Here is a 144,179-nt window from a genome sequence, read left to right on the forward strand (position 1 = left end):
TATTGGAATTTTTCAATATTTTCCCTAGAGATAGGCAGTCTGGTGGCACCGTAGAGCTTTTCATGGCAACCACGACTACTAGACATAACGATAGGGATTCAAGCAGGCAAGCATTTTGACTTGTCCGATTGTATCTAGTGGCGCATTTCATTGTCATCATTATTCTTAACCTTCTTATTCTTTCCTTTTGAATTGTTTTTGATGGATTTATCGCCACAAAGAACTATGTTTACCTGATTGATTAAACACTCCTATTTCCATTTGCTGTAAAAGTTCGAGGCCCCTTTTCTCCACCCCTTCTCCATTCTATTTTAATGTCCCGTGTGGAAGAATGGCAGTGCTTATGAAAAATGAAAATTTAAATTTCATACTTTCTATTTTACTGAGGGATTGTACTATAAATAGCAAAATACAATTCAGAAGGTCTACATCATTTAACAGTTATTATAGATTAGTGCTACACTCATGTTAAGGTTAAATAGAGTATGCATTCTCTCTTCTATGTGTTTTAAGAATTCAGAAAGAAGTAGGAAGTGCTTGTAGAAATTTTGGAGAAAACAAGCCTTGATTATCTCCTTTATGTTAAATTATTATTAATTTTTTTTGAATTATTCAATTATATTTAATTATCTCATTAAATAAAATTTAACTTATTTTATTGCTATTAATTATTTATAATTTTTAAAAAATTATATTTTTATTAAAATTTATATTTAATCCCCCCCTACTAATTATTTAATTATTAATTCTACTAATAATTATTAAATATTGTTTAGTTGATTTTAATTAAAAGGTCTTTAGCTTTCTTAATGGATTCACCCTACAATAACAAGTTGCTAGCATCTCTCTCTTTCTCTCTAATTCACCCCCTCGCTCCATCATCTCTCTCTCTTACTGTCTGCCTTTCTCTCTAACTCTCTCTCTCTCTTCAACCTCCCTCTCTTTCTCTCTCTCTCATTAGAATGCCACATTGTTCTTTTTGATCAAGAATGTCCCGAAGCTTTCAGTCTATGAAGGTGCCGCGTAAAGGTAAAAAGATTTTTGGGTGATATTCTAGTTTGTTTATCACATGAGTTTCCCTCCCCCTTGCTGTAATGCCATAGACATAAGCTTCAATGGGCAACTTGTGCAGATGTCATGATTTTAGGTTTTTATAGCTGTAGCTGATAGATCAGAGTGGAAGCTTGTTGTCAATTTTCTGAAGTTTTAGCAAATCAAACATGTTATCATGCAAAAAAAAAAAAAAAAAAGAAAATGTTATCATGCACCTCACCTTGATTTGTTGGCGGGCTTAAAAGTCCCAAAAAAAAAAAAAAAACTTTTTTGGTGACTGGAATCCCTTTTGTTGTCTGTATTCCTGCTAGCTGGCAATTCTCCAAGCCTTGGAGTTGCAGCAGCTGCACTTTAATAAAATATGGTTAAAGCTTACTAAGGCTTTGTTTGGGACGGCTTTCTTACTGCTTCTTAAATAAGCTTTCTATTATAAAAATTATGGGAGAGTAATATAGCATACTTTATAATTAGATTTTAATGGTAGACTTGAGCTGGTGATTGCCAAGTAGTGGCTGATCTTCTGGAACCTAGTTTTCCTTACGCTCTTTTTGCAATGGCGAACATCATGGATGGCTTGAAAATTCTCAACCAACCGATGTTGTGAATATACCTATTTATGCTTCAGTTTGGAGGGCTTTTGAAAGCTGATTGTTTATTTATTAGTGTTGGAATTCAATAGCCATATTGTACTCTCTTTCTCTTCTGAAGCAGGTTTCGGTTATATATATATGCTCAGCGTATCTTACTGGCAATCTAAGTGCACTACCTTTCGTTTTGCATTACCTTACAAATTTAAGAGCCTCCGGAACCATTCTATTTTTTTTGCATGTTGGAAAATTCTCTCAAAATATGTCCATATGAATGGGAAATTTAAATTGCACGGATGGAGGATTTTATTTTTAATTTTCAGATGGAAAATCTGGCAGTTGCCATATCTCCGCCTTGAAATACAATTAAGAAGCCCTAATTAGATGGCATTTTCATGATTAGAGGTATACCAAAGACATGTAGTTGCTGCAATTTTCTTTTCTATGAGTGAAAGTTGTGAGGGCAACGATGGTGATAATTTAGAATTTAGCCATTTATTGCACATGATTTCTCCACTCATCTGACATCTTTTTAGTTTTCAAAATAAAATTAAATAGTTTAGATAGTCAAGAAATATCTTCATCTTCTAAGCATTGCTACACCTCTATTGGAATATCATAAGGTCAAACAGCTTTTTCACACTTCATTTTTTTTTTAAATCGTACAACTTTAGTTTTATTAATACATTGATAAAAATAAAATTCTTTTTTTTTTTTTCATTTAAGATGCTATTGTCATCAAAATCAACTGTGTTCTCAGAATCTTCATTGAAAAGTTTAGCAAAATATCTTATCCAGCTTTGTTGAATATCTTCTTCTAATAAAACTACTTTTTGATCTTCATCCTTAATGCATTTCACTTGAACTAAATTCTCACTACTCCTATCTCTTTGTTTGGCTTAATTATACATTTATCTTTCGCCCTCCTTAATATCTAATATATTATATAAATTATTAATCCTTGCATAGTATATTACTTTTTCAGACTCAGTTACACTAATGACCCCCTGAGAAAGGTATTTCTTAGCCTATGCTGATCTTAAAGCAGGATAGCTTTGGAAGAGCAAAGCAGTTAAAACAGTGAGAAATAGATAGGTTAAAAAATCATGGATCATGTACTATTCGGTCTGCTTATATGTTTAATGCAGTGTCAAAAGAATCAAATGCTTTTGTTGACTGTGACATGCTCCATCTCAAAGGAAGCTTATTGCATTTGTTGACAGTTACAGCGGCGCCAGGGTGCTATCTTTATGTTGTCTTTAAGGCAATTAGGTATTGATGTGGAAGATAATGTTACTACTCTTTATATATCCATGCATGTCAGTTTCACTTTCTATGTATTGGTGAATGTTTCATATGTTATATGGACTCAGTTCCTTTGAGAAAGGGTATCTTTTTTGCCTATGCTGACCTTAAAGAGGGATTGCCTTGGAAGAGCAGAGCAGTGAAAACGGTGAGAGAGAGAAAAGTTAATATGTCATGGATCTTGTACTATTGAATCTGCTTAAAAAGTCAGCTACTTAGTTGTTTTGAATGCATATCCTCTCTCTTTCTCTAATATTGAATGGAGTTGTATATGTGGAAAAGTAAAGCGGCATTTAGAGATTAGAGAGATAGAAGAGGAGGATAAATCACCATATATTTGACATTGAGAGGGAGATTAAGAGTGATGAAGTGTCTTTTACAGGACCGGATTTTGATTCATATTTTTGTTGGTAACAAGGAACTGTTGTTGGATCCGAATGTTTTCATTACAATTTCTATGAAGGTATTCTGTAAATTCAATTCATATCAGGGGGAAGTAGTTTGTGATTGTTCTCAAGTTCATTGTTTAATGCAGTGTCAGTAGATTGCTAATTAATTTGTTGACAATAACTCTCTCCCTCTCCCTCTCTCTCTCTCTCTCTCTATATATATATATATAAAGATAGATAGATAGAGAGAGAGAGTATATAATGGTAAAATTTGTGAGTTGTGAGGGCAACAATGGTGATGATTTAGAATTTAGCCATCGAATGCACATGAGGGGAATGAGCCCTTTGGGCTTACATGCGACCACTCCCATGAAAGGGGTACAAAGGGAAATAATAACGACACCTAAGCAAATAAGAAAATGCATAAATAAAATAAAATACAATCATGACTCAGAAATACAAGGACTCGATCGTGGCCATAGATCGGCGGCCACGTCACTGATAAACCTTCCACGCTGATCTGATGTCCCCATCACTATGTTTATTATGATATGGCATGTCTGGATTGGCTGGAGCTTCTATTTCAAGTACATCTTCCATTAGGTTGGGAGTTAAAAGTGTAGAAAAGCTTCTCTACTTGTCTTATGTCATGGATTCATTGTCCTTCTTCTACTATTTATTCTTGCTCAAGAGTCGAGAATCATAGTTCATTCAGTTCTGGTGCCTAGCTCCCTAATAATCTAATCACTAATAGAATCCCCTCAAACTTCTGGTGCTGTTACTGTTACATTATATCCATTATCAATTATTGCTACTTAGCTTTGCTATGTTTCTCTGGCTACTAGATGCTGGATTTCGTTTTGGAGAGGCAGTGACAATTATTGTTGGTAATTTGGTTGATTCTTCCTCTACTCTAGCAATGGGGTTTTAAGGATGGAATGGAACTCCTCTACCAACGTACTGGTAGTGCTATAAAAAACTTCCTATAGTACTGCTTCTTTTTCCAATGTTGCTGCTGCTATGAGAACTTGAGAACCTACTTCTATTTAGTTTTTTAGCTGCATGTTCTAAGCTTTTCTTGGATTCTTTGCAACAGTAGGATCTGGAGGCATTTGTTGCTGCTAAATATTTATTTTCAATGATTATATTTTAATGATTGATGAAAACTGTTTGTCAAGATAGTGATGAGCTTGATGATATCAACAACATCCTTATCTGAATGGTGTGGAACTATTTGATTTGTTTCTCTGGAGTGATCCCAATGAAAACTTCATTTGCAGAGGTGATTGTTATGGTGATGCTGCTTATGATGATGATGGTCTCTTGAGCCATAGTGAATGATTGCCTGCCTCAGCACTAGGGGTGTAAATGAGTGGATTTAGAGCTACTTAAGTGTTGTCAAATGAGCAAAAATTGTGTTTAGATCTTTAACTTATCTCGCAAAGCAAAATGCTGTTTACAGACATAAAGCATATTTGTAAAGTTAGATGTAGCAATTTAGTTTATGAAGAGCAACAATGCGGTTTATGAAAGTTATTTTTTATCTGATTTCTAAATCTCATATCTTTAGTCCTTGCTTTATAAATTTTCTCATTCGAATCAATTGGAAAATTTATCATTATTCTCTGTTATTATACAGATACCTTGTTATAATTTCTGACAAATTCAAGGAGTAAAACTTCGTTCCATTTCTAGTATATTTTCTCACATCTATATTTTCAATTAAAGGTCTTAGAAATCTGTTTTTTTTTAGTTTGAATTTTGTTGTTTTATACCAAAATCTTCTCATGCTTGCTTTTTTCCTTTGCAGTAGCTTGTCTATTTTATAACTGTGTACCCAATTTTTCTGAATTTTTTGTTTTGGCAGCTTGGATGGGATAGTTTGTGAGCTGATTTTATACCAAAATCTTCTGATGTTTGTTGTTTTATACCAAAATATTCTCATGTTTGCTTTTTTACTTTGCAGTACCTTGTCGATTTTTATGGTTTTATGACATTCTCTTTTATCGAGCAAAAATAATGGTCTATTTAATTTCGGGTTGTTTCCTATTTTATATATTTGCTAATGACCGCTTGAGAAAGGGTATTTCTTATCATACGCTGACCTTAAAGCTGAACATCCTTGGGATAGCGGAGTAGTTAAAACAGTGAGAGATGGAAAAGTTAAAACACATGTATTATTATGTCTGCTTATAAAGTTGCTACTTGGTTGAAGTTAATGCATATCCTCTCTCTTCTCTTATAGTGATTGGAGCTGCATATGGGAAAAAAAAGGCAGCATTTTGAGATGGAGGGAGTGAAAACGATATAGAGAAGGCAAATTAGCATATATTTGAAATTTATAGTTTGATTAAGAGAGATATAGTGTCTTTCACGTGACTTGATTGTGATTCTTGTTTTTGTTGGTATCAAGGAATTGTTGATCCTCTTGTTTTCTTAATAATTTCTATGAAGGTATTCTATAAATTCAGTTCTTATCGGTGGAAAGTAGTTTGTGATAGTTTAGAAGTTCTATGTTTAATGCAATGTCAGAAGATGCTTAATGTATTTGTTGACAATAATACGCTCCCTCACATTCTCTCTTTTTTATTAATAGCTTGATCTTTTACTTCTACATCTTTGCAACATTTAACTTAATACCAAATCATGCTGCTACTATACGTTGGATACTATGTATTTGTTTGAAGACTAGCTAATCGAAATTGTCTTTCGTTATCGGGAGGGGTAATTAACTATAGGGACTTGCGCCTATAGGAAATCTGAACTCAGATCATAAAGTCCTCATAAAATGAGGGGACATATCTGAGTAGTATCTTATTTAAAACCCAATCTGCCTTTTAAAAATTTGCCCCGGAACTTAAATTTTAAAACTCTCCTTGACGACCCAGAATTACCATATATTTGACATTGAGAGGGAGATGCAAACATTTGTACCATAAATATAACATGTAGTAGTGTTTTGTGGTTATTTGTTCGAGTAAAATGTTGAGAGGGCGATGATGATGATGATGTTTTTAGAATTTCGGTTTAATATCTCTAAGTTTCCTATGGTATGACATTCTGGATGGCCTGAAGTTTCTCAGGAAACCACCGCTGACATTACAGAGGATTTCAAGCATTTCAAAGCTTCTCTACTTCTTGTATTTCATGGATTCTTTTTTCTACTTTTTGTTTGTCATGGATTCATTTTTCATCATCTGAGCCTTTTTTATTCTTCTTCGTCTTCATTAGTTCACGTGGAGGATGAAGATTAAAAAGTGTTTTTATTAGAAAAGGATATTTAACGAAGGTGGGTGAGATATAGTGTTATACTTTTAAATAAAGATTGTGACAATACGATTTAGTGACCTTAGCAACCTAAATGAAAAGAAAGTTTTTGTTTTATCGGCATATTAGTATTATGATGGACCAGTTCACCCGGTCCAGCCTGGACCCGTGCGGGTCTACAGGCGGAAGAGAGGGGGGCGGGCGGACCGGCTGGACCAACGGGACCCACCCACTTAAGTGGGGGTAATTTGGGGATGGGAGGAATTTTGTGATGGTATGAAGAGGGCCATTAGGGTTTAGTTTTGGGGATTATGAAAAGTGAAGTCTCTTTCTAGTTTTCTTCTCCTAGTCTTCTTCTTGTTCTTTTCTAGGGTTCTCTTGTGGGAGATCTTGTCCTTCTCGAAGTGGACAAACTTATCTTGTTTTCTCTTGGTTTTCTAATGCAAAGGTTCTTGTCTTTCTTCCCAACTCTCTTGTGATTGTTTCTCTTGATTTTTGGTGGAGAAATTCCTCTCTTTTGAGGGAAATTAGGACAAAACCGAAATTGTGAAACCCTAGGACGTATCATATTATTGAAGTTAGAGGGGCTTTAAAGAGAAGGAAGTGTGGAAAAGCTGTTGGACCTGATGATATTCTAATAGAGGTGTGGAAATTCTTAGGAGATGAAGGAATTTCTTGATTTACTAAACTTTTTAATATTATGTTGACGATTAAAAAGATGCCAGATGAGAGGTGATTGAGTGTGTTGATTCCTATTTCTAACAATAAAGGTGATGCACAAGATTATGCGAGTTATAGAGAACTAAGTTAATGTGTCATACTTTAAAACTATGGGAGAGAGTTTTTGAGCATAGGTTGCAGCGTGATATTAGTGATTAATGTTTCTCAAAGTCAAATTGGATTCATGCGGGGTAGGTCTATGATAGGAAATACTTGAGTTCGCAAGTAACCCTAAGGTAATACTTGAGTTCGCAAGCAAACCTAACCAAGATTAGTACGAAAAGAAGAGCAAAATTGCTGTTTACAGCGGAAAAACAGCAAAAACAGTGGAAATCCGAGAAGAAACTTGTAGAAAATCAAGGCAAACACTTGTATTCCAATAAGAAAGGAAAAGCACTTGCAAGATACAACTTTCCTTCAATTCGAGAGGAAGGAAAAACTCTCCTACGATCTCCGGCAAAGCCAAGAGTCCAAGAACACCAAACCCTAGATCTCAAAACTCATTCAAATGCAACATAAACCCCCCTCCTTCTCCTAACCTCCTAATTAACCCTAAAGGAGTTTTACAAAATGTCTAAACAGCCCCTCGCATTCAAAATTTCCCTCCCAAAAATCCTCCCTGGCCCCCGTCGGCTTCGCTGATTGCGCTCGGTTCCGCCTGCTTCGTGCGGTTTCGCCGCGAGTAGACCTGGACCGGTCCCGGTTGGACCGGTCCAGCTGGCCCCTTCTGGGCCGGCGTAACAGTCTACTATGGAATCTATACATTTATTGAGAAGTTTAATGGAGAATTATACAGAGAATAAGGAGGAATTTTTTAGATCGGTACATACAGGACCGGCACGCGGGAGAGCAGAGGCGGAGAATGTCCGCCTCCCGCTCTTGTCGTTCAAGCCGCAAGTTCCATTAGTGTTGTTTAGGAGGGAAATTTGAATGTAGGGACCGTTTAGAGATTTCAATTTGGATTGTAAGCATTAAATAGTTTGTGTTCCTAGAGTTATGGCATCTTGAATTTGTCTGAAATTTCTCTCTTAGGTTTTTTGGCAGTGATATATCCTCTCGAATTGAGGATCGACTATATTTTGGTATTTTCCTTCTGTGTCTTTTATTATTGCATTAAATAGTTTGTGTTCCTAGGGTTATGGCATCTTGAATTTGTCTGAAATTTCTCTCTTAGGTTTTTTGGCAGAGATATATCCTCTCGAATTGAGGACCGACTATATCTTGGTATTTTCCTTCTGTATCTTTTATTATTGCAATAAAAACTACAGTTTTTTTTTCATTGGAGTTTGGAAAAGTGTTCTTGTTTTTTTTTTTTCTTTTTTTTTTTTTTCTGAAATTGATAGAATTTACTTGAAATCTTCAAGTGTTTTCTATCAAATTGGTTTCAGAGTGTTGTTCGGGGTTGTTTCGGCTGATTCCTTCAGCAGTTTTTCTCCATCGAACTGCTGTTTTTGTTGTTTTTATGGTGGAAATCCGAATTTTTGAGCCTAAGCAGTGTCCCGGGCTTTTTTGGAGTTGTTTGGGCTGATTCCTGCAGCAGTTTGTCTGCTTCGAACAGCTGTTTTTGTTGTGGAAATCCGAATTTTCAGGCCTAACAAAGATACAGGGACTTATGGCGGGAAGAAAAGTAGAACTATTGGAAGGGGGGATCAGATAAATGAATTCTGAAATGTCAAATCTCCAAACTCGAGTTTCAGATTTATAAAAACATATTTCAACCATCCATGATCATGATAAGTTCGATTTAAAATTTTCAATACTGGGGGAGACGTTAAAGAACTTGCTTGAGGGCCAAACTAAAATGTTGCCGTCGGAGGTGAGGGAAGGCGCCGACCACCAAGGAAGTAAGGAAAATCTTAAATCGATCAGACGAACGGAAGATCAAGTGGTGGAGATTTTGAAGGGAACAAAAAAAAAGTTTCCCTTTAGGGCCTATTCCTAGGGAGGGAGTCGGGTAGGCGTGAGGGGGTTGGGCATGAGTGGAAGGGTGTTGAATTTGAAAGGGAAATGGGTAATTATGATCAAAGGAGGGCTCAATTTGAATGGCGGGGACTTTATTATGACCGAAGAGGTGTCGAACTTGAAAGGAGAGGGGTTGAATATGATGGAATGGTTGCTGAATTTGAAGGGAGAACATGAGCTTGTGATGAAAGGTTTGGGTTCGAGCGGAGAAGGGATAATTGACACAAGTGGGGGGAACCACTCCTTTGGGGATTGAGAAATTTTGGAGGAAGCAGGGTTGACTTAATGTAGCAAATGTACCTCATATAGAATTATTGTCATGGTGGGAATTGTAAGAATCAGTTTTGACATGTTCGTTTGGTCGGAGCGACCATAGTCGGCGAGTGACGGAGGACGGAAAAACCTTTGTTTGACGAGGGATGCTGGAAGGATTTAGTTGGCGGGTGACGGAGGTCGGAAGGACCATTGTCTGGCGACGAAGGTGCCCCCCCCCAATCAATATTGCTTCGATGTTGTAAATTTGTTGATAGATGGTGCATTTAGATGTGAGGTGAAGTAGCATTTATTATTGAATTCTTGTATAAAATATGAGGAACTTTTTGTATTCCCTTATATAAGATATGCCTTTTTTGGGAAATGGAGTTTTGTGGTGCCAAGGGGAAAGAAGGGATGATGTCGATGTCAGGTGGGAAAAATCTTTCTACCTTTTTTTTCATAGAGGATGTGATGATGATGGCTACCACATCTACTGGCTGATTAGCCATGGTTGAGTCTTTTCTCCATTGCGTATACGATGTGTTTGTGTTGGTTTAACCTCGAATGGCAAGGCATCCACGCATCAAGGATGGCCTCAAGAGGCAACCGATGCTGATAGCCACTATTCTGGCTTCTTAGAGCTTAAGTTGAGACATTGGATGTGAACTTTGTTTTCTATTTTCTGTTATTTTTATGTTTTTTATCTCAACGCAAGGTCTAAAATATTTTTCTGCACTTTTCTAAACTTTTTCTGTGATGCATCAATGCACAAGATTCTTTTACACCATTGAACCTCTTTCTTTATTTGCATGTGTTAGTGAATCTAAGAATGATGAGGTTTTTCTTTTTTGAAATCCTCTTGTATTCCATTTGCATTTTTTATGATGATAGTGGGCTGAGTATGAATAAATTAACGAATAATTATATCAGAACAATGATTGGAATGCTATCTTTGGAAGATGAGGTAATTGTAAAAGACCATGTACAATGAATGGAAAAAATGCGTTAACTAAAGAAGTAGGTAAATAATTCTCAGCATGTATGACTTGATAAAGAGGTTTCATTATGTGAACCCCAAATAGTTGGTATATAGGCTTTTCGTAATGCTTATGATGATGGGCAATGTCAAATACCAACGTGGATAAGAGGTTTTCATCTATGGAATGAAGGTTTTCTAACTTGGAAGACATGATGAGGAAGTTGATCGAGATGCAGTTAAATGCTTCGTTGGCCATCCCTATGGCTGAACCAAAGGGAAAGGAAATTCTGATGGCTATCCCTAACCAAGATTTGGCTACAATTCTCTTTTGGCCGAATCAAAGGGAGAGGAGATCGGACCGGTGGTGTTCGACGAGGAGAGTTTCTTTTATCAAGAGCCACCTCTATGATGTGACATTCTGGATGACCTGGAGTTTCTCAGAAAACCACCGCTGAAATTACGATGGGACTTTAGCATAGCAAGGCTTCTGTACTTTTCCCATGTCGTGGATTCATTTCTTATCATCTTAGCATGTTTCTTCTGTCTTCATTTTATTCTTCTTCCTTTTTGGTTCATGATCCTTTTGATTGAGTTTGTTTTGGAGGAATTAGCGGAAAATAAATATTGTTTTCCTAATTGACGCTACTCTTCCTATTACACTAAAAATTCAGTAGCTCTTTATCCAATCTAATTTTATCGGGGAATCAATCCTCTCGCTATGAAAATGAAAAAAAATATCATATATCGATGGAGTATCTCTATGTTTCCTATGGTATAACATATATCGATGGTTGAGGTTTTGTTTGGGATGGCTGTCTTCCTGCTTCTTAAAGCAGCTTTCTAGTACAAAAATTTTAAATTTTGTATTAAAAAGCTGCTTTAAGAAGCAGGAAGAAAGCCGTCCCAAACGAAGCCTGAATATGTGCTATTATTCATGAACAACGAATTTTTTTTTTACAGTTCTTTGTAACTTGGGATTTGCAGATCCGCTTGTAGGTAAGCAACACCTTTACTCTGGGAATGTCTTACTGGTAGTGCTGATGATGCCCAAATATGCTTTCCTCTACACCCTTCGATTGTCTTGATAACCACCTATCAAGGATTCGCCTTTTGTTATATTCAAAATTCGAAACTGGCTTGTTCGTTGTATTTTGTTTTCCTTAATAATGTAATCATCAATATTTCTCTTGGAAGTATTGTGCTGGTGCTTGCCTCACCAAAGCGTAACTGAGCTTCTACAATCCAGGATTCTTATCTCATTTTGCAATTGCAAATATAAAGGATGGCCTGAAAATTCTTAGGCAACCGATGTTATTATTTTCTTTATATATGCTCCTGTTTAGTGTACTTCTAGAAAGCTGCTTTTTGGTGTGTATTGAAATGAAAATCATATTGACCTCTCTCTCTCTCTCTATATATATATATGAATGTTTATTACATTCCAGCCTAACCGGGTCATCCGAGAGACTCCATTTTTTGTGACCAAACCATCTAAGATGACTCTCTAATCTTTTCTTCCACCGGAGATACTCTAATATTTTCATGTATATGCTCATTTCATATCCTCTCTAGAAGTAAAGCCACTCACTCATCCACCTGAGCATCATCGTCTCTGCAACACTCTACTTAATATTATGCTTCTCTTTTAATCGCCACCATCTTGCACCATAAAGTGTTGCAAGTCTCAACATCATTTTATAGAATTTTTCCTTTAATTTTGAGAGGGACTTTTCTATCATACAACATACCCGAGGATTTAGAATTTAACCTTTGGTTTTAAAGGGCTGTTATGGAATTTTTCAATATTTCCTATGATATGTCATGTATGGATGTCCTGGAGTTTCTTCAGCAACCACAACTAGAATACGATGGGAATTCAAGCTTAGGCAAGCATTTTGGCTTGTCCGATGTAGTGGATTCATTGTCATCATCTTAGCCTTCTTTTTCTTCTTCATTTCTTCTTCTTCTTTCCTTTTGGGACAGTTGTCCATGTCTTTTCTTCCTTTTTGTTTCCTTATGGGATTGTAGTCTCAGTACTAATTGTTTTGTATATTAATTAAGTTTATATTAAATTTAAAAAATTATTATATTACTAACTATTTAATTAAGTCAAATTTTATGATTAATTTAAGCAATAATAATATTTTTAATTATTTAATTAGTTAACCTAATTATCAATATTTTAAATTTTATTAATTAAATTAACCAGTAATAGCTTTGACTCTTTGAGGCTTCCAGGGTTTGGTTTTCATCTCCTCTTTTACCTAGTTGCTGTTCGGCTTCCTTAGAAGGTGTCGAGATTGCAGGAGTCGCTTCTTCGGCTCCTTTGTTGCTGTTCGACTTCGCTCAATCGACGACGTTCCCTACCTGCGGATCGGACTTTAGAACATTTCGATTGGAAGCAACAACGGGACGGGAGCTCGCTCGCTGTTAAGTTCATTTTCTCCCTTTCGCGAGCTTCTTTGGCCAAAATCCCTAAATCCGCCGAACTACAGGATTGAGTAAATCCGGGTTTTACGGCAGAAAGAGGGAAACGGATGATTTTTTTTTCCTTGAGATTTACGGGGCGCTCAAATCCCGTTTGGCAGGATTTAGCGTAAATCCTGCTCAAATCCTGCATAAATCCTTTTGCCAAACAGACCCTAAGTGTTGATGCCGTGATGCATTGTCTATTCGAATCTTCCATGGTTGAGTTGTTATATTGTTGATTGAGAATGACGAGGCATTAAAGATGATCTGATATCTGCAAGTAACAGATGCTTCCTCCCTTTTTTTTGTTAGGGTTTGAGCTGAGAGGACAGCGTGAAAGCTTTTTCTATGATTGAGTACAGGTGGTCTCTTTGGATCATTTTATTGTTGCTCCATGCAACAACATTGGTAATTCAGGCCATCAACCGTACATGGCGGCTATGAGATGTTCCTATGTTTTTTTTTTTACAGGAGTTGTCTGGATGGCCTGGAGCTTCTCAGGCAACTATAACTCCCATTAGCTATGGTGTGGAATGTTGGCTATTAAAAAAATGCATAAAATTAAGTGTTGCAGATGAGGATGTTGAGGCAGATGAGTAGCATTACACTTAGAGATAAAATGATAAATGAGTATATATGTGAAAAGGTTGGAGTAACTGCAATGATAGATGAGATTAGAGAAAATCACGGTAGATGTTTGGTCACATAAAATGTCGGCCTTTTTTGATAACCCTGTTAGGAGAGTTGATGTATTAGATCTGATTTGTGTTAAGTAATGTAGAGATAGACCTTAAAAGTCTTGTTTAGAAAGTATTAAAATTGACATTTTTTATTAGTTTTAAATGAGAATATAACTCTTAATAGGGCACGATGGAGAAAAAGGAGATGTGGCGGACTTCATGTAGTGGGATAAAAGTTTGTTGTTGTAGATATAGATGATCTTGAAAGATGCCTTACATATCATTTTGGCAACCTAAGTGACGCTAACTCTTCTTATTCATTACCTTATAAAGTCGAGGGTCTGTCACCATTCTATTTTTTATGCATGTTGGTGGAATCTCACAATCTCTCCATATGAAAGTAAAATTGAAATTGCACTGATGGGGTATAATGATTTTCATTTATAGATGTAAATCTTATATGTTGCCTAATCTCCACCATGAAATATATTTTAAATGGCCTAATCATATGACATTTTTCAAGATTAGTAGCATTCACAATATGTAGTAGTGTGCTGAGATTATCTCTTTTATGAGTGAAAAGTTGTGAGGGCAATGATGATGTTGATTTAGACTTCAACCATTGATTACACATGACAATAATGAAATATCGCTATGTTTCCCTGCATATGGCATGTCTGGATGGTCTGGAGCATCTCAGACAACCACATCTTCCATTTGCATTGCAATTAAAGTGTAGCAAAGCTCCTTTACTTATCTAAGCCTTTGTTTTTTTTTTTTTTTTTCGTCTTTTCTTCTTCTTCTCCCACTTCTTATTCTTATTCTTGCTGATTACACTTGAAGCATACGTATAGTTTTTGATGCTAAGATGAATGAACGGGTGAAAGCGAAAAATTTTCTGCTTTTTTTCTCATAGAGGTTGTAATGATGATGGCTAGCATGTTTTCTTGCTCATTATCCATGGTTATTGAGGGGGGATTGTGACTTTGGGTGATCAAGTCGTTAATAAGAATACATGTTTAGATATTTTGGGTATATTGTTCAGAGTGATGGTGAAATAGATGGGGATATTATTAGTAGAATTCAAGTTGGATAGTTGAAGTGGTGGAATACATCAGGCTTGTTGTGTGATTGAAAAGTCCCCCTCAAACTTAAAGGAAAATTCTATAAGATAGCGGTTAGACCTGCAATGCTTTATGGTGCAAAATGTTGGCTATTAAAAGAAAATCATACTATTAAGTTAAGTGTTGCAGAGATGTGGATGCTCAGGTGGATGAGTTGGCTTTACTTTTAGAGACAGGATATGAAATGAGCATATACTTGAAAAGTTATTAGTACCTCCAATAAAAGATAAGATTTGGGAGAGTCGTCTTAGATGGTTTGTTTACATTAAACGGCGGTCTTCCGATGACCTGGTTGGAAAAATAGATGTATAAGATTTGACTTTTGTTAAGAAAGGTAGACGTAGAGGCAAAGAGACTTGGTTAGAAAATATTAGAAATAACATTTCTTTATTAGATTTAAATAAGAGTTTAACTTATAACACGACACAATGGAAAAAAGGATTCATGTAGCTGACCCCCACATAGTGGGATTAAGGCTTGTTGTTGTTGTCGTCGTCGTCTTGAGCTGAGATGACAGTATGAATTCTTTTTCTCTTTTTCTATGGTTGAGTGCAGGAGTTGTCTTTGGATCTCTTTATTGAAGGTTCATGCAAAAACATTAGTATTTCAGGGCGATATGAATTCTCTCGCTCTCCAAAGACATCCCCCCCCCCCCCCCCCCCCCCCTTCTCTCTCTCTCTCTCTATATATATGATATACTGTGGACAATGAGGAGAAATATCTCGATGGTGAGATATTTTTACAATTAATTGTTGATAGTTATAGTTGTATTTTTTTTCCTCAGTAATGCGATCATTGAGATTTCTCTAGGAAGTATTCTGTTGGTGATTGCCAACTAGTGACTGATCTTCTGGAAATCAAGTTTCTTATATCATTTTGCAATGTTTTACATTGAGGATGGCTTGAAAATTATTAGGCAACCAAAGTTCTAATTTTCCTTATTTATGTATGAGGTGAGAGAACCTTAAGAAAGCTGCTTATTTTATTTATTTATTATTGGAATTAAGCAGTCATATGACCTTCTCTTTCTCTTTCTTTTATGAAACATGGTGCAGTAACAATGGTATATGTATACACACACATACATACATTTATAGAGATATACATACATATTTGTATGATATGCTACTTGCAATCAAATTGCCCTTAACTTTATAGTTGTCTTTTTTTTTTCCTGAGTAATGTAATCATTGAAATTTCTCTTGGAAGAATTATGTTGGTGATTGCCAACAAGTGACTGATCCTCTGTAAATCAAGTTTCTTATACTCATTTTGCATTGTCGAACATCAAGGATGGCCTGAAAATTCTCAGGCAACCGATGTTCTTATTTTCCCTATTTATCTTTGAGGTGAGAGGACCAATTAAGCAGTCATATGGCCCCTCTCTTTCTCTTTCTTTCATGAAGCACGGTGCAGTAACAATGGTATATGTATATATATGTATGTATGATGTACTACTTGCAATCAAATTGCCCTAAACTTGAAAAAATATTGGATTGATGTGGACTATGAAGAGAAATATCTGGATGGTGAGATATTCTTAGAAATAATTGCGGATAGTTATAGTTGTCTTTTGTTTTCCTCAGTGATGTAATCATTGAGATTTCTCTTGAAAAATTTTTGTTGGTGATTGCGAACAAGTGACTTTTCTTCTGGAGAGTGGATATCAAGTTTGTTATACTCGTTTTGCATTGTTGAACATCAAGGATGGCCTGAAAATTCTTAGGCAACCGATGTTCGAATTTTCCCTATTTATGCTTCAGGAGAGGACCTTTTGAAAGCTGTTTATTTATTTGTTTATTGTTGGAATTAAGTAGTCATATGCCCCTTTCTTTCTGTTTCTTTCTCTTTCTTTCATGAAGCACGGTGCCGTAACAATGGTATATATATATATATAGAGAGAGAGAGGGGTTTGATGGAGAAGTATAGAGAAAGTAAGGGGAATCTACATATGATATTTATTTATTTAGAGAGAATATATGAGAAAGTTTTAAGAGAAATGCTCTATAGAGTTCTGTGTAAGTATGGAGCTTGTAATGCTTATATTTAAGTCATTAAGGATATGTATACAGGTGTTATTGCAAAAGATATGTTTGGAGTATGAAATTAGAAAGCTTAGTGGGATTTAGTAAATCCTATAAATCCGGATTTAATAAATCCGAAATGTGTTAAGTCCTGAAAATTCTTTGGTATGCCAATTGTTAAATCCTGTTAAATCTTGAGAAACTGTTTGGTAACATATTTCAGGATTTATGGTAGTTAGAAATTTAGATGTGAAGAAGATAATTATAAATTAAAAAAGTAATTTATAATTAAAAATAAAAATTAATGTATTATGAATTTAATAACATGTTAAGTTCAAATTACTCATTAATTATTATTTACATTATTAATTATATATTTAATAATGCATATTTTAAATTATATTAAGGTAATCATATTAATATTTAATTACTAATTATACAATTAAATTAAATTAGATAATTAATTTATGCAGTACTTATTCTAGTAATTATTTAATTAAGTTACTTAATTATTAATATTTTAAATTATATTAAATAAGTTAATCAACGATAACTAGAGGTGTCGAGGGTTGCCTATCATCTTCTCTTTTCGTGGTTGCTGTTCGGCTTCGTTGCTTCGCATGAGATGTATAATTGTACGCGTCGCTTCTTCGGCTCCTTCGTGGCTGTTCGACTTCTCTCCTTGACGACTTTCCCTTCCTGTCGGATGGAAAGTTACGACATTTGGATCGGAAGCAAGAACAGGAGCTCGCTGACTATGAAGTTAACTTTCTCCCTAATGTTAAATTTCGTTAAATCCGCCGAACCGAGGGATTTAGTAAATCCGGGATTTAAGCCGTAAATATCCCGGGATTTAACGCGTGCACAAAACCGTTTGGCTGGATTTAGGGTAAATCCGACTTAAATCCCATGATAAATCCGATACCAAACAGCTCCTTAGATTGGAAGCAACGACGGGACGGGAGCTCGCTCGCTGTTAATTTAATTTTCTCCCTTTCGTGAGCTTCTTTGGCCAAATTCCCTAAATCCGCCGAACTACATGATTGAGTAAATCCGGGTTTTACGGCAAAAAGAGGGAAACGGATGATTTTTATTTCCTTGAGATTTACGGGGCGCTCAAATCCCGTTTGGCAGGATTTAGCGTAAATCCTGCTCAAATCCTGCATAAATAATGTTGCCAAACAGTCCCTAAGTGTTGATGCCGTGATGCATTGTCTATTCGAATCTTCCATGGTTGAGTTGTCATATTGTTAATTGAGAATGACGAAGCATTAAAGATGACCTGACGAGGCATTAAAGATGGCCTGATGTCTGCAAGTAACAGATGCTTCCTCCCTTTTTTTTGTTAGGGCATGAGCTTAGAGGACAGCGTGAAAGCTTTTTCTATGATTGAGTGCAGGTGGCCTTTTTAGATCTGTTTATTGTTGCTCCATGCAACAACATTGGTAATTCAGGCCATCAACTGTACATGGCGGCTATGAGATGTTCCTTTGTTTTTTTTGTTATATGAGTAATCTGGATGGCCTGGAGCTTCTCAGGCAACTTAGATGGTTTGTTCACATAATACGGCGGCCTTCCAATGGAATTTTTATTTTGTCCGGTCACAGGACGTAGCTCTACATTTACTAACAAGTATAATATCATCAACCAAAAGCATACACCAAGGATATGTATACAGGTGTTATTAGTTGTGTTCAAACACAAGTTGATTTGATCAAGTATTTTCCTATTTTAGTTGGATTATATCAAAGTTTAGCTTTAAGCCCGTATCTTTTTGCTTTAGTCTTGAATGTTCTTATTAGACATTTGCAAGAGCCAAGAGGATATACCTTGGTGTATGCTTTTGGTTGATGATATTATACTTGTTAGTAAGATTGGAGATGGAGTTGAAAAGCTTTAATTATGGAGGTTAATCTTTTAGTCAAGTGATGTTGAAATATATGGGTATATTATTTGTTAAATTCAAGTTAGATGGTTGAAGTGTAGGAATGCATCGAGACTGTTTTGTGATAGAAAGGTACCCCTTAAACTTGGGTGAAAACTTTATTAGATGGTGATGAGACCTGCAATGTTTTATGGTGTTGAATGTTGGCTATTAAAAAGATGCATAAAATTAAGAGTTGCAAATGAGGATGTTGAGGCAGATGAGTGGCTTTACACATGCAAAATGAGTATATACATTAAAAGGTTGGAGTAACTCCAATGATAAATGAGATTAAAGAAAATCACCTTAGATGTGTGGTCACATAAAATGTTGGCCTTTTTGATGATGACCCTTTTAGGCAAGTATATATATTAGATCTGATCTATGTTAAGAAAGGTAGAGATAAACCTTAAAAGACTTGTTTAGAAAGTTTTAAAATTGATATTTTTTATTAGATTTAAACGAGAATTTAACCCTTAATAGGGCATAGTGTAGAAAAAGGAGACTGTGGCCGACTTCATGTAGCGGGATAAAATCTTTTTGTTGTAGATATAGATGATCTTGAAAGATGATCAACATATCATACTGGCCCCAAGTGACGCTACCTATCCTTATTTCAGTACCTTATAAAGTCATCAACATGTGTCTCCATTCTATTTCTTATGCATTTTGGTGGAATCTCACAATCTCTCCATATGAAAGTAAAATTGAAATTGTACTGATGGGTGATAATGTTTTTCATTTACAGATGGAAATCATATCTGTTGCCTAATCTCCTCCATGAAATATATTTTAAATGGCCTAATCATATGACAATTTTCAAGATTAGGGCATTCACAATATGTTGTAGTGTGTTGAGATTATCTCTTATATGAGTGAAAAGTTGTGAGGGCAATGATGATGAAGATTCGGACTTCAACCATTGATTACGCATGGCAATTATGAAATATCGCTATGTTTCCCAGGATATGGCATGTCTGGATGGTCTGGAGCATCTCAGGCAACCACATCTTCCATTTGCATGGCAATTAATGTGTAGCAAAGATCCTCTACTTATCTTATGTCATCTAAGCTTTTGTTTTTTTGTTCGTCTTTTCTTCTTCTTCTTCTCCCACTTCTTATTCTTGCTCATTACTCTTGAAGCATACGTTCAGTTGTTGTGGCTAGCTCGCTAATTATCTATTCACTAAACAAATCATTTCCAGCTTCTGTTGCTATGATTGTGACAATATATCCATCATAAATTCTTGCTGCTTAGCTTGCTATGTTTCTCTGGCTATTAGATGATGAATTTCTTTTGGAGAGGCTGCAACAATTATTGCTAACCTTTGACAATTTGGCTTTGTTTGATTCTTAATCTACTCTAGCGATGAGGCATCAAGGATGGCATGAAGTTCTTCTAGCAACTTACTTGTAGTGCTATTAAATACTTCCTACAGTACTTTTTTACCGATGTTGCTGCTACTACAAGAACTTACTTCTATTTAGCTGTTTACCTTCATGTTTTTAACTGTGTCAGATTCTTTGCAGCAGTAGTAACAGGAGGCATTTGTTTTTGAACACGCTTGCAATCACATTATTGTTGTTTGTTTTTTAGTATTTTTAATATACACCTATATATGTTTGCAAATATATACTTTTGCAATCTCTACTTTCTCTTTTTTATGTGGTGGTGAGCAGTATGATTGAAGTTCTAATTTGCTGCTGAATATTCTTATTTCTGGACGAAGTAATATGGCAAACAAATTTTATTACCGTTCATAAGTTGTGTATCCTATATTAATGGTTTATTTCATCAAGGGCACCACTTTTGGGATTTTTATTGTTTTTATTTATGACGAGGGAGGCGCTACCTTTATGTTGGATTCATGAAATTTAGCTTGTGATATCGAAAATAATGCTATTGCTCTTTATATCACTATGTATGCCAGTTTCACTTTTTATGTATTGGTGATTGATCAAAAAGGTTTTCAAAGGGCAACCAGTGCTGCTAAATATTTATTTTCAAGGATTATATCTTAATGATTGATTGGAACTTTTACTTTCTCTCTGTGATGTTTTCCAATGAAGATTCGGGCCTCCTCTATCTTCATCACTCATTACCTCGAAGTCTGTCAGTTGTGATAATCCCCAACTGTCTGCAATGTTGTTAGGCAGTGGTAGTAGGTAATTATTTCTATTTACTGGCTTGAATTTTTTTTCTTTAATACATGCTGTTAATGCATGCTCCACAATCTAGGTATCAATTTTACATTACAAGGTCTTTAGTTTTCTAAGTGGATTCACCATATTATGATATTAAGTGCGCACATCTTTTCTCTTACTCTCACATTCAAATCATTGAATCAAAGATAAGTGATACATTATTTGGTGACTTGTCAGCTCAACACAATGCCCCATTATTGCTTTCAGGCAACCTATCCTGTCATCTTAAGATCTTTTCTCTTTCGATGGCTAATTTGGTGAACTCAAAGTTAGAATCATACAGAGTAATTATAATGAAATGGTTTCTTTTTGGAGTAGAACATATATGAAAAAGAAATTTCAAAATTTTTTTTTTGAGATGCATTCTTGTGACAAATTTGGCTCGATCCTTCAATAACGGATGGTGTTGCCTCGAATTTGGTTCGACCTTTCATTACAAGAAAATGGATCAATAACGACCAATAAATAGAGACAAAATGAAAATGGTCTCTAAAGATGATTAATCATTCAATTTCTACAAAATGTATGTTGAAGTTGCCTTGAATTTGGCTCGCCCCTATTTGTTTATATCCTTGATCTTCGTACGCTTTGCAGATATGTTCGGGGTCTAAGGGGGCAGCGCCCCCTGGTGGGGGTCAACCTGCCCGATCAGGTTACCAGGTCAGTGGCCCAATGAACAAATTTTGGTTGTAAGGATATTTTTGGAATTCAAATTAATAAATAAAATGAAAAATTCTCTTTACTATTTCACTATATATTTGGTTCATCGTTCCCTAACAATTACACCTCAATACAATGTGTTTAATTATGCCGGGGACAATCTCCTAAAGATCATAGTATTTTAAAATTTTGAGGGGCGGCAATTGCCTAAAATCCCTTGTAATAAAGACAAAAATAACTGTATAGGGACAAATTACCTAAATAATCAATTGATTAAGGGGCGTCCGTCCATGTTGTCAGCTGGGAGATGAGCACAATGCCACTTTCGTAGTTTTCATCAATAATGGTCTGAAGCTTTCTGGCAAGCTATTCAGCCATATTAAGTCTTTGTTTGAGACCCCTATCCCTATTCCTTGTCTCTCATTCTTCTTCCTTACTTTTGGAATTTAGTCAGTTCTGTTGGGATATTGATGTTTCATAATGTGCAGGGTAGGATGCATTATTCTCTTTGAAATTCCAATGAAATTACCGTTCTGAGTTGTTTCAGATGCATATTTATATTGGTGGATCAATGGATGAGATATGCGAGCCTTCATATTTTGGATGCCTAGTCTTCTACTTCTGTTACATTTTATCTATCTTCAATTACGGGAGGATCCAATGGCTTTTAAACTCTCTCTCTCTCCCTCTCTCCTCTTATAATAAGTATAAAATATATATATAATTCGTCATTGAGAATTAGTTTGATTAGATATGAATTTGATGCATATTTGAATCAGATGCATTCAAAATTAATTTCAGGACCATTCGTGCATTGATTTTGGCCAACTTATAGCCGAACTGAATGTCTTGACGAGATAATCTTTCGACGCCATAACTTTTCCAATGTGTCTGCATGAGCCCAAATAAAGCACCAAGTATTATTGAAAATTTCATGACATTAATTAGATAAATAAATGTATCCAATTCTTACATGCTTATTGTTGGATTGATTCTGCCGACCGGACATCGGATGGGACATCCTACGAGCATAAGATTGCTTAACGTCGACAATATTATGATACTTAAATGCTAAATGACTATGATCAAAGTAATCAATACATGTGCTATGGGGAGGTCCAGAATTTTTCCATCAAGGCGGGGCATGCCACTCTTAGTTATCTGGAAACATTGTGGGCAATGTGAAGGAATATGCGAATGGTGGCATATTTTTACAATTAATGGCAGATAATTAGATTCAAAACAAACAAGAAATTCTTGTTATTTGTACTTTTATTTCCTCATTTGAATATTTCTCTTGGAAGAATTGTGCTGGTTCATTGCCACCAACGAGTGACTGATCTTCTACAACCCAGGATTTTTATACTCATTTTGCAAAGGCGAACATCTATGATGGCCTGAAAATTCTCTGGAAACCGATTTTATGATTTTCCTTATATATGCTTGAAGTGAGTGGACTTCTAGAAAGCTGCTTTCTTGTGTGTGTTGGCATGAAGGTCATATTGTCCTCTCATCCTTTCTCTTCTAAAGCACTGTGCATTAACCATGGTTGTTTGAGATGAGGCTACTGGTAACCCAAGTGACGCTGCCTATTATTAATTTCCTTAGAAATTCAATCCTGATGGGGGATAATATTTTTCATTTACAGATGGAGGGCCTACTAGTAGCCTCATATCCTCAATGAAATACAATTAAAAAGGACTAATCATATGGTAATTTTCAAGATTAGTGGAAATACACATAACATGTCTTGTGTTTATTATCTGTTTTATGAGTGAAAAGTATTGAGTGTAATGATGATGATTTAGAATTTAGCTATCAACCGCACATGACTGCTATGAGATGTTCCTATATTTTGTTTAATATGGCATGTCTTCGTGTCCTGGAGCTTCTCAGGTAACTACTTCTTCCATTAGCATGGCAATTTACCATTAACATGACAATTAACGTATAAATCTGTACTTGCCATATGTAAGGATTTATTGGCTTGCGAGCCTCCTTAGCTTTGCTCTTTTCTTCTTTTTCTTCGTATTCTTGTTCCAATTCTCTTGAAACATAGCTCTTTCAGTTGTTGAGTTGAGCTCCCTAATTATCTCTTCACTAATAAAACCCCCTCCAATTTTTGTTGCTGTGACTGTTGCAAATTATTCATTATCGATTCTTGCTGCTTAGTTTTGCTACTTTTTCTGGCTACTAGATGATGAATTACTTCCGGAAAGGTAGTGTGACTGTTACTGTTAACAATTGATAATTCTTCCTCTACTCTAGCAGAGAGGCATCAAAGATGGCATGAAGCTCCACCTGCAACCTACTTGTAGTGTGATAGGAAACACTTGTAAATCTCAAGTATTTCCTATCAATCTTCGGAAAACAGTGAGAATTCTTCACAAAGTCCGCACAAAATCACAAAAATAGTAGATAATTTGTATTATTTGATGAAAGGAACACGGAAAATAGCAAGATACACTTGATCCTCGATTCGAGTGGAGGATCGATCTCTCCCAAATCTCTAGATGCCGCTAGAGCCCAAAGAAAACCTAAATCTAAGAGATCTCAAATTTCAGCCAAATTCAAGATACCCTAACCCTAGGAAAACAAAGTATTCAATGCATACCAATCAAAAGAAAATCCCTAAACAGTTCCTACATTCAAATTCCCTCTCAAAACCCTAAAAAAACCTTCCTAAAATGGCTCCCGCACAGCGTGCAGCTCGCGCGGCCTCCTAGTTGGCGGAGTTTCTCTGTTGTTTTGCGTCTGGGACGGTCCCGTGTGGACCGGCTGGACCGGTCTATCATAGTGCTATTAAATACTTCCCACAGTGACCATTGTTGCTTCTATTTCAAGAACTTGCTTATATGTAATTGTTTACCGGCATGTTCTATGTGTCAGATTCTTTTCGGCAAGACCTGGAGGCATTTGTTTGCAAGACGCTTGCAATCACATTATTGCTGTATTTTCATTATAGAGGCTGTAATGATTTCCTTTATCTAGGATTCTTACCTCTTTTAATCTATATATATAAAAAAAAAACTATATATGTTTGCGAGCATATACTTTTGCAAATGAGGGTACTCAGGTTATTTTTCTTTATGGTGCTTTTTTCACAATTTTATAGTAGAAATAATTATCATATTTATATTTAATTATAATTGTTGTTGGCTAGAATATACGCGGCGATAGAGTTTGAATTTTTCTTCTCAGTGTTGTACGGATATCCAGCACACAAATAGGGAATTCAGAAACAAGATTTTTTTACATAAAAAACTCTGGAAAAGGGGAAAACAATGGGGCCATGCTCAGTTGAAATGATTTCGTTAGTGTTTGAATAGATTACAAGTTACTGATTCATTCTTTAAATTGAGGACGATCAACGATCAGATAATAATAATCAACTGTCGGGTTGAAATCTTATGACGAACGATTATCAGATGGAAATTCGGTGACAATTGGTGGTTCAGTCGGATTCCGGTGTTAGTTAGTGGCCGGGCGATAGTCCATCGATAGCTGGTGGTTCAGCGAAAATCCGCCGTTGGTCTGCGACCAAGCGAAAGTTCGGTGTAAGTCGGTGGCTGGACAATAATCCAGCGATAGTCGGTGGCTTGTAATGCTTTATGGTGCAGAATGTTGGCCATTAAAAGAGAAGTATAATATTAAGTTGAGTGTTGTAGAGATGAGAATGCTTTGGTTGATGAGTGGCTTTACTTTTAAAGATAGAATTCAAATTGAGCATATACGTGAAAAGGTTGGGGCACGTAGTAAAATGAAGGTTTGATGTTGATGTTGTTGTTATAGATGGGTTCTTGCTATAATGATTAAAATTAGGTTTACATGTGCATGATGTAAATGATGCGGCTATAAATACTTTCATTTAAGCTATATAATTTGTTGTGCTCAGATGAATTCAGGGAGGATTTTATTTTTGACATCCTTCTCATAGAGATATTGATGATGATTGGTATTGCATCAATTCCTTCATCGCCATTTCCCTAAATGCGTGTTTCTCTGGCAAGGGTAAGGTATCAAGGATGGCTATTAAAGCTTGAAGTTTGTGATGGGAGTAGAATTTTTTTAAAAAAATAAATTCTGTGCGACATTTTATGTATTTCTATATATCTGGAATTCCATTAGTTTTAGTAGTTTTTTCAACTTTGCAATTGCACAATGTCCATTACATAATCAAAGCCTCCTTGTCCTCTTTATTTTTCCCAAGATTAGAGGGATTGAACCTCTTTCCTCACCGAACAAGAAAGATTTACATTTAATCCTTTATATTCAAATGTTTATATGATTCCATCTTTATATTCAAATGTACCAACTTATGAGAATCATCTGTCTTTAGCTTTCTAAATGGATTTACCATAAGATATTGTGTTGCTTGCGTTTTTCCTCTCTCGCATTCTCTACATTGAATGAAAGATGAGTAATACATTATTTGGTAACTTGTCAGCTGAGCACAATGCCACGTTATTACGTTTCATCAATGGTGGTCTGAAGCTTTCAGGCAAAGATATTCAGTCATATTAAGGTTTTGTTAAACTGATTTTGCTTTTTGTTCTCTTCTCATAGAGATATTGATGATGGTTGATATTGTTCAAGAAGTTGGAATTTTTATTGCCAAAGGGGTCGTGTAAGAATCAACCATGTTCAAGTGGACCTTTTTGATCGCAAAATTTTTTTTAAAAGGCATTTCATGGAATTGCTGCCACTCACATGAATAAAATCCTGGCTCCGCCCCTGATGGTATGTATGTAAATCTATTTATATATTTAACATCTAAAATTTTAATATTATATATATATCATCCATAGTTCATTTTCATATCAAATATGAGTGGTAGAAATAAAATATATGAGTGATATGAAAGAAATACAAGTGATATATTTGATATTAAAATAATATAGTGTTGTATGCATGTAATATTAAAGTTTAGTTTTAGGTGTTAGATATAAATAGGATGTTATAAAATGGTATGCATGTAAATTTTACTAAATTAATTTATTGATTTGTTATATTGTTATATTTCTTTGCTATTGCTTATATATTTCCATTTTCTCTGCGCAGTCTTCCTATAGCCGTGGGCTTGCTAGGGTTTTCTTAACCTATTCTAAAGCTATTCGTGGCTATTCGGCATTGCCTGCTTCGCCTCAAAGGTAGAGTTTTGAACGCTAAATGGCTTATTTGCCTCATTCGACTACGTTCCTTCCTGTCGAATGCCAAGTCATGCAGTTCGCTGTTCTCATTTTAAATTATATTAATTAAGTTATGTTATACTAATTAGACTAATTTCTTCGCATGGGCGTCTAGGGTTTCATCTTCTATATTTAGCTGTTCGACTTTGTTGCTTGGCGTGAGGCAGAGATTTTGCACGATTCGCTTCTTTGGCTCGTTCGTTGCTGTTCGACTTCGGTCGCTCGACGACGTTCCCTTCCGTGGGCAAATTATTGGGTCAGGTGACCGAACACATCTCTGCGTTCGGTCGCCAATAGAAATGAGACATCTGTTAGGCATTTTTTGTAATTTAATAACTTTGCTTTATGTCTTGTCAGAGTGAGCGACCCGACCCGATAACGCAGTTCATTTGAATTCCGGAAAATAAAGAAAGGAAACACCGTGTATTTTATTTTCAAGCGACATTTTCACTGCTACTTCAGCTCCTTAATCGCTCTTGGATTCCTCCGATACCTTCGGTTCTGCAATAACTTCTTCCCGCCGGAGGTAGACGAAGAGATTGTAAAAGATCATCAATTAGGAAGAGGTATGGTTGCGCCTAACTTTCGCTTTACTTGGGTTTTTGTTGCGTTTAAGTTAATATGTTAAATTTTAGGATTTGGTTTAGTTATAATTTTATCATTGCTTATTTAATGTAATGTAATGTTGAAATGTTTATTTTTTGATTTTTTAAGTTTCTTCTCTTCGTAAATGGATGAAACAAATGATACGAAAGGTTTACGCTTTATGATAAATTTTAGGGTTTAATAATAATTGTATAACTAGCATATATGTTCAATGTGATGTTTAAATATTTTTTTTTCTGAATTTCAACCTTTTTTAAAGCTAAATAATTACGAAATGTATAGTTGCGCTATGGTTGCGCTATGGTTGTTCTATGGTTGCGCTTTAGTTGCACTATGGTTGCGCTTTTATCTGATTTTTTTTTTATTTTTATAGATGAGGATGTCGTATCAAAGGCCAGTAACATCTACATGCTATGTTACTTCTTTTCGGAAACATTGTGATGCTTTTGTCGAGATTATTGATGATGAAGTAGAACAAACATTAAAGAATTTGAACATTCATCAATTTTTGAAGTTCCTCGTATTCCAGCAGTGTATACCACTTCTTTTTGAGGTTCTCAAATTTTGGAGTCCTGCTGATGAAGGCTTCATCGTCCTTGGTCATTTACTGAAATTCACTTCTGACGAGGTTGCCTTGTTGATAGGTAATATTTTAAATATGGAATTTTTTATACGGATATGTTTTTTTTTAACTTTAACAACTGAAATTTTCTGACATGTATGCCTAACAGAGTCATTAATATCAAATGGCGGATTGATCCTCTAAATGGACCTCTAACAACTGAAATTAAAATAGAAATGTCAAAATTAGACAGATTATCTGATAATGCTACAAAAATAAAGACCTTTATTATGTTTTTGTTATCTAACCTTTTCTTTTCACTAAACAACCATAAAACCCCTAGAAGGCTCACATCTGTTGCAAATAATTTAAGTGAGTTCACTTCCATTAATTGGGCTTCATGCATAAGAAACTTCATGGTCGGGGAATTCAACACAATTTTTGAGAAGTTTCAAATGCAAAGACTATTGGGTTTCATTAATGATTTTTTCCTCTTTTACTGGTTATTCATCATCTATAATGCTTTTTAATGGTAACTTTTAATTTTTTATATTTGTCATTATACATATTTGGTTTTTGGAATATTTTTCTTTGAATAAACCATCCGATCCAGAAATAAGACTTCGTTTCCTGAGATGGGAGGGGTATACTGAATTGTACTTTACTCAAGAGAATGCATCAAAATTATTTAAATTTTTAAAGAAAAATAAGGTAATTTTTTCGTGTACATGATGCAAATTATGCTATGGTTGCGCTTTAGAAAATTAATACATTTTTTGTTTTTTGCAGATTTATATTTGTCTTGAGAATGTTAGTAATGAAGAAGCCGAAAAATACGGGGTTGACATTAATGCCATACAAAACTTGGAAATCCGGGCAGGGCATGAACCACAGAAATTGCAGTCACCTAAAAAAATTAAGTCATCCGCAAGGAAAAAACTTTACACCACCCCACCTCCCTCTCCCCCTATATCTCCCCCTGATTCTCCTCATAAAGAACTTCCAGAAAGTTCACCTCTGCCGCCAACTCAACCTTCTACGCGTCCACCTACTGAAAAAATTTACACCACTCAACCTTCTGCTGAACAGCCACCCATTGAAAGGGCAGATTTAGAGGCTGTTCAGAAATAATGTTTTGAATTATTTGAGAAGATGTTGAATAAAATTAAAGAGAATTTGGGAGCTAGATTGGATCGTGTTGAAGATATTGTGGAGAAACTTCAAGCAGATCAAGACTCCATGAAATATAAATTTATTGAATTTCAAATGAATTGTGATCACAATCCATAGAAGCCGCCTAGATATAGTTATTCCTCCAGCCTCCAATCTGAAGGATGCATAGCTGTATTTTTCACTGATTGGAGGCTGGAGGAAGAACTAGATATAAGCGGCTTATCTGGATTGTGACCACAATTCATTTGAAATTCAATAAATTTGTATTTCAGGGAGTCTTGATCTGCTTGAAGTTTCTCCACAATATTTTCAACACGATTCAATCTAGCTCTCAAATTCTCTACAATTTTATTAAACATCTTCTCAAATAATTCAAAACATTATTTCTGAACAGCCTCTAAATCTGCCCTTTCAATGGGTGACTGTTCAGCAGAAGGTTGAGTGGTGTAAATTTTTTCAGTTTGTGGACGCGTAGAAGGTTGAGTTGGCGGCAGAGGTGAACTTTCTGGAAGTTCTTTATGAGGAGAATCAGGGGGAGAGATAGGGGGAGAGGGAGGTGGGGTGGTGTTAAGTTTTTTCCTTGCGGATGACTTAATTTCTGGGGTGACTGCAATTTCTGTGGTTCATGCCCTGCCCGGGTTTCCAAGTTTTGTATGACATTAATGTCAGCCCCGTATTTTTCGGCTTCTTCATTACTAACATTCTCAAGACAAACATAAATTTGCAAAAAATAAAAAATGTATTAATTTCCTAAAGCGCAACCATAGCATAATTTGCATCATGTACACGAAAAAATTATCTTATTTTTTTTTAAAAATTTAAATAATTTTGCTGCATTTTCTTGAGTAAATTTCAATTCAGTATACCCCTCCCATCTCAGAAAACGCGGTCTTATTTCTGAAATGGATGGTTTATTCAAAGAAAAAAGTTTCAAAAACTAAATCTGTATAAAGCCAAATATAAAAAATTAAAAGTTAACATTAAAAAGTATTATAGATGGAGAATAACCAGTAGGAGTACAAACTTACTAGTAGAAGAGAAAAAAAACTATTGATGTTGAAACTTCTAAAAAATTGTGTTGAATTCCCCGACCATGAAGTTTCTTATGCATGAAGTCCAATTAATGGAAGTGAACTCACTTAAATTATTTGCAACAGATGTGAGTCTTCTAGGGGTTTTATGATTGTTTAGTGGAAAGAAAATGTTAGATAACAAAAACATAATAAAGGTCTTTATTTTTGTAGCATTATCAGATAATCTGTCTAATTTTGACATTTCTATTTTAATTTCAGTTGTTAGAGATCTATTTAGAGGATCAATCCTCCATTTGATATCAATGCCTCTGTTAGGCATACATGTCAGAAAATTTCAATTGTTAAAGTTAAAAAAAAACATATACGTATAAAAAATTTTATATTCAAAATATTATCTATCAACAAAGCAAACCTCGTTAGAAGTGAATTTCAGTAAATGACCAAGGACGATGAAGCCTTCATCAGCAGGACTCCAAAATTTGAGAACCTCGAAAAGAAGTGATATATACTGCTGGAATGCGGGGAACTTCAAAAATTGATGAATGTTCAAATTCTTTAATTTTTGCTCTACTTCATCATCAATAATCTCGACAAAAGGATCACAATGTTTTCGAAAAGAAGTAACATAACATCTAGATGTTACTGGCCTTTGATACGACATCCTCATCTATAAAAATAAAAAAAATCAGATAAAAGCGCAACCATAGCGCAACCATAGATCAACCATAGCGCAACCATAGCGCAACTATACATTTCGTAATTATTTAGCTTTAAAGAAGGTTGAAATTCAGAAAAAAAAAAATATTTGAACATCACATTGAACATATATGCTAGTTATACAATTATTATTAAACCCTAAAATTTATCATAAAGCGTAAACCTTTCGTATCATTTGTTTCATCTATTTACGAAGAAAAGAAGCTTAAAAAAATCAGAAAATAAATATTTCAACATTACATTACATTATACAAACAATGGTAAAGTTATAACTAAACCAAACCCTAAAATTTAACATATTAACTTAAACGCAACAAAAGCGCAAGTAAAATGAAAGTTAGGCGCAACCATACCTCTTCCTGATTGATGATCTTCTACAATCTCGTCGTCTACCTCCGGCGGGAAGAAGCTATTGCAGAACCGAAGGTATTGGAGGAATTCGAGAGCACTTACTAGAGCTGGAGTAGCAGTGAAAATGTCGGCTTGAAAATAAAATAGGCGGCGTTTTCATTCTTTATTTTCCGGAATTCAAATGAACTGCGTTATCGGGTCGGGTCGCTCACTCTGACAAGACATAAAGCAAAGTTATTATATTAAAAAAACGCCTAATAGATGTCGCATTTCTATTGGCGACCGAACGCAGAGATGGGTTCGGTCACCTGACCCAATAATTTGCCCTTCCTGTGGGATCGAAAGTGTCGACATTTTAATTGGAAGCAACTACGGGGAGCTCGATCGCTTTAAAAGAAACTATCTTTCTCCCTTTGGCGCGCTTCTTCCGCCAAATCACAAATCCCATAAATCCGCTAAATTTCAGGATTTATTTAATCCCGGATTTACGGTCCAATGAGGGAGACAGGAGGATTTATTCTTCCGTGAGATTTAGCGGGTGATCAAATCCCGTTTTTAGGATTTGGAAAAATCCTGTTAAATTTTTTATCCAGACAGCCCGATGGATTAGCCACTATCCACGCATGGATATCCCTATGTTTGCTATTTTTATGATTTGGAATCTTTGGATGTAATGCAGCTTATGAAGCAATTGCAGCTGTTATTGCATTGGGATTTATACATAGCTATCAGTAGAAAGCTTTCTACATGCCTTAAATTAATGGATTCTTCTGTTGTCTGACCCCTATACCTATTCTTTGTCTCTCATTCCCCTTATAGCTTGAAAAAATATGCGGACAAGAGAAATATTTGGATGGTGAGACATATTTTTATGATTCATGGCTTTTTGTTATAGTTGTGTTTTGTTTTTCTCAATAATGTAATCATCTAGATTTCTATTGGAAGAATTATGCTGGTGATTGCCAATAAGTCACTGATCCACACATGGATATCCCAGTTTCTTATAACATCAAGGATGGCCAAAAAATTCTTAGGCAACCGATGTTATGATTTTCCCTATTTATGTTTGAAGTGAAAGGACTTTTAGAAAGTTTCTTTTTTATTTTTGTGTTGGAATTCAATTGTCATATTGCCCACTTTCTCTCTTTTTCTCTCCTGTAACAGGGTGCAGTAACCATTGGTAATTTGTGGAGCATGTTTTTCATTATATATGTATTGAGAGGTTTTGATGGAGAAGTATAGAGAGAGTAAGGAGGATCTACATGTACATATGATATTTATTAATTTCGAATTTTGTTGGCTGTGTAGGGTTTGCTTTACATGTTTATTTTATCTCTGTGATCTGGAATCTTTGGGTGTCCTACAACTTATGATACAGCGACAGCCAGCATTAAAATGGGGATTCATACGTATCTATCTGTAGAAAGCTTCTCTACTTGCCTTATTTGATGGATTTTACTCTCATCTGACCCTTATCTCTATTTGCCTTATTTGATGTATTGGTTTCTCATTCTTCTTCTTCTTTACTTTTGGAATTTAGTCAGTTCTTTTGGGTTCTGGATGTTTCATAATTTGCAGGGTTGGATGCATTGTTCTCTTTGAATTTCCAATGACATGCCCGGTTTGAGTAGTTGTAGATGTTTATTTATAGTGGATCAGCATATGTTATTGTTGTGGAAAAAGCATGCCTAGTTGGTTTTCTCACCATGTGTTGTTGTGGCTGTTGTTAAATTTTAATTTCCAGTGCTTATTTATTTTATTTAGTGTTGATACCATGATGCATTTGCCTATTTGAATCTTTCATGTTTGAGTTCTCATCTCTTTAATTGAGAATGGTGAGGCATCAACAATGACCTTATATTCCACAAGTAACTGATGCTTCCATTTTTTCAATTAGGGCTTGACTAGGGAGGACAACCTGAAAATTCTCTCTTTTTCTCTTTTTCATTGATAAAGTTATGGAGTTGTCTTTGGGTATCTCTTTATTGAAGCTCTGTGCAACAACATTGGTAATTCAGAAGGATTTTAATCTATTCCCCTTCTCTTTCTCTTTCTCTCTCTCTCTCTCTCTCTCTCTCTCTCTCTATATATATATATATATATATATATATATATGATATTCTACTTGCAATCAAATTTGTCTTAATTTGAAAAAAATATCGGATTTGTGTGGACAATGAGGAGAAATATAAGGATGGTGAGCCATATTTTTTCAATTAATGGCTGATAATTATAGTTCTCTTTTGTTTTCCTCATTTACGTATTCATCGAGATTTCTCTTGGAAGAATTCTGCTGGTGATTAGGTTTCTTATACTCAATTTGCAATGGCGTACATCAAGGATGGCCTGAAAATTCTCAGGCAACCGATCTTATGATTCTTCCTATTTATGCTTGAGATGAGAGGACCTTTAGAAAGCTGCTTATTTATTATTTATTATTTTTGCATAGGAATTTAGTAGTCATATCTCTCACTCTCTCTCATATAGCACGGTGCAGCAACCATGGTAACTTGTTGAGCATTTTTTCCATTATATAAATATTAGATGTTTGATGGAGAAGTATAGAGAGAGTAAGAGAATCTAAATATGATATTTATTGATTTAGAAAAAGCATATGATAATGTTTCAAGAGAAATGCCCTGGAAAGTTCTGGAAAAGAAATGACTTTGCCTCCTTCGATGACGTTCCTTCCTGTCGAATCCCAAGTCTTGACAGTCCGCCATTCTCATTTTAAATTATATTAAGTTCAATTGGAGTAACTAGACTAATTTCTTGACATAGGCTTCTAGGGTTTGCTTTACATCTTTTCTATTTCGTCATTGCTGTTCGACTTCTTTGCTTCGCTTGAGGCAGAGTTTTTACACGAGTCGCTTCTTCGGCTTCTTCAATGCTGTTCGGCTTCGCTAGGCGACGTTCCCTTGTTGTCGGATTGAAAGTCTCAACATTTTAATTGGAAGAATCTATGAGGAACTCGATCGCTGTAAAGGAAACTATCATTCTCCCAAATCTCGTAAATCCACAGAATTTCAGGATTAATTAAATCCCGGATTGACGGTCCAATGAGGGAGATGGAGGATTTGTTCCTTCGTGAGATTTAGCGGGGGACTTTGCAGGAATTGGCAAAAATCCTGCTCAAAATCAGCATAAATACTGTTAAATCCTTTATACAAACAGACCTAGGAATTAGCTACTATCCACGTATGGATATCCCTATGTTTGCTATTTTTATGATCTGGAATCTTTGGATTTCCTGCAGCTTATGAGGCAAAAGCAGTTGGCATTACAATGGGGATTTATACATAGCTATCAGTAGAAAGCTTTCTACTTGCCTTGTGTGATGGATTCTATTGTCATCTGACCCCTATCCCTATTATTTGTCTGATTCTTCTTCTTTACTTTTGGAATTTGGTCAGTTCTGTTGGGTTATTGATGTTTCATAATGTGCAGGGTAGGATATATTATTCTCTTTGAAGTTCCAATGAAATTTCCGTTATGAGTAGTTGCAGATGCATATTTATAGTGTATGAACGGATGAGATTGTTGTTGAAGAAGCATGAAGCATGACTTGTTGGGTTGTTGCACCAAGTTCTTTTTATTGTGGCTGTTATTAAATTTTAATTGCCAGTGTGCCTATTTGAATATTTCATGGTTGAGTTCTCATTTCTTTAGAATGATGAGGCATCAAAGATGACCTGATATCCGCAAGCAACATATGCTTCCATTTTTGTTATTATGGCATGCGCTGTGAGGACAGCGTGAAAGCTTTTTTCTTTTTTTTTTCTAAGATGAAGTGCAGGAGTTGTCTTTGGATATCTCCTTATTGAATCACCATTCAGCAACCTTGGTAATTAAAGAGGATCTGAAACCCCCCCCCCCCTCTCTCTCTATATATATATATACACACACACACATAAATATGTGTATGTATACTACTTGCATTAAAATAACCCTTAGCTTGAAAAAATATGTGAACAAGAGAAATATTTAGATGGTGAGAGATTTTTTGATTGATGGCTGATTGTTATAGTTATGTTTTGTTTTTCTCAATATTTTAATCATCTAGATTTCTATGGAAGAATTATGCTGGTGATTGCCAATAAGGTCACTGATCCACACATGGATATCTAGATTTCTTATAACATCAAGGATGGCCGAAAGATTCTCAGGCAACCGATGTTATGATTTTCTCTATTTATGCTTGAGGTGAGAGAGCTTTTAAAAAGCTGCTTATTTATTTTTTATTTTTTATTTTTGTGTTGGAATTCAATTGTCATCTTGCCCACTCTCTCTCTTTCTCTCCTGTAACAGGGTGCAATAACCATTGGTAATTTGTGTAGAACATTTGGGAGGTTTGATGGAGAAGTATAAAGAGAGTAAGGAGGATGTATATGATATTTATTAATTTCTAATTTAGGAGGTCGTTTTGGGTTTGCTTTTCATCTCTTTCCCGTGCTTTGTTGATGTTGTTTTTCCTCTTCGCCATTTCTTCGTGGTTCCTTTGGCTTCGTTTGTTTTGTGTGAAATCTGATGTAGAACGAATAGGAACCCTTCTAGAAATCTGGAATTAGCTTCAGGTTTTTTTTTTTTTTTTCAAAACCTGAGAGAAAATTGACAGCAAGCTGCAGTCTTCAAAACGTGCAAGGCAGCAAAGAAAACACTTTGCTGGAATTTTCTGGCCAGCAAGGGAAAAGCTGTCTAGTAAGCAGGACAGTGAATATTCCTACTGAAATTTGAGGACAGCAGAAGAATTTGCCTACAGGACTTCTGGACAGCAAATTTAGACTTCCAACGGTGCAGGACAGCAGGTTACACTATTCAAATAGCAGTTTTGGCATTCAAGTGCTTAGGATGCAAAGCCAATGGCTGAGATTTCGGCTGCAGCATTAGGGAGTAGGAGAATCCATGATTTGTGGAGTTTTGGAGAGGTTTAGTGTAGGAAATCCAGTGGGAAAACCTTGAAGAATTTCAGCCAGTAAGGGGAGACGGGAAAGGTGAAGGGGCTGCGGGATCCAAGGGGAAAGAAAGGGAAATTTAATTCCTAAGCTGTTACGTGAAGAAGCTCACGGGATTGAATTGAATTGAGGCTCTTGTTTCCTAAATGCCACCTCTAGTTTTAGGAAATAAATTAAAGCCAAGGGATTACAGAGGGAGACGGTGAAAAAAAAAAATAGAAAATCTGAAGACTTTCTATTTCCAGAATCAGAGATTTGATTTTGGAAATAGAAAGGAAATAAAGTTGAGTAAATTCGGCTGAGAGCAATGTGGGGAAAAAGGTAATAAATGTGAGTGAAGCCAAGGTGGAGGTGATTTAATTTGGAGAGTGATTTGAGGGAATTAATGTCTTAAATATGAATTTAAATTCAGATTTGAGAATTAATGACGATTGGCTTAAATGGTGGGAGAGATTAATGGTGTGAATAATGCTAATTCGAATTCAAATTTGCATTAATGAAGAGCTCTTCCCTAATTGGAAACTAAATGATTACAAGGGAAGTATTAAGGGAGGCCGGCGGGATTTTTGAATTCAAAATTATGAGATTTTATTTCAGAATTAATGACATCATTAAATGCCTAATTATTAAGAATGAATTAAGCAATTAATAAATTTGAATTCAAATTTGAATTTTGAATTCAAATCCTTCGTTAACTTAATCCCTCCAATTTAGGAAAGGCAATAAATAATTGGAGCAAAGGTGGGGGTTCTCGGTTGGGGTGATGGAGGGGTTGTTAAAACTGGCAGTTCAATGGGAAAGAGGAAGGGGCCGGTGGCGGTGGAAGGAGGAGATGGGGATGTCGACAAGGAGGAAATGAAAAGATAACGAAAAGAATAAAACCACGAACCCGGCCATCTCCAAGGTTGGTGGGTGATACGATTGCCCTTCTCCAAGGGACTCAAATCACGAGCCCCAACCCATCCTGCAACTGGTGACAACTTCGATTCCTCTCATAGGAATCTCACTAACGCTCTCTCACAAGAAGAACACAAGTGTGGGAAACAGTTTTTCATATTTATCAACCATCCATTACAATAGCTTAAGGCCCTTATTTATAGGCCATAACATGAGAAAATAGAAAATTACAAAAATGCCCCTTGGGCCACAACACTAAAATAAATTAACCTATGGGTAAAAATAGAAAATAACATAAAATAGAAACTAAAATGCAAAAAATAATTCATAAATGACAACTTAAATTAGAGCCGTCGATTTACGACGCCTCCTGTGATAGATGTGTCAGATCTTCGTGCCGATGTCCGCATCAAAATCGTTTTTGATAGAGTTGCTAAAACAGCTTCTTCGACAACTTTGAAGGCAGCAAATTGGAAGTTGTGACTGGAGCTCGCTTGCCTGCTTCTGAAAATCTTCGCAAATCCGTAAATCCTGTTAAATCTGCCGAACAACGGGATTTTGTAAATCACGGATTTTTGCGGTAAATTTGTAAAGCCAACATTATGATCGATTCGGATTTATTGCATGATCTGAAACTTTGGTAGGATTTACGACAAAGCCTGCTTAAATTGCGCTCCCAAACAGCTCCTTTCGCTTACCGTTAGATTTAACATTGTGTTTTTTGGCGTTTGGCCGGATTTAGCTTAAATCGTTCAACCGAACATGCCTTTAGAGCCAACTATTTTGGCATTTTAATGGTTAGTTATTGTGGCATATTGGCATGGTAGCTCGCTTTCTACTATCCTATTACCTTTTATCTTTCTTTTTCTACATTGCATATCAAAAGGCTTTTAAATACTTGTGGCAACTTTATCTTCTCACAACACTCATTATTTTTGGGGAATGAAGCATTATTCTTGTTGCGTCCTGGAATATTCATGATGGTAGAGAAATATAAAGTTTAGCATTTTAACTTTTTACTATGTACTTGCACACATACCGATAAAAGAGTAGAGGTATAGAGCTTATAAGAGAGACCAAGATTTTTACGTGGAAAATCCTGAAAAGGTGAAAAATCATAGGGCCTGGCCCTGTTTAAATGAATTCACTAATGTTTGCAGTTGATTACAAATGAGACCCTTCCATTGGGCGAAGGGCTTGGCCCGAAGTTGCCAATATACATTATATAGAGTGCATTATATAGTGGGAGTTGGAAGAGTAAGCATTAACATGTTTTGAACGAATGGACGATATTGACTCCCTTGATCACGAACCATTTATCAAGTATTTGCATATTTTAATGATATCATAATTTGGCGATTTTGGGCTTGTTGGATGTTTTGATGCATGTCACATTTGAGAATTGTTTGGTCTTTCAATTTATGTTTTGAACATTCCAAATGTGCTTCAGGTCTTTGATTTAGACCTATTCCGGGTTGGATTGGGTCGAATTTGGTGTCTTTGGGTTTGCCTTTTCGAGACGTTAAATTCGATGTTAAGTTTGCTAAAATTGGAGTTCAGATGACCCCAAATTTAAGTTTGAAAGTTTTCAATACGAATTTGTCTTGAGATTCGTGCCCGATCAAGATAAATTTTTTATGATATATCAATTCTCATTGCTATTATCTGTGTTTCTTTCTCCTCTATATGAGTTTCATACAGAGCATGATGATGATGATGATTTAATGATTAGCCACTATACTCACATGGATATCCCTTTGTTTCTTAGCTGTGATCTGGATCTTTGGATGTCCTACATCTTTTAAGATAACGACAGCGGGCTTTAACATGAGGATTCATAAGCTATCGGTAGAAAACTTCTGTACTTGACTTATTTGATGGATTTTGTTGTCATCTGACCCCTATCCCTAGTCTTGGTCTCCCATTCTTCTTCTTTACTTTTGGAAGACTGATAAGGATGGTGAGACATTTTTACAATTAATGGCTGATAGTTATAGTTGTCTTTTGCTTTCCTCAGTATTGTAATCATTAAGATTTTTCTTGGAAAAATTCTGTTGGTGATTGCCAACAAGTGACTAATCTTCTGGAAATCAGGTTTCTTTTACTCATTTTGCAATGGCGAACATCAAGGATGGCCTGAAAATTCTCAGGCAACTGATTTTATGATTTTACCTATTTATGCTTGAGGTGATAGGGCCTTTAGAAAGCTGCTTATTTATTTATTTTATTTATTTTTTGTGTTGGTATCTAATAGTGATTTCGCTATCTCTCTCTCTCTTTCATAAAGCACTGCAATAACCATGGTAACTTGTTGAGCTTTTTTTTTTTGTTATATAGATATTAGATGTTTGATGGAGAAGCATAGAGAGTAAGGAGAATGTAAATATGATATTTATTGATTTAGATATATAACATATGATAAAGTTTCAAAAGAACATCCTTGGAAAGTTCTAGAAAAGAAAGGAGCTTATAATGCTGATATTCTAGTCATTAAGGGTATATATACAAGTGTTGTTACTTGTGTTCAAATACAAGGTGATTTGATCAAGTATTTCCTTAGTTGAAAAATTTTATAAGAGGGTGGTGAGACCTATAATGTTTTGTGGTGCATAATGTTGATTATTAAAAGAGAAGCATTAAATTAAGTGTTGTAGTGATGAGTATGAAATGGCGTAGGGGTGTCAATTTTTGTCTCGACTCGAAAAGCTGACCTGAACTTGTCCCAGAAAGTCTAAATTTGGGTCAAACTGTTTAACAAACTGGTTGGGTTCCGGCTCTAATTTCTTTTGAAGAGGGACTGACAATTATTGCAAACCATTGAAAATTTGGCCATGTTTGATTCTTTACTCTAGCAATGAGGCATGAAGGATGGCATGAAGCAGTACCTACTATGTTGTTTTTTACCTGCAGGTTCTAACGTTGTGCCAGATTCTTTGCTATTAAATACTTCCCTGTTTGTGTGCGTATATCCATACAAATATAAGTATATTAATATGAATATATGAAATCTATGCATATATGTGCATTGCACAAACACATAAGTATCCGCAAACATGCATATATATGCATGTTTTTATAAGTATAAACATAATGAAGCAATTATTAAGCTGAAAACAATTGAACAAAAATAATGTGCTTTTTTAATAGCCGTACTCACTATCTATCTTTCTCTCTTTGTATAATTTCTCTGACAATTATTGCAAATCATTGAAAGAGATAGGAGAAGTAAGGATTTAGTTCAAGGGAAGTGCATTAAGTATGAAGATCAAGTGTGCTTTTATTAGAAGAGGATATTCAACAAAGTTGAATGAGATATTTTGATAAGCTTTTCAATAAAGATTGCGAGTATACGATTGACTTTAGTGACCTTAACACTCTAAATGAAAATTATGATTTTTATTTTTTACCGACATATTTATAAACTGAAGATAGAGATATTTTAAAGAAAATGATTTGTGGGAAAGTTGTTGGACCTGATGATATTCTAATAGAGGTGTTTTATTTCTTTTCCTCAGTAATTGTCCGAAGCTTTCAGGCAACCTGTTCAGCCATATTAAGGTGTTTTGTCTTGCGATGGCTAATTAGGTCTGCATGTACATGATGAGGTGATTCAACTTCCATAGCTATAAAAATTTCTCTCTCTCTCTCTCTAAATTTGGGAAACAAGTCGGAGCCTTTTCTTTTAAAGTGGTTCATGTGTGGGTTTTGTTATATTGTTTTTTCTGGTTTCATTATATTCTCAGTCATCTCTATTGCTTCTGTCAAAAAAAATTTCCATTGTCCAGATTCTGAAAAATTTTCCATTTATCCCCATGGATGCCATATTATAATTTGGGGCAAATTAAATGGGTAAAACCTCTTGCCCTTTCTTGTATATTTTCTCACATCTGTTTCATTTTTAATTAAAGCTTTTACAAAACTTTTTTTTCTTTGATTTTTGTTGTTTTATACTAATTATTCTCATGTGTGCGTGGGAATTAAATGTGCAATTGTAACAAGTGAAGCTTTTTTCCTTTGCAGTAGCTTGTGGATCTTATAACTGTGTACCCAACTTTTTCTGAATCTTTATTGTTGACAGCTTAGGTTGGACAGTTTGGGTAGGGTTGAGCTTATCTTCTACGAGTTTGAACATTGCACTCCATTATTTATTAAAGGACTAATTTGTGCTGCATTTTTTACCGGAAGAAATCACCAGAATTTGCATATTATGTTTATGGTAACATTCTCTTTGATCAAGAAAAATCAAGGGTCTAATTATAATGGGGTTGGTTCCTATGTTGTGTATACACTAGTGGCTTTTGGAAAGGGTTTCTTCGTAGAGACGTTAGATTATCATATATTTGAAATTGAGAGGGAGATTGAGAGACGAGATGTCTTTCACTTGACACGATAGTGTTTCATGTTTTAGTTGGTAACAAGGAATTGTTGTTGGTCCTGTTTTCATCGTAATTTCTATGAAGGTACTCTAGGGGAGGGAAGTTGTTAGTGTTGGACTCAAGTTCTATGCTTAATGCAGTTTCAGAAGACCCCTAATACATTTGTTGACTGTTACATACTCTCTCTCTCTCTCTCTCTCTCTCTCTCTCTCTCTCTCTATGTAATGGATAAATGTTCAGTTTTATGTCGGTGCATTCATGAATGAGAATTTGACTTTTCATAGGACTTAATGTAGTTTAAGGGCTTGAACCCACATTGTGGGATTTGGGCTTGATGTTGTTGTTGTTGTTTCTGCTTGTGCATCCTTACAATTACTTACTATGAAAAGGAAAAATGGAATTGCATTGACAGACGATATTATTTTTTAATTTTTTATGGCAATTGTATAATTAGAACTTTTTTTTTTGTCATGAAAAATAGTTCCTTTTGATATGGTAATCAAGATTTGTGCCATAAACATAATATGTACTAGTGTGTTGTGATTATTTCCTCTAAGTAAAAAGTTTGGATGGCCATCATGATGATTTAGAATTTAGGAACAACAACAAGTCTTTATCCCACTATGTGGTGTCGGCTATATGAATATTTTTTTTTTCATTGTATTTTGTTAAAGGTTAAATTCTCATTTAAATCTAATATTGAAGGTCATTTGTAATATTTTTTAACCAAGCCTTTTAAGGTCTACTTCTACATTTTTTAACATAAGTCAAATATAATATATCTACTCTCCTAACCGGGTCATCGGAAGGCCTCGATTTTTTGTGATCAAACCATCTAAGGTGACTCTCTAATCTTATCTTTCATTGGAGCTACTCTAATATTTTCATGTATATGCTCTTTTCATATCATGTCTCTAAAAGTAAAGCCACTCATTCACCTGAGCATCCTCATCTCTGCAACACTTTACTTCACTTTACTTAGTATTATGCTTCTCTTTTGATAGCCAACATTTTGCACCATAAAGCGTTGCAAGTCTGAACACCATCTTATAGAATTTTTCCTTTAAATTTGATAGAGACTTTTCTATCACACAACATATATGATGATTTAGAATTTAGCCTTTGGTTTTAAATGGCTGTTATGGAATTTTTCAATATTTCCTATAATGATGGTGATTTAGAAATAAGTATAAGGTGTTTCAAATGCATCTGTTTTAAAAATTATATAGTTTTGTCTAAAGTAAAAAAAAAAGAGGGATTTACATAAATATTATTTTATATTATACTGTTTACATATCTAATGCCTAAAATTTTAATATTTTATATCTACCATCAATAAATCAAATATATCGGTAAGAAATAAAAAAATTCTTTTCCTCAGTAATTGTCCGAAGCTTTCAGGCAACCTGTTCAGCCATATTAAGGTGTTTTGTCTTGCGATGGCTAATTAGGTCTGCATGTACATGATGAGGTGATTCAACTTCCATAGCTATAAAAAGTTCTCTCTCTCTCTCTAAATTTGGTAAACAAGTCAGAGCCTCTTCTTTTAAAGAGGTTCATGCGTGGGTTTTGTTATATTGTATTTCTGGTTTCATTATATTCTCAGTCATCTCTATTGCTGCTGTCAAAAAAAAATTTCCATTGTCCAGATTCTGAAAAATTTTCCATTTATCCCCATGGATGCCATATTGTAATTTGGGGCAAATTAAATGGGTAAAACCTCTTGCCCTTTCTTGTATATTTTCTCACATCTTTCTACATTTTTAATTAAAGCTTTTACAAAACTTTTTTTTCTTTGATTTTTGTTGTTTTATACTAAATCTTCTCATGTGTGCTGGGAATTAAATGTGCAATTGTAACAAGTGAAGCTTCTTTCCTTTGCAGTAGCTTGTGGATCTTATAACTGTGTACCCAACTTTTTCTGAATCTTTATTGTTGATAGCTTAGGTTGGACAGTTTGGGTAAGGTTGAGCTTATCTTCTACGAGTTTGAACATTGCACCCCATTATTTATTATAGGACTAATTTGTGCTGCATTTTTTACCTCAAGAAATCACCAGAATTTGCATATTATGTTTATGGTAACATTCTCTTTGATCAAGAAAAATTAAGGGTCTAATTATAATGGGGTTGGTTCCTATGTTGTATATACACTAGTGGCTTTTGGGAAGGGTTTCTTCTTAGAGAGGTTAGATCATCATATATTTGAAATTGAAAGGGAGATTGAGAGACGAGGTGTCTTTCACTTGACACGATAGTGTTTCATGCTTTAGTTGGTAACAAGGAACTGTTGTTGGTCCTGTTTTCATCGTAATTTCTATGACGGTACTCTAGGGGAGGGAAGTTGTTAGTGTTGGACTCATGTTCTATGCTTAATGCAGTTTCAGAAGACCCCTAATACATTTGTTGACTGTTACATTCTCTCTCTCTCTCTCTATGTAATGGAAAAAAGTTCAGTTTTATGTCGGTGCATTCATGAATGAGAATTTGACTCTTCGTAGTCCTTAATGTAGTTTAAGGGCTTGAGCACACATTGTGGGATTTGGGCTTGATGTTGTTGTTGTTGTTTCTGCATGTGCATTTTTACAATTGCTCACTTTGAAAAGGAAAAATGGAATTGCATTGACAGGCGATATTATTTTTTAATTTTTTATGGCAATTGTATAATTAGAATTTTTTTTTTGTCATGAAAACAGTTCCTTTTGATATGGTAATCAAGATTTGTGCCATATGTACTAGTATGTTGTGATTATTTCCTCTAAGTAAAAAGTTTGGATGGCCATCATGATGATTTAGAATTTAGCAGCAACAACAACAAGTCTTTATCCCAATGTGGTGTCGGATATATGAATAAATTTTTTTTTCATTGTATTTTGTTAAAGTTTAAATTCTCATTTAAATCTAATAAAGAAAGGTCATTTGTAATATTTTTTAACCAAGTCTTTTAAGGTCTACTTCTACCTTTTTTAACATAAGCCAAATATAATATATCTACTCTCCTAATTGGGTCATCGGAAGGCCTCCATTTTTTGTGATCAAACCATCTAAGGTGACTCTCTAATCTTATCTTCCGTTGGAGCTACTCTAATATTTTCATTTATATGCTCATTTCATATCATGTGTCTAAAAGTAAAGCCACTCATCCACCTGAGCATCCTCATCTTTGCAACACTTTACTTAGTATTATGCTTCTCTTTTGATAGCAACATTTTGCACCATAAAGCGTTGCAAGTCTCAACACCATCTTATAGAATTTTCCCTTTAAATTTGATAGAGACTTTTCTATCACACAACATATATGAGGATTTAGAATTTAGCCTTTGGTTTTAAATGGCTGTTATGGAATATTTCAATATTTCCTATAATGATGGTGATTTAGAAATAAGTATAAGGTGTTTCAAAAGCATCTGTTTTAAAAATATTATTGTTTTGTCTAAAGTAAAAAAAAAAAGATGGATTTACATAAATATTATTTTATATTATACTGTTTACATATCTAATGCCTAAATTTTTAATATTTTATATCTACCATCGATAGATAAAATATGTGGGTAAGAAATAAAAAAAATAAAGTTTATTAGGAAGTTATGTGTGGTAGGAATGGAATATAGGATTGACGTATTTGATATTAACTTTCTTCATATATATATATATATATATATAATTTCAATTGCTGCACTCGAATGTTCTGATATTGTGAAACTCTTATCAGTAACTTGAAAGTGTTATTTAATAAGAGAGTCATTGAGACATGCTTCCAAATTCTTTAGAATAACAAGAAGCTACAATAAGAGTTACTAAAATTGTTTGGAAATAAGCCTCATGACGCAACCTGTGCAGACATCATGATTTTAGCTTTTTATGGTTATAGCCGAAAGATCATAGTGGAAACCTGCTTTCAAATTTTCTTTGAAGTCCTAGCCAATCAATCTTGTTCTTGACTTTGTCCGTGACCACAATTTGTAACTGAACATGACGTATTTTCTTTAGATTTGGTTGAATTGAAGAACATCGCCAAAGATGCAATGCATATTTTCATAGGAGACACAAAGGTTGATTGGGTTTTTTTGCTTGAGGCTAGAAGAACACTTTACATTGACAGATCATATCATTTTTCTGAGAAACTTTAATAAAATATTTTTTCAATGGAGCCATTCTTCTTTTTGTATGCTTTCGTGTTTTGAGATTTCATGTTCCTTATTTTGAATGCAACTTTAGATTTATAGATTATTCTTGTTTTGAGATTTCATGTTCCTTATGTTCATTATTCTCATTGCTATTATCTGAGGTTCTTTCACCTCTTTATGAGTTTTTAAATTTTAATTGCAAGTGCTTATCTATTTTATTATCATTCTATATCCTGTTAAATCCTATGAAACTATTTTGGGAACTTAAATTAGGATTTAAGGTGGTTGGTTTATTTAGAAATTAAATTTATTGTGTTATGAATTTAATTACATATTAAGTATAGGTAACTTATTAATTTTTTTAATTATAGTTAACATATTCTAATGATAAATAATTTAATTAGGAAATGGCATAAATATTATACAATTTAATGAGTTGTAGTATGATTTATTAAAATCTTATTTATTATTTTGAAATAACTAAGTATTTATCTAATATTTTTATTAATAATTTTATTAATTATTTAAGTATTATTTTAGTTTTTTAAACTTACGGCTTTGATTTACCGTGAGATTTGGTTTTGCATTTTTGGCCGTTTGGTTGGATTTAGCTGAAATCCGCTTCAAATCCGGCCTACATCCTGCATCCAAACAGCCCCGAAATGTTGATGCCGTGATGCATTGACTATTCGAATCTTCCTTGGTTGAGTTGTCATATCTTTAATTGAGAATGATGAGTATGACCTGATATCTACTAGTAACTGATGCTTCCCCCCACTTTTTAATTAGGGCTTGAGCTGAGATGACAGCATGAAAGCTTTTTCTATGAATGAACACCCTCATATATATATATATAATATATACATGCAAACATACATATGTGTATGATATACTTCTTGCAATCAAATTGCCCTTAACTTGAGAAAATATTGGATTGGAGTGGACAATGAGGAGAAATATTTGCATGGTGAGATATATTTTTACAATTAATGGCTGATAGTTATAGTTGTCTTTTGTTTTCCTCAGTAATGTCATCATTGAAATTTCTCTTGCAAGAATTTTGCTTGTAGGTGCCAACAAGTGATTGATCTTTTGGAAATAAATTTTCGTATACTCATTTTGCAATGGCAAACATCGAGGATGGCATGAAATATTTCAGGCAATTGATGTTTTGATTTTCCCTCCCTATTTATTCTTAAGTTGTGAAGATCTTTAGAAAGCGGTTTATTTATTTATTTATTTTCTGTTGGAGTTTATTAGTCATATTGCCCTCTCTCTCTCTCTCTCTCTCTCTCTCTCTCTCTCTCTCTCTCTCTCTCTTTCCTTGAAGCACGGTGCAGTAACCATGGTAACTTGCTGAGTCTTTTTTTTCATTTTGTATGTATATTTGAGAGGTTTGATGGAGAAGTATTGAGAGAGTATTGAGAATCTGCATATTATATTTATTGATTTAGAGAATGCATATTTATTGATTTAGAGAAGGCATATGATAAAGTTACAAAAGAAATGCCCTGGAGAGTTTTATATTTGACAACAAGGATTTATGTTTTTACTGGTAACAAGGAACTGTCGTTGGATCCTAATGTTTTCGTTGCAATTTCTATGAAGGTATTTTATAAATTCAATTCGTATTAGAGGGAAGTAGTTTGTGATAGTTCTCAAGTTCTAGATTTAGTGCAGTGTTAGAAGATCCTTAATGCATTTTTTGATAATAACACGCACACCCTTTCTCTCTCTGTGTGTGTTTGTTTACATCTTTCTATATATGTAATGGGAAAAAGTAGTCAGTTTCTTGCTTGCAAACTATATTATGCAGAATTTTCTTATTAATTACTTTATAAGTTCAATTGTCTGTCTCGATTCAAATTTTGAGGTATGCTGATGCATTTCACAATCTCTTGCCATGAAAAGGAAAAATGAAATTGCATTAACACTTGCCTCATTTTCATCATGATATAAAATTAAGAAGGCCTAGTTATCTGACTGTTTCAAAGATTTGTACCAAATATAACTTGTGTGTTGTGATTATTTCTTCTTTGAGTAAAAAGCTGGGGGGAAGATTATAATGATGATAATCATTTAGATTTTAGCTGGGTTTTGTAGTGCTTCTGTGGAGTTTCTCTATGTTTCCTATGGCATAACATGTATCGTTGATTGAATATGAGCTATTCATAAACAACAAATTTTTATGACAGTTTTATATAACAGATGATTTGAAGTTCGATTCCCATGAAGGCAAGTAACTCTTTTACTATGGGAATGTCTTAGTGTTAGTGCTGATGATGCCCAAATATGCTTTCCTCTACACCCTTTGATTGTCTTGACAAGTTATTCAGGTTGGCCTTTTGTGGCAACTATGTGGCCATCAGCTATTTTTACTCTTCTTTTGGATGCTTAGTCTACCACTTCTTTTACCTTTTATCTATCTTTATTTATGGGAAGATTCAATGGTTTTAAAATTCTTTCTCTACGCTGTACTCTCTCTTTATATGTATATGATTCAATGGTTTTAAATTTTTAGGACAGTTTTATCTACCTTTTATCTACCTCCAAATAGAGTTAAAGGGATTTGCCTATGTTATTTATTTATTTAGAGTAAGTAAACATATGATAAACTTTCAAGAAAAGTGATGTGGAGAGTTCTAGAAAAGAAAATAGTTAGTAATGCTTATATTTAAGTCATTCAGGACATGTATACAAGAGTTCTAATTTGTGCTTAAACATAAGGTGGTTTGATCAAGTATTTTTCTATTTTAGTTGGATTATATAAAGGATCAATGTTAAGCCCATATCTTTTTTTCTTTAGTCATGGTTGTTATTTCTAGACTTTTGCAAGGGGATGTACCTTCGTGTATGTAACACATATGCATATTAGAATATGTACATGAGCGAGCTCCTAATGATGAGCATATTTTTACAATTAATGCCTGGTAGCTATTTTCAAAGTCAAAACTTGCTAGTTACTTGTATTTTTCTCAATAATGTAATCATCCTGATATCTGTTGGTAGAACTGAGCTGGTGATTGTCAACTAGTGACTGATCTTCTGGAACCCAGGTTTCCTTATACTCATTTTGCAATGGCGAACATCCAGGATGGCTTGAAAATTCTCAAGCAACCGATGTTATGATTATCCCTATTTATGCTTCAGTTTGGAGGGCTTTTAGAAAGATGATTGTTTATTTATTAGTGTTTGAATTCAATAGCCATATTGTACTCTCTCTCTCTTCTGAACCAGGTTTCGGTTATATGTATATATCGACAGGTGTTTGATATATAAATGCTTAGTGCATCTTACTGGCAATCTAAGTGCACCACCTTTCGTTTTGCATTACCTTACAAATTTAAGAGCCTCCGTTTCCATTCTATTTCTTTTGCTTATTGGAAAATTTTCTCACAATCTGTCCATATGAATTGGAAATTTAAATTGCACGGATGGAGGATTATATTTTTCATTTACAGATGGAAAACGTGGCAATTGCCTCATCTACCTTGAATTTCCCTCCTAAATCCCTCAAAAATCCTTTTATTCATTACATTAGTAATTCAAGAGCCTCTATCTCGATTTTATTTCTTATGCATGTTGGAAAACTGAAATTGCCTTGATAGGGGATAATATTTTTTATTTACAGATCCAGGGCCTATCATTAGCCTCTTCCCCACCTTAAAATACAATTAAAAAGGCTCAATCATTCGGTAATTTTCAAGATTAGTGACAATACACAACATGTGTGCTGTGATTATCTGTTTTATGTGTGTAATGCTTTGAGTGCAATGATGATGATTTAGAATTTAGCAATCAATTGCACGTGGCGGCTCTGAGATGTTACTATTTATCTTATTATATGGCTTGTTTGGATAGCCTGGAGCTTCTCAGGCAACCACATCTCCCATTAGCATGGCAATTTACGTATAACATAGTTTCCTAACCGGGTCATCGGACGGCCACTGCTTTGTGACCAAACCATGGTGACTCTCTCTAATCTTATCTTCCACTGGAGCTACTCGAACCTTTTCACGGATATACTCATTTTGTATCATATCTCTAAGAGTAAGCCACTCATCCACCTGAGGATCTTCATCTCTGCACTACTTAAATTAATTTTATACTTCTATTTTAATGGTCAACATTCTGCACCATCAAGCATTGTAGGTCTTACCACCATCTTATAGAATTTTCCCGTAAGTTTGATGTAGACTTTTGAATCACAAAACAAGCATGATTCATTCCTCCACTTTAACCATCTATTTCACGATCACTATGAATAATAGATCCAAGATATCTAAAACGTGTACTCTTATTAATGACTTGATTGCCCGAAGTCAAAGTCCCCTCACTAGATCTATTACTACTAAAATTATCCTCCATATATTTGGTTTTATATTTACTCAAATTAAAACCTTTAAACTCTAAGGTTGACCTTCATTATTTAAGTTTACCTTCAACTCCTCTAGTCTTATCAACAAGAAGAATATCATCAGCAAAAAGCATACACATGGGTACAACCTCTTGCAAATGTCTAGTGAGAACATCCATGATTAAAGCAAAAAGATATGGGCTTAAGGTAAAAAAAAAAAAAAAACTATTTGCTGGCATGTACTTCTGCAAGTTTAGCTTTCAATTTTTGCTTATATCTCTCTCGGTCATGTCATGCCACAAAGCTAGGTTTTTTATTTTATAAATCTTGGCGCTATTTTGTTTCTTTTATGAGGTAGTAAGCAATATTATAAAAGTTCTTTTCAGCTACGGAATACTCTATTTTGTTATTTTGTGAAGCATATTTTTCTGCAAAACAAAATATGAATACAAATTTTGTCCAAGATCAGTTCAATTGTCTGTCTCGGTTCTAATTTTGAGGTATGTTGATGCATCTCACAATCTCTTGCCATGAACAGGAAAATTGAAATTGCATTGATGGGATTTAATATTTTTGCTTTTTTATATGAAAATCCTATCAGTCGCCTCATTTTCACCATGATATAGAATTAAGAAGGCATAAATATATGACAGTTTCAAGGATTTATGCCCAAATATAACTTGTAATGTGTTGTGTTTATTTCTTCTTTGAGTAAAAGCCTTAGGACGATGATGACGATGATGGTTTAGAATTTAGCCTGAATATTGCTATGTTTCCTATGATATGGCTTTCTGGATGGCCTGGAGTTCTCAGGCAACGACAGCTTACATTACGATGGGAATTCGAGCATAGCGAAGCTTCTTTAGTAGTTCTGGCATGGATTCATTGTCATCTTCTGAGCCTTTTTCTTTCTACATCATCTTCTTCTTCTTCCTTTTTGGGTCATGATCCTTTCGTTTTAGAGGAATTATCGGAAAATGAATATTGTTTACCTGACGCTTACTGTCCTTACTACCGTAAAAATTCAGGGGACCTTTCTCTAAACTAATTTTAGTGCATGTTGGTGGAGTCAGTGTCTCTTCCTATGAAAAGGGAAATAAATTCATTGAAGAGAGAGAGATACATATGATTTTTAGATAGATATATACTATCAGTGGCTTCATCTTCTCCATTAGATACAATTACGAAGGCCATAACATTTGTCAGTTATGAAGATTATTGCAATACTCATAATGGGTAATAGTGTTGTGATTATTTCTTTTATAAGTTAAAAAAATTGTGGGGAAGATTATGAAAGCTTAGATATTAACAATGAAACGGTACAGAGGTGCTTCTTTTGCTACATTTTAGTTTTAATTATAAATTATATTATTAATTAACTTATTAATCAGCTTAGATTTTATAAGAATTAATTATTTAATTATTATTTATACTATTAATTAATTAATTATTTATATTTTCAATTATATTAATTAATATAATTATATTTATTTTTATTACTAATTATATACCTAATTTTTTTAATTAAGTTAAATTAGATAATTTATTTAATTAATTAATTTACTTAGTTATTAATATTTTAAATTATATTAGAGGCGTCTAGGGTTTGCTTTTCATCTTATTTTCTTTGTTGCTGTTCGGCTTCCTTCGAAGGTGTAGCGATTGCATGAGTTGCTTCTTCGGCTCCTTTGTTGCTGTTCGAATTTGCTCCATCTACGACGTTCCCTTCCTGCGGATTTGATGTTACAACATTTTGATGGGAAGCAACGACAGCAGCTTGCTCGCTGTGAATTTAACTTTCTCACTTTCGCGTGCTTCTTTGGCCAAATTTTGTAAATCCGCCGAACTGTAGAATTGAGTACATCCGGGATTTATGGCAAAAAGAGGGAAATAGAGGATTGAGAATGATGAGGCAGTAAAGACAGCGTGAAAGCTTTTTCAATGTTTGAGTGTAGGTGGCGTCTTTGGACATCCCTTTATTGTTGCTCCATGCATGTTCATTGATAATTCATGAGGATTTTAGTGCTATGACCATGTATATTGAATGGGAGATAATGTGGCAATTAAACCCATGTAGATAAAATTAGTGTTAATTTTGAAGGAGTGGGTTTAGACCTATAAGGTTAAATGCAATTGCGAACATTGAGGATGGTCTGAAATATCTCAGGCAACTGAAGTTATGATTTTCCCTATCTACTCTTTAGGTGAGAGGACCTTCAGAAAGCGGTTTTTTTTTTTTTTGTTGGAATTTATTAGTCGTATTGCCCTCTATCTCTTTATTTCCATGAAGCACGTTGCAGTAACCATGGTAACTTGTTGAGCCTTTTTTTCATTTTGTATATATATTTGAGAGGTTTGGTGGAGAAGTATGGAGAGGTTTAGAATTTTGCCTGAATATTGCTATGTTTCCTATGGTATGGCTTTCTGGATGGCCTGGAGTTCTCAGGACTTTGATTTAAAAAGGTATTTTGTCCCCAGCATAAATAAAAATATAAAGAAAAAATAAAGTAGAAAATAATTAAAAAAATATAGTAGAAAATAAATTACATTCAAAATTTTCATAATAATAATAAGGCAAATATCATAGTGAATAATAATGTTATAGATGGTCATAATTAAATCATATATGCAAAGCATTTCTTCAGTATTGACTGGTTGATCAATAATACATATAAAGCAATACATATCGAAGTTAAGATGAGCAAAGAACATTATCGTTTGAAAACTATATAAATGACATAATAAATTGTATAATAAAAACAATTTGATTATTATAAATTCATAATAATTAAAAAAATAAAAATAAAATAGTATATCGAGTGACACAACTTGCCTTCATTATGGCATGTAAATTACCAGAATAAATTGATATTATGACATTCTTAGAAATAAAAAAAAAAATTTAAGGTTCCACAAATTTTAATCAAAGAAATTTTATTTTTTAAAATTTCTTCCGCATTATTTTATTTTTAAATCACAATTTATCTTAACTCCTCATAATTAAAGAAGCGATTACAATCTCACTAAACTCCTCATAACTAGTGTAAATGTAACATCTATTTTTGTCCTTGCACGAAAAAATATTCCTTCTTGTTTTTTCTTCACTTTTATAAAGTTGGTCTTCTCCTCTATTTCTCTTGTACATATACACTTAAATTCATGTTGGTTGAACATATGAAAATTGTAGCGTTTGATATGAGACTTGTCATACCTCGACTATGAATTGCTTCTTCCATGACCACTAGATATTGGGGGATTTCCACTTCTTCCTTCTATTTCTTGTCCATGACAACATCCTTTCCTCTTTAGCATTTATCATTATCAAAGATTTCTTCTTTCAAGTTGTGTTATAGCAGTTGCACTATTATCTCCTTTTGCTTTTTTCTTTCTTTTGTTTTTCCTCATAGGCTTGCAAGGAACCCAATAATCAATCCACACTCATTGGTTCCAAGTATTTTGTTTATTCAATGATGGAATCTGCAAAATCAAGATTTGGATTTAAAGGGTGAAAAGTTTTCTTCATGACTTTTAGTTACGAACTTTGTCTCTATGATGAGGACATCCGACCTTGGAGAGTCTACTAGAGACGGGGTTGACGATCTACGGCCACGATCGCACCGATTTATTTTTGAGTTATTATATGTATTTGATTTATTTATGCTTTTTTTTGTTTCTACCCTCACTTGAGGGAATAGTTGCTTGTGAACCCTAGCGGCATTTGCGTCTTTTATTTCGTCATTGTAATCATTAGCTATTTATATCCCCTCCCCGCCTTTGGATCGGGTAATGAAGATTATTATCAAAAATTTCAGCAAATTGTTTTCTTATGAGCTTTGAGAATTGAGAGAGTTCTCTTGAGACGAAACCTTAGGAGAGAAGCGTCTGGATTCGTCGTTATTTTCTTTCATCCAAACCTTCCCCTCCCTCCTCCTTAAGCCGTTGGCCTTCCCTCCCCCTTTTCTCTATCTCTCGGCCAAACCCAACCACCACCACAACCCCAGCCGGCCACCCTATCTTCCACCTCCAAGCCGCTAGCCATAAGGCCCCTCCCCTCCTCTCCAAGTCGCTGGCTCCAAGGTTCCTCCCCTCCACCCAACCGCCGGCCCAACCCTAACCCTAATTCCTAACCGCCACCCAAACCCCAACCCGCCGGCCCAACCCTAACCCTAGTTCCTAACCGCCACCCAAACCCCAACCCTAATTCTAGTCGTCGGCCACCCTAACCATGATCCTAATTCGCCGGCCCCCCAATTCCTCTTTGCCTCCAAAATTCAAGTGGGTATTCAAAGTCTTCCTTATTCGGCCATCTTAAATTAGGAAAATTTCAAAATTCAAATTGAAATAAATTTGAATTTGAAATCCTTTCTTAAAATAAGATAAGTTATGTTAGTAAACTTTTTTTTATCCTCACAATCAAATCTAATAAGAGATTTATCATGATTTCCCCCTTTTCTTATTTATTAATTCAAGTTTGGAAGCTCCCTATATTCCCCCCACATCTTCTCCCCAACTCCATACCGCCAGCCTACCCTCTCCCCCCCATAACTATTCCCTTTAATGCTCCCAATTCAAATTCAAATATGAAATTAAATCCCTTTCCCCTCCCCCACCAAATCTTATCTTTATTTCCCTACTCTTTTCCCTCCCAAATTAAATTCACGCCACTTGAGGTTGCTCTCCTGTAATTTCAGCAACCTAATCCAGCCGCCACACCTCCCTTAGCCTTCAAACTTGCTGTCCAGTTGGAGATCAAGGCTGTCCAGAAATTCCTGCAACTTCTCCTTGCTGTCCAGCCCTCCGAAAAGAAGACGTTTGCTATCTAAAAGCGCCAGAACATTAAAATATGTTGTTCCCACATGTATTGCAGATCCAGAACTTGATCACGGATTTTATAACGATCAAGGGCAAGTGGACATCCTCGAATCCCCGTTCTTTGACGTTAACTTGGAGGTCGACGTACCGTTGAAGAATACGTCGAAAGGATTATATTCTCTCTCGCCGCCGCCATCGACGAACAACTCTCTCCCATCCAGTGGCAGGTCGTTTCCAAATTCTGATAAAGGTAAATTTCTCCTCCAAGTCTTTTACTTTTCTAAGTCTTACCGTTTCTTTGTGGCATCATAAAGATTGTGTATCCTATCTCAATTTAGCTTACATCAAGAGTGTGAGTGAGGGGATCCAAGTAGTGCCTAATCTTATTGTTAATTTAGGATTTTCTTTGAAATTCTCCCATGCTATGCTAATCTTGATTGGAATTGATTACTCATGATTCTAACTCTTACATGTACTTTGGCCTAAGCTTTAATCACCGCTTTACTGTTTTAATATTTGTTTAAATCGCTAAAGTAATGTGATTAATTTTGCTCTAATCTAAAGGCGTGTAATTTTGACATTACAAAAGTACCCACGCATTTAGTTCTACATCACTCCATTTCTTGTCAATTGATTGACAATATCCAATACTTTAGAAAAAAAAAATTTGAATTTGATTCAAATTCCTCTATAAATAAAAATTCATACTCACTTCAAAGAACTTGATGATTTTTTTTCACTTGCTCTGTTCTCTTGTTGCAAGTTTAAAGGTTTTCTCCAACTCTTTGGTCATAGCTGCATTTGAGGTTTCTCAAACCCATCCTTAGTCAACTCATAAACGATGAGGCAGAGAGCTTTCCTGTCCCTATTTCTTAAATCCTGTAAGGTTTTCCTATGGGCTTGGGATATGGTAAGATCATCTTGCTCTCCATAGCCTTTCTTGATGACATTCCATACATCTTATGCACTTAATAGAGCCTTCATCTTAATGCTCCAATTGTTTTAATTGCTGATGTTAACCCTCAAAACTTGGAAGGGGATCATTTGTACATTTGCCATTGCTCCAAAACCACTTTGTTGAAAATTTATAATCAAAACCTGGAACTTCTATGAACTTAAAGTCACAATACCTTATAAAATACAACTCCCAAATTCACATAACAAACTCTCTTAGAAGCTTTACTCTTTTTTTTCCTTTCTTTTTCTCTCTTAGAAGCTTTGCTTTTAAACTATTTGGGGGAGAGACATTTATAGATATTTAAAACTTATTCACATCACAAATTATCAGCAACAAAAACAATCAATCATTTATTCTTCACCTATCAAACCTACCACACATAAATTTCTTGTATGTATTACCTAATATTTAAATATTCAATAAGTTTACTTTTAAATATATATGAAATGTATGGGTTTTAATATGTAGGTATATATTTTTCATCAAGTAAGAAGCAAAGATTCTAAAGATAGTTTGTAGTGTGAATTTAAGAGTTATATTTATATAGTTATGAATACGTAAAAATTTAATTTTGTTCGACAAATTTTCAACAAACTTATATAAGATAATAGTGCTCCCTTCCAAGTTTTAATGCTCACCAAGAGCAACTATGATAATTAGAGCATCATGGTGAAAGCTCTATTTGAAGCACAATATGTGTGGTATTTTGCCCTATCTCAAAATCATAAGGGAAGGCCTGAAGGATTCAAGAAATAGGGAAAAGAAAGTTCTCTACCCCATCTTTCAAGTGGTGAATTAAAAGGAAATGAAAAAATGACAGGAGCAAGTATAGCCAAAGAAGCATGGGAGACGTTTCAAACATACAAGAGAGCAATAAAAGTTAAAAAATTTATATTCAAACACTAAAAGAATAGTTTGAACTTCTATTTATGGAGTCGAAATAAAATTTAGATTAATTTTTCTAGATTATTCATCATTGTCAAGCAATTAAAAAAAAAGTGAAGAAGTTGTTAAAGTAAAAGTTGTTCTCTTCCAAGTCTCAATTCTCATTAAGAGCAACTACGATATTTAGATCATTAACAAAAAAGCTCTATGTAGAGCACAATATACGTGGGATGCCATAAAAAATGGCTATGAATTTTTTTTTTTTTTTGCTCTGACTAGTCATTTCATGGCAACCTAATATGGATAAAACATTCATCAAATGAATGTGAAGTTTGCTTTTTTTTAATGAGGTTCTCAAAGAAGTCTATTTTGAACAACTTTTAGGTTATAAAGTGAATGTGCAAAAAGATAAAGTGTTGAGTTGAAAGATTTATATGATCTAAAATAAGCAACAACATCTTGAAATAGTTGAATTGACAAGACTTTTTGAGAAAACAATGTCACAAGTGAGAATATGAGCATGCATTGATATTAAAGTTCAAAATGAAGATATTTTATATGGAGATGACTTTATTTTGAAGGATAACCTAAACATGCTTGAGAAGTTCATGAAAGAAATGACAAAAGAATTTGAGAAGCAGATATCAGACTCATGTTTTACTACCTTGATATGGAAGTAAAGTAAAAAGATAGCAACATCTTAATCATTTTAAAAGGCTATGCAAAAGAGGTTCAAGATTGATGAATTTAATCATGTTTGAATGCCAATAGAATGCATAGTCAACAATAACAACAACACCAACATCAAGCTTTTATCCCACTACGTGGGGTCGGCTACATGAATCCTTTTTCTCCATTGTGTCCTATTAAAAGTTAAATTCTCATTTAAATCTAATAAAGAAAGGTCATTCTAATATTTTCTAACAAAGTCTTTTTAGGTCTACCCCTACCTTTCTTAACATAAGTCAAATCTAATATCTCTACTCTCCTAACCGGGTCATCGGAAGGTCGCCGTTTTAGGTGACCAAACCATCTAAGGCGACTCTCTCTAATATTATCTTCTACTGGAGCTACTCCAACCTTTTCACATATATGCTCATTTCGTATCCGATCTCTAAGGATAAAGCCACTCATCCACCTGAGCATCCTCATCTCTGCCACACTTAACTTAGTATTATGCTTCTCTTTTAGTGGCCAACATTCAGCACCATAAAGCATTGCAGGCCTCACTACCATCTGATAGAATTTTCTCTTAAGTTTGAGGGGTACATTTCTATCACATAACAAGCCCGATGCATTCCTCCACTTCAACCATCGAACTTGAATTCTGCTGATAATATCCCCATCTATTTCACCATCACTCTGAACATTAGATCCAAGATATCTAAAACATGTACTCTTATTAATGACTTGATCGCCCAAAGTCACAATCCTCTCACTAGGTCTATTACTACTAAAATTACACTCCATATATTCCGTTTTAGATCTACTCAAGCTAAAACCTTTAGACTCTAAGGTTGACCTCCATAATTTAAGTTTACATTCAACTCCCTCTCTAGTCTTATCAACAAGAAGAATATCATCAGCAAAAAGCATACACCAAGGTACATCCTCTTGCAAATGTCTAGTGAGAGCATCCATGACTAAAGCAAAAAGATATGGGTTTAAGGATGATCCTTGATGTAACTCAACCGAAATAGGGAAATACTTAGTCAATCCACCTTGTGTTTGAACACAAGTAATAGCTCTTGCATACATATCTTTAATGATTTGAATATAAGCATTATTGACTCCTTTCTTTTCAAGAACTCTCCATAGCACTTCTCTTGGAACTTTATCATATGCTTTTTCTAAATCAATAAATATCATATGTAGATCCTCCTTATTTTCTCTATATTTCTCCATTAAACCTCTTAATAAATGTATGGCTTCCATAGTCGACCTACCCGGCATGAATCCAAATTGATTTTAAGAAACATTAGTATCACGCCGCAACCTATGCTCCATAACTCGCTCCCATAGTTTTAAAGCATCACACCAATAGAATGCATAGTCAAATAATCCAAAATTAATGAAGGAAAAAAGGTGGATCCAACTATTTACAAAAGTTTTGTCAGAAGTTTACACTACTTGTATAATGTTAGATATTATGTATGTCATTGGAGTAGTTTAATCACCATATGAAGGCACTAATAAAAACTCATTTTAAGATTATAATGAGAATAATTCGGTTCATCAAAACTACAATATTCAACCATGACTTATTTTACTTATTTTCTAACAAATATGAGATTATTGGATATAACGATAGCAATTGGAGTAGAAGTTTAGATGATAAAAAAAGCACCACTGAGTTTGTGTTCTTCACATGGATATCAAAGAAGCATATCATCATTACACTCTCAACTTATGGAGTTGAGTATATCCCTTAAGAAACTTGTTGAAGAATTGTATTTTTGATAAGAGGAGCCCACTAAGTACCAATTGACAATAAATTAGTACTTGAATTAGCAAGTAATCATGTCTTACATAATACAAGCAAACAAACTGACACGCCTCATCACCACATAAGAGAACGCGTTGCAAGATAGGAAGTAGGATTGAAGTACCTGATGTCTCATTATCAAACAATGGTCATCTTCACCAAACCACTCACGAATAAAACTTTTATCAAGTTACAAAGCATTTTTAAAGTCAGAAGTATAGTTTAAGGGAGGGTGTGATAGGTAATTCAAATGTTAGATAATAAATATGAGAAATATGGGTATGGCAGGTTTTGTTTGTGAAGAATGAATGGTTAGGTTTGCTTAGGAAGGTGAATAACATATGATATGGATAAGCTCTACTTCCCTCAGCGCTTATATATCAAGTGAGAGCAAAGCTCCTAAAAGAGAATGAGAAAAAGGAAAAGAACAAAGCTTTCCAAGAGAATTTGTTGCTTTTATTTGTGAGTTTTATTTTGTAAAGAGCTGCAACTTTAAGTTCATAAAAGTTTGATTCTTTTTGTGATAAATTCAAAAAAAAAAAAAGAAGGTCATTACTAAGTACAAGACTCTAATCTCCCTCCTCTAGGTACTTTATTTGATAAAGATTGATGCATGCCAATTCTCATAAGAATAACTAACATTCATGCAGCATTCATGCATTCCATTTCTCAGGAGAATAACTAACATTCACCTATACCCTCCTAGACTTACAAAACCTCAGAATTGTGCTAAGTTACCTAATAAATTGTATGATATAAACAACAAGAACCAGCATTTAAAAAAAAAAAAAACAATAACAACAACAACTCCTCAATCAAGCATATCATCTAAAATCAAACAAAACAATTACCTTTATCCGAATCAAGTTCGACAATATCCAATTCCATTTCTAACTTGGTCACAATATCCTGAATATGATCCACGTGTGTGTCAATTATATGCACGAGAAGATTCGACACCCTTTTCGGAACCGGATTATCCCCTTCCTCTGAGTGGTTCATCGTCAACAAGAACTCTAACACATGCTCCGGTATTACAACAGCCTCGGTGCCATGCTTCTGCTCTTCAACGCTCGGAATCTCGGACAAAAGGGACCGCCCCGCCGGCGAGAACTCCAGTCTCGGAACCCTCCCCAACGAAACAGTGATTACGGATCTCTCTATCACTATCGCCGCGAGTCAGAGAGTGAAATCACTTGCCACCGGCCCAGGTGAGTTTACTCGGAAGACGAGCGCTCCATCGATGTGATCGACAAAGGGGCTGTTGCTGACGAGCGTAAGAATGTCGTGGAGACGGAAGGGCAGGCAGAGGGCTTCGTTTAGGTATTCGGCGGCTTGGGCGAGCTGGTGGTTTCTTTTAGGTAGCTCGATGTGGTACCGATGGAATTCGTCACCGGTGCCATCGCTGAGATCCCAGTCCTTGATGAAGTAGTTTCCAAGGCCATCAAAGCGGTACAGGCGCTGTTTCACGGCTACTGGAAAATGGGGCCCTCGGTGAGGATAGTGTTCTTGGGTTGCGGAGTCAATGATTACGTCGCCGAAGTCGTGACCGGGATCGTCGGAGACCGCCATGGTAAGCGGCTGCGGCGGCGGAGGAGAGCAGCAGAAAAATGTTCCGACGAGATTGGTGAGCGTTTTTTGTCGGATCAGTTGACGTCTTTGTTTATATTGAGCATTTGTGGGATCAATATACTAATTCTAATGTTTAGTTGCTATTGTATTTTTTTTTTTTCATTTATGTGTTCTAATGTAATTTTAATTATATCAAATATATATTTGCTTATTTAGAACATATTAATATCCCAAATTTTTTATATCGAGAAAACAAACATAATTTTTAAAATTTTAATAGGTTTAAAATTGATAAATAAAAATATATGATTAAAATAAAATAAGAAAAGGAATATGCTAGGAATATTTCTTTTTTTTATGTTAGAAAATAAAGTTCGATTGGAGTCAAGTTACTGCATTTTAGAGTTTTACTGCATTTTGGAGTGAAAAATGAGTTTTTCGGTTGGAGATGCCCTAAAAAGAGGAGTTCCAACTTCCAAGTCGTGCCCATTTTTATGTTCACTCGTATATAACTACACACTTACATGATGCAAGTTAATAAAATTTTAAAAATTAAGGAAATATATTATAAAATTTAAAATTAATTTATGATATCTCATATGATTATATTAAATCAATAGGCATATATTTTTATATTATTTTTCCGATATACTCATTAGAAGTGTGTTAGATGAAGTAAAAAATTATGTTAATGTGTAATGCATGATGTCCTAATCGATTGATATTTTTGACATTGGAGGCATTCCACTGTCGGTGATACGTGACACTCTCTTATCAAACTTTAGTGCCTCTCTCTTGCTTAGAAGGAGAATTTTTCCTCCGTTTTCTTCTCTTGCATTCTTCTTCTTAAATTGGAGGTATTCCACTGTCAGTGATAGGAAGCATTCCCCTATCAAACTTCAGAACCCCTCTCTTATGTAGAAGGATATTTTTTCTCCTTTTTCTTCTCTTGCGTTCTTCTTCTTACATTGGATGCATTCCACTGTCAGAGATAGGCAGCATTCCCCTATCAAGCTTCAGTGCCCTCTCTTGTGTCGAAAAAGTTACAATGAGAGCTTACTCTCTCACTAAATTATCCTTGATAAAAGAAGATCAAATACTTCTTGCATGCAAGGGTGATTTGAGAAGATCTGGTGGCAATAGTGCTCGAGAGGAGAACCATAAGTTATTAGTAGATAGGGAGAATTTCAATGCTGTTTGAGCTGAAGTCCATTGGTAATGGACGATCGAGTGGAAGTTCGTTATTTTATTATACTTTTTATTGTCAAGGACTGTTGTAGATAGACCTCAAATTATGCATATATATTTTTATATGATTTATAGAAAATTCATTTTTAAGATTTTATCTTCGACTACATATTGTATTCAATAGTGGAAAATATATTATACAAATTAGAAGTTTAGTTTTTTCAGTTCTTCTCCAACTGAATCTTGGGATCAATTTATGGTTTTTGTCACGATGGGGCATCGTTTGACATATGTGTTATCGGGTCATTCTAGGTTGGGTCGTGATAGAGGATGAGCATAATGCTACGACGCTTTAGTGGTGCCACCACCGCGCTCCTTTAATTATGTAGCATTTTGTTTCCTTCATGCAAATATATATATTTAAATAACATTTTTATGAAAATAAACATAATTTGGATGATACTTTTTTTTTTTTTTTACTAATCACATTCATATCATTAACTTGCATAGATAATGATAACAGATATAGTAGAGATATTACATGCATTGATAATTGATTTAACATGTATAACTATAATGCATTGATATTAATAGCATAGACATGATGCATTGATAATAGAGATAATAATTATACCATATTTATAATAGATACATATTGATTTGATCACTATTGCATTGCATACGGTACATCCACATGAGTACTTTATAAAATTCATTAATATAATTGACATGATTACATTGATTCATATGATAATATTTCATATAGCTTTCACATGGCATATTGGAATAAGATTGAGTCCAAGATTGCTAATTTATCATAAGGTTAGTGTTCACATTGATTAATATTATTTATTCTAATATAATGTAAATGATTACATGTATGTCATTTCTATTTTTCGTGATACGATTATAAATTTTTTGTCAACTGCTGGGTTGTTAGCTCATTGTGTGAGTTATATGTTTCAAAGAAGGGTAAGTATCTAGTGGGGTAAGAATTGATTATAATTTGTTAGTTATAGGCTTTTTTTGTTAGTTATTCTTTTGTAGTCATGAATATCTTATGAGATAGACTGCTTTATATATGATCCATAATTATTGCACATGATTTTTTGAATATGTAATATGTATATGATGATAAATAGAAATATTGTTTTCACAATAATTTTTATATATGAATATTTAGTGGTTCTGCGTATTTACTTAGAAATTAAAATTATACAAATTTTTCATTTTGATCTTGGGGCTTGACGCTATGGCTATGATTGGTTGACGAAGGTGCTCAGGTGAGGTTCTATGATTCTTCAAGCATTTAAGCTCACTTGAATCTTTAGCCAAGAGTCATCGTAATATGGAGAGTAAGGCTCTATTTATTGATTTTGAGAGTGGCACACACCATAAATATAGGAAAATTTATGTATTTCATTGGACAACTTGTACTGATTCCATTGATAAAAAATCATTCATTCAGCATTGAGTTACTTTAATGTTGTTGAAATTTAGCGATCATGCTTTGTTGGATTCATCTCGTCGAACTGCTCAATTTAACTATAAACATACCAAAATTAGAGATCATTTGATCATCCAATAAATATCCTAAAATTCTCAATTAGGCTTTAGGTTCTTAATTTGGGGTCATTCAAACTCGAATTGGACCATCTTTAGCATTGCTGGCGCTTCTTGTTAAGATGTCCAGTTTGACCATAAATTTTCTAAAATCTAAGTTTGGATTAACCTAAATTTAATTCTAGAAGATTTTAATTATGTGTCGAGATTCATTTCCAATCAAGACTATTTTTTATGACATTTCATGAAGAAATCATAAATTGATTGTCTCATAAGATATGAAATGATATATTTAGATTGATGGAATAATTGAAAAAAAAAAAAGACCTAAATTTGTTCAAGAAGGTCAAAGGATACCATTGGGTGAAATAAGTCATAGGAGGATGAAATGAGGGTAGGGATGAAATTATTTTGTCATTTTTGGTAGCAAAAATTAGGTAAAAAATCATTAATTTATTTTTGGTAAAATTTCCATAAAAAAAATTCAAAAATTTCGTCAATTTTTTTGCCAAGGATTCCATGGATATTTTGGCCCGCACATTACAAAAAATAATTTTTATAAAAATAAAAATGATAAATAATATATATATATATATATATATATATATATGTCACTCATTATCTCTATTAGAGGAGAAATTATTTGGTGCAAATTTCGGACATAGCTCTGCGTCTAGACTCTAATTAAATCTTGGCACGTGGAGGAGACAAGTGGATATTCGATTAGATATTTTGGATATTTATGTTTTGTCAGCACGTTCGACATGACCCAAAAATTTTGAATTCGCAGGAGTTCAAAAGACTCGAAGCTAGGTTTTTTTACTTTTCACCTGGCATTTTTCATTGCTCAAGCTCTCTCATTCGGTATTCAAGATGTTGTTCTTTTCAATCATTTGTATTCCAAACATTGCAAAAGTTTGTCTCCTTTACAAACATGTACAAGAACTTGCTACGTCTTTGATGCGCTTTTGTTATATATTAACTTTTTTTTTTGCATTTTAAAAATAGGTTACATAAGTTTAAAATTTTTTAGTTATTTTTGTTCATTTTAGCCTCATTTTCACTTCACTTTAAGTGTGCTTTCACTATGCTTTTGCTTTCATGATATCAGTTCGTATATCGATTTCTCATGTTTTCAAAACTAGGTTTCATTGCTTTAAAATATCTTGGTACATTTTTAAATTGTCCTTTTCACCAATCTTTCCTTTTACATTATCTACTTTGCTTCACAGCGCTTTAACTGCGCTTTCACAGTGCTTTTTTTATTTAAGAAAGAAAATACATCTAAAGTGAATATAAAGAGAAGCACAGTAAAAGTACTACGAAAGTGAATTAAATCTCAGTGAAAGCACATTTAAGCGTTGTGAAAGCGCATTAAAGCGTAGTGAAAGTGTATTGAAATATAGTGAAAGTGCATTAAATCGGGTATAGGCACAGTGAAAGCGCATTAAAGCATAGCAAAAGAACAGTTAAAGCGCAATGAAATGATAGAATTACAGATAACTGTGTTTTTGCTGCACTTTTATTGTGCTTTCACTGCCTTTCTGTTTCTTTGCTTTTACTTCTTGTTCACTTAGTATTTTTCTTTATTTTTAATAGATGGCTCCTTATGTTCGTCCAATTATTTATCATTGCTATGTTTCAACCTTTTGAAATATTTACAAATCATTTGTCAAAATAATTCACAAAGATGATTAGGACACTTTGAGGACTTTGAACATTCATCAGTTTTTGAAGTTGCCACCATTCAGTAAAATGTGCCTATGATATACGAGATGTTAATATTCTAGGATATCTCTAAAAAAGGCTTCATTATAAAAGGTCATTTGCTGATATTCACATCTAATGAGGCGTCTCTTCTCACAATTTTGATTTCTTAAAATAAATTTTCTGCATGCTTCAATTTCTCCATGTACTTTCTTTAGTCAATTTCACCAAAAAACTATTTATAGGTTTGCCCAATAGAGGTATTGAAATCATATGTCAAAGCAAGCCACTTATAGGAGTTTTATCAACTGAAATTAAATTGAAATGTAGAACTAAACATGCCAATTATTCAAGCAACTATATTAAGGACTTCTATAATATTTTTAGTTTATAATTTATTTTTTCATCTCAATAACCTAAAAACCCTAAGAAGGCTTTGGTTTATATCAAGTAATATAGATGAGTTCTCATCTATTAATTGGGTCAGGAGTATTAGGGAATTTTTTATCCATGAATTTAAAAAAATTGCCACCAAATTTGCTATGGAGTAGCCACTTGGTTACTTAAATGATGTTGTACCTCTCCTATTAGTGAGTCCTTAGTTCATTAAATTTAATTGTTGTTATAAATTTTTTTTTTAATTTATTACCAAATATTACTTTACGTGGTCTTATACAAATATGGTTCTTGGAGCACTTCTTCATAAATACCTCTAACTAGCTAGATTTAAGATCATATTTTCTTAGATTGGGGGGGGGGGGGGGGGGGGGGAAGAAAAATGTATAATAAGGGGGGGGGGTAGTAAATAAATTAGAAACCAAAAATATTTGAAGAAGTGCTCCAAGAACCATTTTAGAGACATGCAATTGGCATAGTCTATGACGAGGGTGAGGTAATGCAATCTCTATGATCTAGCCATTACTTGGTCCTGACTAGTAAATATTACCATTGGATGTTTATCACCCATTTTTCATATAAATATCCTAAATAACCATGTAAATGATTCAATTGTCTCCTTTGATAAAAGGCCACCCTCAGTAAAATATTATGCCAATGATTATTAGCACTGATAAATAGTGCACAAACTAAATTATATTTATTTCTCCTATAGCTTGTATAAAAAAAAAACTAAAATTTCAAAGCAGTTATAATATATCATACCCATACCATCAACCCCAAAAAATTTAACAATATATCAAGTTTATCAATTTGTACGTCCTATGTAAACATGTTGTTATCAACTTGACGATCTTTAAATAATTGAATCAAAGAACTAGTATCCCCAAATTTAATTTTTTCTCTTTTCTCCTTCTAAATAAAGTTATATGTATCACTCTTATTGAATCCAACATTCACGATACCTCCAACTTCCTCTGCAAAATAGGAGAATGCATCAATGGTTCTTATCGTTGCTTCTGTCATTGATTTTGAAACTGAAGCTTTCTCATCATCAATATTCTTGCACGACCTCAGGAGGTGTCACCTTCTTGCCTAGCTAATTCATGATTATTGGATTCAATAAATTTTGTCACATTCCAATTTTCAACTTCATTAGCTGCAAACCTAACCAAAGATGGACAACCCGTTATGGTCTCTGATTTTTTATATTTCAGTTCAGAATTCAAATCAAATTTCTTCTTGAAATCAGTTTTGAAACATACAAAGTTCATGGATTTTATTTTTATTAAATTTGTCCACTAACTGTGATGATCCTTATGCACACTAAAGCCAATATTATTGGCATAAGTGTAGTAAGCATTATATGTTTCTTTCTCATCTTTATACACAATTTGTAAAATGAAGTAAACCATAATAAAAGCGCAGCAGAAGTGTAGTAAAAGCGCAACGAAAGCATAGTAAAAGCATGACAAAACTACCGTGAAAGTGTAGAAAAAAGCGCAGCAAAAGCCTAGTGAAAACGTAGCAAAATCATAGTGAAATGATAAAACTACAGATCGCCTGCACTTTCGCTGAGCTTTAGATCTGCAAAGCACAGTGAAAGCATATTTAAAGCACAATGAATTCGAAGTGAAATATTAGCAAAAGCGCAACAAAAGGGCAGCAAAAACTTAATGAAAGCACTGGCAAAACGTAGTGAAAAGACAGTGGAAGCACATTAAGAGCACATTTGCAATCCGCAGTAAAAGCGCAGTAGCAAATATGCAGTGCTCTTTTACTTTTTCTACACATTTTTATGCACTTGTACTGAATATTGATATGCTTTGTTTTAGAACTTTGAAAAATTATAAAACTTTGGAAACCCTTAAAACAGCTTGGTATGAAGTGGAAATTTTTCCAATAAGTTGAAACCTACAGCGTTCCATCCTATTTACTTTCGATTCCTGAACATTTGCATACCTCCGTTCAGCCTTTATGTCCTATGAGCATTCCATCTTCGCAAAATATTGCAACGTTGTTTCTCATTTTTTCTATTTGAGAAGGTATTAGAAGTCATAAATATTTGAATTTGAGAAATTTTGCAACTTTTTTTCTTAACATAGAGCGGGAACCCTAAACTCCTCTTCAAAAAAGTAAAAAAATTGTGAGTTGGGTCGGGTCGGGTCAATTAGGTTGACAAGACATAAATAAAAAAATGATAAATAAAAATAAAAAAAATAAAAAAAAATAAAAAAGGAAATGATTAAACGACTCTACATATCAAAATTTAATTTGAGTCCAACTCAGCACCAAATAATTTCGTCTATTAGATTCATGCATCCTTTCCGATTCATGCACTCCCTCTTCCATTCCCTCTTCGACCTCCCTCTTCGCTGAGCAGTCCATTTCTTCTCTGCAATTTTCTGGCTCATTTTTTCTTCTACAGCAGTCTTTATTTGTGTCTTTCGCGGCTTTCAAAATGAAAAAATAGGGCGGCAATTGCTCAAAAGTTTATCGGGTCAGGTCGCTAACTCTGACAAGACATAAATCGTTAATATTAAATTAAAAAAAAGCCTAACAGATGTCGCATTTTTATTGACGACCGAACGAAGAGATGACTTCGGTCACCTGACCCAATAATTTGCCCTATTAGAGACATGTAAATTAAATATTTCCTCCGCATGTTTTCTTTTCAGCAATTGCTGCTCCTTTGCCCTGCCGACTGCTCGTTGAATCGACCGCGAAACATCGATTGAGCGGGACGAATCCGACCCGCATTCATGGCGATGTCAGCAACTCTGCGTCCTCCAGAATCCTGTTAGACGAGCCGGCGCTGTCTTTGGGCTCTTGTCGCCTCTCTGTTTCAGTAATTCAGTCTCTGCCGCGCATTTGATGTTCTCTCATCTTTACCCGTGATAGCTTCCTCGATCAATTCTAATTTAGGTTCTTTTCTATTCTGCATTCACTCGATCCATGCGCTTTTCTTTTCGTTTCTGGCTTTTGATTCGGTTACTAGGTAGATTTTCAAACCTTTCTTTAACGATTTAAGAGAGTGACGCATCTGTGCGCCATAATTGGTTGAGGATGTCTTGTTTTTGCCCTCTTCATGTATTCAAGTTATTTTTTTTAAGCCCGAGCTATATGGCCTTTTGATTATTATTTTTTTATGTGAGATTTTCTAGGAGTGATGGTTTAGGGCATGGAGCATTTATTCTTGTTTCAAAGGTATTATTTTGTTCAATAGGGCTACGTTTTATGGTTTTTTCTGCTCTCGAAGATATTAAATTCCATGGTTTGAGTTTATTAACTAGTCTGTCATATTACAGGTCTTCGTTGTTCATACTTGTTTACAAGCTATCTAAGTAATTGTTGCTTCATCTCTTTGCAGATTAAAACATTTGGTGATTGAATGAAGTGGTTGAAGAACCTGAGCTTATTCCCTATGCATGCTAGATTTGCCATTGGGATAACTGGAGTTGGTTCATTTTGGCACCGAGGTGTAGAAAGATGCTTGAATAACTCACCTGGCATTCAAAAGATTGTGAATAGAGGAGGTTATTATGACATATATCGATATGGCTATACCGCATTGACTGGACATCTGTGCTTAGGAAGTGAGGATATAGGCCTTCTTGCCCGCTCAATGTCTGGAGTCAGAATGTTCAAGTTGCAGCATGATTCTAGTTTACATCCGAATCTGCTTGAAAAACCCTCAACTATAGGCCATAAGATTGGGAACTCTGTACGACATGAGCATTCGGTGAGCCGAGAGTGGTTGGCAAAGCGTTGGGCTGAAGAACAGAGAAGGAAAGATGTAATGAGAAGAAGGAAAAGGAGATATGCACAACGTGTAGAAACCAAGGAGCCTACGCTTGATACTTTTTTGAAATTTCCATTCCTGCAATCATTCTTTAGCAGATCAATTCCAGCTGACCAAGGATGGCAAACAAATGAACCTTCTATTATGCAGCCACCATTGAGTCAATATGAGGAGGGTTTTTTATATCCACAAACTCCTGAAGAGGTATACATTTATTTATTTATCTTACACCTCTTACTCATACGGCTAGTACATTTAGTACATTTATTATACTTCATTCTTTCCTGAATGTGAATGCTGGATAACTGATGCATTGGTTCATGAAGTTTTTTTTGTCGTCATCCAAGACGTGTGATATTGAATGAGAAGGGATTTTTTATTTTCACCTGAAAAGGTTTGGAAGGTTCGATTGAGGAAGACTTGCTCTGAGGTTTTTTCTAGAAGACCTAGATAAGTATAACCTACATTTAGGTGCAGCATTGTGAAAGAATCTTTCATGAAGAAGGCTCTATTAAAATTGCTAAAATAGTTTTGATTGATTAGTGATATGTAATATTGGTTATATGATATGCTAAAATCTGATAATAGTCTTTAAATCATTAAAGAATTCATAATTAGAGATTCATGTTTGTGGATTTGTTAGATTGTTAGTTAGCACTCATAAAGTAACTGATTAGTATTTGACATTGGATTAATTAATCTCTTTTTGCTTCAAGATTACTCCTTTTTTAAGCTTTAAAGGATTATATCATAAATTGCCAACAATGTGCAAGTCAATAGCATTTTGGTTTTTTTTAGGAGGGGGAAGCAAGATGATTAATTTTGCTTTCTCTATTTTCTCATTCATTTATATCACAATTTTGTGTTAAACAACCCTCCCTCCCCCAATCAGACACACACATAAAAAAGAAAACTAGTTTGAATTTTCAATGTATTATACCTCAACTAAGTTGTTGTGCCGTTTGTGCCTTAGGTGAAACTGGCACCTCTTCTTGCAAGATCTAATTTGCTTATCACAAGGGACATAGAATGGGCAAATATTATGTTTGCTTTTGAACAGGTACTGCTTTTAAATTGCGCTTCTTGCTTTGTTTAGTATATACATGGATTTCCATGTGTTAAATTTTGATGCATTAACATAGCTATCTTATTTTTCAGGGATATGAATGAACCGCTTTTATTTGATTTCCTGTTTGCCATAAAATCATTTGCGGTGTTGCATTAATTTAGTTAAATAATGCATTTAACTTATTAGCTCTTATTTTGAAGTACTAGGTTGGTTCACCTGGCCACAATTAACTACCATTCGATAGTTGTATGGATTTAAACATTTACTTACGGAATTCCATAGGGATTATGGAGAACAATCTAAATCTACTTCGAATTTACAGATTTATTCCGTGTACATATGAATCTATTTAGAACATTATTTGAATCTTATCTAAACAACTGAGGCAAAGGATTGATACATTTAATGAATTTTAAAGAATTATAGTTGATCGTTTTTGCATTAATTAACATCTGAAAATATTCTTAATTAGTTAGGAATGAATTAAAGATGAATAATTATGTCAATGTACGATGTGTAGGTACACAAATGCTCCTTTTGATTTTTATGCTGCTTTTTTTTGTCTAGCTTGGCTTATCATATTTCTTGTGGAAGTGCTTCTGCCTTCAAAATGGAGGATTTGACATGTTCTGTCTAGGGATGGAAATGTTGCTCGAAATCCGAATTCAATTAAAAATATTTCATGTTGAATTATTTGTCAAATTCTAAACTTGGTGCAGTTTTGAGCCTAGGGTGCCTTGCTTGAAAATTGATTCGAGCTGACTTGAAATATTGCATCAATATAAATTTCTTCCATGTTATTGGTAGGAAGGTAAATGTTTGTAGTGGTTCTTGGACGTGATTCAGTTGAAATGGTATCACATATCAAAACCTTTAACCAATAAATTTTCTCCTGGTTTAAAAATTTTGGATTTTGAGCTGGCTTGAATTAATTTCTATTTGATTCAAAATTGAATCATATCAGTTGAGTTGGCTCAATTCGAAATGTACTTTGATTTCAAGTTGAGTTTTATAATATTTCCGTGCAAACTCAATTCAAAGCCACCCCTAGTTTTGTCTATAAGCTGCTATATGATGTTAGTTCATTAGTGGTTCTGTATATCAGCTGTTGAACTTTCAGTTGGATGCCATCCATGCAAAATTTTTAACTCCTTAGCTAGCATTCTTTGTAATAGAAGTGCTTTATATTAGCAATATCTTGACTCATTAGTGCTAAAAAAAAGAACAAATTATCGTACCGTGAGCAGTAACATTAGAGCTGTTTACCAATGATATGTTAGATTGCAACATATTGTTAGACTATTATATTACATACCCTAAACTATAGAAATTGGAATTAAGATTCATTTGCTTTGGTCCTATAAGTACCATAAATGTTTTGATAGAAGTGTTGTTATGTGGCCATGTAGTTGAGAAGGATGCCTTGTGGTTTAGGTGCTGTGTAGGGGGAACAAGATGAAAGCTTTGAATCCATCTCCGTGGCTTGTGATATCAAAAATGGGAAATGATTGCATAGCATGGCGTGATAATTTAGTGTACTAATTGTATTTGAGAAGGTATATGATGAGGACATCCATAAGAGATTTCGACGTACTTACCATCGGAGGAATCGTAGATCGACGGCTATGATTCATAGTCTCTATTTATGATGTTTTAGTGCATTTCTTTTTATTTATTTATCAGTTTTCCACACCCCTATGAGGGATTTGTTTCATGTTGTAGCCTGAGGGCATTTGTGTCTTTTACATTTTTGTGCTTTTGGAGGCCTATATATTAAGGCCTAGTCATTGTATTATTTAATAATGATGATGATGAATGATAATTCCACTATTCTTGCTTGATCTCTTTGTGAGTTCTTGAGAGGAGAAACCCTAGGTGAGGGTGAGAGCAATACCCGTCAACCTTAGTGGATTACGAGGTTCGCGGTTCTTCGATTTCTTCTTTCTCTTGTACCTTCATACCAACCCCACTCAATCACCTGGTTGCCTCCCCTTTCCGTTGCCCCATCCCCTCCCTAAACCGAAGCTCCCCTCCCCACACCACCGACCCCCTTGGCCGCCCTAACTGCCGGCCACCTCCCACCTAGCTGTCAGCCTCCAAATCCCCATCCGCCCCTCTCCACAAGTTTAATTGCCGGCCCTCATCCCATTGCTCCCAAATTTGAAATTCAAATTTCAAATGCCCTTTAATCACTTTCCTAAAGTAGGTTTTAGCTAATTAGGGAAGCTTCTAATTGGAATTCAATCAAACAATTGAATTCAAATTCTTTCCTAAGGCTAGAATTTAAATTAGGAAACCTCCCTAATTTAAACAAATCTGAAATTAAATTCAGATTTGTTTCAAATCTCTATTAACTCCTTGGGGCCCACATATTTAATATAATTAACCTCTCCTAGCTCTCCACGTGGCCAACCACCCATCCCTAAGCCTGTCTCTCTCCTAATTAATTCATAGCCCCCATTAAATCTCCCTCATCTCCTCCTAAACCGCCGCCCCTTTCCCGTTGTGGAATAATTTGAAATTCAAATTATTCCCTCCCTTCCAACAACAACAACAACATCAAGCCTTTGTCCCACTACGTGGGGTCGGCTACATGAATCCTTTTTCGCCATTGTGTCCGGTTAAAAGTCAAATTCTCATTTAAATCTAATAAAGAAAGATCATTTCTAATATTTTCTAACCAAGTCTTGTTAGGTCTACCTCTACTTTTCTTAACATAAGTCAAATCTAATATCTCAACTTTCCTAACTGGGTCATCAGAAGGCCTCCGTTTAATGTGACCAAATCATCTAAGACGATTCTCTATAATCTTATCTTCCACTGTAGCTACTCTAACCTTTTCACTTATATGCTCATTTCGTATCCTATCTCTAAGGGTCAAGCCACTCATCCACCTAAGCATCCTCATCTCTGCAACACTTAACTTAGTATTATGCTTCTCTTTTAATGGCCAACATTTGGCACCATAAAGCGTTGCAGGTCTCACCACCATCTTATAGAATTTTCCCTTAAGTTTGAGGGGGATTTTTCTATTTTACAATAAGCTCGATGCATTCCTCCACTTCAACCATCCAACTTGAATTCTGCTGATAATATCCCCATCAATTTCACCATCACTCTGAACAATATATTCAAGATATCTAAAACGTGTACTCTTATTAATAACTTGATCGCCCAAAGTCACAATCCCCTCACTAGGTCTATTGCTATTAAAATTACACGCAATATATTCAATTTTAGATCTACTTAAGCGAAAACCTTTAGACTCTAAAGTTGACATCCATAATTCAAGTTTACCTTCAACTCCCTCTCTAGTCTTATCAACAAGAAGAATATCATAAGCAAAAAGCATACACCAAGGTACATCCTCTTGCAAATGTCTAGTGAGAAATCAATGATTAAAGCAAAAAGATATGGACTTAAGGCTGATCCTTGATGTAATCCACCTGAAATAGGAAAATACTTGGTCAAACCACCTTGTGTTTGAACACAAGTAATAGCTCCTACATACATATCTTTAATGATTTGAATATAAGCATTATTAACTCCTTTCTTTTCAAGAACTCTCCATAGCACTTCTCTTGGAACTTTATCATATGCTTTCTCTAAATCAATAAATATCGTATGTAGATCCTCCTTATTCTCTCTATATTTCTCCAACAAACCTCTCAAAAAATGTATGGCTTCCATAGTAGATCTACCCAGCATGAATCCAAATTGATTTTGAGAAACATTAGTATCACGCCGCAACCTATGCTCCATAATTCGCTCCCATAGTTTTAAAGTATGTCACATTAACTTAATTGCTCTATAATTCGCACACTCCTGTGCATCACCTTTATTCTTAAAAATAGGAATTAACGCACTCATTCTCCACTGATCTGACATCTTTTTAGTCTTCAAAATAGTATTAAAAAATTTAGTAAGCAAAAAGATTTCTTCATCTCCTAAGCATTTTCACATCTCTATTGGAATATCATCAGGTCCAATAGCTTTTTCACACTTCATTTTCTTTAAAGCATCTCTAACTTCGGTTTTACTTATACATCGATAAAAATAAAAATCTTTATTTTCATTTAGGGTGATGAAGTCAATCATTTTTTGACACATTCTTCATTAAAAAGTTTATCAAAATACCTCATACACCTTTGTTGAATATCTTATAAGAAAAGTACTTTTTGATCTTCATCCTTAATACACTTCACTTGAACTAAATCCTTACCACTCCTATCTCTTTGTTTGACTAACTTATACATATATCTTTCTCCCTCCTTAGTATCTAATCTATTATATAAATCATTAAAAGCTAAGCACTTTGCATCGCAAATAGCTTTCTTAGATTCTTTATGAGCCTCTTTATAGCTTTTTCAATTATCAAATTTTTACATCTAAACCAATTTTTATAATACATCTTATTTTTTATCTTTTCTTGCACATTTGGATTCCACCACCAACTATTTTTACTATTAGGAGCTTTTCCCTTCGAAATTCCAAGCACACCTTTTGCAATATTCTTAATATCATAAGTTACTTTTTCCCGCATAATATTGACATCCTCATGCACAAAATCTTACTCTCAAAAATACTTTTGTTAATATTCTTTAAATGCCCTCATCTAATCCTAGAAAATCGTTTTACTTTATTTTTTATTTTTTGCTCATTTATCTTAAAGTCCAAAACTAATAATCAATGTTGGGTACATAAATTTTCACTCGGAATAACTTTACAATCATTGTAATCTAAACGATCTAATTTTCTTATAAGGAAATAATCAATCTGCATTTTACTATATCCATTTTTATAAGTGATAAGATGCTCATCTTTTTCTTAAATAAGATATTAACTCTTAAGAAATCATATGCTAAAGAAAAATTTAATATAGTCTTATCACTTTCATTTGTCGTTCCAAACTCATGGCCACTATGGATGCTTTTAAAATCATTTACCTCTCAACAAACATGTCCGTTTAAATTTCCTCCAATACAAACTCTTTCTTCAAGAGGTATAATTTGTATTAATTGTTCTAAGTCATTCTAAAATTTTAATTTTGAACTCATATCCTAGCTTATTTGATGAGCATAAACACTTATAATATTAACAATCTTAGCATAAAAAATAATCTTTAAAGTTATAATTATATCTCTAATTATATTAATTTTTATAACATTATCCTTCAAACTCTTATCTATAATCGCACCTACCTATACAATTTCTGGTACGACTCCTACTCGAATACCATAGTTTATATCCTAAACAATTAATCTCCTTAGCTTTCTTTCCTACCCATTTAGTTTCCTGAATACATAGAATATTTATCTTCCTATGAATTATAATATCTATTAATTCCATTAATTTTCCTGTAAGGGAGACTATATTCCAAGTTCCTATCCTAATTTTAGTTTCATGGACTAGCTTCTTTGCTCACATCTGTCCTTGATGTGGGAACCCTTGCCTATTTAACATTACACTCGCGCGCCGGTGCAGCGACTCTTACGCACTTGTCACTGTATTCAGGCCATACAGCACGTCGCTCCCATGGGACGCCCAAGCATTAACACAATTTTTAAAGGATTCATGTCAAGGCTATTCGACAAGTTTTAAGCTGGCTGTCGACTACCTAATGTAACCCTCAACTTTTCTCATACAGGATTTGGGACCTAACAACGACAGTGTTAATATGAATTAATTTCAGATTTTTTGAGAATCCCTTTCCCCCATTCAAACCCTAGCTCTACCCGCCCCTATCCTCTCCTCTCCCCTTTTACCGCCGGCTCCCCTCTCTCTCCGCCGCCTCTCTCCACCTCTCCCAACTTGCGGCTCCACCAAAGAACCACACGGATATTCTCACGCTCATGGATGGCAGATCCGGAAGTTGATCACGGATTTGCTTACAATTTTCATGGGCAAATTGATCGACCCCGGATTTGGATCCGAAGGCACCGTTAAGGAATACGTTGAGCGTATTCTCTTCCACTTAACGGACATTATCGACGAACAACAACCTACAAGATGGTGGAAGATCATCGGACGACCACCCGTCTCTCCAACTACGGCCAACTTCCCATTGATCAAGTTCGCCGGCCTCCTTTGTCTTTCTGTGGCATCACTCGGATTGCTGACATTCCTCCTCCGTTAACCCTATTTCCTAGGAGCGATCGAGAGAAAAACTCTAAGGTGAAAGCTCAATTTATTAAGTGGCGGATTATTGTTAACCACATATTTATTGTTATTATTTCGGATCGTCCTGTTAATCTAACATGTGACCGCATACTTGAGGCAAGTCGATAACCACGAAAACTGAAAGTCTTAACTTAGTGAAATATTAATCCTATAATTTCATTACTAAAACAAGTTTCTTATTAAAACCTTGCAATTCCATTGATTGTTTCACATCAGTATAAAGCCTAAGACTAGTGATAATGATGATGATACTGATAGGAAATACTTGAAATCAAGTATTTCCTATTCACCTTTACAGCAAATCTCCACTAAATACTGTTGTCCGGAGCAGGAGAACAGTGAAAACAGTGGAAAAACTGTAGAAAACTGAGAGAAAATCGTAGGAAAAACTTGTATTTTACTAGTAGATGCAAGGAAATTAGCAAAGATACAATTGATCCTCAATTCGAGAGGGGGATCGATCTCTCCCAAATCTCTAGACGCCGCTAGAGCCCAAAGAAACCTAAATCTAAGAGATCTCAAATTTCAGCCAAATTCAAGATGCCCAAACCCTAGGAAAACAAACTATTTAATGCATACAAATCAAAAGGAAATCCCTAAACAGTCCCTACATTCAAATTTCCCTCTCAAAACCCTCAAAAAAGCTTCCTAAAAAGCTCCCGCACGGTGTGCGGCTTGCTCGGCATCTCCGCGGGCGGAGATTTCTCCGCCCAGTTTGCGCTGGGCCGGTCCCGCACGGACCGGCTGGACCGGTCCAATGGACCGGTCTAATAGATACCTAGGTTAATTAAATTTTCTGAGATGGCGTTTGTTTATTTAAAATGAGATTTAATTTTTGTTAGAAATTTATCCATGATATATTATCAAAATAGGCACATTTAAATATTTGTAATATGTATTTAAGATGTGGATGTGTATTAGCTATAAGCATACCAAAGGTAGTTGAGACAAGACTACAACAACAACATCTTCATCATCAAACTTTTATCCCACTGTGGGGTTAGTTACATGAATCCTTTTTTTCTATTGTGTCCTGTTAAGAGTCAAATTCTCATTTAAATTTAATAAAGAAAGGTCATTTCTTATATTTTTTAACCAAGTCTTCTTAGGTCTACCTCTACCTTTCTTAACAAAAGTCAAATCCAATACATCTACTTTCCTAACTGAGTCATCGGAATGCTGTCATTTTATGTGACCAAACCATCTCAGACAACTCTCTCTAATATTAACTTTCGCAGAATTTACTCCAACCTTTTCACGTATTTGCTCATTTCGTATGCTGTCTCTAAGAGTAAAGCCACTCATGAACCCGAGCATCCTCATCTCTGCAACACTTAACTTAATATTATGCTTCTTTTTTAATGGCTAACATTCTGCACCATAAAGCATTACAGGTCTCACCACCATCTTATAGATTTTTTTCTTAAGTTTGAGGACTTTTCTATCACACTACATGTCCGATGCATTTCTCCGCTTCAGCCATCCAACTTGAATTTTACTAGTAATATCCCCATCTATTTCACCATCACTCTGAACAATAGACCCAATATATCTAAAATGTGTACCCTTATTAATAACTTGATTGCCCAAAGTTACAATCCCCCCACTAGATCTATTACTACTAAAATTACACTCCAATGGCTCCTTATAAGGGATACATCAAAATATATAAAGCTAATAACCAAGTATGTTTTGGAGTATCAATTATCTATGACTTGTTTAAGACTAGAGTCAGCAACTACGATATGAATGATCCATGTTGGTCTCCAATCTCCAATAATTTTGTAAGGATTAAAATATACACTTTGTTTTTGTGACATGAAACAACCTTAATTTTAACTGTGCTGTTATTCAACTTTATTTGGTGTAAGACTAGGTGCATTCAATCCATACAGCTTTCAAATTCAATGGTTTCTCCACTTCATGATCCAATGCTTCTTTTGAGATAAGTGGTTCCAATATTTGATAACTAAACTATGATAAGGATAGTACTTGAGATTTATGCGTCTTCTTTCTCAATACCTCAATCAATTTTATGTTTTAGGAATTATATGATTTTATTTTGGATTAATATGCTCATTGAGGGCATTTCTTTGTTGAATCACAGGAAAATAGATATGCAATGGTGGATCCTTGCTATCCTCAGTCGGTGTGGAGTTCTTCCTTCCTATTAAGCTTTCTAATACTTTTTTACTTTATTATTTTTCATTGAGGAAATGTTTTTTTCTCTTTTGGCATCTCTGGAGTATTTGGAATGATAATTTCTGTTCTTCATTCCAGCCTGTGGGTTTTATTCGTGAACAAAGCAATGTACTTACACGGCAGGTAGGCTACTCCTTGTGGCTTAATTATTTACCAACTTGTGTTATACCTCCTTAACTTTGCCCTAGCTCTGTGATTTTAAGCTACTTGTAGGAGTTTTTCAGAAATTCTCTTATATTGAAGCATTATCTAGAATATGTGATTGTCATTCTGTATTTATATTAGACATATGATGATTGCTGAACATGCATAGTGACTGGAAGCAGTTCCCATTTGGAGTTTTTTGAATCTAAATATGGCATCATTGGTTGGCATGTTGCATGTGTTATATGTTGGAGATTATATACTTAACACAATTTTTTTTCAATTGTAACTAGTGTTTGAAATGGAGATGTATCTTTTTTTAAGGTAGATATTCATATGTCTTGTCATGCAAATCCATTTTAGATATTGATGTGTATGGATCTGTGCATATAGGAATGGCATGAGGGCTTCTTCGCTTATCATACTGGTAGTGTTTCTTTTAATAGCTTTTCTGAGCTCTTTTTTCTTCATCAAATCTATATTTGTAGTGTTGAAGTTCTTTCTAATTTTGGTATTGAGCTTAGTCCCTTGGTGTCTATCTTCTTCTGCTTAAATTCTGTTTTATTTTTTTACTCAAGTTTGTTTTATGAGTATAAAAATTTTTCAGCTACTTCGAACAAGGCGGCCATTTATTGCGTACATAACCGATGCTAGGGGCAATGAAATATTTAGGGTGGGTAAGAAAGCCTAACCCCTGTTGATAGAGAACTTTTTAACTTTTTATAGCCCACTTATTAATTTCAATATAGTTTTTTCCATCTTTATGCTATATTACTTTTAGATGTAGGTTCGCAGGCCATTTTGGTGGATAACCAGCACAATCTATGCAGAGGTTGATGGAAAGGTATGCAATTTTGCAGGTTTATTTTTGTTGGAGTTTCTTTGAGTTGTGTAGTTAGGACATGGTTGAAGCCAAGTGCTATTGAATTTTGTCTAACTAATCATACATCGTTTTGTTTATAGGAAATTGGTGTGGTTTGCAGACGTTGGCACCTTTGGAGGAGATTATATGACTTATACTTTGGGTATGATATCATTATTTGTATCTCAAAGTTCTCTTTACCTTTGCAAGTCAAACTGATTTTAATTTTTTGTGATGAGCTAATTTCAGAACCAGCTCGCTATGTGACTCGAGAATTAATTAACCTAGACACTATCATCTTTCAATTTTGAGAAAATCTTAATGCCAATTGGAGAGAATTAGTTTAGTGTGTTTCATTTCAACGTTTATAGAATTTATACAATCCTAGGAAAGTATCTAATAGAAAAAATATATGAAATCAGATAATATAATTAATTATAAAATAATTACGGTAGTTTATGGATTGATGAGTACACCGTAAGGATCCCACATATTGTGGTGGTATAGAGGAATGAAAGATGGTGGCTGTCTTGGCGAGTGTGGTTCCCAGTGGGTGAAAATCATGTAGCCGTTTGACACTATCCCTTGAGTAAATGAATGAATGTCGTCCATTCCAAGCTTGCACGATAATTTATAAAAGATTGTCCTTGATAATCCTTTGATGGGAATATCAATAAGTTCATCTGTGGTAACAAAGTCAGCTTCTCCTATATAAAGTGTGTGCCAACTTCATTATATTTTGCGTAGTTATGTTGCATGATTGTTCTTTCATTCATCCTTTTCCTTTTATTGTTGTGTATCTATACAAGATACCAAGTTATTATTTCTTTTTCTTGGAAGTATGAGGAGAGAGAATAGTTTAAGTAGTTTTTGGTTTTGTCCGATCTGACACTTTATTTTTTAGAACCAAATTAATTTTGTTCATATTAGAAAAGATGGGAATGATGGTACTTGCATTACTTCTGGCTTTTAGTAAAAATAAATTCAATGGCACACCCATGCAATTATTGATGAAGTGCACAAATCATTAAGCACTAAAGATATTAGGTATAGAAGATGATGCCCAGATGCCAATATGAATTAGAGAAAAAAAAGAAAAACTGTTCTTTTGTCTCTCATTAGATAATTGGTACATTTATGTTTTACTAGTTCACAAACATTATAATGAAGTTCTTTGATATTGCTTTCTGTGAATATTGAAGAAATTATAGTTTTATGAACAATAAAGGATGGGCGGCAAATGCGTAAATGTTAGAGCCATATTTTTTATTGAATTCAAGTCTTTATGAAAGAAGAGATAATACTGAAGAATATGTGGAGTTTTCTTTAATAATTAGATTTCTCATAGTGGTAAAGAATACCCCTTTCTTTAGCCAATCAAATCGTCCTTGCCCCCTTTTCCCGAAAGATCGTCCTTGCCCCCTTTTCCTGAAAGATAATATGAATGATAAAACATAATAGTGCATTTGAAATCTTGGTTAGCTTTTGTATGAATAGCAAGTCGGTAAGTAATTTCAGTACATGGAGGATATTTTTGAATGTAGTGAATTTGTTTATCGAATATATCCTTGAACGGTTATGGTTAACAAGGTTCCATCTAACATTATTATTTTCTTGCTGTCAAAGCTAGGGGTATATGAAATAAAATTGAGAGTGGAGTTGTTCATATGGCATGTAAATTCTGAAGCAATGATTTAGGAGCTAGAAATGAGCATCTGTGAAACTTTTAAGGACATGAGAAGAGGAGGTAATTCTGGAGAATGCTCGAATATAAGTACTTGATATTTTTTTTTTTCAGGTGCTTCTATCATGCTTTTTTTGTCTTTTTGTTCATTGTAAATGGTCTCAGTTTTTGTTCTCTTGAAGAATTTGCGAACCAATCTCAACCACTTTAGATAAATTTTTTTATTCAATTAGTATGTTCAATGGATGTTTTGAAACTCCCCGTTAAATTTAAATTGCATCCTATAATTCCAACAAAGCCAGAGACCAAGGGTATGTAGGTATTATGGTTGTCCATGTAGAAATAAATTGTGGTTTCGCTCACATAAAAAGAAAAGAAAATGGCAACAATACAATGATGAAGGCTGCAACAATGGAAACATTTTGTTGCAATGCAATGATGAATGCTACATCAGGGGGAAATATTTACTGTAATGTAGCGATGAAGGTTGCAATAATGGAAATACAAGAAAGAGAAAATCTTAGGGCTTTGATACCAAGACAAAATTAGAGAGAATCAATTGAGTGTATTTTATTTCAACATTTGCATAATTTATACAATCCTAGGAAAGTATCTAATATATAACAACAACAACATCAAGCTTTTATCCCACTACGTGGGGTCGGCTACATGAATCCTTTTTCTCCATTGTGTCCTATTAAAAGTCAAATTCTCGTTTATATCTAATAAAGAAAGGTCATTCGTAATATTTTCTAACCAAGTCTTTTTAGGTCTACCCCTACCTTTCTTAACATAAGTCAAATCTAATACGAAATAAATAAATAAAACTAATTATTAAATAATTAGAATTTTCCATATATTGATTAGTTGCCAGTAGGGATATTATGAATTAACGAGCTGACAATAGAAGAGAAAGTAAAGAGGGTGAAAATCTTGTTGAGTTTTGATCTCCTAACTAACTATGCATCATTCCACCATTGCAATGGCTTCATGAATTTGTTGACCTTAATACTAGTGTTGGGATCGAGTCGATTGCGCAAGATGAGTTTCAAAAGCGAAAGAACTCGAAATCGCGCAAAAACTCACCCGACGCGTGTCGACCGAAAACCCAAAATCGCCGAGATGACCTTCATTCGCGAAACGGGCTGCGCCAATGCGTCCGGAGCAACAGAAACAACTAAGATCGACACCCATATTGGTAGGGGTCGCCGGTCGGCGAAAAATTAAATTTTGGGCGCGCGAATCGAGACGACTACTTGTGCGAGCGGCGGCGCGACGACCAACTTGATGCAAAATTAAAAATTTATTTTTATTTTTGTGCAATATAATTAAAAAATTTTTGGAAAGAAAGGGAGAGAAAGAGCTTTTTAAATAAAAAAAAGGTTTTTTCTAAATAAAAAAATCCCAAAAATACCTAAACTACCCCTCACTTAAACCCTCATTCCCTCATATCTCCCAACCGCCCCTCTCTCCTCACTCACGATCATTTTCACGCCTCCAAGCCACCGGCCTCTCTTCCTCCAAGCTCTCCAAGGTAATTTCTCCTCCCCCCTTCCTTTCTTCTTCTTCTTCTTCTTCCTCTTTTCTTCTTCTTCCTCCATGATTCTTCTCTTCTTCTTCTTCTTCTTCTTCCTTCTCTCTTCTTCCTCTTCCCCATTTTTCTTTTTCTTTCATCATCCGTCCATATTTCCTCTCATTTCCTTCCATTTTCTTCCTCCCCTCTCTTTTCCTTCCTCTCCTTCATCTTCATCTTCATCTTCTTCCTCAACCCCAATCTCAACAAACCTACAAAAATCCTAATTCTATTTTCTTTTTTATCTCCACATTCACTCACCAAACCACTCACTACCCTTCACAAAAAATGTTCCTACACATATCCTACACCCATCCAATAAAAAAATTTCACCATCCCTCACTTTCTCTCTCTAACCTAGAGAGAGAAAGTTTTATCTCTTTAGAATGAGAGTGAAATCTCTTCATGAATGGCTCCATCTCCACCCAAGCATCTTTCCTCTCCACCATATCTCAAAATTCCTTCCCTAGAGAGAAAAAAATTACACTCTCTCTTTCTCTCTCCAAAATTGAGAAGAGAGGGATTTTCTCTCTCTAAATCTCTCCTCTCACTTCCTTGCACCTCCTATACCCTCTTTATGCAAATTCTCTTCAAATTCCATCTTTCCCTCTCTTTCTCTCTCTAGAAAGAGAGTTTCCTTCTCTCTTTCTCTCTCCAAAAATTAGAGAAAGAGAGATTTTCTCTCTCTAACCTCACTCCCTCAATTTCCTACACACCCTAAACCCCTTCAACCAAAAATCCTCTCTTTCCCTTCCTTTCCCTATCTTTCTCTCTAGAAAGAGAGCTCTCTTCCTTTCTTTCTCCCTCTACACTTTGTTTTAAATAAAAGAAAAGCATAAATGATTAATTAAATTGCACAAATATTAAAAAAATATTTAAATTGTGCATTGCAGATCTCCCACCGTCGCCGCCATCCTACGTTGCCGCCCCAATTACTGCGCACCCAAAGTAAAAACTAGTATTTTACATTTCTGTGCATGAAATAAGTACTCATGACCGCTTTTTTTAGCGGACGAGGAAACTTAAGTACCCGTGACGCACTGAGCGAGCGGGGAAATTCGTATGCATGAAACTTAAGTACCCGGGATCGCTTTTTTTAGCGGGCGGGAAAATTTGTTATTCGTAGAAAAATTATTTAATTAAGTACCCGTCACTGTTTTTAGGCGGAGAAAATGCTATACTTTAAATATGTGCTCAAAGATCCCGTGACCGCTTTTGTTAGCAAGCGGGGATTAGAACTGTGGCCGCGGTGTCACTCGACACCTACCGTGACTGCCTTTCTTGGCAGGCGGGAAGGCCTTACACACTTCGATGCAGCCCCCTACGCAGGGATGACGTCGGAGTGCTTCCAAAATTTTCAGCAAAACCTATAACTTAGAAAATTTAAAAGAGATTTAAAATCCACTTAAAAGTTTTTAGTTAACAAAAAAAAAAAATCAAACATACGACACCCTAGGCTCCTGACACTAGAAAACAAATACAAAAGAAATATAAATCAATGTGAAATGTAACATACAGTGAGTCTTCAAGGGAATTAGTTGTTCGCCAATAGATGGGGTCATGAAAAAGGCTATTAAATTCTGAAACCCCGACAACAAGAAGGGTCATGGCCCCATCTACTTTTTAGAGAATTTTTAATGAGTTCAATTAAAAAGACATTTAACTCTTAACTCATCAAATTTTGCTGCTACTATAGCTTAAATATACGACTAGCCAAAGATGGAAAGAGAAACCAATCCCCAGCGGAGTTGCCAGAAATCTGTGGGCTCCAAAAATTCGGCCCCGGCCTATGCCTGCTCTTCTTTTTATTCGGCGAGGGAGTTTTAACGAACTAAGTTCCGGGGTAAAATTTGGAAGGCAGATGGGTTTGTAGATAAGACACTACCCAGAGATTTCGCCCTCATTTTGCGTGGACTTTATGATCTTAGTTCTGGTTTCCTATAGGCGCAAGCCCCTATAGTTAATTACCTCTCCCGATCACGAGAGAGAACTTTCGATTAAGGCTAGTCGTCAATCAGATACGTAGAGTATACGTGGTATCTGTCATATAAAAGCAGCAATGGACATTTGAGATGATCAGAGAATTTGGGAATTTGATATTTAAAATAAAAATTGCACCATCTCATACTTAAAGCGGATGGTGAGGGAATCGATGATGGACCCGATCAAGATCCCATGGTTCCGTCGTCTCGGGCCATCGTGGTCCCTGGTCTACTTAGTCAGAGGAGGTAATCGACCCAACCTGACAGAAGGATCCTTGTCGGCAGCCATGGGTTGTTTCGTCCAAGGGGACCTTATAGACCTGGGGTGAATATTTGCCTAAGGGGACAAATCTGAATCCACCTTAGCTAACAGAGGGCTTTGTGCCATATCAATCATATCCTATTGATTCATATCTCAATGATTTGATGCCAATAAGGAACGTAACGGCACTGGCCATAACTGGTATTTCGTGGCAAAACCACTCGGTTCAGAGGGCCCCGGGTTATAACCGTTTATCCTGCGGTGCCATTTGACTGCGAACCGCCGGTTAGAGGACACGTACCACGTCCTTATTGACAGTAGATTGGTTGAGAATGGATCCTAGTGATATTTTCGACTAGACATTTGACTCTTTGTGAGCTGAAGTTATATTTGAATTTGTCCACTTCGACAAACTTTTTGCGGAGGGTGGATGGATTTTGCTTTAAGTGTTTTGATGATTGGTTTCAAATTTAAATATCTTAGAGCTTGATGATTTTTTTTAAACTTTTGTGGAATTTGGATTTTGTAGAAATTTTAGGACATTTTGAAATATATGAGAGATTAACCCCTCCGGTTGAGATTCACTTTCAACACGGCCATCATCGGGGTATAGGGGGTCATTTTTATTTGTAATTTGAACCTTGTTAACTCTGTCTGGATGTCGACAGAGGGTCGGGTTTCGTAGGCTTTATGCCTCTGTGAGTGAATTCTATTGATTATAGGGCATAATATGAGTGTATTAAAATAAATAAACCGGTCCCCACAACCGTATATTTATTTGATGGTCCGAACCCTGTCGACTTCTATTGATCCATATAGAAGGATCGGATTCGGACTTGAATTCACTTGTTGACCCATGCAGCATCCCTAGGCGTCACGTGTGTACCAATAACACGCTCGCCGGGGCCCATGCGGGTCGAGATCGTATTTTCCCCTTTAGTGTACCTATGTGTATACAAACTACGGTGTAGGTGCAGGGGGATTTTGAAATATGTTAGTTGTGCATGTAATTGCAATTTGAATGCACACAATATTTCATTTGAGAGATTATGTACGCTTTCTGTCTGCTTGTACGAGTGTTGCAGATCCGATGGCGGGTTGCAGCAGCTTATAGATTGAATTGTTTGCTGCTTTGTACAGGTAGACTGTCGTGCATTACTTGCATGATTTGTGCAGATAGATTATATTGCACTAACTAAACTCCTGCCTTGCTCGTAGGCGACAAACTTTCCAGTGATGATATGCCTACTTTAATTAGGGGTCGTACAACCCGTGACACATAAAAGTGCGTTATTTTGTTTCTTTTTTAAGACATATGATCACGGGTTGTACGAGCTGCCTAACTTTAACAGCTGATGCGCACACCACTTAGAGCGTCCGTGACTTGCAATAGGACATGCACATTTTATTACAAGGGGTTCAATCAGAAAATTACCGGGGATGTGTGAGAATTCCTACGTGTTTACAATGAACGCAAAAATATTTTGTAGGAAAGGTAATTTTTTTTTTACTTTTACTCTTACCCCCTCCCTTAAGATAATTACTAACCGTATCGAGGTGTATTTACGTTTGTATTTATTTTCGTATTTACGCTCGTATTTCACTTGCTAGTGAATACTCTAGGAATTCAATGCCAGAGCCTCGAAATGACATCTTAGGATCCTAAGTAGATGGGGCCCGCAGGTGTACCTTATCCTTCATTTAGCAAAGGAATCTTAGGCTAGTGGGGCCCGCGAATAATTCAAACTCAATGTTATAAATAACAGGGGGTTTCAACTCATTTCTTGCCATCCCATTTTGTAAGGAACTTTTGGTGAGGGACTTAGGTGTGCAAGTCAAGAGTTAGGAGGAAGGGGCTTGATTCCTACCTATTGGCGAACAACTAATTCCCTTGAAGACTCACTATATGTTGCATTTCACATTGATTTATATTTCTTTTGTATTTGTTTTATAGTGTCAGGAGCTTAGGGTGTCGTATGTTTTATTTTTTTTGTTAACTTAAAACTTTTAAGTGGATTTTAAATCTCTTTTAAATTTTCTAAGTTATAGGTTTTGCTGAAAATTTTGGCAGCACTCCGGTGTCGTCCTCGCGTAGGGGGCTGCATCGGAGTGTGTAAGGCCTTCCCGCCTGCCAAGAAAGGCAGTCACGGTAGGTGTCGGGTGACACCGCGGCCACAGTTCCAATCCCCGCTCGCTAACAAAAGCGGTCACAGGGTCTTTGAGCACATATTTAAAGTATAACATTTTCTCCGCCTAAAAACAGTGATGGGTACTTAATTAAAATAATTTTTCTACGAATAACAAATTTCCCCGTCGGCTAAAAAAAGCGGTCACGGGTACTTTAGTTTCATGCATACGAATTTCCCCGCTCGCTCAGTGCGTCACGGGTACTTAAGTTTTCTCGCCCACTAAAAAAAGCGGTCACGAGTACTTATTTCATGCACAAAAATATAAAATACTAGTTTTTACCTTGGGTGCACAGTAATCGAGACGGTGACATAAGATGGCGGCGACGGTGGGAGACCTGCGATGCACAATTTAAATTTTTTTTAAATATTTGTGCAATTTAATTAATCATTCATGCTTTTCTTTTATTTAAAACAAAGTGTAGAGAGAGAAAGAAAGGAAGAGAGCTCTCTTTCTAGATAGAGAAAGAGAGGGGAAGAGAGGATTTTTGGTGGAAGGGGTTTAGAGTATGTACGAAATTGGGGGAATGAGGTTAGAGAGAGAAAATCTCTCTTTCTTTAATTTTTGGAGAGAGAAAGAGAGAAGGAAACTCTCTTTCTAGAGAGAGAAGGAGAGGGAAAGATGGAATTTGAAGAGAATTGCATAGAGAGGATTTAGGAGGTGCAAGGAAGTGAGAGAAGAGATTTAGAGAGAGAAAATCCCTCTCTTCTCAATTTTGGAGAGAGAAAGAGAGTGTAATTTTTTTTCCTCTCTAGGGAAGGAATTTTGAGATATGGTGGAGAGGAAAGATGCTTGGGGTGGAGATGGAGCCATTCATGAAGAGATTTCACTCTCATTCTAGAGAGAGAAAATTTTATCTCTCTTGGTTAGAGAGAGAAAGTGAGGGATGGTGAAATTTTTTTATTGGATGAGTGTAGGATATGTGTAGGAACATTTTTTGTGAAGGGTAGTGGGTGGTTTGGTGAGTGGATGTGGAGATAAAAAAGAAAATGGAATTAGGGTTTTTGTAGGTTTGTTGAGATTGGGGTGGAGGAAGAAGATGAAGGAGAGGAAGGAAAAGAGGGGAGGAAGAAAATGGAAGAAATGAGAGGAAATATGGAGGGATGATGAAAGAAAAAGAAAAATGGGGAAGAGGAAGAAGAGAGGAGGAAGAAGAAGAAGAAGAAGAAGAAGAAGAAGAAGAAGAATCATGGAGGAAGAAGAAGAAAAGAGGAAGAAGAAGAAGAAGAGAGGAAGGGGGGAGGAGAAATTACCTTGGAGAGCTTGGAGGAGGAGAGGCCGACGGCTTGGAGGCGTGAAAATGATCGTGAGTGAGGAGAGAGGGGCGGTTGGGAGATATGAGGGAATGAGGGTTTAAGTGAGGGGTAGTTTAGGTATTTTTGAGATTTTTTTATTTAGAAAAAACATTTTTTTTATTTAAAAAGCTCTTTTTCTCCCTTTCTTTCCAAAAATTTTTTAATTATATTGCACAAAAATAAAAATAAATTTTTAATCTTGCATCAAGTTGGTCGTCGCGCCATTGCTCGCACAAGTCGTCGTCTCGATTCGCGCGCCCAAAATTTAATTTTTCGCCGACCGGCCACCCCTACCAATATAGGTGTCGATCTTAGCTGTTTCCATTGCTCTGGATGCATCGGCGCTGCCCGTTTCGCGAACGGAGGTCATCTCGGCGATTTTGGGTTTTCGGTCGACACGCGTCGGGTGAGTTTTGCGCGATTTCGAGTTCTTTCGCTTTTGAAACTCACCTTGCGCGATCGACTCGATTCCGACACTAGTATTGAGTTCAACAAAATTATTGATGAGATACAATGTAGATTCTTTTATGAAAAAATGCATCATGGTTGGAGAGCATGATGTGAACAGGATAGAATTCTCTCTGGAAGTTAAATTACATTTATTTTGTTTGGGGAGTAAAATCTAGAGGATGTACCCATGTATCAACACTTAGTAGTTTTTACTGGAGTGTAAGACGTATCTACATGGTAAGTAACAAGGAGAAAGGTTGTAAAATTTTGGACTGCTACATAATTTTGGGGCATCTTTCACTGAAGTAAAAAGTGGGTTAAATGGAACAAATCAAGAATTTGACGCAAAAACTTGTCTTTTTTGGCTTTAAATCAAGCTAATATCTAAATCAGCATGCTGATGAACAAGCTTGGCTCAGATAAAATCAAACTTGAATTTTGCTGGGAGTGGAGCCATTGAGCTTGCCCTAAAATGGAATTGGAGCTGGTTTCCTTTCAAATTTGAGAGGCCGCCTCATTTTGTGGTGTAAATTCAGCAAAGGAAGCATTTCCTTTACTCATTGAAGCTCTTTAATGAAAAAGAGAAATTGTAGAAGCCACTCCTAGATACAAGTGATTTACTGTTTCCCTGTGTTTTCTGCTGGCATTAGCTTTATTGGAAAACCAACTTAAAAAAGTATCGTAAACTAATTTGCCCTTTCAATTGGAAAAACAAACGATAAGCATCTCTGTACAATTTTCTTAGCATGTCTCTCTATGAGAAACAACTTTTGAAGCCCTCTAAATAAGCTTTCACTTAGCTGCACAATACCATTGTAACCAATTTATTACGTGATTTGTCTTGGATGCAATTAGATCATGCTTTTCTCCATATGTTCACATCAATTCTACTATTTTCTCTTTCTTTCTTTTGTATATGTATCCTTAACTATTGTTTGTCATCTTTTACTTCTCCTAGCCCCGAATTCCAATTGTAGTTTTGAAACAGCAGTAGTAGCTAGGGATTACGATGGATTGAAGCTTAAACTTGCTTATGTTTTCTTTTTGTCATCCTTCTTTTGTTGTTTTTCTCTTTTTTTTTTCGTTCTGAGTAGGCGCCTAATGAAAGCTACATTGACTAGCACACAACAATTGTTTTAGGGGCTGACTCTAGCATAAAGGACTTAACTTCTTCCTACAAGAATTTTAGATGGATCTTAGGAGCAAGAGATTTGTAGTAAATATATAATTGTTATGGCAGGGAGTACGGATTTAACAAAGCTTGTGGTGCATAACAGTTCTACTACAAGAAGCAACAAGCGACCCATAGCGCAACGCTACGATTTACATGTAAGCAAAAGCAAAGAATCAATAGTAAAAACTGCAGGGATAAATTGAGCTTATTTTTACACTAAAGTACACCTCCACAGGCTAAATACCAAAGAAAATGATGGCTTGTAAAAGACGAAATGAGCAAAACCACACTACCGAAGCACGACAAATGAGGCTTAACATGATGCTAAATAACGTCACCAGATTTGCAACACTCATATGAGAAGACATAAGGTGTTTGCATATTCTAAAATGAAATTTTACGCACTTGTCAGCAATAGTCATTTGCATAGTTGATCATTACAAAAAATACCCCCTCATGCATTGAAATACATGCTAACACATTATAACATGCATACATTTGCAATATGCAGGGTGCATTATGCAAATACATCACTCAATATGCAAAGTACGCCACGCTAAGGCGACGCATCACATTAACAGGCAAAATACTTCATGCTTTAACACTCTCCAATTGTTGCATTCAGTTCTTCATGATCATTTTTTTTAATGTTATTGTAATTTTTGAATTTTATTTTATTTTGTTTACCCAATGATTGAAGGCAATCGATGATCATGTGTGATTTAGGTGCTCATTGGACATGTTTTCCTTTGGTGTGCTAGCTTCTTTGGGTGCTTGTGTTTGAGCTGACTTGGGTTTGTTGGTGGGCAGCTAAGCTGCTGCTTGGCTTTAGCTGTTCGGGTCCTGCTCCCTAGCTTTCCCGGTTCCCCTTGCTTTGGCTGTTCGGTTCCTGCTCCCTGGCTTTCCCGATTCCCCTTGCTTTGGTTGTTCAGTTCATGCTCCCTGGCTTTCCCGGTTCCCCTTACTTTGGCTATTCGGTTCTTGCTCCTTGGCTTTCCCGGTTCCCCTTGCTTTGGCTGTTCGGATGGGGGTTTAACCGTGCCTTAATGCTGCATTTTTCTTCCCTTTTTGATTAGATGTAGGGGGTGGCTATTGATGGCTGTTGGCTTCCTTTTCTTTCCTATTTATAGGGGAGTTTTGGGCTATTGTGAGAAGTGTTTTGGAAGTGAAAACAAAGTCAAAACATGAGGGTTTCTTCTTTAGCTTGAGAGCTACTTCTTCACTTCTTGTTTCTTCTTCCAAGTCTTCTAACCCTTTCTTCTCTCCACGAGTTTCCACCCCATTGTATCCTTCTTCTAAAATTTAGAGTGGTGTTGGTTGGTAAGTTTTGTTGGGATTTGCCGGATGAGTTGTGGCAGACGTTGGATTGGATCAAAGTAGCTATGGTGGACCATTGGTTTGCATGTGCTTAAGCATTATATTTATCTAATTTGTCGTTTCATGTGAGGTGACCACTAGCTGGTTGTTCTGAGGGTAGTTTCTTTTGGTTTTTTTTTTATAAAACAATTTCAGTTTGTTAATATTATTTGGTGATTGGCTTACTAAAGTTTTGAATCTGAGTTGTGTTCTACTTTCTTTTGTGTTCTCCATTGGGCTTTAAACTTGCTAGTTCCCATCAATTTGGTATCAGAGCCCAGGTTAGTGTGTGAGTCTTCCCTTTTAAAAAAATAAACTGAATAATCCAAACAATTAAGGGGATTGGTAATAAATGATGCAACAATTAGCTAACTTACAACAAAAATTGAACGATATGGCTAACACTTTGGCTAACTTAAATGTGAACAATGCTCAAAACTCTGAAAGTGAAGATGAAATTCCTAGAAACCAAAATAGGCAAAACAAACAATGGGATTATGGAATTAAAATTGATGTAAGGGAATTTGAAGGTAAGCTGCATCCAGAACAATTTCTTGAATGGATAGAAAAAATGAACCAATTTTTTGAAGAGAACGAAATTCTAGAAAATTGAAAAGTTAGGTTTGCTAGCTTAAAACTGACAAGTCATGCTCTAATGTGGTGGAAAAATCTTCAAAACAATAGGGTAAGGAGGGGAAAAGAAAAATTCAAACTTGGGAAAGAATGAAAGAAAAAATATGTGGAAAATTCTTGCCTTCTGACCATTACCCCGAACTCTGTTTCAAGATTTTAATAATATTCTCCAAGGAAATCAATCCGTAGACGAATACATTGAAAATTTTTACAAACTTCAATCAAGAAATGATTTGAATGAATATGAAGAATGAATCATAACTTGATACATCAATGGATTAAATTGGTCTATTCAAGATCAATTGAACTTATATCATGTTATTAAACTCGATGAAGCTTATCGAATGGCGCTTAAGATTGAAAAACAATATAAAAGAGGCACTAATAAGACAATTGAATCATCTAAGCTTCGACAATCTAGTGGGGTCACTCACAAACCTCTTTTGGCGCATCTTCTTCAAATCCTAATTTGCGAACAAAACCTAATGAAACTTAAACGTTGATAAAGGAAAGGGCGTGATATGACCAAAGACAATAGGACCATGTTACAAATGGGGCTTATATGGGCACCTTTCGACAGCTTGTAGGAAAAGTAACCCTTCTAGGACCAATTATATAGAGAAAGAGGACGACTTAGAAAATGAGGAGGAAGTTGAATATGAACCAGAAAATGAGATTGAATTAGAACAAATTGATGTTGAAGGAGATCAAGGAGACCAATTTTTGGTTATTCAAAGAGTCTTAACTACTAAAGTTGACACTGGAGACAAATGGCTTAGGCGAAATATCTTTCGAACCACTTGTACTGTTGAAGGTAGACTCTGTATCCTTATGATTGATAGTGGTAGTTCAAAATACTTTGTATCTCAACTGATGGTAGACAAACTTAAGCTAAAACCCAAACCACTCACTAAACCCTACAAGATAGCTTGGTTTAAAGGAGGAGAGGTCCCTGTCACTCAACAATGCACTGTTAACCTTTCAATTGGAAAAGCCTATAGAGATCAAGTAGTGTGTGATATCATGCCCCTCAAAGTATGTCATATCTTACTTGGTCGTTGTTAGCAATTTGATCACAAGACAATTCATAATGGGGAAAAGAATACTTACTCTTTCACTCAAAACAACAAAGAATTCACCTTATACCCCCAGAAAATTATTCCTGACCCTCTTTCCAAAAATATCCAATCAACATCAAAAGAAACCACTCCTGAATTAATTCTCAACACAAATGAGCTAATTTTTTTTGAGATAGTCTACTTGGTGTTAGGAAAAGAATCTGAACAATCTTCTGAAATTCCCGTGACAATACAACCTTTGATTGAAGAATAATTTGATATAACCCCTGATGAATTACCAAAATCTTTGCCACCCATGAGAGATATTCAACACCACATCGACCTAATTCCTAGAGCAACTTTATCCAATCTCCCTCACTGTCGGATGAGTCCTACTGAACACGATGAATTACATAAACAAGTGACTGAACTTTTGGACAAAGGTTTGATTAAGGAAAGTATTAGTCCATGTGCTGTCCCAGCCTTGCTTACACCCAAAAAAGAAGGAACCTGGTGGATGTGTGCAGAGAGAATAGCCATAAATAAGATAACTATCAAATATAAGTTTCTCATTCCCAGATTGGACTACATGCTTAGTGGTGCAAAAGTCTTTTCCAAAATTGATTTGCGAAGTGGGTATAACTAAATAAGGATTCGACATGGTGATGAGTGGAATATAACTTTCAACCAAATAAGGATTCGACCTGGTGATGAGTGGAATATAACTTTCAAAACAAAAGAAGGATTGTATGAATGGTTAGTAATGCCTTTCGGATTATCAAATTCCCCTAGCACGTTTATGAGGACTATGAATCATATCTTATGACCTTTTATTACAAAATTCGTGGTAGTCTATTTTGACGACATCCTGATTTACAGTAAACTCCCTAATGAACATCTTGAATATGTGGAACAAGTCCTACAAACCTTAAGAGAGCACAATTTGTATATCAACTTTAAAAAGTGTTCTTTCATAATGCAAAGCTTAACTTTTTTTTGGATATATTATTTCTGCTGATGGTATTAAGGTAGATCGTGTCAAAATTGAACCTATCCAATTAAAGCTGGCCTACCCCGAAGAATATCAGTGAAGTTAGAGGATTTCATGGTTTAGCATCCTTTTATCATAGGTTCATGAAAAACTTTAGTACTTTAATTACACCCATAACTGACTGTCTTAAATAGGAAATTTTTAAATGGACACATGAAGCTGAACAAGCCTTTCAACTGATAAAAACAAAAATGAGTCAAGCTCACATTCTTAGTTTACCAGACTTTGATAAAATCTTTGAGGTGGACTGCGATGCATCCCATATTGGCATAGGAGCTGTTCTTAGTGAAGAAGGTCAACTCATTGCTTACTTTAGCGAAAAATTAAATGATTCTCGATCTCGATATTCAACATATGATGTGGAATTTTATGCAATTGTCCAGGCACTGAAATTTTGGAGATGTTACCTTATTCAAAGGGAATTTGTTTTAAACACTGATCACGAGGCGCTACAATTTTTAGAATCTCAAAAGAATTTAAGTAAAAGATATGCCAAGTGGACATCTTTCCTGCAAGAATACTCTTTTTTATTTAAAACACAAGGCTGGAGTAGTAAATAAGGTTGCTGATGCTTTAAGTAGACGAGCTCATCTATTAGTAACCCTTTACCCAAACATAATTTCATTAGATTCCTTAAAAGAAAATTATGTCACTGATCCAGATTTTAAAGATATTTGGGAATCATGTCACACTTCGGGAACTGATCTTTCTGCTCAATTTATCATTCAACAAGAATTTTTGTTTAAAGGAACTAGACTCTGTTTCACTCAAAGCTCTTTAAGAGAACAACATGTTCAAGAACTTCATAGTGGAGGATTAGGGGGACATTTTGGCCAAGAAAAAATCATTGCTTTAGTTAAAGAAAAATATTAATTGCCCCACATGAGAAAACAAATCATCAAATTTGTAAAACAATGCAAAATTTGTTAATATTTCAAGGGAACAACTCAAAACACTGACTTATATACTCTTCCAATTCAAAATAAACCTTGGGAGGATATCTTCATGGATTTCATTCTAGGATTGCCTGTTACTGCTCGAAAATTTGACTTTGTGTTAGTTGTTGGCGATCGATTTAGCAAAATGACTCATTTCATTCCTTATAAAAAAATTCTCTGATGCTTCACTTGTTGTTAATATGTTTTTTAAAGAAATTGTGAGACTCCATGACATACCCATGATTTTTACCTCTGATTGGGATACTAAATTTTTAAGTCATTTTTGGAGAACACTTTGGTTAAAATTAGTAACTACTCTTCAATTCAGTAGTGCATATCACCCACAAACAGATGAGCAAACTGAAGTTGTAAGCAGAAGTTTAGGAAACTTGCTTAGATGTCTTGCTGGTGAGAAACCTTCTCAATGGGATTTGATTTTACCCGAAGCTGAATTTGCTTACAATAATTCTATTAAACGATCTATTGGAAAGGCCCCTTTTGAAATCATTTATGGCCAACCTATTCCTCATATTTTAGATCGAACTTGTTTACATATGCCTAATAAGATTAGTGTTGAAGCTATAGAAATTGTTGATCAAATTAAATTGATCCAACATCAAGTCCTTGAAAAACTCCGAATGGCAAATACTAAGTACAAAACTGTTGCTGACAAACACCGAAGAGTGTTATTTTCAAGAAGTGATCTAGTTATGGCTTATGTTCGACGACAACGCTTTCCTGTTGGAACTTTTGGCAAGTTTAGCCGGAAAAAATTTGGGCCTTTTCAGATACTTCGAAAATTGGAAACAAATGCTTACTGGATCTTCCACTTTCTATTGGAACTTCACCTTATTTAATGTTATTGACCTTATTTTATATGATGAAAATCCAACTGATTCTGTGGATTTAGAGACCTTACCAGTTACCAGTCCAGTTCAGGCCAAAGATGATCATAATGAAGATGTTTTAGACATCAAGACTACCCAGACCAGACATGGAGTGCATAAGCTGTTCTTGGTAAAATGGAGTGGACGTCTGTTGACTGATTGTACTTGGATTGAAGCGGTGGAACTTCAATCTTGCCGTCCTTATATCTATCATCGCATTAGTGAAGCATTCTCATTAGGAGATGAGATTTTCCCACCTGGGGCGAATTGATGCATTCAGTTTTTCATGATCATGTTTTTTTATGTTATTATAATTTTTGAATTTTTTTTGTTTACCCAATGATAAAAAGCAACCGATGATCATGTGTGGTTTAGGTGCTCATTGGACATGTTTTCCTTTGGTGTGCTAGCTTCTTTGGGTGCTTGTATTTGAGCTGACTTGGGTTTGTTGGTGGGCGGCTGAGCTGTTGCTTGGCTTTGGTTGTTCGGTTCCTGCTCTCTGGCTTTCCCAGTTCCCCTTGCTTTGGCTTTTCGGGTGGGGGTTCAACCTTGCCTTAATGCTGCCTTTTTCTTCCCTTTTTGATTGGTTTTAAGGGGAGGCTGTTGATGGTTGTTGGCCTCCTTTTCTTTCCTATTTATAGGGGAGTTTTGGGCTATTGTGAGAAGTTTTTTGGAAGTGAAAACAAAGTAAAAACCTAAGGGTTTCTTCTCTAGATTGAGAGCTACTTATTTACTTATTGTTTCTTCTTCCAAGTCTTCTAACCTCTTTCTTCTCTTCACAAATTTCCACCCCAATGTATCCTTCTAAAATTGAGAGTGGTGTTGGTTGGTAAGTTTTGTTAGGATTTGTCGGAGAAGTTGTGGCAGACTTTGGACTGGATCAAAGTAGCTGTGATGGACCACTGGTTTGCATGTCCTTGAGCATTCTATTTATCTAATTTATCGTTTCATGTGAGGTGACCAGTATCTGGTTGTTCTGAGGGTAGTTTCTTTTGGTTTTCTTTCTTTTTATAAAACAATTTCAATTTTTTAATGTTATATGGTGATTTGCTTACTAAAGTTTTGGATCGAGCTGTGTTCTACTTTCTTTTGTGTTCTCCATTGGGTTTTAAATTTGCTAGTTCCCATCACCAATGTACAAATGTACTATGCAAGTGTACGACACAAGTATATCATAACTGTATGTAGTTAGGAATGAGTAGACATGTTGCAGACATCCTCACCTAACATATGAATGTACCAGATACATATACATTACTACATACAAGATACACATTACAACATGCAAACATATCATGCATGATGCAAATATGTATACCAACACACAGATTGATACATGAGTGTGTATGCATAACATGCAGATGTGTCGTATACATTCATTTCATTGCATATAAATAACTACCACATAAATACATCATGCAAAATGTATTCAATAGCATATACCCGCATGGGCCCTGACGAGCGATATATACACATATGTGATGTCTGAAGATGTTGCGCGGGTTAAGAATTGAACCTAAGTTTGAGCCCAATCATTCTATGTGAATATATAGGAGTCGACACGGCTCGAATTGTCAAATAAATATACGGTCGTAGCGCCGACCAGGATATCTGTTTTATACGTTCATATTAGACCTTCAAGGTCTATTACAAGAAGAATTCACTAATAAAGGTGTAAAGTCGACGACGAATCCGATCCTCTCATGTAGATAGAGTCGACAAGATTCGACCAACAAAATGAAATTGCCCATAAATATCCCGATGATGGTCGTCTTAATAGAAAATTTCAACCAGAGGGGATTCTACCTTTCCAGACATTCAAAATGCATCCAAATTTTCATAAAATACATTCAATTGATTTTAACGTATTAATGAATGATATTAATGTTTAAAACTGAAATAAAACACATAAATACTTAAAGCTAAATATTCATCCATCATCCACAACAGTTTGCCGAGGTGGACAAGCTTCAAAATCACTTCAGCTCACAAAGAGCAAATTTCTGATCAAGATTATCACTAAGATTCATTCTTAATCTGTCTCTTGTCAGTAAGGACGTCGTATGTGTCCTCTAATCGATGGTTTCACTGCCAAATGACACCACAGGTAAACGATTATGACGGAGACACTCTGACCGAGTGTTTTTGCCTCCAAATGACACCATTAAATTACAATTATGGTTAAAGCCTGTATATTCCCAGCAATGTTAAATCCTTGAGTAATGAATTAGTTGGATATGACTAATAGGGCATAAAGCCTTTTGTTAGCTATGGTTTCTTCAAATTTTTCTCCTTAAGCAAAAATCCATCCCAGGTTTATAAGGTATCCTTAGATGAATTAACCCATAGCTGTCGACAAGGATCCTTTTATCAGGTTGGGTCGACTACCTCTTATTATGACTAAGTATAATAGGGATGATGATGACCTGGGATGGAACCATGGGATTCTGATCGGGCCTATTATCATTTCCTCCACCATTTCTTTAAGTTTGTGGTGACATAAATTTTAATTTTCAAATAGTAAATTATGTTGCTACTATATGTTAGATACTATGTATCTATTTGATAACTAGCCTTAATAGAAAGTTCTCTCTCGCTATCGAGAGGGGTTATTAACTATAGGGGCTTGTGCCTATAGGAAATTTGAACTCTCTGTGTAATATCTTATTCAAAACCTAATCTGCCTTCTAAAAATTTTCCTCGAAACATACTCGTTAAAACTTTCCTCGACAACCTGAAGAAAAAAAAAGGTGCCACGGAGAGGCCGGGGCGTGAATTTTGAAGCCTACAATATTATTGCATTGATGTTATTTGTCATGTGTAAATTTATGATGCTTTTTTAAATTTGGGGACTTCTGAGGATTACACACTTGCACTAGACCCCATACCAATAGAAGGAGAATATTTTTCTAAATTAAGTAATCAAACTTGCACCACATTTAAAAAATCAACATACCATCAAGCTTAGAAGATTGAAAAGTTTGAGAATTTTACAAAGTAAAATATGAGTTCATTACATGGCTCAGATTGCACATACAAGCATTTATTTTCCATCTTTGAGTTGACAGTTTTAAAGATCCCAATCGCGTATCAAACTTGTTGGAGATTTTTTTTTGATTGCACAACATGGGAGCAGAATAACTTTCAGTTATTCCGAGTTATTCCTTAATAAAACCATATTGATTACGTGATGCTAAAGGCATCAGGTAAGCACGAAAAAAGAAAAAAAAAAAAAAAAAAAAAAAAACCAGGATAAGCATGAAAATTGGAATCAATAGATATCATGGTAGTAACCGAACATGGGAATTTCCAGGCATCGGATGGTTGAAACTTGAATGATTAGGATAAAACTGAATTCAAAGCTTAGAGAAGTCTTCTAATTGCAAACCAGTGATTGATGCTGAACTAACCAGCACAACAACCAATGCAAACCAAAGAATCAAACATTAGATTATACATCTCATTCTCACAAATAGTAATCATTATAGGCATGTTTTCATAAATGACTTAAAAAATACCACCTAATAGAAAAATTGAAGTAAAGCAAACCTCAAATAAACAATACATGCACTTTCATTGATTGTATACCTTCAAATGTCTATCAAGCTGTCGCAGAATTATGGTATATTATTAAGGATATAGTACTTTATCTCGTCAGCCTATTTTTTAGAATCAAGTTGAAGTAAACATTTTATATTACTATTTATATTGCTTCTTTACAATGCCTTACTAACTAGTAAAGGTTCTCTTCTTTACTTGATCAAGAAAATATGGCTCACCATAGCAGCAGGTGTACTCCACTTACCATTTGGATTATTATGGTATCTTTGGCAATCTGTATCGTTGAGAATTATGCTGTTCACAAATCACTGGACTAGGAAATGCATATTTAGGGCTATCCATATGCTGAAAATTTATAAATTCACTGTTGAAATTACACACAGCTTGAACGCAAAACATCTGGACTTCCATAGATTACTTGCTATTAACTTTTGCCTGGATTCGGTGGTTTGCTGTTTGTAGATTGGAAAGAGATCAAATACTGATAACAGCGCTGGTAGTATCTTTATTTCTCTCAGGCAACTTCTTAGAAACTAAACATAATAAACTTTACAAATAAGCAGTAATCGTCTGATAATATTTGTTCCACAAATTCAATTTTGTAGGCAGTGTTTTACTTATTATTGTTGCTTAGAAGTATTTCTTTGCATCCTTGCCAAATTGCCTAAGATACATATCAGAGTATGCATTGCTTCCTTGTGGAGTTTCTGTGATTGGCTTAAAGGTTCATCTATTTGTCTACTTATTGTGCCGAGTAGGTGCTAGCAAACTTTTGAAGTATATTCGCTTTTCAACATATAGGAATAAACAGTTTGCTGTGGTGGAAAACCCTGGTCTTTGGAACTGGACATTCACCTTGAAGGATGAAAATGATAATGTGCTCGCTCAGATCGATCGGGACTGGAGGGGGTTTGGCTTTGAGGTTTTTTCTTACTCTTACCTATAAATTGAATTCCATGTAGAGAGCTAGTGAATATCTGATTTAAAGCATATTACTGCCTATACTCTCACTTGTGATTTCTATCTTTGGAAGAAGGAGCATACCACTTGAGCTAGTGCGTTTTGCGTACTCCATTACGATTGCTGTTAACTTCATGCCAACCATCTGTTTTTTCTTTAAATGGAAAATTCAAATATTTATTTTAGTTTTGATTTTCAGTAACATTTGAGCATCATCTTCTCATCTAATTGGACGAGCACATTAATTATTTAATGAAAGTGAAAGTGGAAACTATTTTCTTTTCACAGCTTTTCACTGATGCTGGTCAGTATGTGATTCGATTTGGTAATGCCTACTCAATTCCAAAGATTGGCCTTGCTTCAGTTGTAAGTGTCTTCAAGTGCTCTCCATAGAAATTAAGTCAGATCACAGGGCACTTCTTCACTTCTTTTCTGATAAGTTCTTATTATTTTCTAGGTACAAGAATTAGACGTTAAGCGTCCATTAACTCTGTCAGAAAGAGCTGTCACCGTTGCGCTTGCGATTTCTCTAGACAACGACTTTTTCTCACGAACTGGTGGTGGCTGGTAAGCTTTTTAGAAAATTCTTTTTTACTCAAACTTTTTTGACCTCCAATTTATTCATGCCATCCTTGAGAAAACATGCTTCCTTGCTGCTGCTTTTTATTTTTTAAATTACAATTTTTAGCAAATTTTCATTAATCTAGTTTTTAATAAGCTTTCATTTACTAATTTATTGTGATGAATTTCCTTGAGGAGCATAACTTCTTGATGCCAATTAGTTTAAAGCTACATTTCATGACTCTGATATTGTTGAAGTTCTTGTTAATAGGGGTTTACTATTTCGCACATTCCTGATGTTGAATAGAGTTGAAAATGGTAAAACTTAAAGAACATATATGTTGTTTTCCATTTTAAAGTTAGCTTTAGAAGAGAGCTATTTAAAGCGTTGCTTTAGCGTCATCTGGCTATGATCTTCAAAATTCAAATAGATTTTCAAATTCATGATTTAATAGTCTAAGTTTTAAAGGTGTTTGAGTTGGTTTTATCATTCTTAGGGAAGGTATCTGAGGTAGTCTATCATATTTATTGTTTTATGTTTGTTATGGTGACGGTGAAGGAAGATTGGTTTCACGTGATGGGATACAAGCCCTCTTTAGAATTTAAGCTGTGAACAAATGTAGTGCTAGTGAATTTTATTACTGTGCAGATCACTATTTGGCATGCTCCTCAAAACAGTCATCTTCAATTTTGGTGAATCAAGTGAATTATAGGTCAGTAGTTGATTAATGTGGTTGGAGTAGCTCCAGTGGATGATAAGATTAGAGAGAGTCGCATTAGATGGTTTGGTCATATAAAATGACAGCCTCTCGATGAGCCGGTTAGGAAAGTCGATATGTGAGATTTGGCTTATATTAAGAAAGACAGAGGTAGGCCTAAAAGACTTGGTTAGAAAGTATTTGAAATGACATTTCTTTATTAGATTTAGATTAGAATTTGACTCTTAACAGGACACAATGGAGATAAAGGATTCATATAGCGGACCCCACGTAGTGGGATAAAGACTTGATATTGTTGTTTTGTAGTTGATTAATTTGGTTAAATCACGCGGCAATGGCACATTTACAAGTTACCGTTTATTTTTTAATCAAGTACTAGATTATATCAAAGTCAGAGAGTAGATTATATCAAAGTCAGAGAGCTTATCATCTGCTATGTGCTGCTAATAGTATTAGCCGCAGAGGTACCCAAACTCGCACATAATACTTACAGTGCCCAGCTGATAATTGATGATTCTCTTTCAGGGGACTACCCATCATTGTTGCTGGTGAATAGGAGAAGATGAATATGGCCGAGGATGCTCGAGATTTTTTGTCTTCTTAAAATGGTTTGATTGTTTATGTTAAAGCTCATAAATCAGTATATTGCGTTTTTCAGTTTCTTGTTTTTGATGATTCAACTTCTTTCCTAATAAATTTTTACTCCCAACAAGCAATTATTCTAGATTTAATCGTTACAGTTCTAATTTTTCAGTCTGACTGCCATTATGGGCCTATTAGGTCTAATATCAATAATGCTATTTTAGGTGTAATAATTTGATAAACTCAATGTGAGCGCTTCAGCATTGGCTGTTGCGGGCTGAGATTCTCACTAGTATTGCATAATTTATGGATTTGAAATAGCTGTTTTTCTGCTTTAGTTGATCCTGTTGGCTTCATGCAATCATTTTAGGCTTCATTCGGGATGGTTTTCTTATTGCTTCTTAAAATCACTTTTTAGTAAAAAATTTTATTTTGTGTGCTAAAAAACTGCTTCAAGAAGCAGAAAGAAAGTCGTCCCAAATGAAGCCTTAGTTTGATCAAAATAGACGATCAAGTGTTTTCACAGGAGTTTAAACTTTTATTTATGGTGGAATTCAAATCAATTTTAAATTATGTTTGCAGAGTATCACTCATTAATCAATTTAAAATAAATGGTGAAGATGTTAGCAAAGAAAAGTTATGGAGAAACGTTTTCGTATTTTGAATCTATGTTTTGAGTTCATTGATATCACCATTGAAGAACTTAATGATTTAGAAACCATGGGTGCTGAGCAATTATTGTTTCCTTTTAAGCTTTGCATAAGACAACCTAATAAACTTTATGAAGAATGTTTACCTTGAAAAAGTTTTCCAAAGGAGATAGCTTCATGAGCCATTAAGCCACTTGAACTTATAAGCACTGATGTTCATTGCCTTATTTTGTCGATGTCATTTGGTGAAAATAAATATTTTTTCTTGAACAATGTTGGTGTATTTGTTGAAGGAGAAATTAGAGATGTTTGACAATTTCAAGTTGTTCAAAGTTCTTATTGAAAAAGAATGTGGGCTTGACATTAAATCCATGTTTAAAAAGGCGAAATCGAGAATTAAGATGTTTTCTCTTAATGAGGTGAGGTGTACGTCTCAAAATAGAAAAATAAAAAATATATGAATTCATAAATAATTCATAAAAAAGACAAAAATAAAATAAACATCAACATATTTATTTGATTTATCATCATAAAGATATAAAATATAAATATCAATATTAAATGTTTTTATAAACTAAAAGTTTGAAATAAGATTTAAAATAAACACTCATTTAAAATTTAAATATGCTCGTGTTGGCCTCATCATTACTTCCATATTCTTCATAATACATTCATATGTAACAATTATATCATCTGTCTTATTATCATCTTCTGGATCTTCTTCAATTATAACATTTTTTTTTTAATCTTGCCATATTTATTAGGATTAATGAATTGTATTATGGAATACCACACTTTATGAACATGGAACTAATGTGATTTAAACGATCCCATTTTTCAAGGTTTTGTTTATCCTTACTAAAACCCTTATTTGTAGTAATTAAGTTTTGGCAATAAATTAGAACATCTTATAATTTTATATATTTGTCACCATATGTGTGGATGTAATTTGGCGAAATATTAACCATCCAATGAGCCAATCAATATTTGCATGAATTACATTCATACAATAATCTTAACATTTCAAAAATATTAATTTATACAAAAGAATTTACATTGGTAATATATTTCTTCAATTAACATATTTTAGAATGTTAGATATCTAAAAAAATAATTTAAAAAGATTGAATTTGCATGAAATTTTGATATATGTTTAATTACTCTTTAATTATTATAATGTGATGATATATGTACATATGTGAGTAAATTATATCAGTTGGGAGCCATAAGAGACAAAAATTCTTTGAGATTTTGTCTATGTCATGGAGTTGCTGGTAGTTGTAAGAGTTTAGAATCCTTTGAGATTTTGTTTGAGATAGGGATATGTGATATATTTTGGTGATATAAGCACAAATGAAAAGAGAGTTATATGGGGCCAGAATCCTTTTAGATTCTGTCTGGATCCAGAAAATATGATATGAACTACTCTGTGATATGAATTTCAATTTATTTACTTGTTCAGTAATGTTATTTACATCAAGTAATAACTATTATATATTTAATACATCTCTCAATATAGTAATTTATTTATTGAATTGTATTTAACTGCTTTTAAATATTCAGTAAAATATTTGATAAAAGAATATTATAAAATTTAGATTAGTTTGTGTGGCTTGCTGAGCTGTTGTAGCTCACTATGATTTTGCTTTTGATTTTCAGGATCTGGGAAGGAAAAAAATTGTGAACTAGCAGTTCATAATCAGATCTGATGTCATAAGTATTTTGCTATTTTGATTTTTTAGGCAGTCATTGCTAATTGAATGTTCAGTTTTTTAGCTATTGCGTGTAGTCATGTACTGTATCATAGATATTTATTTTGTTGAAATGAAAGATACTTGGTGGATGAGTTATTTTTCTTATTTTGAATTGATATTTTAGTAGCTCTATAGTTTGAAATTTATTTCAATGAATATTGGTTAAAAATTTGAAATAATTTCAAAACTAGATCTTAGAATTTGTCTGTTACAACTCAACACGATAGAACATGTCCTAGTCAGGTTGGGTGTGACACGCTCTACATCATAATTTAAATCAATTCAAGATGAATAATAATAAGTGAATATATGTATAATCAAAGTATTATAAGACAAATTTATGGCCTATTTTTTTGGGGGTAATTCGGGGCAAAGCCCATTTATTAAAAACTAAAAGGGGTACAAAAATTCTGTGAAGAATAATAGGAACCAAAGACAAGCAAGAAAATAAAGTCTAAAAAATAAAGAAAACAAAAGAAAATAACACTCAAAAGTCAAAATTTTGGAGGAAACATGTAAAAGCTAGAATAGATACTAAACGTCATAGACAATCTCCAGAAAAACTGCAAGCCCACGCCAGGCTTCAGGATCAAGCTAAATATGCATAGTTACTATACCAAAACAATGAGGGAATTTCCTTTTAATTTGATCAATATTCTTCCAACTGAACGTTTTGTGACAAATAGCTTTCTTAATATTGATAGTGGCTGAATTAGTATTACTCCAATTGTTGGCAAACCGGCGATTAGAGCAGCATACTATAAGAAAGCTGAAGTTCTTCTCCCACTTGGTCCACTGTGGAGTGTTTTTTAAGTGGTCACAAATCTGTAACAAATTTGGTCTTAATAAGAAAGAATTTAAAGAGGGAAGCATGTTATTAATCACACTATTGGAAAAGTCACAATAAAAGAAGAGATGTTTTTGATCTTCCTGAGCCTTGAAACAAAGGAAACATTCCGCTTTCATAGAATTGCCCTTCTAATCAGCAAATCAGCAACCTTCAGCTTCTGCAAAATAGCCATCCAAGTGAATATAGAATATCTGAGAGAGTAATTCTTATGCCAAACAAACTTATGCCAAGTCACCTCCACCAAATTGGAATAATAAGTTTTCATGAAATCCTTAAATTTAGGATTATAAGAGTCCTCCCAAGCCAAGGCCGGTTGCTCTTTTATTTCAATCAAGTTAATTTTCTCACATACCAGGTTAGGCAATTAATCAGGCAGTGCCCAAGAATTATTTCTGATGCTATCCTTCACCAAAAGGCCATGAATTAAGTAATTAGTAGGAAAAAAATCCACCAGCACAGAGCCATTGCACCAGGGGTCCTAGAAAAAAGAGAAATTGGAAGTTGAATTAATTTGTAATGTCAGGTGCCTCTTAGTTTTGTTAGCAGAATTTCAAATATTTTTCCAGAGCTTAGAAACTCTCACAGGCGCTGGCTTCCAGAGAGAAACATACTTGGTTCTAAACCAAGTACTAATTAACGAATCCCGAACAAGCAACCTCCAAATAAAAGAGCAGTAGACAGAAAAATAAAGGGAATCTATAGTAGGAATCCCCAAACCCACCTTCATAGGAATAGTAATTTTATCCCAAGAGATCAAGTGAATCTTCTTCCCATTGATATTCCCATGAAATAAGAATTTAGAACACAGCTTAGAAATAGTTTTGTAAATAGTTTTAGGTATTATAGAACCTCTTATCCAATAGGATAAGGTATTAGAAATAGTAAATTTAAGGAATTGAACTCTACCCGCAATAGACAAAAATCTGACCTTCCAGCCTTCAAGCAAAGAAATTATTTTACTCAAAAGATGCTAAAAATGAAAAGACTTAAGTCTTTTAGAAGAGATTGGGATACCCAGATAGGTGCGAAAAGAGTTAATTTGGGTAATACCCAGGTTATTACTGAATTAATCCGCAGCAACAGCATTATTAGAAAAAATAATCGAACTTTTAGACGGATTAATAAACAGCCCAGACATTTCAGCAAAATTTTTAAGAATTCTATCCAGACCCGTAGCATATTCCTGCACAGCAGGACTAAACACCAGTAAATCATCCCCAAATAGCTAATCATGTAATCCGCAGATAAACTACAAGATAAAGCATCCATCACTAAACAAAATAAAAGGGGAGATAACGAACAACCTTGTCTGAGCCCAGAGGTAGAATCTAAGAAGCCCTCTAAAGAACCATTTAAACAAATAAAAAAAAACACGTCAAAAATGCAACCACGGACCCAATTAATAAAAATATCAGGAAAACCTTTCTAACTCATTCTGTTTAACAAAAACCCCTGGGAAACAGTATCAAAGGCCTTCCTGATATCCAGTTTAGCACATAAAAGGTTGTGGCCAAATTTGAAATCTCTAAGAATAACCGTAGAAAGCAAAATGTTATCAGTAGAAATTCTACTATGAATGAAACCAGCTTGACTTTCATGAATAATGAAAGGTAAGACTAATTTTAATCTGTTAGCCATAAGTTTAGCCACAATTTTTTAAAAAATATTGCATAAGGAAATAGGACTAAAATCATTAATATTGGAAGCATGAGGACCTTTCAGAATAAGAGCGATAGCCATAGCTTTAACCCCTTTTGGGAGATGATCGGTCAAGAAAAAACTTTTAATAGCATTGCATAAATAATGCCCTATGACATGCCAAGTTTTTTCGTAAAACTCGAATGTATAACCATCCGGGCCAGAGGAAGAGCAAGAAGACCCATAAAAAACAACTATCGTAATATCAGCATAAGTAAAGGAGCCTTCAACAATGGCCTTGAATTTAGAATGAAAGAATAACATGAAAGATATGGTATCTTTGTAATTGAACATTAATAGATTTGGTCAATAAATTAATTTTAAAAACATTAACAAATAGTTTATCAAATTATTAATGAACATATATGAAAAAAAAATTCTTAATAATTTAATATAATAACTGTTTAGATACTACTTGTTATAATAAGAAAATATGTCTCATATCTATATAGTGAGGTGTATTCTTTAAGTATGAAGAAGTGTATCATATTTGTATGGATTGGAAATCATAACCAAGTCTTATAACTATTCTTTTATAACTATGTTGTAACCCATCATAAAAGTTAAAAAAATGAAATTAGATTTGTTCACATAATTAACCCATGTTTTATGTTACACTCAAGGCCCTAATTCTTTAATCTCAAATAGATCACTTTTAAAAAAGGGCTAAACTTTAACATAGCATATAATATACATACTATTATATTCTTATTTATTTATATAGAAAAAAATTGACTTTGTTTTCCTCTTAATACTAAAAAATGGAGATATATTTATTGTTTATCTTCATATGAAAATATGCATGAAAGTTCTTTTGAATGAAGTTACCTCACTTAGGAATAAAATTCTAGTATTTAGAGACTCAATACACTAAATTACTCGAAATAGGTTTGAACAAGTTCGAATTTGAACTTGTTTTGAATCTATGTTCAAATCAAGGAGTTCACCATAAGAGCGATGAGTGAGAAGTAGAAGAGAACTTTGTGAGTCTATGATTGGAATTCTCCTATGGAATTTCGTGATGGAAGTTCACTGAAGCTACAAGTGTGAAGGAGAAGGTATTCTATGATGAGAGTTTGCATGGTGTATCAACTATCTCATGATAAAAGCTCGATGTGGGTTGAAGTGTGAAGGGCAAATGTACTTCACAATGGGAGCTCACCGAGGGCATCAAATGGAGCATCTATTTTGTGATGGAGAAGAGATATCCCAAAGTTTGAACCTTGGTTCTAACATGCATGGTTTGAACAATCTTTGAATACAAACAACAAGCATATTTCTCCACCTTTGAATACAAAGAGCAACATAAAATCAAATTTTCAATTACAAATCTAACACTTAAGTATTTATATTTACATATATAACATCTTAATCTCTAAATCATACCAACAATACAATTAATATTAAACTTATTCAAAATAAAATACATTTTTACGAATATATTTTGATGCAACTTAAACATTCAGATGCTTTTTTTTTTTTGGACATTTAGGCCAATTAAGGTAAACTCACACACACATATCACATATGCAAGACTCAAACCTAAGACCTCTCTGTTGGTAGCCAAAGATCCCAACCAACATACCTAAGTAAGATGCGTAGGAAGCTATAGAAAGAAATGTAAAATTTTTATTATTATACATACAAATATATAATAATTATAACTATCTCAACAATTTAGGAAGTAATTAGTGTCATCAATTTGAGACTTCATTTGGGGTAACTTTTTTACTATTGCTTAAAATATTTTTTAGTATAAATTTTTAGCTCAAAATAAAAAAAAATTATACTAAAATCTATGGATGAGAAAATCGGATCAGATAACAAACCTGATGAATGAGAGGTTCGCGGTTCGACTGGTCAAACCGAATGACGTAATAAATCATAATATTATTAAAAATTTAAAAAATTAACATTATAATATGGCAAACTAATTTAAACATAAATCCATCATATCATACATATTAAGTATCCAAATTAAGAATGAGTTGAGGTTTAAAATCATATTTTATGTTATATATTTAGATATAATTTGTACATATTATATAATATAATCATTAATATAATATAAGTATATGAGCATTTAATATATTTAAAAAAATTTAAAAATATATAATGAAATTTATAAATATAAATATTATTTATAATAAGAATAATATTTAATATAATATATAAATTTATAATATTAAATATATTATTAATTCTTATAATATACATTATAATAAATTTATAGTACACATTAAAAAAATTTGTAGCTCAACCAGCCTAAATTCATAACCCAATTAGCCCAAATTCACAGCCAATTAAGCCCGAATTCACATTATAATTCATATAGTATTCAGGAGTTTGAGTTAGTTATGTTTAACTTTTTATATAGTGTGAAGTATATGTTGGGGGGAATGAGATTAGGATGAGTAAATACCACAATGGAGAAACAAGCAAGAAAGTAAAAGTAGTAAAAAGTAAAGGAAAGTAAGATTTAATATGGAAAAATCCAAGATAGGAAAAAAACCATTGAGCCACACCACACCAAGAAATTCACTATGAAAATTAGAAGAAATAAATACGGATATCTCTTCTCTCTCTCTCTCTCTCTCATTATTTCTCTTCTCACATGCATCATTCTCACACTTGCCCTAACTAAAAATACAAGATAATCCAAGTACAATAACTCCAAGGGATGCGACCATTTAGAAAATGAGAAAGAAAATTGTCTAGTCTGTTTCACAGCGCTGCAGCATTAATTTGGGGCACGTTGTTCCCTAATCTCTGTTTGACAATGTTGTAGTGCTCAAATACTTAGAGATGGTTTGCTCAATCTCTATCTTGACTCGCTGTGGTGCATATCTTGACCATACTGATGCTATACTTTATGTTGTTAAGTGCTGGGGCCTCGAGTGTGCAATGTTGGGGCGTTGCACAGAAAAAAAAATACATGTGCAAAGCACCCAAAACCTAGTATGGGGTAAACCCCCATACCCCTAGTGTACATGACAAACTTTGATGCCCGAGACAACAAAATAACAAGATTGATCAACACAATCAAATTCCACACATAACAATATACATTTTTATTGAACACATTATATGAGATATGTGAGAAAACATGTATATATTATGGTGCAAATAATCATCATATTTAATAAAAATATTTTAAAAAGTTAAAAGAATTTAATAAAGTAAAATATATTGTTTAAAACTTAATTAATACAAAAAAAATTATAGAACTAGCCTGTTCTTTCCAACCAAAATCGGCTCAACGATTCACTGGTTGAACTACTGGTTCAATCTGGTTTAATGTGAAGCCGATTTTTAAGTTCGATTAGATTGGCCACCTGACCAGTTCACAGTTAAATTGGTTGAACTTTTCGATTCATTCCAATTTTTAAACTTATGCTAATTTTGTTTTAAAAAACATTAAGAAAACTGTTTCAAAGGAAATCATTCAAGTTGTGCGGGCCAACTTTTTTTAGTTGAGTGAAACATTATCCTTTGGAGATGTGGAATTGAGTACGAAGCAGTGGAGGAAAAGAGATATATGCTAGATTTTTGGATGCCCTAGCCACCTGAATTATGATCGTCTCTCTCCTGCCCTTTATCGACCCTGTCGGAGGGCCATCCCTTCCTCCATGGCCAACTTCTCCTCCTCCACAAATTTCCATCCTCTTTCCAACAAAACTACTCCATCTCCTTCACCTCCCGAGCTTAACTGGTCTAATATTGTTTCTGCCCCTAGGAACCAAGGGACCGCCTTCTCTCTTTCTTCTCCTCCCTCTCGGGATGATTCCCTCGACTTTATTAAAGTACATGTGAAAGCTGCGATGAAAGTGAAAGCTGCGACGAAAGAATGGGGCTTGTCGTTGGTTGGCTATTCCATTGGAAGGCGACCGTATTATGAATATCTACTCTCGGTTATTTGTAAGTCTTGGAAGCTGAAAGGTATGATGTAGATTCTTTCTCTTAGTGATGGTTTCTTTATGCTGAAATTTACTTCTCTTGAAGACTATGATATGGTGCTATATGGGGGTGTTTGGTTTTTTCTGGGGAAACCATTTGTGCTTCAAGAATTGGTTCCTAACTTTAAACCTAATAGAGAGGAGTTCACTACCATTCCCATTTGGTTTAAAATAATCGACCTCCCATTGCCTTGCTGGACGCATTAAGGGGTTTCTCATATTGCAAGCAAGATTGGGATCCCCTTGGCAGTGGATAATTTGACTACTAAAAAAACTAGATTAACCTATGCGAGAGTTTGTGTTCAAGTAACTAAGGATTGCATTTACTTAGAAAAATCCCCCATCACCATCCTTGAAGAACCCTTTGAGCTTAAAATACAATATGAATGGATACCCACTCCTTGTGATTTCTGTGGCTCAATCATGCATTCAGTTGATCTATACCCCTCCAAACCTCATCCCCCACCAACTAATTCTTAACCTCCTACATGTGGGAGAAGCACCAGTAAGAAACCACATCACCCACTCACCTGCTCTGTTGCTTATCAATCTCAACAAGTCAGACTTAAAAAAACTCAATAATTTCTTTTGAAACTCACCACAGCCCTCCTTTAACAACAAACCACATCGCCCCCTCCAATCCTTCTCCCTCTTTATCCCATATTTCAATTCCTAATACTACAACAAACCTTCACCCACCTACTGTTATTATTCCCACTTCTTCCAACCCCTATACAACATCATTTCCTCTCTTCCAAACCTAAATTCTCCCACAGAGGACACCCCTTCCACTAGAAAACCTCAATGACCTCCAACACTCCTCTTCAACCCTCGCACAATCAGAATCAGTTATTCTAAATCCCCCACCTTCTTAAACTAAAGCTTCTAGGGCTAAGCAAACAAAAAAGCATCTTACCCACCCATAAAAAATCTAATTACATTTCCTCATCTTGCTGCTTGGAATGTGAGAGGTTTCAATAGCCAGGAAAAGGTTTGGTCTTGTAAAGAATTAGTCTATCATTACACTTTGGGTATTCTTTGTGTCTTGGAGAATAAGATCCATGAAGATAGCTTCTAGGATCCTTGGTTTCATTTTAATCAATGCATTTTTGACAATGAAGCTAGTTTTCTTAACTTCAATCTACCGAAGTCGAGTAGAATTAGGATAAAATGGAACCCCTCAAAAATTTATTTTATGCCATCTTACTCTTCTGCTCAAGTGATACCAGGTGAAGTTCACATGGGGGCTGATCTTACCTTATGTATATCTGTCATTTATGCCTCAAATCTACAAGCTGATAGAATCCTACTTTGGGATAGTCTGAAGGAGATCAACTTTATTATTAATGCACCTTGGATCATTCTTGATGACTTTAACTATTGTTGCCATCCTTCTGAGAATCTAGGGGCTCCCCACTTCATACTTATCAATTACGGGACTTAAAAGCTTTCATTTATGAAGTGAGTCTGTTGGACTTGGCTTTGACTGGTCTTAAATTTACTTGGTTTAACCAAAGAGCTAATAACCCCATTTATTTGAAGTTGGATTGCATGTTGATTAATAATAAGTGGCTGGAGTGTTTACCCAACCTCGTTCTATGAAGTGGCCAACCCCTCATGTTTAGATCACTCTCATATTATCCTCCTTCCTGGTCAGCAAGTTAGATCTAATTAAAGATTCATATTCAAGAACTTTTGGATTAGGCAAGATAATTATTGGTATGAGTTTCTCAAGCTCTTTGCTCAACCGATCCATGGTAATCTTATCTCTGGTCTATACAGCAAGCTTTAAACCTTCAAAAGTATCATTAAAGGAAAGCAGTGGTCCAACTCTTACACCTCTCCTCCTCACTCTCCAATTTAAAGGAGCATCAAGCTTATTTTCTTAACTTGCTTAACCAAGACCCTCTAAACCATTCTCTCAAAATAATTAATGCTAAACTTGATAATTACTCCTCCTCTTGGGAAAATTGGGTGCTTCAAAAGCTAAGATGAAGTGGATCTCTCAAGGTGAAGATGACTTAAAGTTTCTTTAAACTAAAATCAAGAATAGAAGGAACCACAGCTACTCTCCCTTGGTTTCTAGTGAATACCCTTGTGTTAGACATGATACAATTAATTCTATCATTCAACATTTTCAAGTGCTTTATAATGCTCTACCCTCAACTCAAAATGACATCTCTTCTCTACCCAAAGGCTCAGTCATACCTCCTCTTATCTTCGATTTTTTAACAATGATGGTTTCAAATAATGAAATTAAGGTTGCTATTTTTAGTGGAGATTCTAACTCCACTTATGGGTTTTACGGTTTCAATTTTGAATTTTATAAATCTAGTTGATTGATCACTGGTCCCTTGGTCTGTAAAGCGGTGTAATTCTTTTTTTTCTAAGGGATACCTTCCTAGAAAAGTCAAAGCTACTACAATTTCCCTAATTCCTAAGACCTCTCATGCTACTAATGTCTCAGATTTTAGGCCTACTGCCCTTTGTAATGTATTCTACAAGATAATTTCTAAAATTATGGCTATGAGGATTAAGGATATTATGCCTCTCATCATTGGTGAAAATCATGTTGGATTCATTAAGGATCTGTTTCTACAAAGAATGTTCTTCTTGCTTCTGAACTTATATTGGAATTCAAAAATTTTGCTGAGAAAAATTAATATGTGCCAAGTTTGATATCCGGAAAGCTTTCGACTCTATTTCTAGGGACTTTCTTCTTGTAGAATGAGTTCAAAATGTTTCCCACCACTCTTTATCTCTTGGGTCAGAGCTTGCATTTCTAATGTCCAATTCTCTGTTTGCATTGATGAAGCCTTAGAGGGGTACTTCAATTCCACCTCTGGCATCATACAAGGTTTTCCTTTAAGCCCTTACCTCTTTTGCATTATCATGGATGCCTTCACTTGCATGATAGACAATCCCAACTCTCAAGACATATTTATTAGTATATCCTTCAAATATTTGCATGTCACTCACCTCCTCTCTGCGGATGATCTCCTTATTTTTGGAGAGGCTACTTATCACAACTGTGAGATCATTATAAATATTTTGAATGATTTTTCTAATCTTTATGGCTTGAAATTAATCATGACAAAAGCAAAGCTTATTATCTCCAAATGCACCCCATCTCATTCGGAACTATGTGTTACTCTTAATATTCAAAATAACTGATGTAAGATGACTTATTTTAGTATTCCCAATTATGTTAAGAAACACAATTTTGTTGATTTTCAACCTCTTTTACTCACTATCTCCAACATTTTGATTGGTTGGAAAGCTAGGCTCCTCTCTCTAGCAGGGCATCTTCAATTTCTTAAATACACTATCTATAATATGATTGCTTACTAGATAAGAGGTTCTATCTTACCAAAAACCTGTCTAAAAAAATAGGCAAAATGTGTGCTAGATTTCCATATTTTAGAGCTACTGAAGCTAGAAAGCTGCATCTTATAGCTTGGCATAAAACATGTAAATCGAAGATCTTTGATGCTTTGGGGATTTCTGATCTGCAAGCTCTCCAATTGACTAACTGCTGGTCTCTTATCATCAAATTCTACAACTCTAGCTCTCCTCTTTTCTCTTATAAGAATGCTAAATTCAGCCCTCCCTAGTCGCTTGTGAGAACCAAAGCTTCTAGGCTTTGGAATAAGATAAAAAGGTAGTGATGCAGGAGCATCCATATAAATAAATTATATTTTCTTATTACTGAACGGTGAAGCTCTATCTCTTGTGTAGCCTATTATGTGGCTACTTGAAGTCTATAAATATAGGCGAGTGTCTTGTAATAGGATGGATTTTGGAATAAGATTTGAGTTGAGTTTAGTTTGTTTATTTTTCCTGTATCATAAGATTGATTCTTAGGTGTTGGATCCTTCCTCCAAGGAGTTCTTAGAGAATTGCTTGGCCACGGTCACCGGATCGTTCATATGAATTCGTTGAGCCCCCTCCGGACTGGTGTCATTTGGTATCAGCCGACAAGTTCTGGCGTTCTTGTCTGTCGTTGTGTCTCCTCCATCGCTGGCATATCCCTCTACCGCTCTAAATAGTGGTCTAAACTCACACTCAGGCATTCAATAGTTCGAGTTGCTTCTCCTCCTTGAAAATCATGTTTGGGTGATTCGTTCCGGGCGGATCATCACGCCAAGAGGCTGAACCGCAATCAAGAAGCTAGTGGATCCAGTAGAGAAGGGTGTTATCTTCTTCACTAATGTCGCTTCTTGAGCCTTCTTTTGCAGACTTTATTGTTTCAAGAGGCTTCTTTATATTCTTTCTTTTAACTGAAGCAGAGAGAGTTATAAATTTTGGCTTGATTCCCTTCACAGTTGCCTCGACTTCTTAGCTTTAGTAGCAACCTATTAGATTTCACATCATCCATCCTCATTTTCTCCATGGAAGAAGCATCCCTCCTCCTTGAGTTCTTTCTCTACAACTACTAGCAGCCTTTTGTCAATCATTTCTCCTCCACACCATTTATGTTTGAAAAATGACACCACATCAATATCTAATTTTTTTTCATCAACCAAGAAGAGCCCGTCAAGATGTTGCCCCACCAAAATCACCAGCGACCAATTCAAAAAAAGTTGATCGGAGATCTTCAAAGAGAGATTATTCAACTCCAACAGTAATTGGCAAGGCTCAAACAAATAAAGAACATAGAGCCTCTCGATCGAGACGTTGCAGACATTTGACAAAAGGGCAAGTATGCTACCATGATGACAACAAGATCTCTCGTTCCCACTAAATCTTTAAGCAATGAAGACGCAGAGAGCATTCTTGAAGGGCCTCCTCATCAGTCTTCCACACCTCCTACGATTAAGTTCAGCTTCAAAGGATTTGAAGAAAAGTTGCCGAAATCATCATCTTTGTCTCCCTACGTTGATCCCGTGTATGATGAGTATGGTGACGACGACATGATCTTTGAAGTTCTTGATTTTAATCAACCCACATATGATGTATTAAAAACCATTGAAACTAAGAATGTTGAGGTTTGTCCATCCATTATCGACGCTTTTGGCCAATTAGCAAAAGTTAAAAATATTTCTTTCTTGGATATTTCACCTACAAATGAAATTGAAGGAGAACTATTGCACTTGCAAAATTATTTTCTTGATGGGGTTGCTTCAATCAATTATTCTTGTGAAGAGTTGGTTAATATGATGATCAACCAGCTTTCTCCAAAACTTGATGGATTCAGGAGGAAAATATGGGAGATGGTTCTTGTCAAGCAATATTTTTGTGAAGTTCAAGAAACGAAGAAAATAATATTGTTCTGTGATGTTTGTTATAGCTGCAAAGTTGATGTTCACTTGGATTGCTATTGAAGGTTTAATGACATCGGGTGGACCTATCCAAACTGGTTAAGTCAGCCCAAACCACCTCCTTATTGTGGCCAACTGGACCTATTTCTACGAGCTTGAAGTTCCCTCCTACTCCGGTAGAATGACGTAGGAGCGTCCATATAAATAAATTGTATTTCTTATTAGTGATTGATGTAGCTCTATCTCTTGTGTAGCCTATTATGTGGCTACCTGAAGTCTATAAATATAAGCGAGTGTCTTGTAATATGATGGATTTTGGAATAAGATTTGAGTTGAGTTTAGTTTATTTGTTTTTCCTATATCCTAAGAGTGATTCTTAAGTAGTGGATCCTTCCTCCCTGGTTGCTTGTGAGAACCAAAGCTTCTAGGTTTTGGAATGAGATAAAAAAGGTAGTGCACATCATTTCTCCCAACCTTCATTTCACCATCACTCCAAATTGCAAGTTGGTTATGCTTTGGGACCTGTGGTTTAATGGATGTCCCCTCTATTTTGCTTTGGGACCCATGGGGATTCCAATATGCTCTCTTCTTCCCCTTCATGATAAGATCTCAAATTTTATTTTAGAAGGCTCTTGAAATTTTTCTAATATTATGAGGAGGGATTTAAATCATCTTTTGGAATCATTTCTTATTGCTAATGAGTCTGATAGTTCTATCTCTTGGAAGGATTAAAAGAAAATATGCTTTTATACCTTTATATATAAGTTCTTTAATGTTGAGATTAGTGTTGGATGATTTAAGCTTGTTTGGCACAAACATCATGCTCTGAAATACTCTTTATGCTTCACTTACTTCGAATAGAGGGCTAAAAACTATTGATGAGCTATTAAAAAGGAATATTGTAATTGAACCTTCTTTTCCTCTTTGTTTCAACCACGTTGAATCCACTACTCATATTCTTTTTTAATGTGATTGTGCTTTCACTGTGCTCACAAAGCTAATCCCTGGATTTGGTAACTTTTTGCTGCGGCCAACACTATCTCTAATTTTTAAAAACTTGGAGGAAAGGAGTTATTTGGTGATAGATAAAAAAAAAACTCTGGCTTCTAACTGTTTGTTATACCATTTATTTTCTTTGGAGAGAAAGAAATGAAAGACGATTTAATTGTAAATTTAGGAGTGTCTTATTAAACTGGCAGTGGATAGGAAAGTTTTGACATAGAAGTTTGGGGAAGGCCTTAAGGAGCTCTGGCCTTCTTAATTATATGGATTCTTTTTCAATATGGGCTAGTTCTTTTTGTTTTTGGCCTACTGATATAGTGTTGTCGGTTTTCTCGGTTTGCCTTTATGAATCTGTTACCAAGCTTTATGGATAGGCTTTTTTTCCCTTGGACAATAATGACACACTTCAGTACTAAATGTCATCCCTTGGAGGGTCTACAGGCAACCAGTGATGCTTTTGCTGTCAGTTTTTTGCCTTTATTTCCTAAGTCTAGGCACAATTTTTGCATGATTTTTGGGTTCGAGTTCTCTTCATAGACCCCTGTGTAGTTTTTCTCTATGCAGTTGGTTTTTGTGGTTTTTTGGGAGATAGCTTTGTTTTTTTTATTTTCAAATTTTGAGTGGTGAGCTTGCTCATTTTTTTGTAAATGTTCATCAATCTTTTCTTTCATGTATAGCAATTAGCAAGGAGCACACTTCAGTTAGATGATAATAATCGGAAGAGAGCTCGAGGATTATTATACTATCTATGCAACGTTCGAGAGAGCTCCCTCCAGGCGATTTCGAGGCGATTTAGGGTTTCAATTACTTCTCTGCTCTCTGCGCCCTTCTGGCGGCCTGGTTTGCTCTCCGCTTCGCCTTCCTCTAGTTGGATTTGGCTTTTCATTTCTTTGTGGTTCTATTTTGTGTTGTCTCTTGTGGTTTTTCTTTGGGAAATGATGACTTCATCGTCATTCATCCCCCCAAAAGCTTCTACTCGATCATTTAAGGATGTGGTATCAGGTTTGGCCCCGTCAGCTTCTAAGTTCCATTTTGTGCAGTCGACTTTTAAAGGTTGTCTGGCTCTTTTGTCTGATGATAGTGTTGTGTCGCAACTCACTGCTCCTTTTGACCTAACTTTGGTAGGTAAATTTCTTTTGCGTCGTCTGAATCTAGATATCATTCGTAAGTTTTTTGTGAGCTTAAAACTATCCGGAGCTTTTAATGTCAGTTTGCTTGATCAGCTTCATATTGTGATCCAGTTGATGAATGATCTCGATTACAGTCGCATTTTTTCTAGGAGGTCTTACTATATTCAAGGGTGTCAAATGTGTCTTCTTAAGTGGACACCTAACTTTGATATTAGGGAAGAATCTCCCATAGCTCCTGTTTGGCTCTCTTTTCCTAATCTGAGATTGCATTTTTTCAACTCGCAAATTCTTTTTGGACTTGGTTCTATTTTCGGGAGACCCTTACAAACTAATTAGGCCACCGCTGCTATAACTCGGTCTTCTATTGCTAGGGTGCTTATGGAACTTGACGTCTCTAAGAAACACCCGGGTGAGGTTTGGTTAGGATATGAAATTAATGGATATTTTCAAAAAGTTGAGTTCGAGAATTTACTGATTTTTTGTTCGCATTGTAAAATGCATGGACATGGTTCTAAAGATTGTTACAGGCTACATTCCCATCTGAGAAATGAAAAAGCTGTTCCCAAACAATCTACTCCCAAGGAAGGTAATGGTACTTTGCAATCTTTAGATAAAGATGATATTATCATTAAGGCTGATGATACCTTGAATATGGTTGAAAATTCTAGTAATGATATGAATATCCCGCCGCATTCTGATAACTTGGACATTATGGAAAATATCTCTATGGAGCCGATGAACACTGGTGTTGCTTTAGCTTATGCTAAAAGGGATGTTGTTAATGTGATTAATCCTGATTTAAATGTTTCCTCTTTTCTTAATATAACAAACTCTGCTGCCCCTATTATTATTGGTGATGTTAATACTAATAAATATGTTCCTATTGATGAAGTTAGTTGCTCGGATCTCAATCAAGAAGTTCATGTTGTTCAGGAATGTGCTAGTAACACCTGTAAAGTGGCGCCTATTGAACAGGCTTTAGTGGAAACTGAAAATGCTGTGCTTGGCTTTTCTAATGTGATGATTGATTGTGAAGAAGTTTTGGAGGAAGGTGAGCTTCCTCATTCGGGTAAGGGAAAAGACATCGACTGTAAGTCCTGTTCTTCTTCCCATTTTGACTCGAATGCTTTTACTGATAATGAGGATCTTCTATTTTCTGCTAAGTGTTATACTAGAGATGAAAATGATTTAAGTTTCATGAAATCTCAAAGTAAACGTGGTAGGAAAAGTAATAAGCTTGTTTTACAATCGAGTATGAGTACCCGTTCACAATCTATGTGTTAAGTTTGGTTTATCTATGCTTAAAGCCATTATTTAGAATGTTAGGGTATAGGTTGTGCTTCTACTCGTTTGAGGGTTAAAAATCTTTGTCGTATTCATAACATTTCGATTTTAGTTTTACTTGAACCTTTTGTTAATGTCTCTAATTTACCTACTACTGCTAGTTTTCTTGGTTTTAACAATTCTACTGCCAATTGTGTTAACAAAATTTGGGTGTTCTGGAAGGATCAAGTTAAATTAGAGGTTATTGGTAATTTCACTCAAGTATTGCATTGTAAAATTGATGTTTCTAATGTTAACTGCTATGCTTCCTTTATTTATGCGGGTTCCTCTCATGGTATTAGAAAAAGTCTTTGGGAGCAATTAATTGACTTTCATAATTTGCATAGTAGCTCATGGTTGGTTGGTGGTGACTTCAATACTATATCCAAGCCCTCGGAGCGTTCTGGGGGCAGTAATCCCAATCTTAATTCTATGAATGATTTCAACAATATAATTATGGACTGTAATCTAATTGACATTGGTTATTCTGGTAACCAGTTTACTTGGAATAGAGGTAGAGGTTGTGGCAAAGGTTGGATCGCAATTTATTTAATGATCAATGTATATCTTCCTTTAATTTTATTTCTGTAGAGCACTTGAGCCGTACTATTTCTAATCATTCTCCTTTATTGTTTGTTCTTAATTTTAGACAGTTTAATGTTACTTCTCATTTTCGTTTTCAAGATATGTGGCTCCAGCATGATTCTTTTTTAAATGGTGTTCAGGATAATTGGAATGCGCTTTTGCATCCCGATAATTCTGTCATGGGTATGAAGAGGCTTTGGTTTAAATTGAAAAGACTCAAGTAGTATTTAAATTGGTGGAATCTCAATGTCTTTAAAAATATTTTTTCTAATATTTTATGTGCTGAAGAATTGGTGAATTCTCTTGAGTTAGATTGTCAAAATTCTCCTTATGTTGCTAATTTTATCTCTCTTAAAGAGGCTAAGGCTAAGCTTTTTAAACTTCAAGCACAAGAAGAAACCTATTGGAAACAGAAGGCTGTTTTGAAGCATCTTTTGGAAGGGGATAATAATACCAAATGCTTTCATGCTTTAGTTAATAGAAAACGTGCATTAAATTCTATTCATAAAATCATTCGTGATGATCATTAAGAAGGACGAGGATATTGCTTTGTCTGCTGTTAACCATTTTCATGATAGGCTTAATAAGAATGTTAGCTCGGGTAATATCATTAACCCTGATATTATCCCCTCTCTCATTTCTGCTGAGGAAAATGAGCTCCTTATGGGGTTACCTACCATTGAGGAATTAAAGACTATTGTTTTTGATATGAATGTTAATTCGGTGGCTGGCCCTGATGATTTTACTACAATTTTTTTTCAAAAATCGTGGAATGTTACTAAAGATGACCTATTTGCTGTGGTTTTGGATTTTTTTGGTGGTAATTCTATACCCAAGTTTTTCTTCTCTACTTCTATTGTGTTGATTCCTAAGAGAAATAATGCTACGAATTGGAATGACTTTAGACCTATTAGCTTGTGTACTTTTTTCAATAAATTATTTTCCAAAATTATTATGTCTCATTTGACTATTGTTCTTCCTAAGATTATTTCTCCTTTTCAGATGGGCTTTGTTAAAGGGCATTTTATTTCTGACAATATTTTACTGGCTCAAGAATTGTGTCATGATTTGGATGTTAAGGTTAGAGGTGGTAATTCTTCTAAAGCTTATGAAAATATTAGATTTTACAATTATTTAGTTTTAATTCTTCTTTTATTAATCTCATTAGAAACTGCATTGAAAGTTCTTATTTCTCTTTGATCATTAATGGTAAGAGCCATGGTTTTTTCAAATCGTCTCATGGTTTAAGACAAGGTGACCATATGTCTCCTGCTTTATTTATTATTGCTATTGATTATCTCTCTAGAAGCATTGCTAACTTGTTCGAGAATCAACCAAATATGAATTTTCGGACTAGGGGTGGGTTCCTTATTTCCCATCTTTGTTTTGCAGATGATTTAATTATTTTTATGAATGCTTCTCGTAATCACATTAAGAAACTGATGGATTTTTTAAGCTATTTTCAATCTATTAGTGGTTTATCCTTAAACAATAAAAAATGTTTCTTTTATGTTCATAATAATATGAAATCTGATCGTATCTTGCCTATTAAAGAGCAAACTGGTTTCATGCATGGTGTTTTACCTATCAAGTATCTGGGCACTCCGTTATATAAAGGTAGAAAAAGATCATTTTTATTTGATGACTTAATTACTTTCATTCAAAATAAATTGCATTCTTGGGATTCAAATTTTTTGAGTTTTGGAGGTAGATTGACGCTTATTAGAAGTGTTCTATCTTCATTTCCGGTTTACTCTTTTCAAACCCTTCTTCCTACTAAGTTGGTTTGCAAACGTATTGACATTATTCTTAACAAGTTTTTTTGGAAAGGTTTTGGTGGTAACAATAAGATTATTTGGGCTTCCTGGGACAAATGCTGTGGGGTGCGTGCTGAAAGGGGTCTTGGGTGTAAAACTATGGCTGATTTGACTCATGCATTTTCTTACAAGCTTTGGTTTAATTTTCGGGCCAATAAGTCCCTTTGGGCTAAATTTATGTTTTCTAAGTATTGCTTTGGGAAGCACCACTTCTTATGTGTTCTTAAGAATGGTGACTCTAAAGTCTCGAGGAGAATGTGTAAGATTAAGTGGGATGTTGAGCCTCATCTTTCATGGGGTATTGGAGGTGACAATATATTTTTTTGGCAAGATCAATTGTTAAACTCTTCTTCTATTGACTCTTTTATTAACTCTACTTCTAAATCTGTCGAGAAGGTTAGTAATTTTATCACTGATAATTGTTGGAATTATGATAAGCTAGCTGATATTCTTCCTGATTGTATTATTCAGAAGATTATTAATCTTCCTACTATTTTTGATTCTAAGGATATGCTTTTATGCAAGTTATCTAAAGATGGTTTATTTAGTTTAAAAGAAGCTTGGCATTCCTTTAGATTGAAGAAAGAGGTTTACTTCATTTACTCCAAAATTTGGCACAAAACCATCCAGTCTACTATTTCTATTTTTATTTGGAGATTGTTTCATAAGATTATTCCTACGGATGACATTTTAAGGAAGAGAGGTATCATTAAACCTTCTAAATGCCAATGTTGTTTCCACAGTGAAAATATGCATCATGTGTTCGTTTTTGGGCCGATCGCTGTTAAGACTTGGATCTATTTTGAAGATGTTTTCAAACTTAACATTTATAAAACTAATATGTCTATTTATGGCCTTCTTAATTCTTGGTTTGTGAATCCTATTGGGCATATTAGAAATGTTACTTATTCTCTTATTTTTTTGGTTCTTGTGGCTGGAAAGGAACAACTCTTTGTTCAATGGGATTAAAATGGACTCTTTCAGGGTTATTAATAATGTCAAGAATAAACTGCTTAGGCTCTTTTCTGTTAATTTAATTTCTTTGAAAAGTTTCAACAATTAGTTCTTTGTGGCCCTGGATTTAGGGATCTCTTTGAATTTTCCTATGCTTCCTGCTACATCTCGGTTGGTTCATTGGGTTAGGCCTCTTGATGGTAATTTCAAGCTGAATGTGAGTGCTATGCATAATTTCAAAAATTTGGGGATTGGGGGTATCATCAGAGATGGCTCTGGTAAGGTTTTAATTAGTTTTGTGGGGCCTTTTGATAGGAGCTATTATCTGGCTATTTTTGCTGCTATCCTTCATGGTTTAAATTGGTGTTTGGCCCTTGGTATTGTCAATATTACTATTGAAACTGAGACTATTTTTCACATTCAGTGTTTATTTAATGATTTAAAGTTGACTTGTCATCCGGAGGCCTTTTATACTATTAGAGACATTAGGATTTTGATGAATTCTATCAATGTTCACAATTCCTTTATTTAAAAGGAGGATAATGCTTGTACTACCTGGTTGGCTTGTTTTGGTGTTGGTAAGGCTAAATTGATTGACATTGTTGGTAGAAATGCTCCTGCTGCTTTGAACGGCCTCATCAATTTGGATAAATGTTCTTTTCCTTATGGGGGGGGGGGCGTAATTGTTTTAACCGGGTTTGCTGGTTCTGTATGGAAGCTACATGCTTTCTAAGAATTACTTGTCTCTTTGTAGGGACAGTTTCTATTTCAGTCGCCATCGGACATTATCTCATCGGAGTATGTACGTTTTTCTTTGATTTTATCCTTCTATTTTAAATTTTGTTTTGCAGGATACTTTTTTTGCAAATTATAATTCACATCAGTTTTGGATCTTGGAGCAAGACCTGAGACTTTTTTTGGGTTACTTCCTTAATTTTTGGGTGTTCATTTTTGAACACCGTAGAATGTATCTAGGAAAATTTTGTTTTTTGGCTTAGAAGGGAACTTGAGCTCTTAGGTTTTTTTGGTTTTTTGGCTTGTAGCTCGGCAGAGTGTTAGTAGAGCTCGAGGTCCCTTTAAGGATCTTGTAATTTTGCCATTTATATCAATGCGTAGGCCCACTGGGTTTCTCCTAAAAAAAAAAAGAAAAAGCAAGGAGCACACTTATAATTCTTTTTGTTTGCAATACAAGAGCTTTGCCCATAATTTTCCAAAAAAAAAAAAGGCGGGCCCCGCTTATTTATTAGTAGGTTACATGCTGCCAAAGCTCCATGTTGCAAGAGAGCGACAGATGTGTACTTACCCGTCCCTCTTAGTTAGCTTAATTTTTTAAAATTTTAAAAACTAATATAAAGATTTTAATATTCAATTTTTCAATATAAATAAACGGTGCCATTGGCATAGGGAATATTCTCTCAACCGCCCGCGCGAAACGTGTCGTTTACGGGCCCCACAGCCTTCCCAATTTTGCTCGCCCGCTGACGTGGAATATGCCGAAAGCAATTTTATTATCTAATATTGCTTCGCCGCACCAATTTTTACACCCACTCCAGCCCTGCCCAACTACAAGCTATCACCAAGCGGGTCCGATGGTGTGCGCGAATGCCGCTCATTGGTCGTCGGTGGAGAATATTCCTCACTGGCAGCTACGTGAGTCTCGCCAGCACATGATCCTGCTTCCTCTGCTCCGCCGGAGAAGTATTCTTAGTCTGCTCCACCAACCATAACTATCTGAATTATTTTACGAGACGTCAATTATACATGGTGGGCTAGGTGAACTCGCAAACAAACAGAAGGGATAATATATTCGCCATTTATAAATAATGCTGTATTTTTTAATAAGAAAATCAAATATTTAAAATATTTTAATTTTAATATAATGTTGATATGTATTAAAATATTCATTTCATATTTATTGGATAAATTTAATACTAACGATCGACTATCTAATATAACCTTTCATTTTTACTGGTATAGAGCTTGAGATCTAACCACATAAAATATCGACCTTCCAATGATATGATAAGGAGAGTAGACGTATCAGATATGACCTATATTAAAAGAGATAGAGGTGACCGTAAACGTTTGGATTAAAAAGTATTAGAAATTATTTTTGTTATTGAATTAAATGAGAATTTGACTCTTAATAGGATCGAATAGAGAAAAAAGATTCATATCGCTCAATCTCATAGTTATTGGTGATGGTGATGTCTATTATTAAATAGAATAATGTCCTTTTCATATAGGATAGTTTGATAAAAAAATATTTTTATATAGATTGGAGAGTATTTTGATTAGTTGTTGATGTGACTATTTTTTATTAATTTGTACCTAATAAGTAAACTTACTAAAAAAAATGTAAATAATTAGAATCTTATCTGTCGTACAAGTAGCCAACATTATAATATATAAATTGTATGGCACTTTAAAAAAATTGGTAATTTTAAAGGGATCGAGTAGATAGTTTCTTATAAAATTTTATGAAAAAAATTATGTGGACGTGGGCTTAAAAATAATAATTTGAATTAGATTAAATTTAAAATATGTCGAATAATTTTAAAAATTGCTCTAATGTAAGATATATCAAAATAACTTAAAAGTTTTTTTTTTCCTTTTTCTCATTAGTATTATTTCTTAGGCTTCTTTTGCGACAGCTCCTGGCTATTATTTTTTCATTGCTATCAATTTTTTTTACTAAAAATCAACTTTAGAAAATACTAAGAAAATTGTCCTAAATAAAATCTTGGTCTAATATGTATACTTATTGTTACAACCTAACCTGATAAGACTCACAGACGAGTCAAATCCTACTGTGTTTGTTTGCAACAGATAAATTCCAAGATCTAAGTTCTTAAACCTTGAAACAAACAACACTCAGACCACGGAGCTGCTGATATCTTCTAGTATACATAAAATAAACTTATCCACAAATTTTCATTCATTTATCACACACACATATTATAGTACATATATGGCTACATATCAAAACACTAAGCATATCAGTTTAAATAATTAGTCATGCTTGTACAAAAAATTTAGGAGAGAAATACCTATAGAGTATAAAGACTCGGATTGGATTCTGAAAACTACTATCGAATATGCTCTTTTTCTTTCCCAGACCCTAAAAAATAGAAGAAATAACAACTGTGAGCTAACAAAACTTAGCATACTATATTTACCAATCTAAATTTATAATTTAATCCTTTATTATGCATTTAATGAAATGTTTAAAAAAATATAATAAATTACCATGCTGAGCTGAATAATAATTACAGTCATTAGAAATTTATATAATAGTATTAGGAAAATAAATAAAGAAGTACTTCATTTTAGACATAATTCAAAAAATTATGACTATTATGCCTTCTGTCAAACAAAATTCAGAGAATTATGACTCTTATGTCTCTCATCAGACAAAATTCAAAAAATTCTGACCTTTATGACTCCTAATAAATAGAGTACGCATATATCACCATAATGTGCCATCCACACTAAAATGTGCACTTAGCACCAAATCAGAACTTCCTCCACCTACACTAGATATCCTTAGAATCACTCCATTTCAATCAAATAATCATATAATTTATTGCATTATAGTAAAAAAAAGTGTAAATTTACCCATTTCAGAAATAAACAAAATGCTTTAACGGTAGGTAGCATAATGTTCCATTGAGAAAAAATATATTGCTTCAAAAAATAACCAAATTTTTAGAGTTTCAAAAAATAACCAAATTTTTAGAGATTATTCAGAGTATTGCTTTAAAGCTTTATTTAATTGTAAAACATTGTTTTTAGAAATCAGAATATTTTTTTAATTTTCAAAACCCCAACAATTTTTAATTTACTCTGTGAAAATTTTCTTGAATAAATACTTAAATATTCAAAACTGTCACATCTATAACATACATAAAGTTATGTGACAAAAGTTTTGTAGAAAACAAGTTATCTTCATTTTTTGCTAATGAAATTATATATTAAATAAAAATTTTCAAAACTTTTTATTTTTAAAAATTGAGATAGACTAAATATAACTTGCCTCGAGCTGGACAATTTTTAGAACTGGGTCAACAACTAAAAAAGACCCAAAGCGATCCAAAACAGTCTCTCTTTTTCTCTCTCTCTAGCCAACACATTTGAGGGAAATGGAATAAATCAAATATTGGAAAATGATATTTTTATGGCCTAGTGCTGTGACGCTCAATCGATCAAGTGTCGTAGCATTACCCCAGTACCGCGACATGAATTAATTCCAAAATTCTAGAGAGCTCAACTCCACCATGGTGCCAACCCTAGTGCCATGGCACACCATCCTTAGCACCGCAACGCCCCAGGGGAAAATTTTTAGATTTTTTGAACATGCAAACAGACCACCGAGACAAGCTTCAGAACATGTACATACTTTTATATGCTCAGACACATAAAAGAGTTCTAAATACGAAAAAATAGTATATTACCTCAAATCAGGTTGGGTCACAAGAAGTAGAATCGTATACTGATTCTAGAGATGGCACACCTATAATGCAACTAATATAAGTATGAGGTCTTTCTATTGACTTAGTCATTAAGCTTGAGCTGTGAAATGAAAAGGCTTGGCCGATTGAAAAACAATACGCATCGAGCGCGATAAATAGATTGACAATATTATAAGAAAGTATTGTTGCTTCTCTCCATTTTGAGTTAGCTTAGATTTTACTTTGTGTTTCAATTACCTGCAATCTACCCGCAATTTAACATTCATATGGATCTTAAATTGATTTGATTCTTTTCTCTTAAATATAGCTATGGTCAAATATGAAATGACATTTGATAAAAGCTTTTCCTTCAATGCTACCTCTAGTAATGAGCTATTGATTCATGGCTATATTGGTAAATATCAAAGCTTCTCCCTAAATTTAATGCTCATAGAGCATTGAATAAACAAAACTTCAAATGAACTTAATCAATTATAATATTCAGAAGAGGAAAAAATAAGGGCTGTTGGCTCAATTATGTTGCCATTCCTCCTTAAGAAGAAGATCCAAAATTCAGTACATAGTGATTGAAAATAACATGAATATATATTTGCTCATTAATACATTAGAAAATAAAATTCATGAAATTTCATATTTTATGTTATGATAAAAGAGATAGGGGATATCTTAAAAAACTTAATCGGATAATAAAAATACCCCCATGTTACTTGAAATTAAAAGTGTCTTCTATGATCTTTGATTAGGTGATCTTTTCATTACTTAAAATTATAACACTTTTAGAAGGTATTGGTTGCAATTGGATGTTTTTGAAGAACTAGATTGAATGTCCTCGTGATGCAATTAAATATTGAAAAATAGTTTAATGGATATCCAAAATCCTTCTTGTGATGAATAAAAATTAAAAAGATAATGATAGGAAACCAAGGAACTTTAGCCACTCCAAAAAAACTTTGCATTTACCTCTCAATTATGCATACATAAAAAATGAAAGTTTCTCAAGGAAGAAAAACCACCAAGTGTGACCATTGTCAAAAGTTTGAACTTACAAAAGAAGCTTAATGGAAACTACACAAGAAACTCAGCAACTAATAACAAGGGAAGCACGAGTAGGGATTCTCAACAACTAACAATTAATTTCTGAAGCCACCACCTAAATCCACACTCAGATTCTTCAATCAAAAGTAGAAAGAGACTAGAAAAGGTGTTCAACTAACTCCAAACCAACTCATTAATACTGATATTAGCATATGATCAATTTCTCCAAAAGGTATTATTGTAAACTTATTTACAATAACCAATCATGGATTGTTGACTCAAGGGCATGATATCACATTATCAAATATATCTTCCTTTTTCACAAAATATGTCCTTATTCTAAGGAATTCCAAGTAAAAGTTGTTGATAGACTATTACCTCCACAAGTTTTATGAGAATCAAAATATCATATTTCATATCCATGAACTCAATTTTATTAGTTTCTAAACTTTCTTTCAAACTCATATCCATAAGCAAATTTATCAGGAACATGAATTACATTATTAATTTTTTCATACTCGTTGTGAATTCTAGGATGCCAAATTGATGAAGGTGATTGACATTGTTTAGGAAAATGCAAGACTCTACCTTTCGAACTATGAAAATAATTCTACATTGCACATTATGTATTTTATCTTACAAAAAATCAACCATATTATGACATATTCATGTCTTGATCATCTAAGATTTATATATCTCAAAAAATTACTACCATGCTTTTAAAATAATAAAAATTTAGAATTTTTTAGGTTGGAAACTTGTTAACTATCAAAATATGTCAAGAGTACCTATCATAGCCATCCCTATAAAACCTCTCAACCTTTTTTCTCATTCATAGTGATATTAAGATTTTTTTTTTTTTTTTGCAAATATCTCCAGGTCTAGGTGATTCATATCCTTTATGTATAATCACATTATAATTATTTGGATTTTGTTAATTGAAGACAAATCTTAAATATATCATATTGTTAAGAAATTTTATCTTTGTATTTAAAACTCATTTTGTGACAGAAAAGTCCCCCTTAAACTTAAGAGAAAATTCTATAAAATGGCGCGCGGTGAGACTTGCAATACTTTATGGTGCATAATATTGACCATTAAAAGAGAAGCATAATATTAAGTTAAGTATTGCAGAGATGAGGATGCTCTGGTGGATGAGTGAGTTTACTCTTAGATACAAAGGATACAAAACGAGCATATACGTGAAAATGTTGGAGTAGATTCAGTGGAAGATAAGATTAGAGAGAATCTCCTTAGATGGTTTAGTCACATAAAATGACAGCCTTCTGATGACCTGGTTAGAAGAGTATGTATTAGATTTGGCTTATATTAAAAAAGCTAGAGATAGACCTAAAAATACTTAGTTAGAAAAGATTAGAAATGACAGTTTTTATTAGATTTAAATGAGAATTCGACTCTTAATATAACACAATGGAGAAAAAGGACATGTAGTCGACCTTGCGTAGTAGGATAAAGACTTGATGATGTTGATGCTGTATATCAAATCATTTTAAAATCTAAAATTGAGTCCTCATGACCAACTATAAAAAAAGAATATTCTTATTAAATTCTTGGGATTACCTTATTCAACAAAAAATTTTCACACAAAAGCTCTTGTAGATATACTCCTAAACAAGATGGAATTGTCAAAAGGAAAACTAGTTATCTTTTGGTAGTTACTAGATCCATCAAGATTACTAGTAAAATTTCAAATCATTTTTATGGAGGCTATCCTAACTGTCGCATGTCTTATTATCCAAATGCGATAGATTCAAAACATATTATTAAGTCTCATAAAAAAATATCATAGAAATAGATTCATCTCCACTATTCTATTCAATTTTTTTTTGAATATTTTGCTTTTGAAATAAACTTAAGCTAAAACTCATTAACGGCAATTTGATTTGTTTTTAAAAAATGCAATGTAGTGTATTTAAAATATTTTATTTTATTTTGACGAGTATAAAATAAAGATAAATATTTACCTTTTTTTTTAAATGGACTTGTTGTAAAATAAATGCAGTGTAAAATTCAATAATGATAGTGGATGGTAGCGATTAGCAATGCACTAATGATGGACGATGGGCACCAGAGACAATGATCAACGACCGCGGCGGCGGATGACATGCAACTATGAGTGGTGGCTGATGAAGATGGTGGATGACGACAATGATAATGACAGATAATTTATAGTGTATTTGAAAATCTATCAAAATTTCAATAATTTTTAAATAAATCAAAATTAAATTAGAAAATGAATTTCAAATATTTCAAAAATTTTCTTTTGCTTCAAAACAAAAATAGTAGTTTTAAAAATTTTATATTGAAATTGTTTTAGACTCCTTTTTGTCTCGAACCAAATAGTCCCCAGGAGCATCTTTATTGAAATTATGATTACATAATTCCCGAACAAAGGTCGATAGGAATACAACGACTGCGGTGGCCGCGGGCTTTTATTTCTTGAATCGAACCTGTTCTTTTCCTGCTCTTTACGTTTTCAAAGATTCGATTCTTCGTGGAAGGCGATTGCTTCGCTCCGTCTCCACTCCTTTTCTCCTTCACTTGCTACCATCTTATTCCCACCCAGCGCTATTCTTTCTTTCTTAGAATTTGGAATCTCACAATGATTCATTTGAGATTTCGATCATGGAGGTAACGAATCTGGAATCGGTTCAGCTCATTTCCCTCTGACTGAAGTTATTAGGAAAGACGGTTAGAGAAGAACATAATAGGGATCAAGAACAATGTTCGAGAGTTTTGTGCATATTGAGAAGAGCTACCAGTACGGATCGACGGAAGCTGCGGCCGCGGCGCTATCAAGAGACCCGAAACCGCGGCTTCGGTGGACGCCGGACCTGCATGACCGCTTCGTCGACGCCGTCTCCAAGCTTGGCGGACCTGATAGTAAGTCCTACCGACTTCACTCTCTCTTTCGCTGTTTCTAATTACTTCGTTGCTGTGTCATCGGATGAGGGTCCTGCATAAAGCTCACTCTGCTTCGGCAAGTAGCGGACCAGAGCAATCGGGATCAAAATATTTGGCTTTTTGATGAAAACAAGATACGATCAGTGCATCGTTTGTTCATTTTCCTGTTAAAAATAGATCAGGAGTTTGATTTTTTTTTTGTTCGTTAATTGGTAACTGCAGACAATATGCCAAACAAGTTGACATAGGCAATGGAGACTATTCTCCTTTTCTAATATATGCGCGAAATGGTAGGAAATCGAGACCTTTTCTCCATAAGTTCAGATTCATGCTCTAGCATTATTAGATCCATTGGAATGAACATGACTGTTTTCCTTTTCTGTTTTTGTTTGTTAGTGCAGGGGTATATCCAAATTCATCCAGCTTAGTTTAATTAAGTCTTAAAAAAACCCTGAATTAGATTCAACAAGTCACTGATTGTGAACGTTTTGCAACTCATAACTCTCCAAGCTAGAATTCACCTAAAGGCTCTTGAACCACCTAGGTTCGAAATGACATAAATTGAGCACAAGCTAGACCTTAGTCAATCCACAATAAAGAACACAACGATAGATTCACAAAATCGCTTATCGTCAAGGCTATTCATCTAAAGAACTCGACTGCCCACTCTAATTATTTGCTAGCTGACTAACAACTCTTGCTAGAAGTATTCCGTCTCCCTCGATGTGAATCTTTCCTGAAGTTCCTACTTAACATATAAACATAAGTTAAACTTACCTGCCACACAATTAATTATATTGAGGTGATGTATTTTATATGTCATACAACGCATAACCAATTCTATATCATCAACCTTAGGATTTTGCCTATTAATATGGGGTGGTTGGTTGAGTGCAAGTATGATAATACGATGCTTTTGGCCCAAGTTATGTCTGTTTTAAATCTCTCTAAGCATCTCTCTACTCTATGGGCTTGATTTGTATCTGTAGTAGTGTCTAACTTCTTTTATGGACAATATTAAATCCAACATCCACTGAGATGCGGTGAGTGTACAAATGCCTTGGACAAAGAACCATGTCATGGACCATCCCACAGAGAGGGAAAAGTCACGTCCTTATTAAGCAAGTGACACAATGACTATGGCACCTCTAAGCAATTGCATCACATGGAAGATCATTTGAGGATGAGTATTCAAAGGATCTTTGAGCTCTCTCCCAAGTTACTCTTACATAGCACTAAACTGACGCCTCTCCCATCCGCTGTCACTATCTTAGCCCTAGACATGTTGCCTCGAATTTATCTCATGTTGAGCCATACCTTCTAGAGAAGGGTATCATAGAGTCTTGTCCACCCATCGTTCAACAAAGCATTAGGCCTAGCCTACAGATGTCCTTTTTTGTGTAGATTGTGTAGGGCAATTGTTGTTTTATTTCAAGATATCTGTTTTGAATTCCTATTGAGACAAGTTAGACTTAGTCGACCACATTGTTCACTTTGAGTAGACCAAATTTCTTAACCCAAGTAGTGATGTAGTGAAGTGTAGACTCCTCTTCAACACCTTCAAGGAAGCACCACTGCGATGGTTCTCTCATTTTCATTTGAGATGCATTACCTTCTAATAAGTCTGGAGTCAATTTTAGCAAACCACAACAGGAAATCCTCAAAAAACAAGTCGAAAATAGCAGAATTAGGAGGAATAGTGGCTGATTTTTATTAATAACACAACAAGAAACAAAATATACAAGCGATCTACAATTAGAGGTATAGATTGGCTCTCCCAAACAACCTAGTCGCCGCTAAAAAGCCCTCACATAAGAAAAACTACAGAAAACTATCATAAACTTAAGACATGCTTGCCTCAAAATAAATCTTAGACTCCTCCTTAAATAAGCTCTCAAATTACCTCCAAAACGGATTTGTTTCCTTATTAGTTTTCCTCTTTAATTTAAATTCAATTATGAAATCTTTCCACCTTAAATTCATTAAGAAAATCTTCCTAATTTATCCTCAATTTAATACCTCAACATAATGAATTAATTCTTTAGTGGGCCCTACAAGGGGGGCCAAAATCTCCGCCTTGGATCTTGCTTGGTCCACCCATCTCTTTTCTGTCTCCTCTTCTAGTGTATCAATACTCCCCTCCTCGAATTACACTTTGTCCTTAAGGTGGAAGGATGAAAATTGTTTCTTGATCATCTAACAGGGTTCCTATGTAGCTTCATATTCAAGTAAATCCTTCCATCGAACAAGGACCTCCTTTGCTCCTGTCATCCCTTGCCATGCTCCCTTGATCTCCATAGGTTCCAAAATCACTTCCATGTCCTCAGTTAAAGTTGCCGATAGCAAGGAAGAGGGTGTGTGAACTTCGATAGTGTGCTTCAGTTGTGATATATGGAATACTTGATGGATGACTGAGGCTGCTGGTAACCCTAGACGATAGGCTACTACCCCAATACGCTTCATCACCTCATAGGGTCCGAAATATCACGGGGATAACTTCTCATTCCTCCTTTTTGCTAGTGTCTTTTGCCTATATGGTCTTAGTTTTACATAAACTTTATCCCTGGGCTCGAACTGTACTTCTTGTCTGTGTTTATCTGCCTTCTTTTTCATAAGTTATTAAGCCCTCAACAGATGCCCTTTGAGTTTTGCTAATATTCTGCCCCTCTTCTCTAAGTATTAATCTACACTAGATATTGGTGTAGTGCTCTGCCCGTAGTGTATTAGATGGAGTGGGTCTCTTCTATAATGGATCCTGAAGGGAGTCATATGGGTGGCAGTGTGGAAGGATGCATTGTACCAATACTTTACCCATGACAATCATTTGGCCCATAATTTTATTGTGTAAGATATGAAACAAGGCAAGTATGTCTCCACACCCCTATTGACTACTTCTGGTAGTAACCGGTGAGCCCTAAGAATCCCCGCAGCTCTGTCAAATTCTTAGGAAGAGGCCAGTCCACCATGACCTGAATCTTGGATTGATTAGCTGACACCCCCTCTCTGGACACCACATGCTCTAAATACTCTATCTGCCCAAATGTGCACTTTTTCTAGTTGGAAAATAACATATGCTCCCTCAAGGTCTTCGTTACTGTTTTGAAGTGCTCCAAATGTTTTGCTTTGTCTTGCTGTATATCAAAATGTCATAAAAAAATTCCAAGACAAACATTCAGAGATGTGGCTAGAACACTCAGTTTATAAGTGACAGGAAGGTGGCTGGGGCATTGGTGAGGCCAAAAGACATCACTAGGAACTTGTAGTGTCCTTCATGTGTCTTGAAGGCTGTCTTGCGAATATTTGTTATATTCATTCTGATTTGATGGTATCCCAACTTCAAATCTATTTTGGAGAAGAACATAGCTCCAAATAACTCATATAAGAGCTCGTCTATCACGGGAATGAAAACTTATCTAGCACTGTTTCCTTGTTTAGAGCCATGTAATCTACACAGAATCTTTAACTGCCATCATTCTTTTTCACCAATAGTACTGGGCTAGAGAAAGGATGCACACTAGGTCTGATGATACCTTCTTCCATTATCTCCCTGATTAGTCTCTCTATCTCATCTTTCTATATTTAGGGGTAACATTGTGTTCTGACGTTGATGGGAGAAGTCTCTTCTTTCAAGTTGATGGCATGCTCATGCTCTCGAGGCGGTGGTTACCCAACTGGTGGCTGAAATACATCCTGATATTGTTACAGAGTCTGCTGGGCCTCCACTGGAATTTTTCCTCCACTTGAATTTTCCTTGTCTTCTGTTCCTAGACCCCTTCTATGCTTTGCAACTCTACCTAGTAGCCTCGACCTGCATCCTGGATTGTCCCGAGCATGATTTTTAAGAATACCATGGTCTTTCATAAGCCATCATCCCCTTTAAGCACTAATTTTTTCCCCTCCACTTGTATCTCCATTGTTAATGATTTCTAGTTTACCTTCATATCCCCCATGGTTTGTAGACACTAAATCCCCATAATCACATTCGTACTTCGCAAGTCCAGGGGAAGGAAGCCTCCACCACCTGAATGCCCTGCAAGGTTAGCACCACCCTTTACATATCCCCCTGCTCCTCTCTATCTTATCTGTTCCTAGCATCACCCCACATCCTTCAGTCTTCACTAACTTTAACCTCAATTGGTCCACCACCCAATTTGAGATTAAGTTGTGAGTAGCTCCACTATATATCCACCAAAATTATCACGGATTGCTCTCCAATTTTCCCCCTTACTTTCCTAGTGTGATTTGGGGTAAATCCCACCACAGAGTTCAAGAACACCTACGCCATATCTAAATGCAATTGTTCTATCTCCTCCAAGAAATCCTCCTGCTCGTCCCCGCTCTCTTCTTCCCCTTCGCAAACCATCAAGGCCTGAAGGGCTCGACTCTTACACCTATGCCTGAGAGTAAATCTTCCATCGCACCCAAAATATAGCCCTTTCACTCGCCTATTTGGCACTTCTGCTTCTATGAGGGGCTTGAAATTGCTTCTAGGACGAACTCCAGGGCTCATCTCCTTAGGTACTTCCCTATGAAATAACACTGTTTGGGTCCTTGGTGCCAAGGTCATAGAGGTGTTCTTGTAAGCTATTTTAATGTGGTGCTTCGGATGGTCTTCTCTCTTTGATGTTTCTCCACCCTTTATGCTAGCTCTATTGTATCTCTCAACCCTCTAGGCCTCAACACCCTGAGCTCAGCTCGGATGCCTTCCTTAAGGCCCTTCATAAAATTCCCTTCCGACTCTTCCTCATAAATTCCCCTCAGCCTACCTGAAAGCAGCTCGAACTTCTACCGATACTCCATGCCAATCCCCTCTTGAGTCAAGGTATATAACTACTCGTGGAGGTCCCCTTCTCGAATGGCTCTGAAATATTCCAATAAACAATCCTTAATTTTCCCCAGGAATAGATTGGATACCTAGCTTCTCTCTACTGAAACCAAGCTAGAGCTTTTCCTTATAAACATAGTTCTGCAGCCATGAGCTTTCCCCCTTTCGTTAGACCATTGATGAAAAAGTAATGCTCCACACGGTACACCCAATCCTTAGCATCTTCTCCTTCAATGACTGACATCTTTAGCTTCCTTGATTTCGCATCCATCCTCCAATGATTTCTCCCTCCGTTGGTTCCACACGTGTAGTGGTGGTGCAATTCTCTCTCTTGTTCCCTTGGTGAACTTGGACCCCATGGTTTGGCCCAACCATGGCTTCTTCCTGTTCATCTTTCTTCCTGCCCAGGTGGTCTCCAAAAGGGGTAGGTCTCCTCTCTTCTCGCTGCCCTTTCTTCTGGATACCCTGACGAACCTCCCCTTGGGTTTCACTGAGGTGGTTCTTGAGAAAAAACGCTCACCACTTCATCATCCTCCCCCATAACTTTCTTTCCCTTCCAATCAACCCTAGGAGTAGATGGCAAAGCCTTTGATTGCATCTCAATCAACTTCTTTATCATGTCTTCCATTCTCTTGAATTGATTCTCCATTTGGTTTTATATGGATGATAGTCTCCCTTCCACTATTGTGAACCTCCCTTGTATCCCTGAATATTTTTCCTCCATCTCGGTCTTGAATTGTTCTATCTCTCCTTCCTAAGACACCATCTTCTTTGCCGCCATTTACGGATCCAGGTTCCAAAAAAAAAAAAAAAAAGAAAACGACGACGATAGTCTTTCAAACTGCAAAAAATCAGTCAACAAGTAGGAGATATGCATCAGAATTCAGCCAGAACTTAAGATCTTTGTCCAGAACACAGTTCTGATATCAATTTGATATGTCTTTTTGTTAATTTCAGCAAAATACAACTGGAAATCCACATAAAACAAGCTGAAAACAACATATTTAGAGGGAATAGTGGCTGATTTTTATTAATAACACAACAAGAAACGAAAGATACAAGCAATCTACAATTAGAGAGGTAGATCGGCTCTCCCAAACAACCTAGTTGTCACTAGGAAGTCCTCACAAAAGAAAAAACTACATAAAACTATCGCAAACTCAAGACATGCATGCCCCAAAATATATCCTAGACCCCTCCTAAAATTAGCTCTCAAATTGCTTCCAAAACAGATTTTGTTTCCTTACTAATTTCCCTCTTTAATTTAAATTCAATTAGGAAATCTTTCCCTCTTAAATTCAATTAGGAAATCTTTCCTAATTTATCCTCTCTTTAATTCCTCTCATAACATAATGAATTAATTCTTTAGTGGGCCCCATAAGGGGGGCTGAAATTTCCCCCTTGGATCTTGCCTAATTTGCCCCTCCCTTTTTCGTCTCCCCTGCTGCTGTATCACTTCTTCGCCAACTTCAAGTGATAATTCATCACTCAGTTTGTTAGTGCTCAAAGGCCATTGAAGAATTCTCCTGTCTGTTGAACATGAGATATGATTTTGATAAGTCACTATGTTGCTTTATAACTCATTTTTAGTGTGAGATTGTGGGCTTTTAGGATTTGGAGCTTATTATTGCCCAGACATTCACACAGGGCCTTTGAAAGGTTTTTTTTATTATACCCTCATATTATAGTAATAAAAAATGTTGGTTGAGTTCCATTAGTTGGACAAAAATCACATTAACATCGAGGCCGTGCAACTATAACTTCATCCAAGCTGCAACATGATTGATCTGCAAGGGACTCTCGATGATACCCTTGAGAGCAATAAGTCACACAACAACTGTGATAAGTTGCCCTAAAAGTTGCACCCTTGTCATCGCTAGCGACAACACAGATGCTTCTATCTCAAGAGGTGAGAGAGGGGCCAACTGATTTGCTAACTTATGAAAAGGGAATCTTTTTTGCAAATAAGGCACCCAACATACACGTCACTCTAAGTGTTATTGGACGAGATTATAGAAACCATTCATGTTAAGGAGTATTACTGATCTCTGCTAATGTATGTCACATTGAATTCCGGAGATCCATTGAAGTATTGCACCTTTCACAAAGACCATGAGCATAACCTAAAAGATTAATGTCGTCTCTATAGTTTAATCGAGGAACTAATCCAAACTTGCAAGCTCAAAGATTGCATCATTGTTGACCCTAGGCGACATGATAATAAGGCTCCTATGGAAGAGAAATTTAATGAGCCTATCGTAGCACAGGCCATCACATCGTAAGGATTGCGCTAGCTATTTTTAGAGCTGCTACGGTTAAGGTGTTGAAGCAGAAAAGCCTTAAGTACATTGGCTATAAGATAGGTGCATGTTGTCTCTATTTCAAGCTATTCTTCATGAATTTTAATAAGCTTCGCCAATGTCGGTCGACCAACAATTGCAAATCTCTACAACGACATAATCATTATCACAACGTTAATTGTCAACTGTCAGATTAGAAGCATTCTAATTGGCATAAGGATTTTTGCTAATATTTTTTGTTAGATGCACATAGATCCTGTGAGATTGTTGTCCATTGTTGGGCCCCTTTAACATTTTTTTTATGAGTGCAAAAAGGCTGAGGGCTTGTTCATGTTGTTAGTAACCTGGGGGAATGGTAACCATTGACTTTGTCAAAGTCAATGCCATAGCTAATTACAATGGCTTATTTGGTTGTCCATTGCTAAACACTTTGAGGGTGGTTGTCTTAGTATATCACGTGGCAGTTAAATTTCCTACATGAGATTGGACTCTTATGGACTTGGGGTGTTTGATGCAATATTAGGCATTCTATTTGAAAATACTTAGAAATATTCAGAATAATGTGCTACAACTCGACATCTAGAGTGGATTTGGGCTTGAGACCTTCGAAATGAAAGAAGAAGTCTGATAGGAAACACTAGTAGATCTCAAGAATTTCCTAGCAATCTTTGGAAAATAGTAAAAATTCTCCACAACAATAGATAATTTGTATTATTAAATGAAATGATAACGAAAAATACCAAGATATAATTGGTGCCCATTCATTAACAAGTCCATTAATGAGATTAAAGCCAAATTCAAATTTCAAATTTGAATTTCCTCTCATTTCAAGTTTTGGGAAGTTAATTAAGCCACAATTAAATATGAAATTAAAGAAATTTCAGATTTAATTCAATTACTTACTTAAACTTGGGCCCCACCTTCATAGCTCCTTAATTTCTCTTCCTCTCCACATATGGCCGGCCCCCTTTATTGGCCTTCTCTCTCCTCCAAATGACATAATTACACCAATAAATCAGCCCAATTTCCTCCCATTGCCGCCCCCATCAATCCCCCGTTGGAATTATTTTGAATTCATCAACTTAATTCCCTTCCCCCCTCTTCCAAAACTGAAATTATTTCAGATTTCAGGTTTGTTTTCTTGGGAGCCTTTCTCTAAGCAATCATATCAAGCACTCAAGGCAATTCCCTTCCTCTTACAACCCGCCACCTTTTCCCTCTCGCTTCCCAACGTTTTTGCATCCATCCCTCCATGCAAGATGCATGGCGGATCCGGAACTAGAATGGGGACTTGTGTTCGACGCTCACGGCAACCTCGACATCCAACAATCGCCGTTCTTCGACGCGAGATTTGATTTCGACGACGATACCGTTGGAGCCTACTTGGATCGGATCCTACCGACCCTCATACACGTCATCGACAAACAACGTCCAGACTCCAAGTAGATCATTGACGGCCGCCCACCCGCTCCTCCAAATCCGGATTCTTCCCCGGCGACGAGTCCTTTCGGGATCATTTGTCTACTAGTGGCATCGCTAAGTCTACTTACGATTCTCCTCCGCTAGCCACCAGTTTCAAAACGAGTGAAGGACTTCAAGGTGAATGATCTAAATATTAAAATTGGGGCTTTGTTATTCTTAGCTATTGCATTACTTAAATTCTTGATGTTATTTTGAAAAGCTCCTCTAATCTCTACATGTAATTTATTGCCATTACTTAATCTATCAACGTCTAATTCTTAAACTCAACTTGAGCAAACAAAGAGTTTTGGTAGCAAGGTAAAAGTCATTACTTCTATTAATTTCTCAAGTGCAATTCTTATTTCACCGCATGTTGTTTCACATCACTTGGTCAACTTTATAAAAGGTTTTTGCTATTCTTTCCCTCCATTTTCTCCTCTAGACCATTCATCTTGATGCTCTTGGATGATAATATGGTTGTACAATCCTTGAAGCCCTTCACTACAAATAAGGTCCATAAGATGCTTAGGTTACACTTAACCCTTGGCTCATGGGGGAGGTCCATGAAGGATATTACCCTTCCAAAGGAATTCTGCCTCAAGTTTGCAAAAATCAGTTTGTAGAAGTTCAAAATCTTCGTGACTTCAAGGAAGAATGGAATCATAACTCGATCCTAAATTGGTCATTGTAGAAGTGAAGCAAGAAGCTCTATATTCTTCACTTTAATTTAAAAATTAAATTTCCATTCTTCCTTTACAAATTTCTCAGGGTAATTGATTGCTGAAGTTCATCTTTAGACAAGAGATATACGCAAAGAGTAAGGAAGAGGAAGGTAGTAGAAAGGAAGCTAGAGATATATAAAGTGTAGAGAGATACAATGCCAAATGCTGGTTCTATTTTTAAGTGCTAAGACATAAAAACCATAAACTATCATGTCATATCAGTGCATTTAATTCACTAAATTTTCGTTGTGACTAATGATATGACAATGAAATCCTTGAAAAAATTTATCAGAATGTCCAAACGATGTACATTGATAACCACCTTTGATTTGGTCAAACCCATTCTCTTAGCAATAAAAAGCTTGAATTTATATCAAAAGCTTAACTTCATAATGCATGGTTGACTTCATGATAGCTAATTTAATTATGAAGGGCGGCAACTCTCATGTTTAACCACAAATATACAAGGTCAAATTGACAAAATAGATAACAATGAGAAGTAAGATCTATACTTATTTGAAGGTACACAAAAAAAAATTTCTTTTTTGTTTTATAGATTTCAATTACATCAAGTCAAAAGAAAAGATATTACAAAAGCATAATACTTGAACTGACATTCTTTTTCCGAAGTGCTTGCCTCATTATTAGAAGGTACACAAAAAAAATTCAAAATGAAAAGCAGAGGAGGTGCCTATAATATCAATTCTGATGCCCATGTTTTGTAGGATGAATTGAATCTTCAAATCATGGAGAGATAGCAAAGGTACTCCAAATGTGCATTAGATGATGGATCAAATGCAATCTCCTGAGAAAGATCTCCTCCTTATATTAGTTGGTGAAGAAAGAACTTGGCGCCTATTACAAATTGGCTCATATTGGAAGTCTCAGAAATGAAGACCACTAAGTTCTTATGTTCGTCGACCTCTTAGTGATTAGCTTGGGTGTCAAATAACTTGGATAGGTGACTTATGCCATGCCATTTCAACAAGGCCATTTCAACCTTGTCTCTATTTGGTTGAGGCGATCATTATCGATTTGTCTCTCGACCCGCTCACATTTGCTTTCTCAATCTCAATTATGACTTCTAGAGTTGTTGTCGCCTTCTTTAAAGATTCAATCTACGTGAGCATCTCTTGGAATCTACCCTCAAGGATCATCATATTTGGTTGTTTGAAGAAACTCTGCTAGAGATGGAGTTTCCTTGAAATCCATAGGCTTCTTGGTAGGAGATTCAGACTCATTATTGGAAGCCTCCACATCCTTGATAGCCTTAGGGTTTATTTCCTCACTGTGGTCCTCCTTGGTAATGGCATCAGTATCAATGCCTTCCCATTAAATATTTTTGATAATTTTGACTTCTTTTGTAGTTCTCTTCAGCAATAGTGGAAAGATTAGCACCAACGAAAGATCAGCACTAACAAAAAGATCATCACCCTTCTTGAACTAGACTTCCTCATCCCCAATATATTTTCTAGACTTAATTTTCTCATAAGTCTTCACTTCAACATTAGTAAATCTTTCCTTATCACATCCATATCGCTAATAATCTTTCATTCTATTATGAAAATCCCATAGATTTATTTATTATCGCTCCTCTCACAATTTCATGAGATGCGCAACTTTGGAGTACTCACTCCCCCATTTACTTGAAGTCAACCAATATTGGTAGAATCTCTTTCTCAGATTTCTTTGAGAGGTTCAAGATTAATTTATTCACATATGAGAAGATGACTCTAATGTGTTGAAAAAAACTTTGGGTTTGTCAATAGGTTGAAATGTGGATTGTCAAAAAACCTATTTATTTGAATATGAGGAGACGACTCTGGAGTGTTGAATCTTTCCACCTTATTCTTTAGCCAGAGGAACAACATTCTTACTATGTATTACTAGCATCCTTTTGGACCCTTAATAAAAGTATCCGTTGTTCTCTCAATTATGATTTTTTCAGCACTAGAGGCTTATTCTATAATTTGCCTTGCTTAATTAAAGGCCTAACTCGTCTCAAGCTTCTATTTTCTTCATTTTTACCTTCTTCAAGGGAGGCATCTCTGCTAATAATGACCTCTCCACATATAGGGAAGATTTGTATTTGATCATCCCTCTAAATTTTTTTAGTAGCTCATCAATGATAACTAGGCCTGAAACATGTTTGAATGTTCTCATGAAGATAAGCTTTGAAGGAATTCTAGGTTAAAAGCATTATGATTATAGCTCTAATAGTAAAGTTCTAAAATAGAATAGCAAACCTCAACGTTGTAAGTATCAATGCATACGTGTTCAATGCATGCAAAAAAATTATGCATTCAACTATGTCGATGCTCTATATGGAAACATCCTTATAACCTGAGTAACCCAGGCTTAATAGGGTTTGTCATTATTGCTATTCTTGCATCTTTCTCGACTTTTGAGAAGGGATAAGAGAATCAAGGAATTGACCTACACACATATCACTTGGGTCAAATTAATTAAGTATTTTGAAGATCTAAATTGGGCTTAAGAAATTGTTGATTGAGAATTGGCTTGAATCGCCTACTTTTAGGAACTGACCAAGCTTAAAGTTGCTTAACGCCTCTAGTCACCCAAAATTGTAATTTAGATATGTTACTCAAGGACTAACTCAACCCTAAGTATAAAGCTATTGAATTCTCGTGAGGGACATATAAAGTCACCCTTTAATTGAGTTTATTTTCTAAAAAAAACTCAATAACTTGCCCAAAGTACTAACCAGCCAACTAGAAGTTCTGGTCGGAAGAATTCACCACGACACTCACCTTCAAT

General features: G+C 35.0%; 2 protein-coding genes and 1 long non-coding RNA gene across 10 annotated transcripts in view; all 3 read left to right on the forward strand.

Annotated features, from left to right (window-relative positions):
• Positions 1-4,882, forward strand: part of LOC110113912 — an 11,998-nt gene extending 7,116 nt beyond the window's left edge. For all 3 annotated transcript variants that reach the window (XR_003702584.1, XR_002305200.2, XR_002305199.2), the window contains one exon: positions 4,180-4,882. This is a non-coding gene — a long non-coding RNA (uncharacterized LOC110113912). The remainder of the gene's footprint in view (positions 1-4,179) is intronic.
• A 46,691-nt stretch (positions 4,883-51,573) lies between these two features.
• LOC110113910 lies at positions 51,574-102,970 on the forward strand. 5 transcript variants are annotated; one of them, XM_028699801.1, is made up of 13 exons: positions 51,574-51,729; positions 54,811-55,005; positions 68,880-69,515; positions 70,285-70,371; positions 78,668-78,709; positions 78,841-78,885; positions 79,514-79,579; positions 79,694-79,750; positions 79,870-79,931; positions 100,661-100,781; positions 101,108-101,185; positions 101,277-101,386; positions 102,625-102,970. In XM_028699801.1, the coding sequence occupies exons 3-13, from the start codon at positions 68,901-68,903 to the stop codon at positions 102,653-102,655; spliced, it is 1,314 nt and encodes a 437-aa protein (XP_028555634.1). In that variant the 5' UTR covers positions 51,574-51,729; positions 54,811-55,005; positions 68,880-68,900; the 3' UTR covers positions 102,656-102,970. The 5 variants fall into 5 exon arrangements, with proteins under 5 accessions (XP_028555634.1, XP_028555637.1, XP_028555636.1 ...); XM_028699804.1 differs by lacking the exon at positions 54,811-55,005 and having other exon boundaries at positions 51,575-51,729; XM_028699803.1 differs by lacking the exons at positions 51,574-51,729; positions 54,811-55,005 and adding an exon at positions 68,178-68,357.
• A 28,609-nt stretch (positions 102,971-131,579) lies between these two features.
• The window catches only part of LOC110113905 (myb family transcription factor PHL11), a 21,070-nt gene continuing 8,470 nt past the window's right edge, over positions 131,580-144,179 (forward strand). The window contains exon 1 of one of the 2 annotated variants that reach the window (XM_020846623.2): positions 131,580-132,072. In XM_020846623.2, coding sequence (XP_020702282.1) covers positions 131,913-132,072 — 160 coding nt within the window. In that variant the 5' untranslated portion in view covers positions 131,580-131,912. The remainder of the gene's footprint in view (positions 132,073-144,179) is intronic. The other variant, XM_020846622.2, reaches the window with a different exon arrangement.

Source organism: Dendrobium catenatum, unplaced genomic scaffold (genome assembly GCF_001605985.2).
Source record: "Dendrobium catenatum unplaced genomic scaffold, ASM160598v2 fragScaff_scaffold_1392, whole genome shotgun sequence".
In the NCBI taxonomy this organism is placed as follows: domain Eukaryota; kingdom Viridiplantae; phylum Streptophyta; class Magnoliopsida; order Asparagales; family Orchidaceae; genus Dendrobium; species Dendrobium catenatum.

Excerpts from the sequence above, each read along its gene's own strand:
- LOC110113910 (XM_028699801.1), top strand. The coding sequence starts at position 68,901 with ATGAAGTGGTTGAAGAACCTGAGCTTATTCCCTATGCATGCTAGATTT. Across the intron at positions 79,580-79,693 it reads GGGGCAATGAAATATTTAGG|GTTCGCAGGCCATTTTGGTG; the intron begins GTGGGTAAGAAA and ends TTTTAGATGTAG. Across the intron at positions 101,186-101,276 it reads AGATTGGCCTTGCTTCAGTT|GTACAAGAATTAGACGTTAA; the intron begins GTAAGTGTCTTC and ends ATTATTTTCTAG.